Source organism: Calliopsis andreniformis, chromosome 1 (genome assembly GCF_051401765.1).
Source record: "Calliopsis andreniformis isolate RMS-2024a chromosome 1, iyCalAndr_principal, whole genome shotgun sequence".
Lineage (NCBI taxonomy): Eukaryota > Metazoa > Arthropoda > Insecta > Hymenoptera > Andrenidae > Calliopsis > Calliopsis andreniformis.
Genome location: NC_135062.1, coordinates 2,196,449 through 2,340,627, shown reverse-complemented (window position 1 = coordinate 2,340,627; position 144,179 = coordinate 2,196,449). Strand labels below are relative to the sequence as shown.

Below are 144,179 nucleotides of genomic sequence, written 5' to 3'. Positions count from 1 at the left end.
CTTCAATTTTTTTGATATCGCACATGACCTGATCCGTTTAATTTAACGGAAATGAAACCGGCATACTGTGAATGCTGCTAATAGCATTATTATTGATTTCAGATATTGAGTTTCAACCATTACCAGGATTGACGTTTAGTTCACAAAACGCAAAATTTCATGAATATATCATCTATATTCCTTCAATATAGACTGTAATCAATAATATTGCTAATACTTTCTAGTACAGATGATATTATTGATCCTGTGCGGACTCCAACATAAAATAGAAGTTGTTCTCCTTCCTACTTGTATACGGACAACTCAAACGATTTTGGGCGCATTGAAACTCTTTATCTCTCTTTTTCTCTTATTCAATGGCTTCTGTGTAAGAAAGAGATAGAGACTGTTAGCGCCGTTAGAATCGTTTGAGTTCGGTATACAAGTTTTTAGAGAATAAGACATTACACGATCATAATGAATCTTGTGATAATATCGAACAAATTATGTATTAAATTCAATATTTCAGTGTATTAGTAATTATTGACAACTTCATACTATGGAACTCTTCAATTCCTTTTCTTTTGATAATTGACAACATTGGAGCTTTTTCTCATTCCAAAAAATATTACGGAACTTTATGGATCAAATTAAATAGTTCATTACATTACTAAATAAATAGATTTAATTTAAAAAGGTGTATAGCATTTTTCTTTTAGCATAAAATCAACTTGATTAACAATAGTTAAACCTTTATCCAATGTCAGAAAAAAGCATAAATTCACTCGAAAAACATTAGAAAGGTAAATAAAGCACGGCAAGTGTATGCGTCTTTACAAAAAATCAAACCTATAGAAACCAATCCCCTATAAAAAACAATCATTTGCAAAGACTAATTTAAGATGTTAAGACCCAGAATCATTAGGAACTGCCAAATGCATTTTAATCTTTTGCCGAAACATTACCAATATTATATTTCCAACACATATCGCTTTTAATTTTACTTTTACCGCTTCAGCGTGTCTTCCCATTAAAAGTATTTTTAATGCTATTTGCACATTCTACACGAAAATCATGTTTCACCCTACGGTATACGTCTTTATTTTTATGATAAGAAATCTATTTACAAAACTCATTTGTCATAAATAACCGGAATTGTATTGCGTTTGATATCATTTTCATCGGGAGAGCACAAGAAATTGATTGATGTTACTTGCGTCAAAATCCGTTTGCAAATAAGAAACTACAATTTTTCCTACTCTTAATCCCTAATGCTATCCTTGACTTTTATGATATCATTGATTTCGGATGTCGAACTCGAGCATCAACGGTCGATCGAGACCCTTTTTTTTGCTTCTGCTGTCGTGTACCAATTATCTCCGCGTCTGAAAGTAAAGGAAGCCGAATCGACTACCAGTCACGATAGAGGCTTGCGCCCATCCTGGCGCGGCTCTCAATCGCGAAACTACTGTAATTCAACAAGTGGAAATGTTTTAGACTGATACATACCTGGTAAATTTCATGAGTCACTGCATGTATGTCGTCTCCTTCTTCAGCTATTGCCATTAAAATCTTGAGCAAAACTATTATCACAATAAGATTGTGTCGTTCGCGTACTCTATTAATATTATTTTAAGTTTCTTTTTGTTATTTTGTTTTTTATTGTTCTTTATTAAATTTTATCATTTTCAAATATTAGTGCCATTAAATTCATAATACACCTACATTTGTTCTAAAGCGATGATCAGAGTAAAACAAGATACCCTGATTTGTATTTGGGAATAAGTGTTCAGTCTGCAATACTCTGAAGAATGAGCAGAAAGTGGCATTCAGGAAATACACAATTGTAAAAGTCGTTTTTCGATATCCAGACTTATCTTATCTTGTCCTCGGATATTTACAGAAAATTAATACATACTTGTAATTGATTTTTTATTTACTCATACTTACACCTGTCATCTGCAAAATTAAACAAAATGGAAAAAAATTCCAGTCAATTTTGTATAGGATTCTTTTTAAAAATTGTTGGTATCTGGCTTCTTTTATCAAAAGAGTAAGTAGAAATACAAAAAAGAAATGAAATCCATATCACACTTTCAAATGACGAACTGCACAGTATTTATTAAAATACACGAGATATCTAATTCTAGTCGCGCCAAATATAGTTCCCATCGATGATAATCACAATGGGAATCGCGGCTCTCCTTCCTCCTCAACCAATTTGGAGACTAAGGTGTAAGTAGCCTACATGTTAAAATTATGTAGCGACTAACTTTGATAGTTTTCTAATTGTCTTTTGACAGAATACTATAACTAACAAAATTGAAAACATATTTTTTATATTTCTTGATGAAAAGTGTCTATTAACTCTTTGATCTACGCATTTATTATGTTCACTAAATACCTACATTATACAATTTGAAATACTTCTGACGTAACATAAGTAGTTAAAAACAAAATAAAATTGTGCTTTTTGTTCAAACTTGTAGATAATGCTTTATTTACAATATTTTACACATACTCATTAACATGAATTTTTCAAGACTTTATTAATATAAAATAACTAACTAATTACAATTATTTCATATTATCAAACTACATACATACATACAATTATTATTTAGAATTTGCTAAAATACCTTTGCCTTTTTCTAGTACATACATGATTGTTCTTTGGTTTAACATAACATAGTGGCATTGTGTTGATGAACGGCTGGAGGGAATATCGCTTTAAGATTCACATGACTACTTTAACTATCTATCCTAATTCTTGTCTTGACTAGCTACAGTAAGAATAAAATTATCTACAACAGTTTATTTAAACACTTAAAAGAACTTATCAAGAAAGAACATTACAAAAACTTCATGTTGTTACAGATACATAGAAATAATCCTCACATAATTATATTTTGAAAATTAACACATATCTCTCAGTAATTGTAAAAATAAAAATGTCCTCTAACTCAAATAACAATGGCACCAAGCATTCCATATATTTACACGTCATTTTACACGTCTTATCTGCAGAAGAGAAAAAAATAATGGAAAGTACATTAAATAATCTTACTGTAACGATTACAGTACTACGATACTTAATAAGTAATTTAATCTAAAAATTTGCAATTAAAACTTAGAGTTATGTTATTCCCTATACTACATAATCTTTGGATGATTAGCCGCCTTTCTTTTAATTAGGAATTTTAAATACTTAATGTAATGTACAACTTACACAGATCAGTTTTTGTTATTAATACAATACGTTATTAATTACAAACAAGTATTACTTTTAAGTAATAGATATAACTGTCAAATACTAATATACATTAATATACGTAGTTTTAAATTTCGATACATTCAAAATAGTGATTTATACTCTCAAATTCAGTATTTCACATTTGAGTACAATTAATTATCTATGTATTACATGTTTCAATAAATACGCCGTTAGCTATTGCAATAAATTTGATTTTGTAGCAAGATACATTAAACTAACGATTAGCTATTTTTGTGCATTACAATTTATAAAAAATATTGTTAATTGTTATAGTATTTTATTTAATTTTATTTTGATAAACTGTCGTCCAGAATTTGACCATATTCATTTCACCTATTGTTACAAAAGTAAAAGTAAAAGTTTCCTTCGCGAAATTTTTTCCATTATTGTAAATTTTTCATATGCTCCTTCAATGTGTATATCAATATCAAAGACAGGCAATGTAGTACGTATACTTAAATGCATTTCTTTAATTTTTTTTTTTACTCTAATCGCTGCATTTTCGACGTAAGATTGTTTATTACTTTACGATGACTAATTTCATATTACCAGATTAGGTATTGTTTACTTCTATAGTGGTCATAATATAAACTAAATTAAGTTATTATTCATATAACTTAATCTAATAGTAATCAATGTAAAATGAATTGTGAAATTCTTCTTAAATAATGCTCTGTATCTAAAACCTTCTCAAATTGAATCAGAGTTCATTGTTAAAAAAATAGTAATCATATAGATTACAAAACTATGTTAATTCAAACTACGGTTTGCAGCTTCGTGTAGAAACAAATTAATTTTAAATGTGTATCTACAATCGCAATCGTATATGATATTTTCCGTGTAAGGAAAACAACGTGTGTATAATCCCATCTCTTTTGAAATTTGCTATAACAATCAAACTGTACATTATTAAGATGAAGATTAATTCTTTCTCTTCTTTCATTATAGTCATAGCAATGTAAACGTAATTCATATGTTACGTTAAACTTTTTATTTATAGTTTTTAATTGAAATTTATAAACTTTTCTTGAGTTTTACATCATTATTTGAGAAACGTTTGTAATAGTGGAAACAGATATTTATTTTTCCTTTTCACTTATTATTATACGAATAATCGTTTTATTTAAAGAAGAGTTTTTTAAACAAATTTAAATAATTTTCTGCATTTATATCACTCCATCCTCAATATTTTAATTCTTTTTCGTAATGTAAAACAGTGATAACTCTAATATGGACTATATTTTTAAATGTTATCGTCTTTCTTTATCTACATCTTGTTTTGCTCGAGGAATTAGTATGTTTACTATTCTAATTTTAATCTGTTTAATTATTGCCATTTTCCATCGTGTCTCTGAAGAAGATCACACAACGCGGTAATATACGTTTGTGCCATTTGTAATGTCTCGAATTTACTAAGTTTGTGATCAGCGCCAAGACTGGGAACAACTTCCCGTAATTTATCAAAAGCATCATTTAAACCATTCATGCGACGCCTTTCGCGTGCATTAGCAGCAAGACGCCGACGTTTTAAAACACTTGGTGACGGAGGTATATCTTTGGATCGTCGTCTTCCTCTTCTAGGGCTATTAGTAGGTGACTGTTTCTAGAAGATAATAGGAAAAGACATTTTTAGTAATTGAAAAAGTATTATCTACTGAACTTGGAAACACAAAAGTTAGAGGATACATCTAGATCTGAGGACGAATGAGACCAAGATAAGGCCTAGGCATGCGTTTTCGCATTTGGCATCTGCCTCGGATTGCTTCATTCGCGTTTGTACTCTATATAAGTTGTGTGTGAACACGAACGTTGATCTGAAGCGCGGCAAACTGACACAGATTGTCAGATTCTTCGTCGCACGATCTCGCGTGGCTTCGGGCTTCAGGTTAATCAAAAGAAATTCATTTTTTTGCTCTGAACGGTCGCTAACGACTGCAGCAATGCCAAACAGGTGCCTCGATTTGCTTTATACATACAGACTAAAGTACGAACACGAATGAGGCGATCTGAACCAGAAACCAATGCCAAAACACATGCATCGATCTTGCCTCATTCACATTCGTTTTCAAATTTGGACGTACCATTACGATTAATGATATTCATGCTACATCAACACCACAACATTTATTTTTTGTAATCAATTATAATGTTCAAGAGCAGTACTGTATTCTCTCGATAAATGTGAAAAAGTCCTATGCGTTAAATGTGAAAATTGTATCCCCACCACTAAGATAATTAACTTTGGAACCAGTGAAGCAATTAATGCAGTGGCAGGGGCAATAGCAAGGTTCGACCGTCAAACAGTGTAAATAGGATCCGAAAGTGAATATCCGTGTGAAATAATGCTAATGCAACGGCAAAAATTTTTTATTTTTGGTTCATTATTGCACGCAAGTTTTGTTAGCATATTCCTGTCATTTGTCCGATTAAAATGATACTAAACACGATATAATTTAGGTGGTATTTATTTATGTTATACATATAATTCTAGGAAACTATATATTTCACGTATGCCTTCTCCATTCTATAACCAGGTGTAAGATAATGTACGTAGGGAATAATGCGTTTGTATAAATGTGTATATATATAATATACACCATGGGAGCGTTACTCAGTCGGACTAACCACCTTACATTCGTTATTTTAATATATGTACATACTCCCCACCACTTTTTTCTCTCAATCGAGATTTTTAAAGGCCACCATGATGTACAAAGTCTAACCAAGCAACCTACCCATGATGCACATCAGGTAACGCTAATGCCAGCGGTACGTCAACTTTAAAAGTTAATAACTTAACAATATTTTACGCAAAATAATGTTCAGGTAGTGTTTTGAAAACATTTCAATGTCAGCTACAAGGATATGTAGTGAAAACTATAGGGTTTTATTAACAAAGTCAAATGTAACCTTTACAAGGCTCTCCAAGGCCATCTCAAGGTCAAATCATTATCATCGCCATATTTGTCCCTTAATGCTATACAACTTTTGTCTGAAACATTTTTATGTATCTTTAATACTTAGAGAATTAATCGGGTGTAGCCATTTAAACCGGGCATACTGTATGTAGGTATAATTAGAAATGTATTTTAAAAGATATTATTTTTAAGCTCATTGTTACTGAACAAATCTCGGCAATTCATTACTAATATTTTCTTAAATATGTAATAAAAAGCATACAAATTTATTAATAAATTAACTACTCAGGGGTCAGCATTAACGCACTTGACTATAATACGCCAATTGCATACTGTGCTATCTTGATTACTCTCATACACACCTTCACTTTTCTAGTCGAGCGGGAAGATAACTATCTTCTCTATACGAAAATGAACTTTTACATATTATTTATGTCGACTTTAGCTTGACCATTTATTGGAATACAATTCTCCCTCTCACAATTAAATCCTTGTAATTAGTGTAATTTTCACATTAATTTCTTCATTTACATTCATTGTGTGTCAAAACAGGTATTATGCATGTAAAAGATTGACGATATCCAGCAATCGTGTACAGAAAATTACATTTTGTAATGAAAGGATTGATTTTGAAACTCATGTCAATTATAAATACAAATATATACGTTTTACTTCTCTTGATAGGAAATTCATTATCAATAATGTTGAAATCGCCAAATATAGAGTTGTAAAAAAATATTGGAGTTATTAAAACGTGTTACTCAAAAAGTATTGAACATATCGATGTCATTCAAGTCTTAAAATGCTAATAAGTGGTGTCAGAAGTTTTCAATTTTAATTTTTAATTGTAAAATTTAAATTATTTCGGAATATTTATTTTTTAAGTTTGATATTCGGTATAATTCTGAAATTTTTCCCAATGACACAACATAGGAAAGTTTCAGAAAATTTCAAAATGATAATAGTGTTTCTATAATCTCTATCTATTAGGAGCTTCTAATATATTTGAAAGATAAATTTTGTGTAGTGTAATTTTGCTACAAAGAAAGACAGTGAAAATCCAAGTAATTGCATTAGTTTTTAATACCCACCGTATACATATACAGGGTATTCCGTTAACTTTTAACTACTTTTTTGAGGCCCTTCTTTAGTACATATCTGGTTGAGTACACGTTGAAGTATAGAATTTCAAAAGAACTTTTTTAATATAACATCGAGGTCTCCTTGATTTTTTAAATGGCAGTACCTATTTTTTATTTCATATTATTGTAGCTCGTGTCAAGACGAATCCAATGACCTGCTTTACTATGACCTTTGGATGAACTGAAAACTTTAATCAACAAGAAGAGTCATATATAGAAAATTGCGTTATTATAAAACAAGAACGATTAAATTCATTGGAAACATAAACATCGTATCTTTGTAATTCTTGAACATTATTTATTAGTGTTTTGTAAATAATATGTAGTCATTAGAATGTCAATAACTGACACTTACTCTAACATTTCATAACGCAAACGTAAACGTAAACACACGTCAGACACCAATTCTCTGCAGACTCATGGTGAAAACAAACATTGCAGATAATACAAGCATTTAATTCCATAAATCAAAATGTGATAATTAATAAGTAAAATTTCATAATTCATCATTATAGCTGATGCAATGTTTTTGTTTCCAATGAATTTAATTATTCTTATTTTATAATAAAGCAATTTTCCATATATGATTCTTTTTGTTGATCGGACTTACATTTCTCAGTTCAAGGTCATCAGACGGTCATAGTACAGCAGGTCGTTGGATTTGTCTCGACACGAGCTACAATAATATGAAATAAAAAATAGGTAGGGCTATTTCAAAAAATCAAAGTGACTTCGAAATAATATTAAAAAAATTTTTCTGAAATTCTATACTTTAACGTGTACTCGACCAAATACATATTGGGAAACTTTTGTTCGAAATATTGTGTCGTTGGATTAATAGAAGTGCCCGAAGAAAAGTGATAAAAAGTTAACGGAACGCCTTATATAGAAATCACGGAAATATGCAGAATTAGTGCGACAAAATGAGAAATTAGATATAAATTGGTCTTGATCCATAAGTACCTTCTTAAAAGAATAAAATGCATTACAAGTGAGTAAACTGTACGTTTTTATAAAGGAAAATACATTTCAATGACCTTGATGGGCGTTGGGAGATGAATTCCCGATTTATAATGTATAATCTTGAAATGATTGTGAATTAAAAATTTTTGTGTTATGTAAATAGATTTTTATTATAATCATTTCAATTTCCTTGCCTAAGAATATATTATCATTTCTTCGTGTTGCGTTTGCATTAGTAAACACTATATTTCCACTATAATGTCTGCGATTGTAAGGCAAAATGACCTAAGTCATATGTTTTTGTTTGTGAGACATTGCCGTTTAAAGTTTTCAACTTTCATACTGTCTTATGGACTTCCATCTTCTTGATCCTTTATTTCTAAATGAGCAAATTCTTTTAAAACTTTTTTTACAAAAATAAATTCTATATTCTATTTAAATTCCAATTAAGACATTAACTCGAATATTTTGAAAATATGACATAGATCGTTTCTTATATCATTAAAAATAACAAAATATTTGAGGTAATTACTCATAGTTTGCAAACACATATTTTGAATGATAATTTTTTTCTAGAAAATAATTCGAACCATAAACATGAGATGTCAGTCAAACGCAAACGCTCATTGAAATCAACATGCATAACATAGTCTATAAATAAAATTCTGGTTATTTTAAGATATATTGTAGATGATCTTTTATATAGATTAAGTCAGTCACAGAAAGATATTGTTAGTAAGTAAGTGTATTAGTTTCGAAATATTACAAAGAGCTTTATGAAATCAACGCATATCTAGAGTACTTTAAAGAAATAAGATCTAAAACTAAAAATGCTTTATACCACATACATTAATAAGGATATTAAGACACTTATTAGTTCCTAATATTTAGTGGCCACCATTTGTTAAAATTGGTATCTATTTATATACTATAACTTTGTAAGATTTTGTATTACGAAAAATTTAAGGCAACTGTAACACTGACCTGAGTAGATGTGGTAGATCCCCAAGAATTTCTTCGTGGTTCAGCAATCGTCTGTATCGATTCGTTTTTCAGGGTTTGAAATTTTGATTCTTGTGGAGGAGTGTCATAACAATAAGCAGGCAGATGATAGTCTGCTAGATTGTTTTCGTGCATCATCGACCTTGATAAAGTGGTGTCACTTATCGGGGGCTGTAGTTCATACCTGCGCAAGTTGAATGAAATTTCGTCTTTATAGAATAACCAATATTAGACAAAACTTTTGTAATAGCTCAATGTAATAAAACGTATAATATAGATACCACGAAATAAACAAATGCATTGTGCAATTAAAATATAAAGCAGTGAAATGCAGTAGATAAATAGAGTGATAAACGATTAAATAATCCAAGACAAATAAACAGCTTACCTTCGTGGCGTTACAGGTGTCAAAACACCGAAAGAATTCCTTTCGTACGAATCTGGTGGTGTTCTTGAATATTTTATGATTACACCTTCATCGTAGTTAACTGTCTCAATTTCTTTTCGCGATGTAAGCTCACCTTTTGTCCCGTAATTCTCAACGTACGAGACCTTGATGGAATCGTAATTCGGTGAATTATATGGGGAAGAATATAAAGGATCGTACATTCTTGACGTGTTCGGATAAATAGTTGTTATCACTTCAGTAGAAATTGGATATTCACAATGATTTTTCAAAAGTGCCATCGTTCAAACACTTCAATTTCACCCCGAAAGTGGAACTTTTTCAACACTTGAATTTTTTGCTTTACTTTAAGTTTTGTAACTTAGATTTTCTTGCTTTCCAAATTTATTTTGATATTAATTTGCCATAAGTTAGAGCTATGTTTGGTTGTTAATTTCAGTAATTTTTTTAGTTCATTGTAAAGCTTGGAAATGATAACACTTGCGATACAAGCAAAAAGTAATATCAATTTGAAGAATTACTAAGTCAAACGAATTACGGATGTATAAACATATTTTTTTATTACTTTTAAACCCAAGTCTATACCTGAGGAAATTTTTTATAAAAATTGATGCAAAAAGTATACCATAAGCAAACAATTCTAAAGTAGTTTTAATTTGTTGAAATATTTCTATACAATATGTAACAAAGTTTACTCAATCTTATTAAATTTAAAATAATAATACAATATAGAAATTTAGCAACACGATTCTATTTCACTTAAGTTTTAATCTCTGCAGAGAATATAAAACAAGAAGGTCCATTAAATTCCTCCACTTTTGAATGTGAACAGTCAAAATGCATAGTACTTCAAATGTAGTGTTGGTACTTATAGCAATACCAGCACTTCTCAACTAATCATCATTTATGATGGATTTTCATTCACTTTTTCATACAGTTGTACCAAAATCTATGTAAGAAAAGTCCAATTATAAACACCTTGGATCACTTTGTCACGAATGCACCGTACGCGAAGATTGTGTCATTATGTTACAACAGCAATAATAGCGAAGAGTCCGCGATCCTCGCGATGTAGAGACTCGAGTTTGAGTGTGGCGCGTGCCACAGCGTCCTTCAGCCCATCAACATATGGTTCCCACCTCGTTTCACGTCCATTCTTTAGATGCACCTGGTGGCCTATTCGGGTTCCTCTACCTACCCTCTCCTCTTCTTCGGCAATTCCACTTTACCCTGCAGAAACGCCCGCCGCTGTCACCACCACTACTGTCGCAATCACCTTTTCCTTCTTACCTTCCGGTCAAGTCTTATCTTTGTTCGCATATACAGAAGCTGAGCGTTTCTAAAAGGGCAGCAATACCTGTTGACTTAGATAACGGAAAAAGGAATACCTGTTGGTTTAAAGTCCTTTCATTATGAAGAACTTATGTTACGTTAATCAGAGATCTCTAGCGAAACTTAAAAAGCGAAGGTTATTATATTCGTCTTTAGTAATTTGTATTGAAACATACATGAAGATTATTTAAGAAGATAAGAATGATCTCGAAAATAAATCTTTGATTCATCACTTTCTGAGAAGAACAACTTTGTACATAATGCCATGAGTGTATGTAAATACCTAATAATATTGAAACATAAATAAGAATGTAATAAACAAAATACTTTAAATGTATGCATTATAAATAATTTATAACATTAGTGCAAATTCATACTGACTTAAATAATGTTACATAGAGTGGGGCATTTAAATAAGACAGCTGAATATCGCCCTTATTTATAGTTTCATGAAAAAACTCTTAACAAAATTTTCGTGGATTTGATTTGAACCTAAGAGTATATAGGGTGGAGCATTCAAACGGGAAAATATTTTCATCATTTATAATTCTATGAAAAAGTTCTTCAAAATAAAGTTGCACTGTCTGAAGGGGAACGTGTAATGGTAGTACTATTTTCCAAGATCATTTTTTTTTTATGAGAATTTAAGATCATTAAATAGCACTGTATAATTTTTTACAAATCGAATAACTTCATAACCCATATTGTTCTAATCATTCAATTTTGGGAAATTTATATTTTAAAATATTGCCTATTTTAATAAAGCTACAACACCAGAGAATAAGAGGCAAACGATGATTGCAAGATGTGCTTCAATAATATCACAGGAGTTAGAAAATATACAGAAATCGATAATAAGGAGATTTAATTATTGTGTTAACGCGAATAGTCACCACTTCGAACAGATGTATTATAACTTCGGCTCATGTAAGTAAAATGGAGATTTCTTGAGATTGAATCATTAGAACTGTATAGTTTATGAGGTTGTTCGATTTGTCTTTCCACGCTCTACAAGAATATTGCAAAACAAATTATAGGATGCCATTCAAAAAAATATCGATGACCTTATATTCTCGTGAAGAAATGACTTTGAAAAAATAATAGTGCTATTATTTTTAAGCATACAATCAATTCCCGAAGTGGGTCCCACATCTCATGAAAGATCCTGTATAGATGCTACGATACCGACCGTGTACTATGAGGAATTTTAATTATTTATTTAAAATTTTTAATTTTATTTTTAATTTTTAATTTTATTAATTAAAAATTAATTAATTTTATTAATTAAAAATTAGGTTAATTTAAAAGGTTAATTTTTTATTTTATTAGTCGCATTTTGAAATTTTTGATTCTAACTATTTCTTTTTTCAGGTTTCTAAATATCTTTTTTTAGGTTTATGAACAACGAAACACTAAAACAGAATCATATTAATCGCCAAAGATAACATAATAAAGTAGTTCTCTGTTACGAAAATCCACGTAGACAGTAATAAATGAATTAGAATACTTACTGTTACAATGAGTAGTAAGGAATCCTCAGTTATACTTGAAACTAGGTAGTCTGAGATGGAGAGTGCGGCGACGCGATGTTAGAGGTCCCTTGATAAATAAGTTTCTTTCACACATACATGTATGTATAAGACTATATGGGGTATTGGGTATATTTTAAATGAGAAGCCAGTGAAGTCAATATTAAAATACAGATATACAGGGTCTCTCAGAACTGATGATACAGGCGGACAAGGGGTGATTCTCCATGGAAAACTAAAACGAAAATGTAGATTTTTGAGATTATGCTTCATCTTCGAGGAAATTGACTTTGAATTTTGTCCGAGTACAAGAAGTTTTAGACGTTTGAGGGGCAAGCTGGAAAAGGGAAGAATGCTTCTACCGTAACGTAAAGACAGCCACTTAAATTAGTAAGTATTTCTTGTGTAACCTTCAAATACCCAAAACTGTACTCCCAACGCTTGCACTCGACCACAATTCAAACTCAATTTTCTCGAAAAGGAAGCACGATATCGAAAAAGTTTATTCCATATTTTCGACTTATTGTCTCAGGTAGAAACTGGCTTTCCATTTGTACCACTAGTTATGGGACATTCTGTATATCTCTATCTCTTTTTGTCATCTTGCTGACGCATGCGCATTACGTTCCAAAAAACATAAAAGAGATGGAGCTATATATTTCCCATATATATCTGTCCCTCCACAACGCATAAACATTATGCTCAAACGGACATAAAAGAGATGAAGTTATATACTTTCCATATATCTCCATCCTTCCATCTTAGCTTTAGTACGCAGTTCCGATGATCCCTACAGTTTTATACATATATGGTGTCACACTACTGTTCTATATAAAAATTTCTTATAATATAATCGCATGTACATATAGTAACCGAGAAATAAGTATTAGTATCGTTTAAACTTGTTTCTTGTGACAATATTCTCTCTAATTTAAAATTAATATATACTTGTAGCAGTTAATAAATATAATGGTGACTCACGAACCCATTCTAGTCATAAAAGAACAATATAACAAGAGTGGTGTTAAACTGTGTCCAAAACAGATTCGGTCAGTATTGCACTAATTTTCCAAATGAGAATAACAGTAAATGAAAAGTAATTTTCATTACTCATTCAATATCTAAGAGTTAAAATCATATGTTCACTAAATTCTAAACATATACGTACATGTATACATGTTTATATGCAATATATGTACGTATAAACCGGGAGATTAGTAATGTTCCTTCTAACGTATATTTGACAGTACCTTATTAAGTTTCTTATAATTATAAATATTTATTGTATCCATAACGAAATATGTTACTTTAACTAAAGTATAATTAAATATTTGTTCATACAATAGTAAGTTTCAGTATTTTAACACAATCAAAATACACACAAAATTATTTTTATTATAAATAAAATTATTTAAATTTACTAAATATATTAAAGTTAATTCCTCAATTAAAATTGCTTTCTTTTATAATCGCTTCCTCTAATCTTCGTGATGTTATATGGCCTATTTTGAGCAATGTGCTCATCATAATTTCTTTCAACATATTGTGAATAATCTTCCAATAAATCAAATTACATATATTTTGCTTTAAATATCCCTATTTCTGTCTTGTTGTTTTATTTTACGTGTATTTTGACTGACATGTATGAAATTTGATTCTTTGCATCCTTTGCTTATAGGTATACCCTCTCTATTACGATCTTCGTACTTCTATTTCAAGTTTATTGAAACCATTTTATTGAAATTTTACTTATTTTTTAATAAAATACCAATAATATAAAATACCAATTTATATTTTTTGTTAGTAATCTGCATTATCTTAATTACTGTTTCGAATAGTTCTTAACTATCGTTCCTAAATCAATTCTTAAATATAAGAAAATAGAATATTTATAAAATGATTAAATATTCACATCTAATAGCATGTATTATTTTTACACATGACTTTCAAGTATATTTATTTTCTACATTATAAGAATTCTCAGTCAATATTAGTTACTTTCACTATATTATCATTACGTGATTTTTAAATTTTCTAACAAGAAAAAATGAAAAAATCAAGATTCTATTGCAAAAGCGTTAATTACATACATATAATTTCTTTTCCGATACGTTAACTGCGAAAGGTTACGAATAAGATACACGAATTTTAATGTAAACAGATTAAAAATGAATACAGAGAAATGGTATATGTATAGTATACGATTTTAACATAAATACAAATCTGAAATACAAGAAAATTTTTCTGCGTGTGAAAATGTTAAAAATAGAAAACACGTACCAATTACTAGATAATATTATATTTCATGGTAAAAATTTGTTTCCAATTTATGATTTTTTGACCTTTGTCTGATTCTGGTGGAATAACACGACTAACTTCCAGTTCTGCTGTTTCACTTCCATACGCGACAGATGCTTTTATAATGGACGTTACGGAATATAATATACATGTTTGACATATTAACTGAAAAAGAATAAGATAAAAAATAAGAAAATATCTAATATGTGTATGTATTTATGTAGGTCGATAAATCAGAAGCAAATATGTACATACAATATTCTCTATCACTATCAGTCTATATAATAATTAATCAATAAATTCGATCAATTTCACAGTTAAGAATAATTTTTCTTTAAATATTACTACTTAAAAGGTACGAATCAAAAATTAAATAACAAGTTTTGCTCAATCATACTATATTGCTCAATCGCCCATAAGTAAATAACATATTACATTAATATCTCAATTTTACTTTACCCCGTTATACAGGGTGCTTTGTTTACTTTACATTTTTTAATATCATTGCTACTTTTGCGGACACGAAAAGTTGTATGAAGATGAAGTTGTTTATTGCAGCACAATAACCTTTTAATTTAAAATTTTTCCACCTACGTTGAATGGTCTGATAGATTTATACGGTTATTTATAAGATCAGAAAATTAAAATTTAGTAGAAAAGATATATACAATTATTTAACAGGGAAATTATACCTAATGTATGATATAAATGTAGAGTAAAAAAATATAAAATGGAGGAAAATTAGTGGAATGTAACGGTTATGCCTTAGAGCGAATCGTTCTAAGACAATTAAAGATCACCATCTTGCAGTGGGATCTACCCCTGTTAAGAAAGAACCTTTGGCACGTGCCTTGTGCCAACGAGCGACTGGGTGCATGACGAAAGGAGCCGCAAGGTGTTGCCCCGCCGTAGTACAGAAGATTTTAGGATAACGAATACCAACGAGGCAATAAAGAACTATCTCTGGAGTACTGGAATATTAAAAAAGGAAACCTATTTTTCAATAATTAAGATTCATTAATCGAAAACAAATGTATTTTCCTTATGCTTGCCAATATGTATTACATCAGTCGATAAGTCTATGTCATGTTACTTGATATTGTTGAAGACATTACTATTCGAAATTAATATCGATCTTTGTCTATAAGAGTGACATAAATTAAATATCACGATTTTGCGAAAAAAAAGGTAATATTGTCATTTAGAGCAAGTATAATGGACACAAGAGATATAGATGAACTACAGTTTTGTTAAAGATTTACAACGTTTGTTGCAACTGCTCCAAGACTTTTCTAAACTCAATCTGTCCTGATAGGATGTAGACTGGGCCTTTTACTTTTAAAAGGGGAATGGATGTAGATTGGGCCTTTTACTTTTAGTGGGGAATAGAAAAAGGGATAAAGGATTTAGGACATGGTGATGAGGATGACATCGAAGGCATGGGGTATGAATGACAAACTGTTCATAGGGTAAGGATGACTCAGGATTAGGATTCAGTGGCCCGATGAAAGTTCGGAAAAACATTGTAGATGTTATCGCTAGGATAGCTATATTCCACAAGATCCATTCTTTAACTATATTAATGGCTTAAACATTATTGCAACAAATGAGTAATATATAGGATGTAAACAATATACGTAAGTAATAATATTTTAAAGAATTATAGTATAGCTCAAATGAAACAGTAAATGTTGTGTAACATAATGTCTGGTCTGCTTCCATTTTATAGGAATAGTGCCTTAAAGTTATTATGTCTGTATGCTAAATTAATAGTCACAGAATTCTGTCATTTTACAGACATATTGAAAAGCAGCAATAGAATAAGAAAGTTCTAATACATTTTGTTGTGTCTTACGATTTAACTTTTATAAAGCTTTTAAAATCCATTTTATCTCATATTATCAACTTATTTGTCCGAGAGAAAAACTGACATAAAAGGCAGAACTGAAAAAAACAGTTTTCAAACTCTATTGCATAGAGTTTTATCTTACTACAGAACAATACTAAAACAGGTTCTGAGAAGAAAAAATCGTATACATGCGTTGTACTGTTAAAATGGAATCGACAGTATTTGCTTATTTCTATCAATCTTTAAGCGAATTGATTTTGTTTCTTATATTTTCTGATGTAACGTTAATACTCACTGCTCTTAACAAAGATTGAAATTGATTTTTGATGAGCAACATCAGATGCCCTAACGAGTGTTAACAAGTTTTTATCGATTTCTAAATGACTTCTTCAATAGGTACGTGAATGAGAATCAATTAAGCTTAGGTAAAAGGTAGAGCACGTGCTGACTATGTGTGATAAATCGCTATTGCTGTTTTCTACTGGGACAATCTATTTCTCTTGAAAAAGGATCCGGCCGAAAACCATATGGTGTGGCAGGCGTGCGATACGATACGTAGAACACACACGTTTCTGTTTTCATATAGACTGAAAAAGCAATAGATTGTATTTTCATTGACGAGATTCGAGAAACAACTTCAGAAATGTAAAAATTGAAGTTTGAGAAAATATTCTGAATAAACATTAGTTTAATTAGTATATTAGTCAAATAATCTAAGCAATGCTATATTTTGGGAAAAATTTAATTAACATGAATAAGATACAGTACAGGATAACGAGGCTTCTTTAAGGATTACCAATACGAAAAGTGAAGCATGTAATCAATAACGCATGAAGAATGTAATCAATCATGAGAAGTTTAATTTTAAGCACTAGACCTAGAATGGAAAATATATAATTATGTTTAAAACACAACGATTTATTCTACATTTAATAATGCGGCTACAGTAACAACAACGTAATACATTAAACTATGCGGAACTATAGTTTTTGTGTAATTAAACAATTATTTATTAGTAATACTCTATTACAATAACAGTATATTGCATTGGCACTTACATTTTGACTAAACAGTTGATATAGTATTGTTGAACCCCGATAACTTAAGTTTCAAGGAAAAAACTGAAAACTGGAATCTGGAACGAATCATCTCGTAGTGGAGTATTTGCCTGGAAAAGTTGGACATGACTATCGTGAAATTTACTTTATCCTAAAACTGCTATGAATTGGTTAAAAATCATCCGATTTTGATGAACGAAAAACCAGTTTAAAGCTTGAACTATGTACTTTGAAATGAATTAAACAACTACTATTGAAATCTGCGTTTAGAACTAGAAATCTGTTGTTAAAGATGAGTGTATTAAACTGGAAATCTTTTGACAATTTGAATTCCTACGGATCACAGACAATATTTATTACGAAAATACACACACAAATATATGTATGAATATATATGCAAATACATTTATATACATATAAATGTACTTACACGTATAAAAGTTAACAAATGCAGATACGGTTTATTGTCGATTAATAGCCATATAATAATTGCCTGTAATAAAGGTGCCACTGTCGAAAAATAGGCGGACGGTTTTAATTTCCGAGATATATGCAAAGAACTATTGTTACTACCGCGGTGACTTCAGCCTGTACGTGCACATCCACGGCAGCATATGTGTGAGGCCGATGGCACCACTTATCTACTGTTTCTATGAACACGTCGCTGCAGCCAGCAGGCAGCTTGTTGAATTTCAACGAAATGTTCATTCCATATCTTCGATAATGTTTTCGTACATTTTAATATTCTAACAGTAAAAGAAAGACGGATCAGAATTAGCATGGATTAGGCTCTTTTGCAGGGTGAGGGTTCAGAGCCCCTTCTCGGCCCACACTTCAAAACGTTAAACTTCCCCAAAGATAATGTGTTTGGTGAGTGCACGTATAAACAGAATACAATGTAGTAGTAACGATAGTTTTTTGCAAATATCTCGGAAATTAATGCCGTCCGCACATTTTTTCCAAAAGAAAAAGTTGTTCAATATAACGGTCTTTTTTTTTATTATTATTAAGTATATAACGCTCTTTATAACATATTTGAAAATCATCAAAATTGGAGGTGAAGCCCTTATAACAGTAATTATCTTTTACTAAATCTGAATTTATGTCTAATGTACTTTCATTTTTTGTGAATGTGAATTTCAATCACCACTTTACTGCATTATATTAAATGTTTTCGAATCATCGCTTTCATACACAGATCCGCAGCACCTTGCATTCAAGAACTCGCTGACATGTCGATATCTATACAGTATAAATATATTCTCATTAAATAATTAACATCAGAATAATAATAACGAAACATCTAAGTCATGTAACAAATATTGTACTTACCACATGTTGATAAAAGATGTTGTATGCCAACATCTATCCTTTGTAGATATGGTTTTCTAAAATTTTATATGTATAACATATAAAAGCGTAAAAAAGGTACAAGTAAAAGTATTGCTCATGTATTAGTATTACAATTATTCTTCATGAATTCTTGAAATTATTATTCTTGAGTGTCTGCAAATTAAGAAATTGGAATTAAAAAGAGAAAGACCAAAGAATACGGACATACTTTTTTCAAATTTTCCAATACTTGAATCGAAGTTTATATTTGCAAAACAAAAATATTTTTTTTTTTAATTGAATAAATCTGTTCTGAAATATAAAAAGAATTTATTCAGACATATTCATCCTTCAACATTAATAGAAAAAAAGCTAAATTTAGTACCTTTAATACTATGGAAAACATAAGTTCAAACATGAAGGTAATTCCAAAAAACAGGCAAAAACTGTAAACTTTGTGGGCTTGTATTTCTTAAATAAATTCAAAACTATCAAAATGATGACTTAACCCCTCCTCCTAATTGTGCATGTACTACAATATATTTTAATATCATTAAAATTCCCGATATCGAGATACAAAAGTGATCGAGTTGACGTGGAATGGCCAATACCCAAAACATTAAACGCATTTATCTCGAAACTACATTTTCGAAATAGACGTACAGAATAATTTTAAAACTAGTCAATCGATTTATTTGTTGTTTTGCATGCGTCTACATAAATATTTTCCTCATAAATTGAATGATCATTTACAATTAAATTCTTGTTACAACACAAACATTTTTCGTCAAAATTGTTACTTTTTCTTCAAAGTATCGCCGTTTCTTCAATTTTGCATTTTCTTTAAAACTAGCTTCCACCAATAGGTACCTATTCGTATAAAGGAGATAAGTTTTTAAAAATTTTTTATGATTCAGACAAATACAAACGGCGTGCGCTTTATTGCACGCTGACATAGGATCTTAACTCTCATAGACCAGACAAATATTGATATCATTCTCAAAAGAAGGATTTAATTTTACCAGAATAAAAATTTTTTATTAGCTTATAAGCATTTTAAAAAAATGATTATAATAATTAATAAAAGTTAAAATAGGACGTTTTACGCAAAAGACGCAAAAGTTCGAAACAGGACAGATTTCCTAATAAATAATTAATATTTTACCAGTTATTCTTATTGCTATTACAGAAGGTTCCTTCTACACATTCACTTACGAAACAGGTAATAATGTCAAATTATGTATCCCTTGAAACCATTCAACTTGTATTTTAAATATTTTTTAATATTATCAAAAACAAGCGTGATATTTGGTCTGTCGTGTATACGCGCCGTGCAGTAATATATTTCATTTTATAACTTAAGGGCTTAGGGTAGTCACGTGACTTTTCGAGATTTCTTGGTCGGTATCTGCCGTTACAGTTTTCTTTACAGAAATAATATTATCCACAGACATGTGGCTGGCTAATGAATGCGAGATGGAGCCACACTGTGATTCCCCCTCCATTATACACACTACTGCACGAGCCGTATGTACGTGCATTCGACCCTTCGAATCACTTCGGATAGCTTCGGAAAGACGAGAGAGAAGGCAAATGTCAAATCTTACTCTCGCGTTTCTAAAACGCTATTATGGTTTGGCCCAAGTCGCCCGCAAGCGACATTGAGCGGCACGAGTCATTCGTAAAATATTTCGAGTGGAAACTCTGCTTTATCTGCAAAACTAAATCAGTTTAATAAAAATTACTTTTCGAGTTTATGTAACTTGAATGTAAAAGATGATATACTTACAAGTTTTACACTTTCTACGTTCTTGATACCAGCCTTTAAAAAACAATTAAAGCAAGTTCATGATGATTTCATATTAATTTACTTACAAACAATAACAGTAAACGAATTTTAGTTATCTCGTTGTATACGTGGCGAATTATTTCCTATTCGTTTTTCCTTCCGGTTTGGTCTGGGTTAGGTCAGGGTTAGCTCTGGGTATATACAAAATAAGAGGAGACGTTGCTAAAAATACATTAATTTAATATATTTATAATAATCATCAGAATCTCGGTTGCCGCTGCGACCCCGACCGCGGCTTCTCCCATACTTCCATTTACGGACTTTCTTTTTAAAATCCCAGAACTGTAATATGAAAAATAGACACATGTTATTCACGAAATTTACTTCGTTCTTGAACAAAAAATGAATAGATAAATTACTTAGCGCTTTAGCATAGATCGCCTATGATCTACGTACGTTTTGTCGTCATGCCTCCTCTAAAGCTAGCGCCGACGCCGACGCCGACGCCGACGTCCACACCAACGCCGACTCCGACGCCGACGCCGGAGTCGGTGGAAGCTTTAGAGGAGACATGACGACAAAAGATACGCAGATCATAGGCGATCTTATGCTAAAGCGCTCAGTAATTTATCTATTCATTTTTTGTTTAAGAACGAAGTAAATTTCGTGAATAACATGTGTCTATTTTTCATACTATAATTTTGGGACTTTAAAAAGAAAATCCGCAAGTGGAGGTATGGGAGAAGCCGCAGTCGGGGTCGCGGAAGCAACTGCGATCCTGGCCTGGGGGGAAGAAGCGGGAACGGGGGGGAAAATTTAATTATAAATTATTATAATTAAAAAGTAAACATATTAAATTAATGTATTTTTAGCAATGTCTCCTTTTATTTTGTATATATCCAGACCTAACCCAGACCTAACCCAGACCTAAGAACATATAAATATTATAAACAATTTATATTCTTTATTTTTAGTTTATTATTGCATGTAGAATCGCTCTTTCTCGATTGTATCAGCTTGTACATAAACTTGTTTTAATTTAATTTTTCATACAAAATACACAGAGAATGTCATCGTTTGATCTTTAAACTCATCCCTCAAAATTTCATAAAAATTTTTGAAGATCTCACCGAATAATCTCCTTCCGAGTCGAAACGTGAAAATATCTATAATATCAAAAAGGCTGCTTGTGCCTTGTTACGCTTGCCGGTGACTTGGACCTAAGCGTTTCAAGCTTCTTTCCGAATCTTTCCAAAGCAGTGCCGAACCGCCGAGCTCACTTTCTGTTCGAACCTTACAATGTCACTCGGAATGACTTTTCATGGGACTTCTTGTGGGACATGAACGAAACATGCAGCTCGTATAGTTGCATGTGTAGTAGTGCGTCAAATTCTCGAAACTCGCGTGCCAACTCAGGGCAGCACGGGCCTCCTGATTAGGCGCTGCCTGGTGTGTTCAAGCGGAACTAAACTTGTCAGTTTTTTACTCTGTTTTATCTCTAACCTGGCAAAAAGCACTGCCAAATCGCGCTGACGCTTTACGTCCTTATATTGGAAGGTTTTGAGCTGGAAAAGGGCTCATTCGATAGAGGAAGGTTCAATCTAGCCCGCGCTGGTCATGATTTCGCTCAGAACAATCTCTAAATTAGCTAAAAATGCTTAGATTTCATGGCTGTGAATTTGTCGATTTTTGCTTTACTTTGAACACATATTACTGAACATCAGCAGAATCTGATTAAATAATGACCATATATAATAATTTTTCTTTATTACATGTTTCCATATGCGTACTCATTGCGAGAACTTATTATATATTTATGTATCTGTTGGCATTTGTCACGATATTTCAGATGCACAGATTTTCGGAAGAAGTATATCTTGCAAAAGGAAATGACGAACTGGACCCCCATTTTTCGGAGTCATATACAAATTGAAAAATTAGATCTAAATTACAAGAAAATGTTTGAGGTACAAGTGGTATGGCATTAAGAATTAAACAAGATGATGACAATGACTTGGCCTTGAAACGACTTTGTAGAGTTCTGAAAAAGTTATATTTGAATTTTTAAAGAGAACCCTATATTTTTCATACAATATTCTTGTACCTAACATCGAAATGTTTTCAAAACACCACCTGCACATGTATTTTGCGTAAATCATTGTTAAGTTATTAACTGTTCAAGTTAACATGCCGCCGGCATTAGCGTTACCCGATGTACACCACGAGGAGGTTGCTCGGTCGGACTTTGTACATCAGGGTGGCTTTAAGAAGTGCCGATTAGGTGAGAGGGGAAGGGGGGGGATCTCTTTATATGTTCCCTATTATTGATAATATATTTCTGAAACTTAACTGCGAATTCTTTTTCTACATTTATTAGCATTTCATGTGTCATTTTTGCACACTCGTTAATTTTTTTTGCGCGATTCTGTTATACTTTCAACTGGAGTTTGAAACACAATTTATTTTAGATACCCCCATAGAAAAAAATTACATGGCGAACAATCTGGTGATCATGGTAACCATGGTATTGATCTATCGTACCCTATCCACTTATTCTTGAAATTTTCATTCAACCAGTTTGTGACTCCTGACATATAATGTTGAGATGCACTATTGTACTGGAACCAGACATTTCTTTCTTCGATTAGTATCTTGTTATCTAGAATGTTATTTACGTGAGTTTGCAAAAACTGTAAATATATTTTTGTCCATTGAGTATTCCATGAATAAAATATGGACCATTTATTTTCGATTAAATATTCCACACCGCACCATTACTGAGTTTTAATATTGATTACTCCTTTCAAAGGTCCAATGAAGATTCGTCTGAGACCACATTCTAAAGACCACTACAGACTATGCGTGGTTCATGATTCGTGCTACATCAATTCGTACATATTTGTCGATGCGACGAATTGACATTATACTCTATGCGTAATTCGCAGTCCGTGATTCATGATATGTTAACTCGTGCTGGCCAGCAGAGCATTCGTTCATTCTACGTAGATGTTTTGACACGAATGGATTTTGTTCACCGATAATAGTGGCAAAGAAAAAATGAATTTTCTAGAAAAAAAAGATTATTTGACTTCGTGATAGCAAATATTTTATGCATTCTGATTACTGATGTCTCTTCTGCAATATTTTTCCATGCGTCTACTACTTTATTTCTATTCTTTTTATCCTTATGAGATGCATCCCTTAAAGATCAATAATTTTTCTTTTTTTCTATGAAATATATACTCTCTTCATCGACCCATTCTATTATAAAGTTGATGTTTCTACTACGGACGAATATACAAAACTAATGACGCTCTACGACTCGACACCGAAGCATATACAGGACGACGAACAATAACGAATAGCGAACTGGTGCTTTCATACTATGCGTCACTGTTTGCGCAACAATGAAATTTCTTTGAGTTTGTCAAGTTTTCCGCCTCAGAGACGAAACACCACGCACTAATGCGAACGCATCGGTGTATACAGACTACTTGCCCACAACGCATACGACGCAATTCACGAACCATGCATAGTCTGTAGCAGCCTTAATAAATTGTGTAGATGTAATGCCTTTGGTGTAAAACATGCATTCGCCTATTACCAGGAGATAACAGATAAACATCGGATCATTACCAATTTTTTCCGGTATCCATAATGCAAACTCGATGCGAGAATCATAATCGCGTGATAAAATTTTATGTACCATAGTAGACCTAAATGGTTTAGATTTGTGCTTCTTTAATATAATATCGCTGGTTTATTTAGACAATCCAGCATTAAAAGCAATTGTACGAGCAGATGTTTTGGGATTAATTTCAATGACTGCTAAAACATTAGCTTCCTCGTCCTCAGATCAAGCATGTCGGTCACTTTTTTGCTTATTCACATTCCCAATGTTTATAATGCGCTGAACAATTTTTTTTGCCTACAAATATAAAAACTATTTAGTACCAGTAGCAATAAAGCACAACAAATTATATTTTACCGTCATCACATCCGATTTTGATCGAGCAGGATGACGCTCATGAAATTTTTAACAGACGTCGCGGCAGAATAAATAAATCCATTTAAAAATTCAAATGTAATCTTTACAGGTCTCTCCAAGGTCATCTAAAGGTAAAATTATTGTTATCACTTTATTTGCCCCTTAGTGCCATACCACTTTTATATGAAACATTTTTTTGTATTCTTAATACCTAGAGAATTAACTGTGTGTAGACATTTAAACTGGACATACTATACATAAATTTGTTGCGATGATTTATTTATATAGATATTTAATGCAATCATACTTTGACTTAATAATTTCTAATATGTTACCTCGTAATAAATTTCATAGTGCCATATTTATTACATACGCTATTACAACATGCAACTCTTTCACTTCGAACAACCTTCCAAAAAATATATATAAATGTTCTTTACACCTCTGAGCCACTTTTCTTCAGTTACAATGGCATTGTCAACATATAACAAGGTAGAAATCCTGACTCATAACATATATATATAATAGCTCTCGTGTACATTCTTTCCGTGATGAAACACTGCATTTACAACTCCAACATCTTATGTTATCTTCTTCCCTTGCTCTTGGTTACATAATCTATTTAAAATACTCAAACAATGAAAGTGAATTTATTTGAAAAACAAACACATTGGCTTTGATATTGTGATTGCAATGTGAGAATTTAATTGTATCATTTTATAAAGTCTGTTTTTGCACATACCTGTTTACAAACACCAAATTCAAAATTCATTTTTTATTGCACAAGATTATCTTTTTTTCATAATTCCAAAAGTTGTAAATTTTCTACATAATACCTTTCCTTACAAAAATAGTCAATTCTGAAGTCAACAATGATAAATCGTACTTATTATCTAACATAGCTCCAACATCTTCTATTATTTTCTTCCCTTGTTCTTGGTTATGTAGTCTATCTAAAATGCTCAATCAATGAAAGTACACTTATTTGAAAAACAAACACAGTAGCTTTGATATTGTGATTGCGACATGAGAATTTAATTATGTTATTTTATAAAGTCTATTATCGCACTTACTTGTTTTCAAATAGCAAATTCAAAATTTACATCCAATTTTATTGCACGAAATTGCTTCTTTTCTTGAAATTCCGGATATATTACCAAAGCTTCTAATTTGTTTACTAATTGATGCTTGCTGCATAAAAGTATCTACTTTGATAACCTATAAATAAAAGAAAATAATGAGCACATAAATAATGCCTAGTTAAATCAAGCTATAAAATAAACTTAAGGAATTAGAGTAAAAACATATGAAATATTTTATTATTTTCATCCAAAATACACAATTAGAAATAAAAAACACAGATACATAACTTCTACCTCTGTAACCTAACAAATGACATACGCAGCAAATGAAAGTCACACCACGTTTTGATTGATCACAGCAATTTCAGAAGAAGCCAATAATCTATACGCGAATATTAGAAATAACATTAGTAGTTTATAAACATTTTTATTTACACGTGTCCAATAAAAATGCATTTATTAACAAAAAGATTCATGGTATAATTCATACTTGGCGCGAATGCTGCCGAGATTGGCCGAAACTTCTGATGTATTGCCAATCACTTTAATTGGATAATGCCGCCACACTCTTAAATTAATTTGGAACTACAAAAATCGCATTTGGTATCTATCTTGTTCGCACAAATTTACATAAATCTATCTTTCTCTCTCTAACTAAAGTAGTAAAGTTCTGACAGACATCTTACTAGATTTCATCAGACGTTTATCGATACACGAACCGCTTAATATGTTATTTTTTCGATAATGCATATACTAATTTCACTAATATTAGTATCAATACGTAGATGAAGGTTTATAGAGTTATAATTAATCAATTTCCATGAAAAAAACATCTTCTAAGATACTTTTAAAAAACTCAAAGTTCAACATTCTCCTCTCTGTCGATTCGTGTATAGATAATTTCAGTGCGAGCTTCACGCCACTTCACCCCTACTACTCGTGGTGCGAATGTGCCAATAAGAGAAAAAGAAAAAACATAAAAGTGAGTTTGAAAAAAGAAATAAAAAAACTTCTCTAGACGGATACAAAACGAACGCCTTACGCTCTCGGTCATACCACTTTGTCTTTGACTTTTCGTTCCCTTGATACTTCAATAATGAGTAAATATTACAACTATTTTTTATATAAATAGCTGGCAAGAAACCCCTAGCATTTTGTATATGTTTAATACTCATCTGTGCTTATAATCTAGCTGTGGCTGAGCCCAAAAAATGGGGGGGTCCAGTTTGTAATTTTCCCTTGTTAGTACTGTTATATTGAGTTCCTTATTCCATTGAATTTAACCATAGAAAAATTAGGCATTTTATTTAGAATAAATATATTGTTCGCTTACTACTTGAAATTATAGAGATGAATAAGAAAGATAGTTCAGTAGGACACCTCGTACAGTAGGTGGTATGGTAGGTATATTTTCTCGTTTACTGGCGTTACCTCTGTTTGTCATGAAAATACAATGTGTTTTTCCTTGAAAAATCGCAGAGGGCACTCGAAAACCAGTGTTTTTTCGGGAAGTCGGTTTTTCAGAACATGAGACACGAAAGCCCATATCGATGTGAAGTTAGCTCACAATAGCAACCAATTTAAATAAAACATAGGTAAAAAAATTGCTCTTTAATTGCCTATAATTGCTCATGAATTACTTTTTATTGCTCACTTTTAGTTTTCGAGATATTTACAAAAAACTGTAGCATGTTAGCAGCGAAAGGGACTGGAGTTTGGAGTTCGAACTAGAGTTCCTAAATACGTATGAGGTGTCTCTGACGGAGATCGAAGAAATAAGCAATCATTAGGTTTTGGTAGAAAACTTCAGTTTTGTCCAGTTTCACGCTACGGCTTAATCTCAACCTTGCGTTTCGTAAAGTATACAATTTAGACAGTGTTGTAGGGAGCGTGAGGTAACTCCCTAGTTACGCCCACAGAGGGCGTAGTGGCGCCACTGCCAACTGGGAGAAAAGCCGGGATACTCTAGGGAGTTTTGGCCCGAGGGATTCTCGGCATCCCCACGCGAGGAGAAACAGAGTCTAGCTCAAGCGAGCGCAACGAGCAGAGGGAATAAAGAGAATTCCACTGAAGACCACGTGTACAGTAATTTTCCGTGCCCCTAAGATCGCGTCACGTAGGCCAGAGCCTACAATTGGTGACCCCGACGTGATCTCGACGCAGTATGGAAGAAGTGGCTCAAAACAGCGCGGTGGCGATCCACGCCGCTAAGTTTTGGCCTGAAAAACTGGCGCTTTGGTTCGCACAGTTAGACGCGCAGTTCAATTTGCGCAACATAACGCAGGAAGATACAAAGTTTTGGCACGTGGTCGCGCAGCTGAATGCCAAGTCGGCGCAGGAGGTGGAGGATATCCTCCTGAACCCACCAGAACAGAATAAATACACGAGGCTGAAGACGGAACTCATCACGCGTCTGTCGACATCCAAGCAGCGAAAAATCAAACAACTCCTCGAACACGAAGAAAAAGGGGACCGCACGCCGTCGCAATTTCTGAGGCACATGAAGAGCCTCACAGGAGATGACGTGCCTGAGGATTTTATTAAAACATTGTGGGCAAGTCGGTTACCGATAGCCATGCAATCGGTGCTGGCGACGCAAGATGGCGTCGAGTTAGAGAAAATGGCCGTCCTAGCGGACAGAGTTGGCGAGGTGACGCCCATGCAAGCGCAGCCGACTTCATTCTCAAGCAACGTCGCAGCACTCGGCGATACCAACGCCCTCGTGGAGCAGATCGCGGCGCTAGTGACAGCGAAGCTGGAGGACAGAGGGCGCGAGAGGAGGCGCAGTGTTTCCCGCGGTCGGTACCGCAAGCGCTCGAAAACACGATTCGAAGAGCGCCCGAAGGGTGTCTGCTGGTACCACTGGCGCTTTAAAGAGAAGTCAACCAAGTGCACTCAGCCGTGCTCATACGCGGCGGGAAACTAGAAGCAGAGTCGCTGATGGCGACAAGCGGCCCTGAGCGAACAATACGTCGCCTGTTTGTTACCGACGGAACAACGAGGACCCAGTACCTGATCGACACCGGGGCTGAGGTGAGCGTTTTCCCGCGGAAGAAAGTGAATGGTGCGCGAGCGAAGTCAAACTTTTTACTCACGGCAGCGAACGGGTCGCTGATAAACACTTACGGACAGATAGTGATAAGTGTAGACTTAAGGTTACGCCGCGCATTCCCGTGGACGTTTATCATCGCAGACATTGAGCGACCTATTATTGGCGCGGACTTTCTAGCGCGATACGGCCTCCTGCCGGATGTTCAGGACCGCCGGTTAATTGATAAGATCACCGGACTTTCGGTACCGGGAACAGTGCCAATCGGAGGGGTCGAGTCGGCTCAGTGCGTGGCGCCGGTGGCGGACAGTGAAGTGTATGCGCTGCTAAAGAAATACGAGTGCATCACGCGGCCGGCGGTATGCGCCAGTGCAGCCAAGCACGAGGTAAAGCACCACATCGTCACTACACCGGGACCTCCGGTGTCGCACAAACCGCGGCGTCTAACGACGGACCGGCTAAAGGCGGCGAAGCAGGAGTTCGAGTACATGCTGCAACAAGGCATCGCACGGCCATCGAAGAGCGCGTGGGCATCGCCGTTGCATTTGGTGCCCAAAAAGAACAGTGAGTGGCGGCCGTGCGGGGACTATCGCGCGTTGAACGCCAGAACGGTACCCGACGCGTACCCAGTGCCGCACATTCAGGATTTCGCGCAGAGCCTACACGGGAAAGCCGTTTACACGAAAATCGATCTGGTGCGCGCATATCACCAAATCCCGGTCGCGGAGGACGACGTACACAAAACCGCGATTACGACGCCGTTCGGACTATACGAGTTTCCGGTGATGACCTTCGGGCTGCGAAACGCCGCGCAAACGTTTCAACGTTTCATGGACGAGGTCGTGCGCGGGTTGGACAGTGTGTACGTGTACATAGACGATGTGCTAGTAGCCTCGGACTCTAGAGAGCAACATATGAGGCACCTTGAACAACTATTTCAGAGGTTCGCGAAGTTCGGAGTAGTGATTAACTCTGCGAAGTGCGAGTTTGCGGTACCGAAGTTGTCCTTCCTCGGTTTCACGGTCGGCAAGGAAGGGATCCGGCCTTTGGCCGATAAAGTAGAGGCCATCGCGAGTTACCACAAGCCGGTAAACCAGGCGGAGCTCAGCAGGTTCCTCGGTATGGTAAATTTCTACCGACGTTGCATACCGAGAGCAGCGGAAATCCAAGCCCCGCTGGTGAGCTGCCTGACGACCGGGAAGAAGAGGGATCTGGTCGATTGGTCGCCCGAAGCCGAGGCCGCCTTCAAAAGGTCGAAAGCAGCGTTAGCTGATGCAGCCACGCTGGCGCATCCGTCATCCAGGGCCAAGCTGGCCATGATGGTGGATGCCTCGGAGGTTGCAGTGGGAGTGGTGCTGCAGCAATACCAGAACGACGCATGGGAGCCGTTAGCCTTTTTCTCAAGGAAACTCAATCCGGCTCAACAAAAATATAGTGCCTATGACCGGGAGTTGTTGGCGATATACTCGGCAATGAAGTATTTCCGGCACGCCGTAGAGGGGAGAGCTTTTACGATCTACACAGATCACAAGCCACTCATTTTTGCCCTTAATCAGAGACCAGAGAAGTGCACACCTATTCAATTCCGGTATCTCAATTATATCGCTCAATTTTCGACAGATATACAGCACGTCAAAGGCACGGACAACACCACCGCTGATGCACTGTCGCGCATTGAAGAGGTGATCGCGCCGGTGAACTACCAGGCGCTCGCCGAAGCGCAGAAGTCGGACAGCGAACTCTGGCAGATGATTGCAAATCCCAGAGGTCTGATCATCAAGAAGGTTCGCTTTATGCAGCCCAACGTAGACGTGTTCTGCGACATTTCCACAGGCCACGCTCGTCCTCTGGTGACATTAGCTTTCCGCAGGAGCATTTTCGACAGCCTGCACAATCTGGCTCACGCTGGACCCAAAGAAACGGTGAAAATGGTCACGCAGCGTTTCGTCTGGCCGTCGGTGAAGAAGGACTGCCGAACCTGGGCAAGAAGTTGTTTGCAGTGCCAACGGGCGAAGATTACACGGCATGTGTCGACGCCGGTAGGGGAGTTCATAACCCCCACCGCGCGGTTCGACCATATACACGTGGACATCGTTGGACCGCTGCCGTATTCAAAAGGGTACACCCACTGTGTAACGGTAATCGATCGGTTCTCCAGGTGGCCAGAGGCCTTTCCGGTGGCAGACATCAGCGCGGAGACAGTTGCACGAACGCTGTTCGCGGGCTGGATCGCGCGGTACGGCGTACCCCTCAGGGTAACCACCGATCAGGGTCGGCAGTTTGAGTCCGTTTTGTTCAAATCCTGGGCGAAAGCGTTGGGAACGGAGCACCATAGGACATCCGCCTATCATCCGCAGGCCAACGGGGCTGTCGAGCGCCTTCATCGGCAGTTAAAGGCGGCGATTATGTGCCATCAGGAAGATAGCTGGTCAGAGACACTTCCGGCAGTGCTGCTGGGCGTCCGGGCAGCAGTCAAAGAAGACAGCGGGACGACACCGGCAGAGATGGTCTTTGGGGAAACCCTACGCCTGCCCGGCGATCTGATCGCGGGCAACGACCAAGTGGAGGTGTCCGTTTTCGTGGAGCAGCTGCGGGAACGTATGAAATTGTTAGAGCCAGTCCCGAGGGCGCATCACGGACATAAGCGCGTGTTTATTTTTAAAGATCTGGACACGGCGTCGCATGTGTTGATGCGCCGCGACGCGGTTAAAAAGCCGCTGCAATCGCCGTACGAGGGACCGTATTTAGTTTTAAAACGTAGCGATAAGAACTTTGTAATTAGAATAGGACAGCGCGAAGTAAATGTAAGCAAAGACAGGCTCAAGCCAGCCTTTATTGTAAGCGAAAGCTAGGGCAATAGAAGTAGTAAGATGCCTAGCGTTTCATACCAAAGTGAGACCAAGGTTCCTATTTACAGTTTCTAGGTTAAGTATGACGTGCAATGTAAGTCGTATGTTGCTTGGAGGTATATTTTTCATATAGCGTTTTTATCTTGTCATTGTGTTCAAAAAGAAAAAATGTAATATATGTGATCTTCGTGACTCACTCGCCGTCACTGGCGGGGGGGGGGGGGGGGGGGGGGGGGGGTAGGGAGCGTGAGGTAACTCCCTAGTTACGCCCACAGAGGGCGTAGCGGCGCCACTGCCAACTGGGAGAAAAGCCGGGATACTCTAGGGAGTTTTGGCCCGAGGGATTCTCGGCATCCCCACGCGAGGAGAAACAAAGTCTAGCTCAAGCGAGCGCAACGAGCAGAGGGAATAAAGAGAATTCCACTGAAGACCACGTGTACAGTAATTTTCCGTGCCCCTAAGATCCCGTCACGTAGGCCAGAGCCTACAGTGTGATACGAATGATTGAAAGTGTTCCAAATTATGTCCTGATTACTATCATTTTTATCTGATGAATATAAGAGATTCATTCGTTAATATTTAGTATTAATAACACAGAAAATGGGTTACTTCTCAAAGTTTTATGAAATTCGAATATCTTGTAAAACTCGCTCAATATTCTGAATAATTTTTCTATACATTGTGACGTTGCGCATAGCGCCGTTTCCGGTTGTGTTAAAGTCAGTGAAAAATAGTGAACAGAAGGACCGTACGGCTCCCTTGCGGAACACATGCCGAAAGACGTCTCCTGGGGGAAAATATCGCGTGTTGAGAATCGTCGCTAATTTCGGGTGCCTCTGTGCCGAGCGCGCACGACGTTTCAGGGCCGTAGAAGAGACCTGAGGGACCCTGAAGCCGTCCCCGTCCCCTGGCCGTGCAGTTTCCGGATTCAGGCGCCGTATCTACACCGGATGGTACAAGGGCCCTCCACCCTTGGAGTTGAGGGACTTGCCGCCTCCGCGGTGGACCAGAGAGCCCGAGGAAAATCTACCCACCAGCAGAAAGATGGTCCCGCGGTGTTGCCCTTTTATAAAGGCTCAAGCGGAAGGCGAGGGTGGAGGCGAGCCCGGAGATCGTTGTCCAGGCGACCGGAGCCATAGGAAGTCCTGGGGAAGTCTCCATAATGCCGAACAAATGTGGATCGTCGCCGGAGAGGAGCGAGGCCTCGCTCCTCGCATACGCGCTTGAGCCAGAGCCAAAGCGAGTACGCGGAGGGGCTGTAGCGCTTGCGCGAAGGAGGGACGTGCGCGCGTGCCGAGTGTCCTCACTCGTTGCCGAAACGACCGAGATTACGGAGTGCGAAATTAGGGTAAGCCGCTTGAATTATCTTGGTCCCTAATTATCGGGTACGCAGTGCCGTTAGTGCGAGGCGCGACTCGGGTTTCCTCCAGGGCGTCTTTGATATCGCGGTATTGTGTAAATCATCGAATTGTATCGCTATTCCGGTCATTACGATCGACACAACTTTGTAACGGGCGAGTCCGCGTGTGCCGTAGTGTTAGGACACGTGTTTGTTTCCGTACCGACCACCTGTGGTTTTCTGTAACCGTGTCGTTTGCACGGTGCCGATTCTCTAATAAACATCTGTGGAAGACAAAATGCGTTTCGTCTCTGCCTTGCCGTGAAGGCTCGATTCCTCTGCGTGTCCAGACCACGACTCTTCCTCTTCCGCCGAGCTAGCCGAGGATTGCCGCCGTACCTGCTCTGTAAGTGTCGCATATTGTCATTCGCTTTCGTTATAATTGGCACGAAAGTGCCTGGCGTCCATCTGGCCGTGTGAGCTCACGGCAGTTCGACGCAGGAGAATCTCTCGGACAACATCCTGCCGAATAAACAACCTGATAATATGTACTTGCCGCTTGGCCTTAGTTCTGAAGTATTAGCAATAAACCTTTGTAAGAGTGCGAGCACGGAATCATACGACGGCACTACCATTGTCGCACCATCTAGCATTACACAAATTATGTTTTCGTTAATAGCCCGAGTGCGATCGGGAGAGAGTGACAACGAGGCCCTTTTATTTTCGGGTCCTGGCTGGCGCGTGCTGGAACGGAAGTCATCAGTCGTCGTTCGATCTCAGCCGCCATGAGGTGCTAAATAAATTTCTCATTATCTTCATTTAACGGTTTTATGTTTTGGGAGCCCCACCGCCGATCTCCCTATACCTTACTTATATTTATAAATTATAAGATTTTTTACACATATTTCGGAAAATAAAGCTGAGCAGCGGCAACATGCATAGGAAAACGTTACTCAAAATTGTGTTCTCGACAACATATTTCAAAGTTATTGAAATCAGTGGGGTGGTCCCTTTGCTGCATGATTACCGCACATTTAACAAAAATTAACGATTTTCAGTAAGTAGTAGTGGAATGTTTACGTTAATGACTCTAGGCCCAAGGATGCTTCCGGATTCCTCGCCCGTCGATGTCACGTAGCAGGACCGGCAGGTGAGTTTAAGGCCTCGCAGCCAAAGATTTATGACTGCCACAAAATATCAACTTTGTTATTATGCGTTGCATCTTACCGAGAGTAACAGAGATGAACTTCCTTTGCTCTCCCGCTTAAAATAACACCAAATACTATGTAAACTGCATAATACTTAACGAAGTTAGCTTAAAATTTTGCAAACCTTTTTTCCATGTAACTTCTTTATTAAGCATTCAAATTATATTGCATTTCGTATCATTTTCATTGGAAAGACATAAGGAATTGATTGGTGCTACTTGCGCTAATGTCGAATGAGGAATATAGAATTTCATACTTTCGATTATTAAAGGGGTAGACTAGTCACATGAGTTTTAAAGATTACCAAGTAGGTAACTGCTGTTACAGTTTCCGTTACAGGAATAACGTTACCTACAGGAATGGAACTTATTGAACGTGAGATGGAGCTATTCTGCTTTCAAATTTGAAATGCTTTCATCGATAGCCTAGAAAAGTCGAGAGAGAAGGCCGATGTGACCCTTGCTTTCTCGCTCTTGAAACGCTGAGATTCAACTATTCAAGTTGCTGGCAAGCGACATGATCCACGCATGATTTTTTCAATTGCCCCAATATATTCATTTTTCAATTTGTTAAAAGGGGGCAGTAGCGGATCTACTCTTCAAAAGGCCTGAGACCTCACAAATTTTTGGAGCCTTACTGTAATAAATAAATTATTGGCAATATGTATTGTTTTATTTTTATACAATATTAAATACACGTAAAATTAAGAATATTTGGATCAAGTATTTGAAAAGACATTTGTTTCACTTTTATCACGATAGTAATGTATCTACAGGGTGTAACAAAAAAAAACAACTTTTATCTTAGCGAAAATGTTATATGAAGCTTAACTTTAGATGAAGTTAATAAGTTATTAACAAAAAACATTGAAAACTATATAAAAATACTTATTTCATAAGGAATGAACGAAAATTGGACGTATTAGTTGTTGTAATCGGTAAAAAGTACGGAAGCATCGGCTTTTATTTTTTGAATTACGACGGACCAAAGTAAAAAATGTTTAAATAAATTGAGGTTTATAATATGACTTCTAAATTCGATTGTACCCTTTATTGGATGGTGAGTAAGTAGACATGTAATTACTATCTGTAAAACTCACCCATTTGGAGAGGAATTCACCTGCTGCTTGAACACTTGTTCCACTGGGTCACTGTGTCGATCCCGGTCGTTGGGGGATGATGCATAGATAGCGTACATCATAGGTCCTGCTGATCGCAGGTAAACAACACCACAGGAAGCCACCTTGCATTTATAACACTCCGCGGTCACTAACACCATCGCTTCACCAAACGAGCACTTGACCTTTTAATAATCGATAACCGCAGAACGCACAGAATTGAATACCCCACTGTCGGAGATTATTTTGAAACGTTCTGGGGCGCGGTGTTCGCAATGCCGTGGCATTCCATAAATAAAAAGATGTTACACAATTCGGCGGCGAAATTATGATCGATACTGATGATTTTTTCCGAAGTCTCTTTCCTCGCATCCCTCCAGCGCGACTTCTCGGAGTGTAGCTTCGTCAAAATACTCGAATTTGATTTATTAGTTGACACCAACGAGATTGAGTCTTCCTCGATTACTTTTTTTAATGGAGGTGGCAGTCTCTTTTTCAGGTCGAAAAAGTCACAAACAAATTCATGGGAGAAAGCAAAGTTGAAGTCCTTTCAATGCATTCGGACGGATGTAATATGGAATTGCCCGTTGTTAAAAAGCGAGTTGGGGAAACTCTTGTGACCTTAAATATTTTATCAACACTGAAGTTGAAATATCTCCTTAATTAATGGGTTTTCAATATTAATAGGTTAATACTTTTTTGTAGAGAATATAAAGTTTCATCGATTGAAGTAGAAAAAAACATACGCTCCTATTTAAAGAAATATTGATAACTTTCATATCTCTTCTACGCGTCCACCCACAAGAAAACCCACAACACTAAAATATGTCTCTCTCGAAAACATTCAACTTCATATATATAAACATTTTTTGCTACGTATAATAATAATGACGAAAATTGAGGTGGTAAATTTATTTCCTTTTCTTCATTACAGATATTACACATGACAAACTAGGAAAAAACCTTTAGAGTCAACTTTTTAGTTAGTTCATTTGAGAACTTTACAGGTATGAAGAGTAGCTAACGTGTTGGGGTTTTTCTGTTCTGTTACCAGTGAAATCTCAGCTAAGACTGACTTTGTCAAACATATGGGGGTTATTTCTTGCGCAATTTAGGAGAGAGGGAAAGTCCAAATGCAACACCGAATGCAAGGCGCCCATCCAAGTTCGGGCATCTCCTATTGTTAAGAGTATCGAGACATCGACCAGCCGAAACACTTCAACCTTCTAAAACATCCGGGCACCATCCGCCCCAAAGATTTTGAGAAACCTTGAGTGCTCACTCTGGTCAATGTCAGGATTATTACACTGAACCCTGGCGACCCCGTTTGCATCTTTCGGCGGTCCTGCAACGCACATGTGCAGGCTTTTCTCTAGCACTTTCCCTCCCATCTATCTATGAACAAGAGTCTCGTTACGGACGTTTACGGACGTAACAATGTCAACTCATTAAGCAGGAGACAAAGTAAGGGTAGTAGAATAAAGTAAGGAATAATGTCAAGCGATGGATGGTTGTCAGAGAGGTGGGGAACATGAGGCTCGGAACCCTTGTCGGGATTTGAAGGTATAGTGGTCAAACATTACAGAGTCGTGTTAGTGCTTAGAATGGAGCAACTTTGTCTCAAATAACACAACTCGGTGAAATTGCTGGATGGCAATAGCTCATGTCTCGGGATCCTCTTCTGAGGTGCGTTTAATAATAGGTAATTGAATCTAATAAGTGAATAAGTTGAATCTAATAATCTAATAGGTAATTGAATCTTGTAACTATATTCTGTATCTCAAAAGAGATGTACTTGTAATCGCGAACCAATATCTCCAAAACGAGATAATAAATTAAACTACTTGTACATTATTATACATATATTTATTATACATATATTTTTGAGTTCGACCAGTCCAACTCCTTCCCGAATCTTCCGACGAATTCCGAGGAAGGCATAAAGTACCTAAACCTTCAATTTATGCTGTAAATATCCCCGGCAGCGAGGCTGGAACGTAACAATATATTAAATTTCTTACAGCGAGTGTAACTGCCACAGTTGGGAAGTTGTAAAGTAATGGTTTTAAATTCCGAAGATTTGGAGTATACAAATATCGATGTTCGATAGATTTTTTCTTTTCTCTGTTTATTTTTTTCTTCCTTCTTTCTGTGTCCAAATTAATATCTAACAATAAGTCCTTTTTGATACTATTGTTACGAGACGGGAGGCGAGCAGCGCGAGAGACCGTCGATGATAGGAATACTTCCAAAGAATAATATAGTGATCGATGTGTTAGTTGGTATAACGAACGAAACTGATGCAAAATCAGTTAGCTGTTGGAATTATTGCAGTTGAGGACGAACCTGATGTAAAATCAAGGAGCCTCTGAGGATAGGTGTGCTTGCGGACGAAACTGGTCTGTGATCGGTGAGCCGCAGGAGTGTGTTTTGCGAACGTACCTGATGCGAAATCAGGGAGTCACTAGGATTAGTTTTACAGACGAATTTAAATTAAAATTGAGGTGCTGTTAAGGAGGTTGGCAAATTCAAACAGACGAGCCTGATGCGAAATCAGGGTGCTGTAAGAAAGTTGGATAATGTACAGACGAAGCTGGTGTTATAGGTGGCTGTAGGAAGTAGACGAAACTGATGTAAAATCACTTAGCTACAGGATAGGTTAGCTTTCGTGGATGAACTCGAATAAATCGAGGAGCCACTAGGTCGAATGTAAAATCGGATGTGAAATCAGAGAACCGCCGGAAATGTTACTAATTGATACAACTTGAGCGGCTAAGCTGTATCGTGGTGGATCTGTCAACTTTGAATGGGATCGCTTAAGGTAGTTATAGGTTTGTAAGCAATCTACGCAAAATTACAATGAATACTTAAATATATTCTAAAATCAGTCTTTACGTACAAGTGTACAGTATAGTGTTGTCGCGTATGGTATATGAATTTGTCGCTGCCTCAGTTATGAAAATAACCCTGGATGGACTCCCGATTCTTTCAAAATAAGAAAGATAATCAACTTCATGCGTTAAGCATTTCTAAGCGACTTTTAGTCTGTATGGTGTTCAGTTGCTATAACTAGGACATTGTCACGAACAGAGCAGTTTGTCACTCTCACCAACATCAAGTTGTTTGTTTGCATTTGTTAGGACATGTATACTCGGTTAAGCATCTTCAAGTCGTATTTTGGCTTGCTGGAGCCTCCTGTCGCTATAGCTGCAGAGATCTTGTCTCGAACGGAGCGGTTTGTGATCCTTTTGCAATGCAGAATGTGTTCGTGGGGTTTATTACACCGAGGTTTATATATTTGGACGCCCTCGTTATCAATCCCAAAAGGAGTAAAAAACATCTTCAATCCTCTAGACATTGAGTTGCTATAGGACCATGTCACGAGCGCAGTGGTCTCTAATAACCTTTGGGAGCTGCCGCCGAGATAGTCAATTCGTTATTCTTGCCGTCCAAATCTGTTCTCTCTCTACCAAAGAGGATTAGATAGAACGGAAGGTTCCATAAGAGCCCTATGTTAAAAAGTGTGGCTCGTTTCGCAGTGCTCCTAGCATTTCGGAAACCGAACTATTCATCCATCCTCTTGTCCCGCACCTCGAAAACAGTCCTATCCTCAGTACCTCATCTGACGGTTCGCTTCACAATAAAGTTTAAGGCCAAATTTTATTATGTAAAGTTCTAGATACATACATACATATATTTGGCATTTTTGATTACTTTTAAAGATAAAACACCAAAAATATGGCGATGATCAACCGCTCACAGTAGTTTGATCACAAATGGCTACACGAGTGGCGAGGGGACGCGTGGGTTTCCGTCGGCATGCGTAAGAAAAATGCAAGAAGGGAAATCAACTCATAAACCTCGAATACTTACTTCGGTTTCTCAAATAGTAGATGGCGCTGCAAACGTGAACCACAGCAAGTGATTTTGCCTCTATCTAATCCTCTTTGCTCTCTACGAGATGCGGCTGCAGAAATGTCAGTGGGCGCTGGGCGCTTGACGGTTCTCTCACTCTGACCTACCGACGTCCCCCACTTTGCTTCCATCGATGCGCACACAAGCTACGCGTCCCCTGTACGTGTGCGGTCCGCGTTAAGCTAGATTCACACTATACCGTACGGTACCGTAACGTAACGTAGCTCACCGTAGCTCGCCGTAGCTCACCGTAGCTCACCGTTGCAGTGCGCCTACGAGGATCTGTTACCAGCACTTTCGCCAGCAGGATTCTTCATTCAATATCAGTGCGCCTTGTAAAGTGGTGTTGGAAAATGACCCTTTTCCTTAGCTATAAGCATGGGTCACCGTGGCTGTGACTCACGGAAGAGTCACCATGATGAACCGATGTTTTGAGAGTTGAAAACAAATGAGTAAGCTAAGATACCTATGTCCAAAGATTATTTTACTGGCACCCTAACAAACTACAAAGGGTTAGACTCATCATTCCCCCACCAAAATCCCAGATTACGTTGTCTATATATATTACGGAGCAACACCAAAATGCAATACAGTACTCTCGATTCTTTCACGTGGTAACATCTAAACGAAAGGACATGTCAGACTTCTCCGAAGAAGAAATGGCTATCATTGCCGTAGTTTTAGAAGAGGAGGAAAGAAGAAAAGAAGACGACAAGGAGAAGAAAACGTGGGTGCACGATATGTGGAGAGCAAGAGCCACAGAAGGAGAGTTCTCGACATTGTATAAAATGTTGAAAGACAATGAATTAAAATTCTACGAATATTTTCGAATGACACAAAATACTTTTGAGATATTAATATCAAAGGTTGGAGAGTCATTAAAAAAGCAAGACACTCCATGGAGGTTATCCATTACACCTAGAGAACATTTGGCCGTTTGTTTAAGGTAAGTGAGATGATAGTAAATATTAACTATATAACAAAATTAAGAATTATTTAATACCTATAAATATACTAAAATATACTAAAATATACTAAAATATACTAAAATTAAAATATATTAAATATACTAAAAAGAATATTCTAAATACTAATTACTATAACTTACATTCTAAACAATAAAATCAACAAATATTTACAAAATTTTCTGCCTATTGGCTGTTAGTATTTTGCGAAAATGTTTCCAATTCATATCCTTGCACTAAATTAAAAATTTGCGTTTTTATCAGATTTTGGGTGCGACCATCGAGACTTCTTATTGTATCCTTAATGCCTTCAAAAAAATTGTCTAAATGGTCTTTTTTACTATTTTTATTAATTATGTAATCGACTAATCTGGATGATGCACTGTTGTGAATGTCGCTTTCGCTTCTTTTTCTTCTATTATGGTGGGCCGCCGATTCTGCAGGTGTATGTGTGACATGCTCTTCCTCCATTTCTGGTGTTGTTGTTGTTGTATTTGTCGTTGGTGGTGCTTCTGGTTCTGATATGCCGACAACGCACGCTGGTTCCTCACTATTGTCTGTTATAGCAGGCGCATTTGAAATTGTTTCCCTTTGTGCCATTGACTTATGCAAGAAGCATAATTGATTATAAAACCTATATGGTTTTATTTTTCTTGCGGCCTGTCCACTTTTTCCTTCTGCTTTTTTCAGATGTCTGCGATAATTATCTCGTATATTACTCCAACGCAATTTGCACGTTGATCCTAGAAAAAACAAATGTTAATATGAGTTTATATTGTATGACATTATATTAATATGAAATCGTATATTGTAATATGTTCTTAATTTTTTTATTACAGATTCCTAGCTACTGGGGATTCATTTAAAAGCATTTCGTTTAGCTACCGCCTAGGGCATAGTACAGTACAAACGATTGTAAATGAAACATGCAGGGTCATTGTTAGTAAATTAATGGCAGAAACAATGCCCATGCCAACAGAAGAGCGGTGGAAAGAGATCGCGGAGGAATTTAAAAATTTGTGGAATTTTCCAAACTGTATAGGCGCCATAGACGGGAAACACGTAACAATACAAGCTCCTGCAAACACCGGGACACAATATTTTAATTACAAAAAGACATTCTCCGTCGTATTATTGGCAATAGTGGATGCACGATATAATTTTGTAGCGGTAGATGTCGGTGCATTTGGAAAAAATAGCGACGGGGGAATACTTGCAAAATCAAATATTGGGAAAGCCATGGAACGTAAGGCTTTAAATATTCCAAACGAAGCACTATTGCCAAATTCCATCAAAAAGGCACCTTTTGTTTTTGTGGGGGACGAGGCGTTCCCATTAAAGTCTTACATGATGAGACCATATCCAGGAAACCAACTAAACGACAAAAAAAAGCGCATTTACAATTATCGGCTATGCCGCGCTAGGAGAGTGGTGGAAAACACATTTGGCATTTTAAGCCAGAAATTTAGGATTTTTCACCGACAACTGCAGTCGAAGCCAGAAAATGCAGATTATATCATTTTAGCAACATGCATTTTACATAATTTTATTAATAAACAAGAAAATCATTCTGTCAGTTCTGTTAATAACGATACTGCAGGATCTGCAGTAAATTCTACACAACTGCACGACCTACCGGCACAAGGTGGAAATTGTTCCAATGACGCTTTTTTAACAAGAGAAACGTTAAAAGAATATTTCAATGACGAGGGTGCGGTATCCTGGCAGGAAGAAAAAATTTAGTTTATATTTTACTTCCATGTTAGTTTTATACTTCGAAACTGTATTAGTGTGGACGTGCGCATGCGTGTAGCGTTTAGTTAGTATATATTGTGTGTTATTGTAATATGTGATAATTGTAATTAATAACAACTTCGTTTTTAATAGAATTCAATTTTTTATGTTCGTGTGTGCAAACGTATGATCCTGTGACTTACCACTTGCATTCAGTTCCGTTCCAATCTCATCCCAAATCCTTAATTTATAATGTGCATCCAAGTATTTGGAGTGCGTGAGGTCATATAGAACAGGTTTCTGGCGAACTAGCTCAATCAATTTTTCGTCATTCATGGTTTTTACTAAAAAAAAAACGAGAGTATTATTATAAATAACAATATTTCACACAAACGAATGTTACACCATACGCGATATTAAACACTTGAACTTACACTTTTCCAACACAGGAACTTTTTTCAAATGAAAACTGTCACTTCCGTCTATCACTTCTGACGTTCGTTGACGAAGTGACTTTCTTCCTTTTCCTAACTTTGCACGAAACTTCGGTTGCCGATGGCAATAAAACGTATTTTCGTACCATCGAAAATTCCACATCTGGCAAAATAAAGTAATTTCGTGCTGTCTTCGAGCGGTGTCTTCCCTAGCAATTAACCATTGAGGGTCGTATTGCCTCGCAGTCGGTACCGTTACGCCAGCTCAATCGACATTCGGATTTAACGGAGGGTTGACGCCAACTCGCGGAACAATACGGTTATAAAAAGATTTGGAAAACACGCGCGTGGGCCCGTTCGAACCACACTATTCCGAGGTTCGATCTTCCTCCCTTATTTCCGCGGCTCACGGAAGGTCGCGGAGTGACCGGGTCCTTCTACCACCAACGGTGGCGAGTAACTACAAGGAGGGATAGTTCACCCTTAGAAAGTTGTTTTTTCAACTGAACATATTGTATTAGCTGCTTGTTTATCTTCACTACGAGCACTCAACAGTACATTTTTATCAGTTTATTAGTTAAACAGTGATAATTGATAAAAAAGAAAAAATACTATGTTTACAACACCTATACACTATTCTGCTTTTTACTTGCAAGAAATCATTTAACATATACTTATGCATCCTCCAAAAATACAACATATCCTACTTTTAGCAAAATTAGATATTGTACTCCATTACATCCATTATAATGCATATCGTTCAAAAGTTAAGTATTATTTTTATTAAAACACTTAAAAATAATCACATTTATATCACGCTTGGTATCATTTTAATCAGAAAAACATCAGCATTTCACCGGTTACATTTCTGTGAAGATCACATATGAATTTATAAAAATGACTTCTCATTACTAGGTACCATACTTCTGTTTACTTTTTTCCCGAACCCCTGGGATGCGGGTTCCGAGAGCTTCGCACCAAAGCACTCCAGGGTCATAAAAAAGGTCCCATTGAAGTGGTCACCGTAGAAAATATCGTTGGCAACGAATTTCTTACGTTACGTTACGGCCGACGTCGGTACAGTGTGAACTGCTTCATTTAAAAACAAGGCAACAATATCTCTTGCCGTCGGCCCGCTACGTTACGTTACGTTACGCTGCGTGTAGTGAGAACGAACGAGCGGTGCCGGTCACCGTCGGTGTAGTGTGAATGGTTTCATTTAAAATTCAGGGACTGATATTCTGGCTTTTGACCCACTACGTTACGTTACGTTACGTTACGGTGTAGTGTGAATCTACCCTTATTCGTTGCTTTTAGGCAATGTTACATGTTTCACGTTGCCAGAGGCGACAGCTCGAACAGAGGCACAGAGGAAGGCAAAATGAATCGCCGATCGCCGTCGCTGTCGTCGGTCGTTAACGTGAACGGCGACTCGCGACTACGCGACACCCTTCAAATCCAAATACTGTAGATTTTAATTAATCCATAATTTTACGTTATGACTTAACGATAAAGTAAAATACTACACATTATACATAGTCTGACATTTTCATTGCTAAGGGGTTACTACGATCTTGACGTCAAAAAATTGACGAATTTTGGGAATTCTTTGAGGAGGGAGTGAAATAAATCGAAAATGTTATTATTATGTCTTATTTTCGGAACCTTTATTTAAATAACAAAAATTTTTTCACAAACATTTTCTTTGTTTTACATCTATTTTCTGTGGCTGCAGTAACCTCTGTACCAAAAATGACACCTCCTAATCAGTACGATATTTGCCTACTAAATAAGCACATAGTAATAAAATACGATGATGTTACAAAATGGTATTTTAACAATAGTTCATTGAGCCAAGATTTGAAATCTTGCAGAAATTATGAAGATTATGCCATTTTGGAGGAAAAAATCAATTTTTTGTTTGAAATTTCAACTTTGAAATAAGACAAAAAATATCGATAATGACAAATTGTAAAAATGCTTTTAAAGTGCGCGGTGTCGACAGCGTTGCGTTTCCACGTAACCGCCTAAAACAAAAGAACGTTGATTTCAGCAGGAATAGAGTCTCGGTAGAGACTCCCGCCAAGTACATTCACGCCACGAGTGATGGGGATGAACTGGCGAGAGGCTCTCGCCGAGAGTATCTACACACGAGTGAAAAATAAGATGTTGAAACTCTGAGCTTCTTTAAAAGTATCTTAGAAGATGTTTATTTCATGGAAATTGATTAATTATAACTCTGTTAACCTTTATCTACGTACTGATGCAAATATTAGTAAAATTAATGTATGGATTATCGAAAAAATAGCATATTAAGCGGCTCGTGTGCCGAAAAACGTTTAGTGAATTCTAGTAAGATGTCTGTGAGAACTAATGCCGTAACATTGCCATGCGTATGCCATTCTGTAGCATTGGCAGCAGGTACTGCTTATGCTACAGTTCCCAACGAATGTGACAAATTGCTTCGAGGCGTCGCGTCGCTTCTTACATAAACAGCAGCCCTAAACGAGCTCCTATTTTCTGTTAATTCCAGGAGAGCTTCGAGAATTCTCTTGTAAGTGTTCTCAAATTCTCTGATACACGTTGGTGTCACGCCCAAAGGGTAAAATAAACGTTACTCCGTACAATTTTAATGTTCTCGCAAGGAAATCTTTTACTAATCTGCTAGTTTACAGTGAGGTTTGGGGCCTTATATTAGGTTTGCTGCGCTGTAGAAAGTTTTCCCTCCTTTTGCACAGGGTCCAAGGGCTACTTTTACTCAGAGGGATGATTCAGGGCTTATCGAATCTTCGGATAAGCCCTGTGTTGTCGGTGAGGTGAATCATAGAGAGTCATCGAGTCGTCACATTCCCCTCTCCTTAGACTTTCGTTGCTCCGAAACGAATTCGCCCAAGTCTGCGTCGTATAGGTAGAGGTTGGTGTTCATCTTCGTCTTCCTCTATGCATTCCTGTTGTTGAAGACTCGTATAGGTTGTCGGCTGTATTGCCACTGGGGTTGGTGACGTTCGTTGTGTTTCTAATATGGCGTTGGAATTGTTATTAAAGCAGTTTTTGCAAAACAGCATGATGTTTCCAGGATTAGTGCATTTACAAAGTTTGAGTAGTGTGTATAATGTTATTACTCCTAGGGAAACATATCCTAATATCTGGAGTGTTGACATCGCAGTGTCTTTCCAATGAAGTATCCGTCTTTGGGTTACAATTTGATTTAGCTAGTTGTACATTTGGTCTAAGTCCGCTTTGTAATTGTTGAAAGTATTTACCGTTAATGGAACTTGGTGCATCTTTTCTTCTAGGATGGTCAATTGTTCAAGAGAAAGGTTTATCCCTACCGGTTTGAGTTTTGCTTTAAAAGTAAGGTTTTTAATGGATCCACCAATTTTCATTATAGTATTGTACGTGGTGACAATGCAATCTTTGTCCGAAGTTAATAATGCAGGTTGTTCAAGATGTATAGTTTGTTTAACATCGCAAAGTGTCTCTAAATCTATAGGTTTTTCTGGAATCAATAGGTATCTTCCTGAGCTTTCTAAGGGTATGTAAACTAAGTCGTTAATCTTGAATATTGCTGTAGAACATTGATTTTGTTTATGGAATGTTTTGAGTATTTCGCTTTCACAGGTGTTGCTATGTAAGAGTGCTATGTTTGGCCGTGTCCACTTACAAATAGGTATAAGTGTGTTTAATTTACATTTAGTGTGTATATATTCTAGATCCACGGGTATGTATTCGTGCAATGTTTGTAAAATACTGCTGTAATCTAATATTATTGTTGTAAATACATTGCCTATTTTCCTCGGTATTGGGTAGTATTTCTTTATTTTCCATTCTATTTCTTCTATTAATGGTATTTTGATGTGATAAAATATTTTCGTTTTGTAAGTGAATATTGTAATCTCACTAACGCTAATCAGAGTTTGAATATTTTCTTCTTTTGGTTCTATTGCCGAGTATAAGTGGTTTTCCTTTACCAAATTAGCGTAGCCTTGCAAAAATATTTCATTTGTCAGTATGTCTGGATGAACTATTCCCTGTTTTCCTACTAATAACGCGGTAATGAGTGTATCTATTTGTTCTGTGCAACTGAGGAAAAATGTGTCTAGTGTTATAATTTGTGTGAGGATTTGATTAGAATAAGTTAATTTAGTGAATATCTCCTGTTTAGTATTTTCTAGATTGTAACTTAATATAGTTTTTATGATTTGGGTCTGATTTTGTACAATGTGTGTGATTCGGTTCTGTTGATTGAAAAGTTTATCGATATTTTCGTTGACTAATAACAAATCACTTTCGTCTAATGTTCCAAACAATGTTTTAGAGATGCTTCCTACGAAATTTAGTAAACCTCGTTTCGTTTTCATGTGCAATAGTGTTTTCAGATGAATTATCTTGTTTTCCAGCTGTTGCAGTCTACTCGAAAGGCTTTTTGTTTCTAATCTCTGATCGCAATCAATTGCTGCGCAAAATTTTATAAGTTTATTAAAGGGGTACGGTAGTCACGTGACATTTCGAAATTGCCAGGTCGGTATCTGCTATTACAGTTTTCGTTACAGAAATAGTATTATCCACAGACACGTGGCTGCTTGATGAACGCAAGATGGAGCCTTTCTATGATTTCGAATTCGGGAGGCAGCTTAGAAAATTTCCCCCTCTACTGCACACACTACTATACGAGCTATGTGTACGTGAACTCGACGCTTCGCGACCGACTTCGGACATTTGCGGAAAGTAGAGAGAGTGCGAATTTGAGTCTTACTCTCTCACTCTTGAAACGTCATATTCAACTGTTCAAATCCCTACAAGCGGCACGAGCCACGCGCGATGTTTCCGATTGCTAAGATATTTTCTGTGATTCAATATAGCACTGAATCGTGTGAATGTAGTGGTATTTATCAAACGACACATGTTATTTGTATGTGTATAACTTTTACAAGGGTCACATTCTAAATACCACTACATTCATATTATTCATTGTTTGCCCACGTCGATGCCTTTCTCGAGATAGACACTTTTTCCAAATATCGTTTTTATATTAATATGAAGATCACGCATATGTGTGCGTGTACATAAGTATACGTATGCATATACAGTAATGTTACGGACGAGAACCGCGCTTGGGTCTGGTCGCGGCTCTCGTCCGTGATGGGTACAGTAATGTTGCGGACGAGAGCCGTTTCCTCTACACGGACGAGAGCCGCGGTTTATCCCCACTACCTCGTTTGATACGTGCCGCCGAGAAACCAATTCTTGGAACCATCGCATTCGAGCTCGACGCCCGAGAACAAGGACGTCATAAAAAACAACGATAGCATTAGGGATTTAAATAGGAAAAATTGAAGTTTCTTATTCGCAAACGGATTTTCACGCAAGTAACGCCAATCGATTCCTTGTGCTCTCCCGATTAAAATGATGTCAAACACGACATGATTCCGATTATTTTTAACAAAGATACATAAAACTTGGTTTGTAGAACGAAAGGTCATGCTCATCACATTATGTAAACAGACCCGGGCGCGGCTCTCGTCCGTGAGTGGTAGTCGATTTTAAGCACGACCAGTCCCGAGTTTCCTTTCCTATTCCTACATATGGCTGTACGTCTACACCTACCACTAGTTTTACTTCGGTATAATACATATATACACTTTGCAACTCTTCTAAAAATATGTTAGTGTTATTTAAGGGGGTTATGCTTATGCCTATAGTCTTACAAACTAAACTCAATGATGTTAGTGCCTGGAGCATTCTGAAACAAATTATTTTGATCTATATAATTTTAGTCTATTCCCATGGACTTTATATTCTTTATTTTGGTTGGGAAATTTACAAATGTAATATGGATTTATAACCTTAGTTATAATAGCTGGGCCTATCCATTCTGAATCTAATTTATTTCTTTTATGACCGTTATGAATTAGGACTCTATCACTTTCGTTAAAAAGACATTGGAGACGTATCTTCCTGTCTTGATCTTTTTTATATCTTGCTTTATTTTTATTTATTATCTTCTTAGCTGTCTCTAAATAATTCTCATGTCTTTTTTTCCATAACTGAAATAATTCTTCTCTGCTGAGCGTACTCGTGGCGGAGATGGCACTAGGCATATTTGCTTTATGTCCAAAAGTTAACTCGAAAGGAGTATGACTTGTTCCTTCATGAATAGAAGTATTATACCCCAAGCAAAGCAGATTCATTATTTCATCCCATTCGCTTTGTTTATCGGCGGTACATGTTCTAGTTAAATCTTTAACAGTGGCATGAGTACGTTCAAGTGCACCATTACTTTGCGGATGAAAGCTAGTAGTCTTAATATGCTTTATCTTAAATGCTTCTTCAAATTTCTGCATAAGTTCAGAGACGAAATTCGTACCTTGGTCTGTTAAAATTTGTTTCGGTGAAGAGAATATATAAATATAATGTTCCAGTAACCCGTTAATAATTGAACCTGCTCGTTGGTCTTTAAGTGGAATCAAAACTAAATATTTTGTCAAAACATCTTGAATTGAAAGAATGAATTGGTTACCTTTGGTTGTCATCGGCAGAGGACCAAAGATATCCATTGATATTTTATCGTTAGGTTCGGTAGGAGTATTTGGTATTACTGCCGATTCTCTATGTCTTACTCTGGTTAATTTTTCTCTTTGACATGTTTCACAATTCAAAATAAACTCATGAACGTCCTTTCTTATATTGGGCCAATAATATCTTTCCTTTATCCTTTCAATAGTTCTATTCTCTCCAAAGTGTTGAGATGAGTTTGCATTATGATTTTCCTTAAGGATTTGATCTTTTATTTCAGGAGTGATTTCAATTATTGGGGTTTTGGAGAAGGTATAGGTTTCATCGGGATTTCTGTTGGCTATAAATTGTATAATGGATTCTATCTTTAAAATTTCGTTTTCTGAGAATGCCTGAGTGTTGATGCCTAAGTGTGGATTTTCTGTGGCTAGCGTCTCTATTTGCTCTAATAGTTTCTGTTCGTTACTAAAGTTTAATCTCGTTTTATCTAATTGTTTATTTGTCTCGCGGTTTGGTTTCTCTTTGTAGTTTGGAGAGATTTTAAGATCGCATAAGAATAATAAATAATCGTCATAGTGCAGTATAGAGGAGGGTGGAGATTCTGGTTCGGGATCTGGGGGGTCTAGTTGGGCCGTTTCAGGTGGGTTAGATTGAAGCGTCCCTATTATGTCTTGCGCTAGATTGTATAGTTCGTCCGGTGTCATATCTTTTAGTGGTTTGTCGATCACGGTTTTGTGTATTCTGGAGAGTGCGTCAGCTTCTAGATTGTCTTTGCCTTTGTGATATTATATTTCATAATCATACTCTTCCAATCTGAGTCTCCATCTAATCAATCGCGAGGATGGATCTTTAACGTTTTGAAGCCATTTTAAAGCCTGGTGATCTGTTCTAATTCTAAATCTTCTGCCTAATAAATATTGCCTAAGTCTTTGAATTGCCCAAACTATTGCTAAGAGTTCTTTTTCTGTCGTTGTATAATGCGTCTCTGTTGAGTTTAACGTCCTAGAAATGTAGCAACATGGGTGTCCGTCTTGCGATAGTATCGCACCTAGTCCTTCGTTAGAGGCATCTGTGGTTAATGTAAATTCTTTAGTAAAATCTGGGTATTTCAACAAAGGTTCTTCACATAATTTTGTTTTTAGTTCGTCGAAAGCTATCTGTTGTCTGTCTGTCCAGTGAAATGGTGTGTCCTTCTTTGTGAGTTCAGTTAATGGTTTAGCTATTTTTGCAAAATTTTTTATGAATTTCCTGTAATAACCTGCTAGTCCCAGGAATGATTTTATTTCTGTAGGGCTCCTGGGTAGTCTAAATTCTTTTACTGGTTTAATCTTTTCCGGATTCGGTTTTATACCGTCTTTTGATATCACATGTCCTAGATATTCTAATTCGGGTTTTAAAAATTCACACTTATCCGGCTGAAGCTTAAGTTCCAATTCTGAAAGTCTTTGTAATACTATGGCTAGATTCCTGTTATGTTCTTGAATTGTTTGTCCAAAAATAATAATATCGTCTAAGTAAACAAAGCAGTATTTCCCTACTAACCCTTTTAAAGCTTTATCCATCATACGTTGGAAGGTTGCAGGAGCATTTTTTAGTCCAAATGGCATTCGGTTATAGTGGAAGTGTCCCTCGGGAGTAGAAAATGCGGTGTATTTCTTAGAGTTAGGGTGCATCGGAATTTGGTGGAAGCCTGAGGACAGGTCTAATGCGGAGTAGAATTTTGCGTTTCCTAATTGTGAAAGGATTGTTTCTATGTCAGGCAAAAGGTATGCGTCTTGGTCAGTAATTTCGTTAAGTTTTCTAAAATCTATAACTATCCTCCATTTCTTTTTACCTGATGCGTCAATCTTCTTAGGGACTACCCAAACAGGTGCGTTATAGGGTGAGTCTGAGGGTTCAATAATTTCTTTGTCTAACATTTCGTCTATCTGTCTTTCTATTTCTCGTCTGTGACATTCAGGAGGTTTGTAGGATTTGATATTAATAAGTTTTTGGGATTTTAATTCGATTTCGTGAGAGGTTAGATCGGTACGAGGAAGAGGGTCTGTTTCTAATGCAAATGCATCTATACAGGGTGTAACAAAAATGTTGCAGTTCCTTAAAAGGGGTGATTCAGGGGGTGATTTGAAACAACTTTTTCCTTAGCGAAAATGTAAGATGAGGCTTCGTTAACGAGTTATTAACGAAAAACACCGGCCAATGAGAGCGCGAGTTTGCCGCCCGAGCGACCGCGGTAGTGTTGGGTAGGTGCGTTAGATGCTAAGGTTGTACTCCGAACAAGGAAATCGTCATACATCGAAGAAAATAGCATTAGTATGAAAACTGAAAGCGACATAATAAATAATACCGAGTCCTTTTTTTGTTTATCACTTGAAGTGAATAATTACTTAAAATCGAGGAAAACTACGTGCAACGTAAAAACACGAATATGTAAATTTCTTATTCGCATAACGTATAAACGAAAAAGCAATACAACAAAAAATAAAGGAAGAGGAGAACAAACTTCACCTGTAGTTTGTAAACCTGTGTCACTGGGTCACTGTACCGATCTTGGTCATCGACCGTCGAAATGGTTTATGCTAGGGCACGGGTTTAGGTAATTTATGGCTTTATTGCTTTGGTTTCGAAGGAGACATGATCTCGGAGTGTCCGAACAAGGAAGGTCTGAGGTGCTTAAACTACGTGGGGGATACAAGGAGCTTCCTTGGAAAAATTCTACCCTACCATAAACCATTTCGACGGTCGATGACCAGTATCGGTACAGTGACCCAGTGACACAGATTTACAAACTGCAGATGAATTGCATTTAATTCATTAATGAGTATTATTTTTTAAATCTAACGCAGACTACTTTCAACGTTTCTATCTTCAACGTTAATTCTCCAATTTTCCGTTCATTTCTTTTGTTGCATTGCTTTTTCGTTTATACGTTATGCAAATATTTTCATACTAATGCTATTTCCTTCGACGCATGCCGACTTTCTTGTTCGGAGTACAACAGTAGCGCCCAGCGCGTATCCAACGCTACCGCAGTCGCTCGGACGGCAAACTCGCGCTCTCATTGGCCGGTGTTTTTCATTAATAACTCGTTAACGAAGCCTCATCTTACATTTTCCCTAAAGAAAAAGTTGTTTCAAATCACCCCCTGAATCACCCCTTTTAAGGAACTGCGACATTTTTGTTACACCCTGTATAGTTAATAATATTTTCTCTATCACTGATTTGTAGTTTGGCTCAATGTGGGATGTACGTAGTTTTGACAAAACTGTATTGATCCTACTTAGTTTTTTCTCCTCGGTATCAATTTCAATCTGATTAGTACGAATCTTGTCTCTACCTGTATTGATGAAGCAAACCCGGGTTAGATTTTGGCCCACGTATGCTTCCTTGATCGTACTCTCGCCTGGTTCGAGGTCTAGTTCGGTGTATAGGTTGACTTTGTTTTTACCTAAAAATAAATGACTGTTGTTAATCATATAATCGTATTTTTGAAGGAACGGCAGGCCTAATATGCCATCTTCGGGTAAAGGAAAGGAATTCGATACAATATGGAATACGTGATTCTCGTTTAAGATATTGAAGGCAACTGTTTCGTTGGATACATGCTTGTCACTCCCCGTTAATGTCGTTCGAGTGTTATGGTCCCGTGGGAGATTTGAGTCTACCTTTTTTTCTTTAATTAAATTTACACTCGCGCCAGTATCTAAGAGAAGTCGAGCGGGTCCATCTCTGATCCCTCTGAATGTGGCTCGTACGTATTGGAGTCTTCCTGGTATGTTGTGGATTCTTGCTGTTCCTCGATCTCGTCCTCTTCTCCCGGAATCGTATAGTTTACTCTCGGTGGTATTTTCCCTTGATGGGTTGCCCGAAAATTTGTGCAATTAGGTGCTATGTGTCCGGCCTGTCCGCACTTGAAACACTTAGATGGTGACACTGGTGGAAGTGAACTCTGTCTCGTTGCTAGTGGTCTTGAAAACTGATTGCTGGGCCGGGCTGATAATGGGGTAGGTCTTTGTTCCATGTTGTTCCGTCGAACTGGTAGAGGATTGTTTGCTTGTGGCGGTAGGTGAGTCATTGTTTGTACGGGTCGCCTCGAATCACGTAGCCAGTTTTCCATTTCTATCGCTAGGTTTTGTGCCTGTTCTAGAGTTTTTGGTTGTGCTGGCACTATCATTACTCCTATCTCCTTTCGTAGATTCATGGTATACGTAGATATCGCTGCATCTTCCTCTTCTTCGATCGCAATTTCCCTACTACTTGGTCGTGGGTATTTATATTGGATGGCGTATTTTAATTCGTTCAGGGCCTGTCTGAACCGAACATTGAAATTTACGACTGATTCTGTCTGTCCCTGCCTTGTACCTTGCAAACGCATTCTACTACTATCCACGGTGCTTGGTGAAGTTACATATGTTCGCAATGTTTCAAACAGATCTTCGTAGCTATCTATTTTTAAGTATCTTATTGCACGTTCAGCTTGGTCCGTTATTCGTTCAGCGATAATTAACCTTAACAACATATATTTGTCGGAACAAAGGGACCTTGCGTATCGCACGTCGGAGATGAAGTCTTCTACCCCTAAATCGTCGCGTCCGCGTAGCGTTCTAATAATTCTAATTACTTGGGTGGGTTTTTGTCCTAACTCGTTATTTGACCCTCTACTTTGGTTGCTTCCGTTGCCGTGTCGTTCCTCTTCTTCGCTAGAGGTACCTTCTAGATCGTCCTGATGGGTCGCGGCCCGTTTCTTATTTCTTGTTTCTTTTAGCCTAAATGATTCGCTTTCTTCTGTTACTACAGTTGTGTTTAAAGCCTTAGCTAAATCTATAATTTCTTGTCGTCTATTCCTATTTTCTTCTTCAAATAATTTCATGTGGTCAGCTAATGCCTTAGCCATTGTGCTGACAGCATGTCTAATTTCGTCAATAGACCGTTCCATTGTTAATTTTTGTATAATTTTCTTCTGCTCTGTGATCGCCTTTTTGTATACGGGAATAGGGCCCTCGTCAGAACTGGTGGTGGGTTTGGGGTTTCTGTACGTAGTGAAAGCCGTACTTGCCTTATTCGTTGATTCCGCTTTACGTCTTAGAAGTGGCACTCGTAGTCCTTCCTTGGATTGATCTTCCGTAGACGATGTCCAATGGAATTTCTTCTGACACTGACTGATGGTATCCCGGCAGGATCGCCAAAAATGTCACGCCCAAAGGGTAAAATAAACGTTACTCCGTACAATTTTAATGTTCTCGCAAGGAAATCTTTTACTAATCTGCTAGTTTACAGTGAGGTTTGGGGCCTTATATTAGATTTGCTGCGTTGTAGAAAGTTTCCCCTCCTTTTGCACAGGGTCCAAGGGCTACTTTTACTCAGAGGGATGATTCAGGGCTTATCGAATCTTCGGATAAGCCCTGTGTTGTCGGTGAGGTGAATCATAGAGAGTCATCGAGTCGTCACATTGGCTTGCAAGGCACCAATGTGTTCAGACATTTTTATTTATCTGGGACGATTTAGTCCGATTTTTCTCGGAGTAAAAATTTTCTGAAAAGTCGAAAGCTGCTACAGAATTTCTGTCTTCTCTTAGCAGATATGACACTAAAGGGTATTTCTATTTTATGGAATTTATCCTGAATATTCTAAATTCTTTCAATGCCTCTTTCTAAAGTAGCAAAACGATGAATCAGGAGTTACAGCCCTCTTCAGTCAGACTACTCCTATTTTGTTTAAAATAAATTTTTAAAGCCGGCTCTTCTAAGGCACATTGATTTAATTAGGCAGGTCGATTTTTCTTTACCGTGCCATCAAGTTTCACTTAATGAGGTGAATATTGGTCCCGAGTGCACAGATTTTTTGGAAGAGGCAACACGAAATGGAATGTCGGAAGTTGAGGTACGCTCCTTCCGCGAAAATTACTTACGGTTTTACGTTACCATAAGTAAACGTATAACGTTACTATAATAACGTTTGTATATGACATAGATGCAATGAATCCAGTCAATAATTATACTTAAAATATTATTTTTAAATTTCTACTAACAAGAGAGTATTCTTAATCTGATCAACAATAAAATGTATATACTATTAATAAATTATTCATGTTTGTAATGCAAACGTAATGTTATTAGATGCATTCTGTTACTTATTTGTGTTGCCGTTCGAGAACCAAAGTTTTAAACTTCGATTTATAAATAACGTTATGTATAAGCAATAGAAACCTATGTTTTTCTAACGATAAGATAAGATCGGTAGATATCGTGTAGACATGGGTCCTAATTGTATTTTTCGGTCCAGAACAGATCACAGTCGCGAGTCGCAAAGTCGCAGTCGCTGTTTATGAAAGTTGAATGTCATAAGCGAAGACAAATAAAGCATATGTGATGGAAAATGAAAATATTAAATACCTTTGTAAATAATGAGTATTGACGAAATTAAACAAACACGCATGAACTTTTTTTGCTTAAGATTCATCAGAAAAAGTTTCAATAAAATCGGTGATCCTACCAGTGTATTTTTTAGTATTTTCAGTATTTTTAGTACTTTTTATTAGTTATTTTAGTATTTTTTAGTCAACGAAGCTACTAACTGTGGTATAAGCAATGATTTTTGTAAGTTGATTCTGTAAGTGAAACACGATTTTCGTGAAGCATGTACAAGTAGTGTCAAAGATATTTTTTCGTGACAAACAGACAGTAACGGTAGAAATAAGATTAAAAGTGATATTTGTTGGGAGTGCAATATTGGTAATGTTTCGGTAGAAGATTAAATTCTTGCGCTTGGCGTTTTCCAATAATTTCAATGGATTTGTTTGTTTCATAATATCTTAAATTGGTTTCCTTGATGTTGCCCTTTTTAAGGTATTTTGGGGGGTTGAATATTTTAACAATACGTTATGTAACAAAAAAAGGAACATCGTTTAATAACACATAACAGTCATGAAATCGTAATATAATTTAACGCACTAATCTTTGATAAAATTAAACTTATCGTGTCATTTGAATTATATGCGTTTGGTATGATTTTTTTAGTACTTTCCATGGAGGAGGCTTCTTGACTTTTGTTCTTAATGCATTGTTAATTTTGTTACAAACTACAGAAATGTTTATCTCTAATGTCCCTTACTGTTTCTTTAAAACATTTGATATTTTATCCAAATCCATAGATTGTGCTATTCCTGCTACAAATGCAGGTCTGAGTTTATTGCAGATGATGTTTCATTGATATTATTACTTCCACTTTTTCATTTACTTGTAACTGTTCAGTGTTTAGTTCGATCATTACATTCTCATTTTGATACACGTTTAGCCGGTTGATTGCCAAATTATCTCCCCGCGGGTTTTTAAATTAGGAAGCAGCCTAAGTATCTGCCGCTCCAGGATCAATCAGCCCGGAAGCTCAAAAATAAGGAAGAGACTGTCGTTGTTCGTCGAGCAGACTAGACGGAGGATGGCAACGGGGATGCTGCACCACGATGCAGTTGCGTCGAGTCATGGTGTTTAGCTCTTCCTCGCGTGAAGAGCCTCCCACTTTCCGGCAATTACCAACGAAGAAGAGGGGTAAGAACGCAGCCACAGATACCGCATAGTTGACAGATGGCGGCGAAAGAATCCCGAAATCTTTGGAGGCTTTATGTCTCGGGATCGCAGCCGTGACCCGTGCCCCAGAGGGAGACTGGAGGGTGGTTCGAAATCTTGTTTTTCAGTACATCAGGTATTGGTTTAACGTGATATTGTACAAATGCGTGATTCGAATCACAAATCACGAGTAATTTGACCGGCTATCGGTTTCTATGCTATTTTGGTGGATTCTGGTTTGCTCATCTTAACTTATTATGTATTGTATTTCGTCACACTAAAAATTGTACCTATTTCGTTATACAGGATATGTTAGAACTAATGATACAAGTAAAAAGCTAGTAACTTTAGATGGAAAATATATCGAAAATATTGAATAAACTGTTTTGATATCTTGCCTTGTTTTCGAAAAAAATGAGTTTAACTTATGATCGAGTACAAAACTCATTTGGTTTTTCGTTCGTGACCCCAAAGTCCTAACACTGAACTAGAAAGACTAGGTGTTGGACTGGTAACTCGCGAGCCTCATACAGCTCTTTCTCCTATCTCTCTGTTCAGTGAAACCTGAGGGAAACGACCTCCATTATACCTACTTGAGTCTTCTGCACCGCGCCACTTTAGAATCGCTCGAAAAGTCACTACATATACAGGGTGTCCCAGCGAACACTGTACAGTGCGTTATTTCCTAAAGTATTAGAGATAAAAAAAATTTGTTTATACCGAATTGCATGGTTCGAAGGGGCCAATTTATTAGCGAAGGCGAATTTTTTGTAACATTATTATTACATGAGATATGATGGTGAAGTTTGGTTTTTTAAATGGAACTATATATTTTTTACAGGTCAGTTGATAGTGTGTTTCAAGACGAATCCAGCGTCGTCTAGTTTATGTACTTTTTTGAATTAATTCTCGAGATATTGTGCTTACAAGTTTAGTGATTTTCGTCGAAAGAGAACCTTAGTATCGGTTTCAAGGGATAATGCCTAACACGCGCCATCGGGAGGGAACAATAAACCACCCGCAGCACCTGCTGGTCAGAAAAGTTCTCTTCCGACGAAAATCACTAAACTTGTTAGCACAATATCTCGAAAATTAATTAGAAAAAGTACATAAATTAGACGTCGCTGGATTCGTCTTAAAACACACTATCAACTGATCTGTAAAAAAATATATAGTTCCATTTAAAAAACCAAACTCGACCGTCATATCTCATGTAATAATAATGTTATAAAGAACTCGCCTTCGCTAATAAATTGGCCCCTTCGAATCATGCAATCCTGTATGAACAATTTTTTTTTTAGTGTTTCATACTTTAGGAATTAACGCATTGTACAGTGTTTGTTCGAATACCCTGTATAACCATCTTACACCTTAAACCAACAACAAACCACCAGAAAGGGCATTCAAGCCGCTCAGAATATATTATCATATAGTTATCGTACGAATTTTTACGAAAGTTACGAACACTTCGGCAGCTTTAAATAACACAGTTAAATCAGAACTGTCCTGCAAAAATTAATCTTTTTTTACTTGTATAGTAACTTTTGCCTCTACAAAAATAGTTGTGCATTTTTGATGCGTAGTTTATGGTTCAAAAATGCTTAGTTTAACTCCTGCTTGTATTATCCTCTGAAATTATTATCTATATTCGAATCGCAACGCAAATATAGCGCTTCATATTTTAGCATTGGTGGACGAATTTTTGTTTCTATTTTCTAATCGCTAATTAACTAAATCAAACATTGATATTAAACAATTAAATTACAAAAGGCGTTACAAACTGCGTTAGGTTTATTCGGAATAAAGAGAAATTTATTTCACGTATTACATTACGTTGGACTACGCTATCTTGCGCCTTACCATTTTCTTGTTTTTCTAAAAATGTTGATATCCATTTGCTTCTTAAATCTTATTGAACGGAGCGCAGCATCATACAATAGGAAAATGATGTTCGTACGACCTTAAAATGTTTATAAAACATTGTAATTAGTAACTTTTTTCAAAATTTAATTCATTGGAGTTACATGCTAAGTATTATAATGAGTGTGATATTTTAGGTACTAATTGTCACTTATATAAAAACGTGCTCAGAAAAAATTAAGTACAGCACTCCCGGGATATAGGGTTGCTGCTCAGGACCGGTCGTGAGCGATTATCGCAAGAGCGTTGCTAAGTTTGCATCTCATTTGACTTCAAATGAATTGACGGCACTCGATGATCGAAGACAAAGATAGTTTTAAGAATTGAGACTGAGTGAGATAGAATCAATTGCAGTCGAAGGAAAGGGTACTGTAGGGGAAAAGTGAGAGCGAGTAAGAAAGAATGAACCGATACTAAATGCAGCCTATGCCATGAGAAAGAGCGAGAGAAATTGGGGCTGTGTACATTTAACATACCTTCATTCGTATCTGCTCACTCACTCTGATTTTTTCTCACTCTTTCCTATCGTATAAGCTCGAGCTCAAGCCTCGGTCCGCATGCGTTTAGAATTGGTTTATTCTTTCATTTAGTCATTCGTGCATTTAGCATCAGCTTATTTCTTCTTTCTTATTCGCTTTTATTCTTATTCTTTTCCCTTGCCACGGGCACGTTCATCGAGCCTCGGTCTGCTTGCATTTACCATCGACTCATTGATATATTAGGTACTTGTATAATAAGAAAACTAACCCAGACCTATATCCCAGAAGTATCGTAACATTAACTAAGTATAATAAAAGTTGGATAACTGCTTGAATTTCGGGATCAGTAGCAGGCAATTATCGAGCAGAGGTAAACATTCTTTCCTCTGATTAGACTCGAGCCGCGGGCCCGAGTTTCCTTTTGAAGTGTTTTGAACATAAAAAAAGACAGTAAGTGAAAGAGAAAAAACGTAGATAATGAAGATGACGTAAAGAAAACATTATTAACATAATACTAATGCAATGATAAAACTTCTTTAATTTTGATAACTTTTTAATAAAATATTCAAATCATATTTTCAAATATTTAATGAGTGATAATAGCTTTCCTTTTCACCTACTAAATAAATAAATATTTTTGAAATAATATGTCGAGCAATAAGTTATCAAGGACAAAAATTAATCTCTTTGGGAGAAGTAGTTCTTAGAACTCCGATTACTGGACCAAGGATTGTTTGTTTATATAAAAGGTGATAAGGGTCCGTGGATCCTGTGATTAAATTCGTCGGTCGCTTTTTAGTATTTCGTAATCACTCAGCAGAGTCAGTAAAAGATATACCTTCCTATGTGAAATAAAAGTTTAAGTCTAAGAAGGAATAAAACTGTTCAAATTATTTTTCCATAACCAAAGAATCCTAATAAATATAATACGAAGTATATTGTGTTTGGTCTTATTTTAGTTAGAAAACCCTCACAAATACCCTTGTGAAAGTTTTATTGTAAAATAACCAAAATTACGGAAGTTTCATCTTTGTATTAATATCGTCACTTTGATACACAAGGTCAGACTGAGTTACAATCCCTTACTCGACCATCGAGCATCGATATAAAAAAATATGTCCTTCGTTTCGCACATCTGGTCTTTTCGACCATCGCATTTTGTAACTGCCTGCTTCGTTAGGTTTCGTTATAAAAAAAATATAAAAATTTTGTCCTTGCATTAGTATTGTCTCACCGACACATGAGCTCGGATATGGTTACCTTTCGGGGTATCTTGAGAGCCACTCACCCCCACCCGAGTTACACTGTAGATAGACTCAGGCAGATATCCAACTTTTACTGTAGAAGGTATACATGTAATATGTGCCATTTGAAATACTAAAATAATAAAACAAGTAGTTTAATTCATGAACGCTTATTCTAAAGACGGTCCTACTGCTGGAACCGCGCCGCGCAGACAAATATTTGTGGTATGTGGCCAGTTTTGTTCGTAAACCTGTTACCACTAGTGCGACACGCAATCGTGTACAGTTCTTAGGACCACTCGAAAAAGTCGAAACGGTGATCGAATGGAATCCAATTTTACCACCACCCGCGCATGGGAAGGCTAGTGTGCGCATTATATCGAGGATAACCCGTCACCCCGCACACACGTGCTTGTTGACGCACATTGTCTATTTATAATTTCTACTTCTGTAACGTCCCTAAACCTATGCTACGTTGTCCATGGAAGAGCGGCTTTCCAATGGACAAAAAGGTGGGGGTCCGTGTGGCGTGCGGTTAAGGAGTTAAAATCCAAGGCTTATATCTTTCTTAACAATAATTTATTCAATAATACTTATTCTAATCCTAACTTTAATACAGCAATGATAACTATTCTAATCTGGTTAAACAAAATCATAAGATGATATGAGGTTATATTATATGTGATTATCTATTTGTGAGATTATATTGAACGTGATTATAACTATCTGTTAATTATCTCGATAACGCAAGAGTTATGCAAATACGATATATATATGTCGTTGAACGAGAGTTAGGTTATGTAATTATTTATACTATTCGCGGTAGAGGATTCTCTATACAAAGTGAAGTGCATTGTGTGTGTGTATCTGCAATAGATCTTGTCTCTCACGCCCTGGTCGCTGCCAAAGCTATAGGTGGCTATAACCTTAGAGCGATCTTAAGGTTTCATAAAACATATAATCTTTGCCTTAATTGCCTAAGCATCCGTAAGCCCTTCGTTGCCTTTCCTAGATCAGTCGCTACCTTGGAGAAAAGACTCTTCAGGAGCGGTCTTAGAAATGTGCCCGACTACGAATGGCTTCTAGCGCTTGTTGGCAGGCGATTCGTCTGCTTCTGGCGAGTACGAACTCTATATTAAAGGAGCATCAACTACTATTTGTTAGAACGGTCGCTACCCCTAAAAGAGCGGTCTCGATCTATTAGTATATCAGCTTCCTCCAAGATGTCGCCCGTACTGCTCTTCACAGGAATCGTCGTAGTGCACCTGTCATAAGGTTACTCCAGACCTGTGCTGCCAGACTGAGGACGCAAATCTTGAGAATTACCACCTCCACTACGCATACTAACGCACGGGCCGCGTATCCGTGAGCTCGGCACTTCGGACAGCTTCGAACAGCTTCGGACAACTTCGGGCAGCTTCGGGAGGTCGAGAGAGAAGGTGGATCGTGATGCGCACTGTCTCATTCTATGAAATATTTAAATCCCAATCGCTAGCAAGCGGCAAGGGGCACGCACCTTGCGCGAGCTTTCCGATTGCCCGGATATTTTCAGTTTCCAACTTAGAAAAGTATTGTAATGAAAAAAAATTTCGAAAATTGTTTTCTGCGGAAAAACTCATTTCAGGACCCCCTGATTACGTTTTAACTAATAAAAAAAGAGCTTTTTTAAAAAACCGCATACGTTTATTAACCGAATTGCATTCAAACGACTGAATGAATTTCAATGAAACTTTATATCTCAATTTTATATTCATATCTCAAGATCTTATTAGATTTAGAGCAAAATCGATGCATGGATTATCGAATTAACCCTCTTATAAATACTCTGATACTGAAAATTCGTCAAATGTATTAGAATAAGAGTCCATTCTTGACCAGTAACGTGCACTTTGTCACAATCTTCAATATAATATATTTATATTGGTAATTATTTAGAATAAGGACCTTCTCACCGATTTCTTTGAAACTTTTTTATATCATGTATCTTGATACGTGGATTAATTGTTCTAAATGAAATAATTGTCGCTCTCTTCTTATTTTCGAAATAAAAATTTTTATATGCTTGAAAATTATAATGGCAGGCCGAGGGTAGGTAGCAAAAAGGGGATTTGAGTTAGATTATAGCTAGGGCCAGTAAAAGAGATGTTCCGAGTTGGTTAGAGCTAGGGCCAGGAAAAGAGATGTTTCGAGTTGGTTAGAGCTAGGGCCAGGAAAAGAGATGTTTCGAGTTGGTTAGAGCTCTAACCCAACTCAAACCCCCTTTTCACTACCTACCCTCGGCCTGCTACCATAATTTTCAAAATTTTTCAAAATGTTTATCTCGAAAACGAAAAGAGAACGATAATTATTTCATTTAGAAAAATTAATCCACGTATCAAGATACATGATATAAAAAAATTTGAAAAAACTCGGTAAGGAGGTCCTTATTCTAAATAATTACCTTTATATTAACCAAAGGAACATTAAGTCACACGAAAAAAAGCTTGATATATAAAAACGTTTACATGAGTATAATGATACTATAAAGAAATGACAAAGAAAAGCAGTAAATATATGCATTTCGAATGTCATGACCCACAGGTCGTTACACTGATCTATTCGAAAAGTACGATGCTGCGCGCATCGCGATCGCGTTTCTTTTGTTTCACGTGGTAAAGCATCCAGTGGGGTAATCGCGCTACGTGACAGTTAAGGGTTAGATCAAATCGATGGCTAATCGTTGCGTGTTTTGTGATTCGTGACATTTGATGTGTGTTGTATCAGGTAAGTAAAACTTTTTACACAGCTAATTTTGTAGTTTCCCTTTAATTCCCCCTTTCCGCGAATTAGAGCTTATTTTTCTTGCTTATGTATATAGCTTGTATATTTTTACTATTTCATTCTTTTTGCGGTGAGATGGATACGTTCGAGAAACCTAGTGGAAGCAATTCACGTGTTTTCCGTGGTTTGTCGACCGTTAAAAGACATACGGAATCTGCGAGACGTAAATACTTTTTGTCGAAAAAAAGTTCGCGAGTATGTATGGATGTTAAGGACTCGAGAAAAAAGACTTTTATGCCTCAATGGCTTGATATCGAAGATTTCAAGCCTTGGTTGCATAAAGTCCTTGAGGATCCTTTTTCGTGTTTTTGTTCGGTTTACAATAAATCATTTGCTTGCGGTATATCGCAAATTAGACGTCGTGCCGATTCTAAATGCCACATTAAAAATTGTAGAAAGAATGGAATAGATGTGAGGTCAAGTAACGAGATCAGTACGCAATCTGAAGAATAATCGCCTTTGTCATTTCTTGATCGAAAGGAATCTGCGGAGATTCGTTTCACGGCCCTGATCGCCGACAGAAATATTTCGCATCAATCGGCAGAAGCGATTCTTCAGTTTTTCCAAGACGTCGGAAAAGATCCCAATGTTTTGGAAAAAATGACGTTCGGTCGAACAAAGTGTAGTAGCATTATATCGAACGTTCTGTGTCCTCGAGAAACAGAACGTCTTAGTAGTATTTTACAGAACAATAAATTCTCAGTATTTATAGATGAAACTTCAGACATTACGAATGAAAAGTGGATGACGTTTCTTGTTCGGTATGTCGATCCCCAGACTATGGATATTCGAACGGAATTAGTCGAATTGATGAATCTCGACGCGAAGGATTGTAGCGCGGAAAAATTATTTAGCACATTCAAGCATGCTATGTGGAAAAGACAAATTCCGTTCGAAAACATTGTCGCCCTATCTTGTGACAACGCATCTGTCATGATAGGACGACACTCGTCATTTAAGACTAAGCTTGCAGAAATTCGCGGTAATTCGTTTTTTACCATGCCGTGTGTGTGTCATTCCTCGGCATTGGTAGTGCGTGCAGCATGTGCTACTATTCCCGAGGTCTGCGAAGAACTTCTTCGCAAAGTCACGACGTTTATTTATAGTAGTCCCAAACGTTCGGCCATTTTTCGCGATTTTCAACAATGTTTTCAAAATTCCGACCGCAAAATTTTAAAGTTGTGTACTACGCGATGGCTGTCACATCATTCATCCGTAGTTACACTTCTAGAAAATTGGGACAGTGTGTTACATTTTCTGCAAGAGTTAGTCTTAAATGAAAAATCAAAGTCTGGAGAATATCTGTTGATCTCAATGCGAAATCCAGAAGCGAAAGCATATCTGCATTTTTTAAAATATGTTCTCGAGTTTTTTAACAATTTTAATTTATTCTTTCAAGCTCGAGAAACAAGAATCCATTTGCTTCAAAAGACTGCGGAAACTCTTTTGTATAATATAGCAAGTAATTTTTTAAAACCCGCACTTTTGAAGCACATGGGTTTAGCAAAATTAATAAATTTTTCGCGAGGCGATAATCAGATCGCACTTCATCACGTTAATGTAGGTCCGGATTGTGATAACTTCCTCCGCGGGTTGGTCGAGGAAGGCAAACCCGACATCGTCAAAACCGTTCGTACTGAGGTGAATGACGCGGAGATTAATAATTAAACACTATGTACCTATCACTAATATTTATTTATACTATTTACAAGATGATTCAAATAGAATCTATGAAAAGTAATGTTACTTTTCATGAACCGACCCTTGCGTTAAGGGCAGCGCAGTCGAATCGTTTGGTGTTTGACTCTCGAAAGGCAACGACGGAATGCCCACTCTGGTCCGCAATCCTTGTCTCCGTAAGGAAAAACCATGTCGTAAACCAGAGTGAGACTTTCCAGACCCGAGAAACAATTTTTACCCAAACATCTTGACTGATCCTTGCACATGGCTCCAACCACTTCAAGGCCCAAGGCCTTTCCTTTAGCAATTCGTAGGCCCTAAATGGCTAACAGCCGTGCGCGTTCGCTCGACCCAACTACCTGGTCGAGTACGCCACAGTACAGTTTGTTTAAAATTTTACGTGGTGGCTGCTAATGAAATTCGTGATCGATTACCAATCGATGATGAATTTCTTAGCAAACTTTATGTTTTTAGTCCTCATTCAGCTTTAGATTTTACTAGCAGAGACACTTCCTTCAGAAGTGTTCTCTTTATTGCACAAAAGTTCGGCGGCTTCGACGAAGACGGTTTGCAAAAAGAATGGTAAGAATTGCATCTGGACTTCGCAAATGAGGATCAAGAAAAATATGTAAATACGGATTTCGACAATTTTTGGAAAACGATTTTGTTAACCTCAAATGATCAGGGCTTTAGTAAATATCCATGTTTATGTAGATTAGTAAATTCAATTAGATCGCTCCCCAATTCGAATGCCGATGCCGAAAGATCGTTTTCCATGTTGCCGGGCATAAAGACTAAGAAACGTAATAAACTTAGCTCGACTTCCGTCAATGCCCTTTGCGTAGTGAAATCGGCATTAAGGGCAAAGGGGGACAAACCTCAGTCCATGGAGATAGATAACAAACATCTATCTCTCATGTCCTCTGAGACTTTGTATTCTTGTTTTGTTAAGAAACAGAACTGTCAATTACGATTATATGCCGCACATGACGACGGCCTCGCGGATACTCCCTCTTCGTCCTTTGACGCGACTTAGCGATGTCCAGAATAGTATCACTTTTAGTTTTATATTTAGTTTCATTTTGATTACTCTAATTTAATTTATTTTTTGGACATCGCTAACATGTAAATAGCTTTCTGACTTGCTTCACATAATTTCTATTCTTTCCCTGCTTTAGGTATGCTTGCCTGCTGTAAATATAATACGCTTGCTCGCTGTAAATATGCTTGCTTGTTGTAAATAGTATTTATAGACAGAACTTCCAGATAATTGTACATGTAAATTTATATATATTAGTTATATAATAAATTTACATGTAACAATCATCTCGAAATTCCGTCATATGTAACTCTTCTGCTTGTGCTTTCTATTCTTTGGAAATGTAAAGAATTGTTTAACTTTTCCGTTTCATTTTATCTTTTATTTTGATGTACATTATATTACATGTTTTCGATCACATAAACAATTTTTTACATTTCCCTCCCGATGAAAGAAACCACCACCTTCACCCGGTTTTCATCGAGCGGTAGTGTGTACGTTATTTTATAATAGCTGCGAGATCAACTCAGACATAAAATTGAAAAAATGTATTAAAAAACCTCATTGAAAAATATTTTATATTAAAAGCTGTGATAGCGTTACTGGCTAAGAGGGGACTCCTATTCTAATACATACATTTGACGAATTTTCAGTATCAGAGTATTTAGTTTGTGATAATCTTGAATTCTGAAGTGCTATTAATTCTGAATCAGAAAGGGTTAATTCGATAAGAGGGTTAATTCGATAATCCATGCATCGATTTTGCTCTAAATCTAATAAGATCTTGAGATGTGAATATAAAATTTAGATATAAAGTTTCATTGAAATTCATTCAGTCGTTTGAATGCAATTCGGTTAATAAACATATGCGGTTTTTAAAAAAAAGCTCTCTTTTTATTAGTTAAAACGTAATCAGGGGGTCTTAAAATGAGTTTTTCTGCAGAAAAAATTTTTGAAATTTTTTTTCATTAGAATACTTTTCTAAGTTGGACACTGAAAATATCCAGGCAATCGGAAAGCTCGCGCAAGGTGCGTGCCGCTTGCCGCTTGCTAGCGATTGGGATGTAAACATTTCAAAGAATGAGAGAGTGCGTATCACGATCCACCTTCTCTCTCGACCTCCCGAAGCTGCCCGAAACTGTCCGAAGCGCCGAGCTCACGGATACGCAGCCCGTGCGTTAGTATATGTAGTGGAGGGGGTAATTCTCAAGATTTGCGTCCAGCTCCAGACCTGTGCTGCCAGACTGAGGACGCAAATCTTGAGAATTACCCCCTCCACTACGCATACTAACGCACGGGCCGCGTATCCGTGAGCTCGGCGCTTCGGACAGTTTCGGGCAGCTTCGGGAGGTCGAGAGAGAAGGTGGATCGTGATACGCACTCTCTCATTCTTTGAAATGTTTACATCCCAATCGCTAGCAAGCGGCAAGCGGCACGCACCTTGCGCGAGCTTTCCGATTGCCTGGATATTTTCAGTGTCCAACTTAGAAAAGTATTCTAATGAAAAAAAATTTCAAAAATTTTTTCTGCAGAAAAACTCATTTTAAGACCCCCTGATTACGTTTTAACTAATAAAAAGAGAGCTTTTTTTTAAAAACCGCATATGTTTATTAACCGAATTGCATTCAAACGACTGAATGAATTTCAATGAAACTTTATATCTAAATTTTATATTCACATCTCAAGATCTTATTAGATTTAGAGCAAAATCGATGCATGGATTATTGTTGGAATGGGTAAAGGGATTGTTTTCTTAAAGCAGTAAAAGGGGCGGAGATCCTGGCAGGGACCGAAAGCGACAACCGTAGTCAGTCCGAGAGAATTAGACAACCAGTGCGGATCGCAAAGCTTCCAGCATTCTCCTTCTCATACAATATTCTTTTTAAACATAATGATTACTAATTATACTGATCCACGGATACACTGCGTGTATAGATTAAGAAGGAATAATCACATAATAAACAGTGTGTTATACGTGTGTGTTTTATTTTCTTAACCTTTAAGAAAGAAATTTCTAACAATTATGATACTTACCTCTTATAATTATATTTATATTACACATATATTTTTTACTATTAGGTGAGAAGATAAAGATTTTCATTTGTAAAGTTAACGTAACGCGATTTAGTCTGGAAAACACTGCTCTTATCGTATTAACCCTTTCTAGTTCAGAATTAATTGCACTTCAAAATTCAAGATTATCACAAAATAAATACTCTGATACTGAAAATTCGTCAAATGTAATAGACTAAGAGTCCACTCTTGACCAGTAACGTGCACGTTGTCACAACCTTCAATATAAAATATTTATATTGGTAATTATTTAAAATAAGAGCCTCCTCACCGATTTCTTTGAATCTTTTTTATATCATGTATCTTCCGACGTGGAGTAATTTTTCTAAATGAAATTATTGTCGCTCTCTTCTCATTTTCGAGATAAAAATTTTTATATGCTTGAAAATTATGGTGGCAGGCCGAGGGTAGGTAGCAAAAAGGGAGTTTGAGTTGGGTTAGAGCTAGGGCCAGTGAAAGATATGTTTCGAGTTGGTTAGAACTAGGGCCAGGAAAAAAGATGTTTCGGGTTGGTTAGAGCTAGGGCCAGGAAAAGAGATATTTCGAGCTGGTTAGAGCTAGGACCGGGAAAAGAGATATTTGGAGTTGGTTAGAGCTAGGATCGGGAAAAGAGATACTTTGAGTTGTGTTACGTCCCCGTAACTTTTGACAGTAGTTACTAGAGCCTATATATATATACAATTTTATTTCCGGTTCGGTTCCAAAAGGTCTTAACGGAAACATTCTCGCGCGACCGAATTCGAATTCTTTCGTGGCCCTAGCTCTAACCCAACTCAAAGTATTTCTTTGCCCGGTCCTAGCTGTAACCAACCTAGCTCTAAACAAGCAGTGTGTTCCAGACTAAATCGCGTTACGTTAACTTTACAAATGAAAATCTTTATCTTCCCACCTAATAGTAAAAAATATATGTGTAATATAAATATAATTATAAGAGGTAAGTATCATAATCCATGCATCGATTTTGCTCTAAATCTAATAAGATCTTGAGATGTGAATACAAAATTTAGATATAAAGTTTTATTGAAATTCATTCAGTCGTTTGAATGCAATTGGGTTAAGAAACATATGCGGTTTTTAAAAAAAAGCTCTTTTTTTATTAGTTAAAACGTAATCAGGGGGTCTTAAAATGAGTTTTTCTGCAGAAAAAATTTTTGAAATTTTTTTTCATTAGAATACTTTTCTAAGTTGGACACTGAAAATATCCAGGCAATCGGAAAGCTCACGCAAGGTGCGTGCCGCTTGCCGCTTGCTAGCGATTGGGATGTAAACATTTCAAAGAATGAGAGAGTGCGTATCACGATCCACCTTCTCTCTCGACCTCTCGAAACTGCCCGAAGTTGTCCGAAGCTATTCAAAGCTGCCCGAAGTGCCGAGCTCACGGATACGCGGCCCGTGCGTTAGTATGCGTAGTGGAGGGGGTAATTCTCAAGATTTGCGTCCTCAGTCTGGCAGCACAGCTCCAGACTGAACCTGTGAAGGAGCATCAAATACTCTTAATCGCTGGAAAACGGTCGCTACCTCTAGAGGAGCGGTCTCGATCTCACTGGACGAGTATATCAGCTGCTTTCAAGATCGTCGTCTGTTCGGAACCCGATGCCAGAGAGAAGTGTGTCTCCTGCTGCTTTCGCAGCTCCTTATATACCCGCTAGTCGGAGTTCGCGCATGCGTAATGTCTGACTTTCTACTGGCGGTCTTATTCTAATTGTGTATGAAATCGGACGATGTACGTTGTTTTTATGTTAATATATAATTGAAACTTATAATATATGTTTTTAAAATAAGGTACAAAAATATTAGTTAGTGTTAGGATAATAGAATATGCAGTAATATAGTAATAAAGTATTACAAATATAAAGAGAGATGGTGATAGATAGAGAGAGATAGCAATAGATAGAGTGAGAGGGTAATAGATAGAGTGAGAGGGAAGACCGTGGGTCGTTACACTTCGAAGTTCAGCACACTGTGGCTCACGTAAATATTCGAACGTTCTCTATTGAAACCTTAAACAATAAAAATATAGTAGACTTAAGTTCTGAAAGTAATGTTGTAACTACCGTAAAATAACAAGTATCATGATTGTTTATATAAAATTTGAAGTAAATCGGGTAATGTTTGCAGAAGTTATGAAACACTCATTGTAAATATTTAAGCATTCTAAAGAACAATTTAAAAGAAAGTATTACAAAATTGGGATTACTGGGAAATTTTTATTTCCAACATGATAATGCTCCCAAGCATACGGCCGGAATTGTAAAAGAATGGTTATTGTATAGTACACCGTATATGTTACATACACCTCCACAAAGACTGGACATTAACGCCATTAAATATTTGTGGGTGGAAATGGGCAGGAGATTAAGAAATTACGACATAAAATCGGAAGACGTCCTAAAACAAAAGATTTTAGAAGTATGGAATTCTATTAAATCTAAAGTAACAAAAAAACTAGTACACAGCATGCAGCAATACCTTAAAGCAGTAACTAAAACCAAAAGAGGCCAAACTAAGTATTAAGATAAAATAAGGTATGTATAACAAATGCCGTTCGATTACTCTTGCAACCCTGTTTCAGTACATCCTCATAATAAATGCTTTCTAACTTTTGCCAACATTAACCGATTTGATCAGAGGGCCTAGCTGAATAAGAAGGTCAAACGTGCCCCCAAACCAAATTCGACTTGCGATGAGTCATTCGGTTGCTTATCACAAAAAACTAGTTTGTACCAAGTTTCAACCCTCTATCTCAACCTAGAGGGTAATAATGGGCATAAATAGAAAATCACGTTTTTTGGAAATTACGTTAAATTAAAAAATCAGAGATATTTCAGACACCATAATACAGGTTGCAGAAATTTTTGAAATTTTTAAATCAATAATTGAAGCCGTGGAAAATAGAAAACGCAAAAAAATGCCAAAAAATGCGGATTTCGCATAGAAGCAATCACAGAAATACAATCATATTTTTGCAGTAAAAATATATTGTTATCACTAGTGTAACAACCAGTCGCGACCTCATTTGTGAGGAAGTCCGGTGTCGCAAGACATTTCCCCTTAATAATTAATAAATAATAAGCGATAATCAGAATTCGAACAGTGGCAGTGGATGAAAAACCCTAACCTCGAATTCTCAATCGAATCCTCAATCGAATCCTCGCGCCAGTGACACGCGGCGCGCGTGCGCACGGGATCGGTACGTCATCAGGGCGACATCCTATGGCATGCGATGGAACACACGCTGACGACAGGATGACGACCGAATGATGACAGTACAAGCCAATCACAAACAACGCTCTCTGTACGCCGGCGCAAACCCCACCAGACGCATGCGCTGAAAACCCGGAACCAATAGAGGACGCATATCCTGCGATGACTCCTACACGCGCAAGCGCAACACGACGCTACCCCTACACCGAGGTCAGTCATTGGGCCTAAATGAGGGAGGCAATTTCCCTGTATAAGTAGGGCAGCGCCAGCCCCAGTGGGAAGTCTTCTTCGAAATTACTAAGTGTTAAAATTTAATCAGTGTTAAAATAATAAGTGTTAAAAATCCTAGTCCTCCCCAGAACTCCGAACCTCACTAAAGCAGCTTTAACTAGCTCCTTGATCCTCTGAATTGAAGCAGTTTCGATTAGCTTCTCCATTACCGACTGAGACAGCTTCAACTAGCTCCTTAGTCTTTCCTTGACGCATTCTATCACCGCCATCTGCTCAAATTAAGATTAATTAGTATTTTATTTCTATTAAAATCTAGTGATAAGCATTCATTGCATAGTGATAAGAATCTACCATGCAGAGGACTAAAGAGAAATCATAGTCTATGGAACTCATTTCTTAACCGCACGCCACACGAATCCTACCCCCTTGTTCAGGGGTAAGCCGCTCTATCCGTGAACGTTTTATGTACGACACACGAAACGTTACACTAGTGTAACAACCTGTGATGATTTCAACAATCTAATTAATTAAACAATTTCCATTACAACCTTAAGAATAAAATAAGTATTAGAATAGATATGCATATGTAGGTGACAGTAACCCTAACCTAGAATCATATTCTAACCGCAATTTCCTAATTGAAACTATTGCGTCAGCGACGTGCAACACACATGCGCACAAGCAGTAAGATCCTTCATCCACGTATGTACATAACATCAGGACATCAACCGCGCAACATCCTATGACATGCGAACACTATCACGCGCATGCGGCAAGCATCGAAGCCTATTGTGAGCGAGTATCTTGCGACGGTTTCCACCCACGCATGTGCGACACAACACTTCTCCGCTTAGAGGAATCACTGGCTCCAAAAGAAGGAGGTAACTTCTGAGTATAAATACGGCGGTGTCAGCCACAGCAAGGCGTTCTGGAGTTTAAGGTTCTGAAGATCACACAGTCTCACTGACCCTAAACCACTCCGAGACAGCTGTAACCAGCTCCTCGGTATATTCTCGATTCTTATCAATCATAATCTAACACTGCCATTTGCCGAATCAGACCTCATAATTCGTCTTAAACCGAAAGATATTCGGTCAGTAAATACCCAGAGCTAATTACCAAATTAATTAGTAAGAATACTCAACAGACTATTGTTCCTTTTTTTTGTTCTAAAGACTAAATTAGAAATAATACTAGAGTTAGTTATCTTGAGTTTAACCGTTAACTGTATAGATTCAGCTAATAAATTTTGTTATACATTAATCTAAGAGAAATCCTAATCTATGAAATTTATTTTTTAACGGCACGCCACACGAATCCCACTCCCTATTTACGGGTAAGCCGTTCTATCCGTGAACCTCTTATGTACGACAAAGTCAGATCGTTACACTAGTGTCGTCGTTGACTTTTTTCAAATTTTTCAGTTTGGTGCGCCATAATAAAAAAAATAAAAAACCGACGTTTTCGTGGTTTTTTTTCGCCTCAGAGTAACATATACATTGAATTTTCGTACATTCTTTAAAAGACAAGTGTCTTGTGCAATGTTCAACGTTTTTGCACTCAGGAAAGTAACAAGAATTACAGAAAGTAAATAAACGCGTCCGATGAAAACTATGCAGAGCGAGTTATGTTTCGAAGTGTCGAAGTTCTATTCTCAACAGCGTTAATGGCGCAGCGACAGAACATTCGTCTGCTAAACTCACTGCATATTTTCTGGCCACAGGTTCGAGCTCCTCTTTGGGCTCATCATTTTTTTATGCTCACTATATCTTCTTTGTAAAAGCATTAAACAATGTATAAGACACTTGTCTTTTAAAGAATATACGAAAATTCGATGAATATCTTACTCTGACGCGAAAGAAACTACGAAAACGTCGGTTTTTGATTTTTTTTACTATGGCGCACCAAATGGAAAAGTCTGAGAAAAATCAACGATACTAGTAATAACAATATGTATTTACTGTAAGAATATGATTGTAGTTTCGTGATTGCTTCTATGTAATTGGCATTCTTTTTGCGTTTTCTATTTTTCACGACTTCAATTGTCGATTTAAAAATTTTTTAACGAGATAGTATTGGAGTGTAGATAGTGATAAGTAAACTAGCGTAAAGCCGCGCGGCGATGCGACACGACGATGTGACAATCCAGGTAAAGGGGATCTGCTTGCGTACAAAGGTAGCGCGCTGCACCCTCATTGGTTGACGCTAGGTACGAAAATAGGTATAAAAGGCGGCAATTAACACAAAAACGAGAGTTAACGGAGTAAACGTGGAGCACGGCACTCCGGTCAACTAAACATAGGTCAAAACCAATCCTCCCTAGAGGAAGACGTCACTACGCACCGCACCTCTAGGTTTCTGCAACCCAAAACCGTACAAGCAGACGTAGATACGGCTCTTGCGCGATTTCCCTTCCATAAGCAACCTATCCTCAACCAAAATCGGGATCATACTTGTCGCGCCGTGGACGTTCTTTTACCTGGAAAAAGCGAAAGACTAAAAAATATTCTTTTCTGAATCGAACTCATTAAAGTTAAGTGATTTGTGTATAAACCAAGTGTAAAATGTTTGTTTAGGTGTTTCTGTTTTTTTTTAATAAACTGGGTTAAAAAGTGTTTATAATTTCAAAAATTTCTGTAATATGTATCATGATGTCTGAAATATCTCTGATTTTTTAATTTAATGTAACTTCCAAATAACGTGATTTTCAATTTATCCCCATTCCTACCCCGCAGGTTGAGATAGAGGGTTGAAAATTAGCACAAATTAGTTTTCTGAGACAAGCTACCGAATAACTCATCACAAGTTGAATTTATTTATTATAAGTTATAATTTATAACATTACTTTAATTTATTTAGTTATAACATTACTTTCAGTACTTTAGTCTAACGTGTATATTTTTATTGTTTAATGTTTCAATAGCGAGCGTTCAAATACTTTCGTGAGCCACTGTACATGAGCTTATTATTTATTACTGTCAACAAAATACACATTAATACAAGTGTAACGTCCCACGGTCATCCCTCTCACTCTATCCTACCCAATCTCTATCTATCGTCGTCTCTCTTTATCTATTACCATCTCTCTCTATCTCACTGTATTTATTTCCTTCTCTTTCTACTAAACCTTATTATTATATATTATCGCGTATTCTGTTTATTTGAATATTAATTAATATTTTTATACTATGCCATATTTTATATACTATAGGTTTTAATTATATTTCCATATAAGTATAACGTATTTCGTATAATTTTTATATAAAACATTCATGATTAGAATAAGTACGCCATTAGAAATAAGTAATTGCGCGTGCGCAAACTCCAACTGACAGGTATATAAGGAGCTACGGAAGCAGCAGGGGATACACTTCTCTCTGTCATTGAGTTGCGAGAATACGAGAATCTGAGAGATTGAGACCGCTCCTTTAGATGTAGCGACCATTCGCCAGAGATCGAGAGTAATCGATGCTCCTTTATGGACCTGGGTTTGTGTAGCTCTATGACAGGTGCACTACGACGATTCTAAGCGAGTGCAGTACGAGCGGCATCTTAGAGGCAGCTGATGTACTAAGCCCTGTTGGATCGAGACCGCTCTCTTAGGCGTAGCGACCGTTCTAGCAATATAGTAATTGATGTTCCTTTAAGGGTTATAGTTCACGCTGACGTAAGCAGACAAATCGCCGGTCAAACAAGCGCTAGAAGCCGTTCCCAGCCCGACACATGTTAAGATCGCTCCTGAAGAGTATTTTGTCAAGGACAGCGACTAATAGAGCAAAGATAACGAAAGGCTTACTGATGCTTGACAAATCAAGTAAGGATGAATTGTTTCAAGAAGACTTGAGACCGCTCCGAGGTTATGGCCACCCATAGCTTTGGCAGTGATTGAGGCATACGAAGCAAGATCCATTTGCGGGACACACACACAACAATCACACTGCGCCTCGTATAGAGGATCCTCTACCGCGAATAATACGAATACACAATCACATAACCTAATTCTCGTTCAACGATATATAAGCGTAGCTATGTAACCCTTGCGTTACTGAGATAATTGATTGATAATTATATGTTAGATTATAATCACGGTCAATATAACTTCACATTTATATAATCACATATAATATAACCTCATATTCTTTTATGATTTTATTAATATTTAACCAAATTAGAATAGATATCAACATTGCGTTAACGTTAGGATTAGAATAAGTTTTTATTATTGAATAAATTATTGTTAAGAAAGATATAAGCCTTGGATTTCAACTTCTTAACCGCACGTCACACGAACCCCCACCTTTTCGTCCATTGGAAAGCCGCTCTTCCATGGATAATGTAAGATAATATCTGATGGAAAACATCTTATCAAAAAATTAAATCAATTTAATCAAAATATACGAGAGAACTACTATATAATGGAAATAAAATTTCTAGCATACAGATGTAAAACCATGGACAAAGAAATATTATTCGTTTGGTGCCTAGGCCATAAAGGAGTAGAAATTAGTGATAAGATAGACCAGCTAGCAAAAACGGGAAGAGAAACAGCAAAAAATACATTAACGAAACTTACAATTAATGAAGCTAAAAAAATTCTAAAAATATCAACAATAGCAAACTGGAAAAAAGATTTAGAAACAAAATCAAAATTAAATAACAATAGTTATTTCAAATTAATAAATAATAGTATAAAGTTAAGTAAACCATGGTTTATTAAATACAGCCAAAAACCGAATAGGAAAATAATATCAATAATTAACAGAATCAGAAGTAATCATCATAGAACTAAAAGACATTTATATAAAATTTTCATAATATCAGACCCCAAATGTAATTGTGGATTTGAAGAGGAAGAACTAAACCATCTAATAATTGCTTGTCCCCTAAATAAAGACATTACAATAAATTTCAATAACTACCTACAGATGAAAGGATTACAACCTCCATATGAAATCAGGGCCCTAGCATTTAGTAATGACATAGACACAATAAATAATATAGCACAGGCTTTTGCCAACATGAATACACAAATATAAAAATAAATTCATATAAATATAAATAGATAAACAAGAAATAAACAAACAAACAAACAAAATGTTACAGATAACAAAAAAGGAAAAAGGAAATAAGGAATAAATAATAAATATAAAAAAAATGTGGAAGAAAAAAATTAGAAAGAAGAAATAGTAAAAAACTGTGGTATCAGCGAAAGCTAAGTTCATACAAGCAATAATAACTAACTAACTACATTCGAACACTCGGAACAGAGGGATGGTCGATACGGCTCACGTAATCTCCATAGTTTCAATCTATTGGCAGTTACAAATAATGTCACTTATTTTTTCTACCGGAAAAACTAATCACTATACAGCGGAGGGGTAGATATGTGCTTGTGGATAAACATAGAATCAAGAAAAGTATTACAATGCCTCTCTCTAATCTAAAGGTGGGACTATTGATACAAATATCGATAAATATCGATAATATCAGAATATTATTGATAATTCGACACATTGATAGTAACGATTAAATATCATTAAGGAGAATAGTCATAGAAGGAACTGAAATTATTGTTAAGACAAGAACACAATAAAACAAACAAAATATAACAACAAAATGCCACGATAAAAATATAACAATTACCAATGTATTTTTTATAATCACTCTCCTTTTAATCGCTTTTTTTGTAAAACTCTGATATTCACTCATTCGCTGCTGTTTCAAGACTATTCGTCAGATTTGACTTCATTCTTAGAATTAGATAAATACTCAGTTTAGATTACTCAATTCTTCAATGTACAACTGATAATGAACAACAAGAATAATATTTTGCTAATGGATCTCCTCTGAAGTTTTGTTAACGAGTTATTAACGAAAAATATCGACCAATCAAAGAGCTCGCGGACAGCGAGCTCCCGGCCGACTAGTGACGGTGCACAAATACAAAAACGCGTAGCGATTGCTCTCGCCGTGTTCGCCAGCTCGGCCGCGCTGATCGAAAGCTGAACGATTGAATTCATTACAACCGCTCACTTCTTCCGAGCCGCTCTCTCTTTTTACTCGGCTCGGAAACTGAGCACTTGACTCAATTCGGATTTCGAGCTGCTCGAATATTTGAGTTTGCCGACACCCCTACTCGCGAGCAGGCATGCCGTCGAGGATCTCTTGATCTCCCTACTCCTCAGCTGTGCCTGGTGGAGCATCCCTTCGCTGTATCCCCATTTTTTCCACCGATACGAACCTGAAACTGAGGGGAGAAAATAACTTGTGTAAATAACTTTGTACATATTGTATCATATGTAATACTTCTGTAAATAATGTTGCGCTTTTGGGGAGCCGCCGGCGGCTCCCCGCGCGCACTGCAATCTCGAACGCGTCGCGGCATTGTAATTAATTCCACACTGTATCACAGTTTGTTTATTTACAATTACTATTACTAATCGTAGTATTACTAATCTTAGGTATAATTGATCTTATATAAACGACTCGTATTTTAAATCGTGGTGTTCGCTTCCTGACAGCTGTCAGAATTCTGTCTCTGATCGATCCTTCTGCCGTCTTCTTCTTATTCCTGTTGCGAGCGCAGTAGGCACTGCTCATATACCCGGTGCTTGCAACAATAATTTTGTACATATTGTATGATAATACTTCCGTAAACAGTTTTGTACAAGTTGTATTATAATACTCCTATAAATAAATTTATTCTTAAACGTATAGTATATTACTCTTGTAAATTGCATAATTATAACATTTCGTTTATGTCGCAAAAAATTATTAAGAGCACTATAATAACGTCGTTTTCTAACCCTCAGTTCGTGTTTCTTTTATATTGTTGCGAGCACCGGGTACATCTCCATGGCCTGCTACGCTCGCAACGAAGAATAGGAAGACGTTCGAGGAACAGCTGTCAGACAGAATTCTGACAGCTGTCAGAGAGAATATACCGCACTCTGAAATACGAATCTTTCACATAAGATTAGTTATACCTAATATTAGTAATGCCCACCCGACTGATTGTAAATAAACAAACTGTGTTAAAGTGTTGAACTAATTGCAATGCCGCGACGCGTTCGGGATTGTAGTGCGCGCGGGGAGCCGTCGGCGGCTCCTCAGAAACGTAATAATATTTATTTAACATTACAAGGATGAATTTATTTTATTAAAACAGATTGTCATTCAAATTTCTGTATTGAACAACACCTCATAGCCTACCTTTCCTAAACGAATCTAACTTACATAAAAATACACTTCTCTGGAATTAGGACGACACGCGTTAGCTTATCCTATTCGGTCTTGGGAAGTATCCGTGGTAAGAGTGGGGTAAGCGAAGGGGTGCCCTGCAAGCACGGCATGAGGAGTAGGGTAACCGTGGAAGCGCCCCGATGACAACCCTGTTCGCGAGCGACTTCGGGCATTTTCAGGTGTTCGCGGAGATATTTGAACATGGCTGCTCTATGTTGACAGATTGTCTCCCCCTTTGGTTCTTTGCGTCGCGATTCAAGTCGCGTGTTGCGATTGGTATGAGGAGTGAATCTGTGGACATGCCTGACATAACCAGTCACACTTATTCTTCTTCAACATATTAACTTACCAGCTCCCCATAGTACACAAACGTTGTTATAATTAAAAATTACATCGACTTAAACTTATAACAATTAACAATTTAATGACAAAACTAGAATGATATTATCACTCATCATCTGCATAAGATCCGGAAACATTCGCACAAGATAATTATTCATAATTATGTAATACGACTATTTTTTTGTTGTAATAATAGCAGTGCCAATAGTAATAAACAATAACTTACAATATTATAAAAAGCAAAACTAAATCTTACCGAACTGAAATTTTCTATATTTAAAGTGTAGAGTCCCAAAGCTGTTAATTCAAGAGGTGTCCGACTTTTTAATAACATAATGCCTAAAAGCTTTCTAGTCCTGATAGAAGTTTGATACCATTTGCCGCTTGTTCTGGAAATAAATATTTTCATTTTATTCTGTTTTTATTGACATATACACCTATTAATAATGTATATGTGTTGACGAATCGTACAATTAGCTTTACACAATGTGTTTCACTTCTTATTGCAAAATATGACTGTATGCAAATGGTAGAAGTTTCATGTATCTGCCATTCTGTATTATGGTTATCAACAATATGTTTTCTTATTTACTCAGGAATGAATAGCTGGGTTCATTGTTAGTCAAATTTCGGAGAAAATTTATATTTAAAATTATACAGGGTATAACAAGTATACGTTGAAATATTTTTGGAGTTGTTAGGTGGCTTCAAACGGCCTACAAAATTGTAATAATGCAATTAAAGTTAGCATTATGTTTGAAAACGGAGAATAGCTCACGTATATCAATGAGACAAATATTTAAGTAGACTGTTAATGTAGTAACGTGTTAAAAAGAAAAAAGCTTCTTTCAGAAGAATCTTACGCGGGAAGACTCCAATAAAACGTAAAAATTAAAGTGATTTTCGGCAATTTCTTTATAACATAAAACCCTGATGAAAGTTGTCGGTATTTTCATACATATTCTCTAACATTTCAAGATATAAATGCTTTTTCTTATTACAATTTTTTTTTTTTTTGTTTGTTAAGTAGTAAATGTTATTCCGTATGGACCTTTCCGTCGACGGCGTTGATCGGTGTACAGTTTAGCATTTTTTTAATGTGATCTAGAAGAGAAAATCAAACGAAGTTTTTATCGTCACAGAATTGCACATCGTATGAACCTAAATTTTGTTAAAAAAAGATACAACATTAATGATAATACACGACTCTGAAAGCAAAGAAATGATCTTTCCATAAAATTTTTATTTTATTTGTGCAATAAATATAGTATAGTTTGAATAATTAATATCATGAATCACGTAGGTTCATAAGATGAGGAACTTATAGTTATGTTTAAGTATGCTTTGGATTAGCTTAATCGATTAATTATGTTTTGAGTTATGCTGCACGCCAATTTTAAAAAGACGGTTTTGAAAAAATCGAGTTTAAGGTATTCGTTTTAGAAAAGACAATATTCCAAGCGAGAGTCGTCTTTCTGAAACGACTTAAAATTTCGGTCTGATATAGGTATTTATACCACATTCTTGAGATGCAAAAGCACTATTTTATGCATTAAAAAAGAAATCAATATCTTTGATCTGTTACTTGAGTCTGCTCCCTTAATACCTACACAGTGCACCTGTGACTAATAACAAACACGGTGAATTTGAAGTATGACTCGTTTTTAATTATTACAGTAGAACTCGAACAGGTGAACGATCTGTGTTAGCTGTTCGAATTTCAGGCCCGACGTCGAGTGGGGACGTCGGAGCCTGGGAGAGAGAGAGAGAGGAACTGTCGAACATAGGATAAAGATAAAATACGATAAGCGAGCGACGCATAGCGGCTGATCAGCGTATTCCGCGCATTCGCGGAGACACGCGCGAGTCTCGCTGTCAGTTTTGCGCCAGTCTTTCGACAGGTAGCAATAAATCAGCAGCATTATAGCCATTTCGAGCCTACTTCGATAAGAACTTGGTTTCTCCAAAACGCTCGAAGTACTCGAAGCGCTAAAATTCTACCTGTCTGATCAATTTCTCTTGCGGCCTGATCTATTCGTCTGTTCGGCTATCACGTATTATACGCATGACAGACGAATCACCTTGCAGAGAAGAGATTTCTTGGCGAGTTAATGTACTCTTGAAATCGGTGATTGTCACGATTTTCTGAGTTTCCTTACCGTCAGAAGAGCATCGAGACCACTGCTCAGGAGCACAGGTTGACGGGTACATCCAGACAGAGTAAATGTAAGTGCTTATCACCTCTACGTTACTCGCGCTCTACCACCCGTTTAGTAGCAACCCCCCTGTGACGAATAGAAGCACACGGTGAGGTGAACGGAGTCGTGGAGCCTCTGGCCGTCCTCAGCTTCCAGGACTAGCAGTCGCTAGTTATAGCGTGTCCCTCCGCTCGCGAATCCCCAAGTTATCGGGATTCGTACGAAACGAGCCTTTCTATAAGGTGCAAGGCGAAGAGAAGAGGTCCCTCCTCCTCTCAAGCCACTCGCTTATCGACTTCTTCTTCACACCAGAAGAAGAGTCGATAATACAGTCCACTGCATTACCTTCGTGTTACAGGCAAGGTATTGCTATCCCCTCCACATAGGCTTGTGAGCGAAGCCTGGAGTCGGGAATCTTCGATACAGCTTGATTTACACTCTCGCTTACCGCTGTGGTTCCGCCGCGTTTCTTTTTTTTCAGACGCCAACGTCGCTGAAGGAAGTACCGGCGTTCCCAAGACCATCAGGCCCTCCGCTCCACCTCCACCAGGAGCTCGACGCCGAGGACCGAAGCAGCCCCACAACTCCCACAGACACACATCTCTAAAGTCAAAATAAAAGTCGCTCAAAAGCCCTTTTAAGGGCCGACAAAGATTAAAATTGTGTATCTGGTTCTTTCATATACCCTCACTCTCACCTTATCCGGACCTCCGTTGGATCTCTTATTCTAAGCGATTCCAACATACGACCCTCTCGGCTGGCTTTCTCCAGTCGTGATTCGTGCGAAAACCTTAATGCAGTCCCAATGGCTGGAAAAAATCCAGTGGGATGAGCACGTTTTCGCGGAATGTGGAACACATTTGTGCGGATTGGAGCCGATTAAACAAATGGAAAATTCCCCGATGGATCTGATATGGAGCTGACACGATTTCTGTGGAACGACACGGATTTTGTGACGCATCACTCGCAGCCTATTCGGCCGCCACTTATTTACGAGTGACGACGACAGACAATAAAACCACTCCAATAAAAGCACAGTCGATCCCAATTCTTGAATTGAACGGGGCCGTACTGGTCGCCGAGCTAATCTTGCACGTGAAAGACTCACTTGCAATGAAGATAGATCGCGTAGTCTGTTAGACAGACTCAACGATCGCTCTCGCTTGGCTGAAAAAACACCCATCGACCTAGAAGGTTATAGTAGCTAACGGAGTGTGAAAAATCCAAACGGCCGTCCTGAACGCGGAATGGCGTTATGTGCCGACCCGTTCGAACCCCGCGGATTTGAATTCGCGTAGGATTGACGCGGCAGAATTTCTGTAGTCGAACCTATGGACATTTGGACCGGCTTGGCTGAACGAAGCGGAAGCGCAATGGCCCGCCATACCCGCTTCCGTTGAGCCCGATGAAGGCAAGCGCTTAGCGCATGCACACGTAGCAACTCCGAAGCCGGAATGGGATTTTCTGTTCCGATTTCAATCATCGAGAAAACTGTTACGCGTAACGGCGTACTGCCTTCGTTGGCGAAGACCGTCGCGCGTCAATCAAAGGTCACACGCCGGTCAAGTAATCGAGGCGTCAGAAATGCGTAACGCAGCTGAGCGCCTCGCATGCCATATACAGGACTCATATTTCGCAGAGGAATACCGATGCTTAAAAAATCATCGCAGTATTCCTGTGAAGTCTCCCTTGAAAAGTCTCAACCCGTTCCTCGACGATAAGGACGTCCTGCGAGTCGGTGGAAGACTGGAGAATGCGACGCTTGCATGGGAAACCAAGCACCCGATAATACTGCCTAAACATTATGTTTCTACATTAATAATTAGGCAGTGCCACGTAGATACGTTACATGGGGGCTTGCAGTTGACCTTGCACACTGTAAGGCAAAATTATTGGATTCTCGGCTGTCGAAATGCGGCGAAAACCGTGGTCAACAAATGCATGCGATGCGTAAGGTGGCGAGGCAACACGTCCACGCAAATAATGCAGCATCTGACCCCGGAGTGCAGCCGCCCGTCAAGAGCATTCGACAATTGTGGAGTGGATTACGCGGGACCTTACCGTGTCCGCGACTCCGCAGGCCGAGGAAAAACAGCTCACAAAGCGTACATCGCGGTGTTCGTTTGTTACGTTACAAGGGCTGTCCATATCGAGCTTGTCCATGACTACACGACGAGCACGTTCTTAGCCGCACTCGATCGGTTTGTTGCACGACGAGGAATCCCGTCCTGCATTTTCAGTGACAATGGAACCAATTTCGTCGGTGCCGATCGAGAATTACAAAAGCACTGTCGTGCGATATTTTCTGCAGCAGATACGCATAATAAATGCGGTGCTATGGACATTCAGTGGCGGTTCAATCCACCCAGCGCCCCACACTTGGAATGCAGGAGGCCAGCGTGAAATCTGTGAAACACCATTTGAAACGCACGTTGGGCGAGTTCACACCAACGGGAGAGGAAATGCCGACGTTGCTGTGCAAGATCGAAGCGAGCCTTAACTCGCGACCGATCGCTCCCCTGAGTGACGACCCAGACGACTATGCGCCTCTTACGTCTGGTCATTTCCTGACAGGTGAACCACTAAATGCGATTCCGCTGCAGTCCGTGGAAAATGAAAAACTCTCGCGATTATCGCGTTGGAGAGCGATTCAGAAATTCCACGAGCAACTGTGGAGGCATTGGACGCGCGATTGTCTCACGCACCTCCAAAATCGCTACAAGTGGCACGCCACCCAACTGCAACAGCAACCAGGGGATCTGGTGCTAGTGCAGAATCCTCTTCTTCCCCCCAATCAGTGGGAGATGGGAAGAATTGAGGAGGTATTCCCGGGGAAAGACGGAAATGTACGTGTGGTAAAAGTACGTACAGCGAAGTCAACTTACACACGCCCAATTACAAGGATGTGTAGGTTACCCGTGGATGAGCCCGCTACGACGACCGTCGCCGAGGTCGAGCAGGCAAAATAAACACCGCTAAAGAATTTCGGCAAAAAACGGGGAGAAACCAAGGTGAGACCGATTGTTCTAGAAGAAAATCGAACGATCGGAACCCCCCTCTTCCTTGACCCTTAAGCCGCTTGGGAGGGGAGACGAAGTATTTCCGTCTCTATCTCTCCAAGGGAAAAGGCGCCCCCGCGAAATCGCGGACGCCGCCGAAATCGGCTGGGAGCGTCGTGACGGCCGAATCAGTACAGATAAAGCCATGGAAAGTGACGTGACAGCGACTCAACGTTCCCACGCCGGCTTGAACTCAGAAATTTCGGCAACGTTCGACCGTTGCCTGAAGATCGGGGAACAGGCGCTGCAGGCCGACATCCCCTCAGCCACACCGGAGGAGCCGGCGAGTCCAAAGGAGCAGCAATGGATGCTGGTCATGGGGGCCCAGGAGTTGCGGGTGCCGGGGCACATCCCCCGCACGACCAGGCGGTGCCGGTGTGCCGTCCCCGGGGGCCGCTACGTCCTGCGCTGGGACAAGCAGCAGCGACTGACGTCGCTGCTCTGAAGGCCAGTGGTCGCGCCCCAGCCGACACCACAGGAGCCGACGATCCGAGCCGCCCCTGCTGGGGAAGGACCCAAGGGCAGGAGGCCATCCAGCCAGCCGGGACCCAAGTCGCGGGAAGAAAGACGGCGCCGTACTACCGCGTCGACAACGTCGCCAAGGGAAAAAGCAAGGCCCACGACTGGCAGCGGCCGCCCCCGGCAACCACCCCGACCCACGAGGCCAACCCTGGACGAATTGACGCGCGCAGCAGTTGACATCGCGGTGGAAACCTCGATGCGGCTGCTGCAGCAGCAGCAGCTACAACAGCAGCAGAGCGCGGCTCTACCTGCTCATAAGTAAGTTCAGTTAAATTTATACTTTGATTGAATTTACGACACCGCTGCGAGTGAGTTCACTTCGTTATTAAGAGCTCCCACCACCTTGACCTGATAAACTTCTATGCTCCCTTATTCCGAAGCTCACTAATTCATTTCGATCTGATACCTCGATTATGCATTACTGCAAATTCATATTTTATGGTTTTAGACCTCTTCTCGACTGATGTCACATCATTCAGAAATGAACTTAAAATCTTTAGAATTCGTAACATACGTAATTTTTGTATTTTTACTTTGAATACGTTGTTTTTTTCATCCTTATATTATATTTGTGCACTATTGTGACTTTGCCCGTAAATAAATAAATAATTATTTATTTATTGTTGGATAGCGCAGGTATAAATCACGAAACACCGGTTTAATAAGTTAGGATTTATTAAACGTTGCAAAACACGTGGCGTCTCAACTGGCATTGGTCCTCGAGAGGTTACGAAGAAAAAAAAACAAATGATCGCCAGCGACACGGTCGGTAAAGAAGGGGTTTCCTTCACATTTATTAATTTATGTGCACGAATTTGATCATTTATTGTCTTTGAATACAGAATCTGCCATCCAAAAGTGTTATATTTTCCGATACATACTGTACATACTTTGAGTATAACTATATGTTGATCATTAAAAAAAAAGAAACACAGAAAAAATACGGTTTGTTCATCAATTGTTCTTAAATTATACAAATTTGAAATTCTTACGTATATTCAGAGATGCGTTCAGCGTAATCCGATAATTGTTGTCCTGGCCAACTTAGAATAAAGAGAACGCTTAATAAACAAATTGTGAACGAAGCGAATCTGAGAGACGTACCAGGGTTCTGAAGATTTGCGACTGCCTATTGATAAAAGAAATAACTGATAAGTATGTAAATATCTTAAACAAAAATAAATTGCAAATATTTTCCCATCTAAGCTAAACTAACCTGGTATTCAGTAAAGCTTACACCCAACATATTGAATCCTAATTGGAAGAAGTAAGAAGTCGTATTTGCATCTTCGACTGTTCTAGCAAAACTTTGATATTGAAAAAAGAAATGAAAGGTATCGTTATATTTTTTATAACAAAAATTCCAGACAATCATACATAAGGAAAACATATACGTACACGATAGAAGACTTAAAAACAATACTAACTTAATTATATGTTTATGTAATATTATGCACTTCCTGACATTCTGGTATGCTTTGTCTTCATAATTATTAGGATGCAAGTCCAAGTCCATAGAATCACTTTCTACAATATTCTGTAGTCGTTGCCTAAACAGTTGTAAATGTAAAGTGTTTTAATTAAAAAATTATTTTAAAATTCGTTGTCATTTTTTAATACATTTATTTACATTTATTAATATCTATGAAAGAAATAATTAGAAAGAATTTCCTCCTATACAGGTATTTTTAACAGTGGCACTCGTAAACGCATTTACAAACATCAAATCCTTCTCGATGAAAGACTTCCTGATGAGAAGTTGACTCTATGAATATAGAAGCCGTGTATTTACAATACACACACAAACACTCCGACTCTCATGATTGCAACTGTCCTCCATTTTGCTATTGAAGCTCTATAGTAATTGAATTCCGCGAATGCTTATGTCTGGATTAAGGTACATCTGCATCAAGAGTCGAATCACGTAACTTATTATGAGAATATCTCAAAACTGTTTCCTGGGAGAAGTTTCGCAAAAAAAAGTAACACGATATTTTTACAACACTTTTGGAACATACCGCAACTTGCTTCCTAACATAGAGATGAAAAAAGTCCCGCGGTAAGAAGGCGGAATCAATTAGCCCTAGTACAGTAATGTTGCGGACGAGAGCCGTTTCGTCTACACGGACAAGAGCTGTGGTTTATCCCCACTACCTCGTTTGATACGTGCCGCCGAGAAACCAATTCTTGGAACCATCGCGTTCGAGCTCGACGCCCGAGAACAAGGACATCATAAAAAACAACGACAACATTAGGGATATAAATAGGAAAAATTGAAGTTTCTTATTCGCAAACGGATTTTCACGCAAGTAACACCAATCGATTCCTTGTGCTCTCCCGATTAAAATGATGTCAAACACGACATGATTCCAATTATTTTTAACAAAGATACATAAAACTTGGTTTGTAGAACGAAAGGTCATGCTCATCACGTTATGTAAACAGACCCGGGCGCGACTCTCGTCCGTGAGTGGTAGTCGATTTTAAGCACGACCAGTCCCGAGCGCTGTTTAATTATTTAATGACTGAAATTATTAAGAAAATGAAAGCGTAACACAAAAAGTATATAAGTTCCGTTTTAAATGTTTAGAAATTTTTATTTTTTTATTTTTAATATCTTCTTTCCGACATCGATTAAATATAATATACATAAATTCTGTTAGCCAAATCTTCATTTACTGTCATTTTTAGCTCGTAAAGAACTGATAGAAAAGTAACTTTGACGATTCTCCGTAACCGTCGCAGGGTTCCAACCTTTATTATTTAAATATCTTTATTATAAATAATAGGAATCATGTCGTATTTGATATCATTTTTATCGGGAGAGCACAAGGAATCGATTGGTGTTACTTGCGTGAAAATCTGTTTGCAAATAAGGAACTTCAATTTTTCCTATTAAATTGTCTTTTCTGACCTCATTGATTTCGGGCATCGAGCTCGAGCGAGACCCTTTTTTTTGCTTCTCCGGTCATGTACCAGTTATCTCGGCGACCGAGAGCAAAGGAAGCCGAATCGACTACCAGTCGCGGACGAGAGTCGCGACCAGACCCGAGAGCGGCTCTCGTCCGCAACATTACTGTAGTTACTATTGTTATTCGATTGCCGGTCTGGCAAGACAGTGGAATTTAGTTAGAACAGGTAGTAAGAGACTACGTTGTATTCATTAAGAGTGTTTGATAATAATACTGTTTTAGTACATGTTTAAGGATGTACATGTAGAATTAATTTAGTATAAACTATATTACTTGTGCGCAGCACGTGGGTACGCTTGCTCACGCCATAACGCACACACCGGAACAGGAAACATGGAACAAAAGAACCTAGAGAGACCTCACGCATATAACAAAATAAAACTGTCTTTTCCAACAGTTACATACAGGGTGTTTCCAATGTGACGTTGCACATAGCGCCGTGACATTTATTTTTCAACAAGCAAGGAGAAGATGGATGGCTCGCTAATCGCACGTGTGTGGCGAATTTTCATTAATGAAAAGGTATAAATTATTTAAAAAAAGTAATTCTTAAATAAATAAATATAGAAGATGAAGTGTGAAAATCCGAAAATCAGTAAAGGAAGGGTATAAGTGAGTGGATAACGTAGTGAAAAAGATAACCTTAAAGACCAAAGTAAAACCAAGGTTATAAACATAAACACGTGGAAAGGAAATATAAAAACTGGTTGATAAAGAAATCTATAAAAGCTATGGAAGAGAAGGCAAGGAAGAAAAGAAAGAAGATGAAAATGAAATAGGCTCCAGGATAGAATGGTACGATACCAAACCTAGTGGAGATACCAAACCTTCCATTGAGATGGAAGAAATAAAAGACAAAAGAAAAGAGAAAACCAAGAGTAACATAAGCAACAATATAAAGATAAAAAAAACAGAAGATGCAAATCAAGACATGGAAGAAGAGAAATCCCGAAAGGAGAAAACGAAAAAGATCAAAAGGAACGTAAACGAAGAAATCATACCAAAAGAACGAAATGACAATGATTGAACAAAATAAGGAGGAGATCAAAACACGAAAAAAGGTAATAGAGGTAGGTCCTTCACAAGACAACATATATACAGCGGAAACAGAATTTTACGACGAAACAAATGAAAGCGGAGAATATACAATCACAGTAGAACTGAAAGAAAATATAGTCTCAAAATATAAAAAGTCTAATCTGATAAAGATATGCAATTTCCTAATGAGAATAGGAGAGAGAATCGAAGCGATTAGAATGGTGGGCTTTACAAAAGCTGAAATCACATACAATAATAAAGAAAGTGCAAACAATGGCATACGGAAAGCAAAAGTAAATCAAGACAAATTTCAAGTATATATACTGAAAAGGAAAAAGATCAGGAGAGGTGTTATACATGAGTGGTATGTCACGTTAGAACAGTTAGAGTCACAACTGATGCCCAATCAGGGTAGTTTTACGTTAGAACGCCTAAAAAAAAGAAGGACAAAAGATGGAAAAACAGAATGGATTGATAGTAACACAATCCTAATAACAATGAGAGGTGATTCGCTACCTTCCAGGTTATTGCTGGGTTTCGGACATGTATGGATAAAGGTGGAATCCTACATTGAAGCAGTGACACAATATTTCAATTGCTTTAAATTCAGCCATATACAAAAGATATGCAAGAACAAAAACAAAAGATGTCTAAGATGCGGGGATGAATTCCATGGCAAATGCAATAACACTCCGAGGTGTGTTAACTGCGGAGGGGAACATGTAAGTGCACCAAAAGACTGCGAAAATTTCTAGAGAGACAACATCATTAAAAAGATAATGGCTTATAAGAACGTTTCTTATAAAACAGCCAAAGAAAACCTAAAAAGACTTAGCCCGTACGAACTAGAAAATGAATACATACAGGATAACAGACTAGGATTTAAAGACAATTTCCCCTCTCTGAAAAAAGTGGAAAAAAAACAGAATATTGGGAAAAACTGAACTGGCCGGTAGAGAGAGAAATTGAAAAGTGGAAAACACTAAATCAGAAAAACAGCAGACATAAAAGCACGGCAGATAATAGAACAGACATGCAAAAGGAAAAAACCAAACACGAACACTATAAAATACAAAAACAAGAAGATTTAGAAAGTAAGTATACAAATCACGTACAAAGCACAATTAAAGAAATCAGTGATAAAGCAAAGGAAGAAATAATAGAAGGCCTTCTTAAACTTATGAAAGATAATAACTTAGAACAAATGATGGAAGAAAGAATCAAACAAAACAACACATCCAAGATAAGAGAGACAAATAATGGACAAGAAAGGAACGGACAAAATTCACCAACTGAAAACAACATATTAAATGAAACAAACAATAAAGGAAAGAAGAAAGAGAGGGAAGAAGTGACTAAGGCAACGGATAAGGAAAAAGAAATGATGCAGACAAAACAAATAAAAATTACAGGAAAAGTGATACGGTATTGCTGGGCCCCGTGCCCGCAACATTCCGGCCCTGATGGCGAGGGCCAGTGCGATGGTGTTTTTTGGTTTATACATTGTATGGCAGAGCCGCGAGTGCATCACGTTGTGCAGATAAAGGAGATTGTATTTTATGTGGTGTCATGATATTGTAATTTCTTTCTATTATATTGTAAGGATAAAAGTGAGTTCGTAGTTATGACGATACACGTTTCCTATCAAAAAGCAAAAATAAAATCAATAGATAGCTACCCAATTTCCAACTTGAAGAATAACAACGAGTTTAACAAAACATTGGAAAGACAGGAAGAGACAATACCAACAATAACGACAAAAGTTTGTAGAGACAAAAAAAAGCTAAGACCAGATAGCACTAGTAAACAAAAAAACCAAAAAATGACAGAAAGCAGTATAATGGAAATTAGTAGAGAACAACGGAAAAATAAATCAAAGATGAAGAAAACGAACGAAATGGATATATCAACAACAGATTCAGACGAAAGAGAAGAAGAAGATTACCAATGTAAGATATTTTCAAAATTGCCGCCTAAACGACCTGAGTGGCACTCCCCGGAAGCAACCACCGAGGCGGAAATGCACCCCGCGAGGGCAAGCGGCAACCCCGGGGGAAAACCCAGGGAAAAACCCAGGGAGACAACGCACCTCGGCAACGTAGCCGAAACTGCGTGCGGAAAGGGACCCCTCGCGTAGGGCCCTTCCTTCTGGCTCGAGTTGCCAGAATTGAATTCTTGCGCCTGATTTAACGAATTCGGTGTTAGCTTATAATTACTGTAATAAGCGCCCAAGAGTTAGAATATAATTTTAGTAAATTTCTAACACCAAGTGGAATACTTAGAAGAAGAACTAATAAACTTACAACAAATCTAATAAAATATATAAACTTTACAAACAGTATAAAACCAATTAAGGAGGCAGACTCCTTGTGTTTTGAGGTGTGTGTGTGCGCTCACATAAGCAAAGAAAGTCATACACGTATACGTGATGAGCGAGAGAGACAAACGGTTTCACAAATTACACTTTACGTCTCGACACTTGCATAAATGAATTTTTCGCGGGTACAGAACCTACGAAGATGTAGATTTCACTACAGAGTGCTCTGATCCGTTTAAACTCCAATAAACACTATACGTTGAGAAAAATGTAAAATTACAAACTGTAAGCATGAAATAGACGCTGCTGTAAACTAGCAAGATGGCTGCCGAAGTGACATTTTTGCAAATATCTCATGATTTAATAGTTTTTTCACTCATAGCACACCAGACCACTCTTCCTCGAATTAGCACAATATCGTGAAAATGCGATTTTCCTCAATTTAACACTTCCTGAAGGCGTAAAGTGTAATATTCGTTGTGCACCCGTTTTGACAGAAAAATAGTTCAACGATTTGCCGTTAGAAGCGTTGATGGTATATTTCAATCAATTTGATCATATTACCATCAGCATCAATGAAAATACAGATCAATCGGTAAATGTAATCTAGAATTTGACAGCTGAATGGCATATTCATCGAATACACGAATACAGACGCAAGAAAGGCTTAGTTGCCAAAACGTATTGAAAGTATGGTCACGCTGTTGCCACATATATGTATGTACATATTACAATTCTGCCCATTAGAAAAACTCGAACGAATCCAGCTCCAGCCGAGATTTTGATTCTTACTAACAGGGGAACATCGCGAGATGAAAATCTCTGATTTTGATGAAACTTTGCAGGATTGTAGAATAGTCGAAAATATTCGATACGTATTTCTTTTATTGGTTCTAATTCATGTAAAGGGTGTGAAAACCACCCCCAAAGTTGGAGGTGGAAAACATATTTCGTTTAATATATCCAAAACTAGTGCGTGTAGCAAAATGGTATAAATGGGGCGATTGTGTATCTTTGAACGACGAATCCACCAATGTGAAAACAGTTTTTAACAATATCAATTTATTTAAAATATATATTAAAAAATAGTATATTGTCGTTGTCTCCACTGACTACACTGAACAAATTGAACAAATCATTATCTTTCAATGGTTACTATCTATTATATACGAACAATTGGAATTGTACCTAAATTGTAGTTTAATCCACTAATTTTACATGAAAGTACCTTAGTCAGCTGAATGAGAATTAGACATTTACTCATAATTTACAGGTGCTAGGTTCGAATCTCTTGGTAGCTTTTTATTTTCTTTTTTTTTTCTTCAACTTTTATTTCAAATAATTCTAATTTACGTATACCTTTTCACAGATTTCACGGATATAGTATATTATGAGTAAAAGCATTATTCAAATTTGGATCAGATCTGATCCAAAAAGTAGTAAATGGAGTCGACATTATACAAAATATTATAATGACGTATGTTTTTCGTAAAGCCACTCATTTCAGGAACCAATTTCGCACAAAATGTAGTCTAACTAGGAATGTTATTATTTTGTTTATAACATAAAAATTCAATATTCTATTTTAGCCGCATTTTGTGTTTTGGTTCATAGTATTTGCATACAAATTTGCAAAACGATCGATCAGTATGTAGTTAACCCTTAAATGCGCAACGTCTCCAGTTTAAACAAAAAATCATGTACATTATTTGGACACTAAAAATAATCGGCGTGCATAATTGGTTTAAAGGTTCTATTAGAAGTTTAAACTGATTAATTTTAATAAGGTATTTTTAGTACACAATTCATTTTGCATCAGTCTTTTGATTTTAGGAGACATTTTATGGGTGATTCATATGCGCAACAATTTACATTAAAGGGTTAAAAAGTATGAATGAATAAATAGTATGAATTTAATGAATTGTTTATTCTATATATAAAAGTTTTACAATTAATGCATTAGTATGTATGTGCCCATAATTATGAAAGTGCTGTAAGTCGTATATTTCTTATTTTGGGGTATTGAAAGGATTACATTTGAATACATTAGAAAATATTTTTATACTACATAACATTGTAATTTAGAATTTTATTAGTCTTGATTAATGAAAATTTATTATGAATGTGAAATTTTGTGTGAATCTCATACGAAAATGTTTTTAAAGTTTGAATTGACTTAGACCACTTTCATAATTATGGGCACATATGTATTGTTTCATTCGTAATACTCTCTCTTTCTCACTTGCACTGTCCTTTTCTATATTACGTATGAAGCAAAATATCGGCTCAAGTCGTATTCAGTAGGAATTTACTGATGGATAAAATTGTAATTGATGTGGCAACAGCGTGACAGAACTTTCCTACGATGCGATTAGGCAATTATACCTTCGCACTTCTCATTTGTAATTCAACAAGATAACGCTAGATGCCACATTATCACAATGTCTCATGTATAAATTATATGTTTTCATTAATGCCCGTTTCTTCGCAACAGCGCTTCGATCGATTCGGAGTAGGCCCCGAAGGAATCTGCCCCCTTTAATGCATGATGTTACGTTACAACGATTTGTCCGAAACTGATCATAATGAACTGTCTTTACTCGAGTTCTTTCGACATCGTAAAAAATATCAACAATATAGGTTTCAGTGATGAAGGTAAACAGAAGCTGTCGCTAATGAATCTAAACCAGACCTATTTCGATCACTCTTTTCAATATTGAAAACTTTCTTTGCGAATATCTCGAAAACTAAAAAAGACCACCGGATATATGTACAGGGAAAAGTTGTTCAGAATGATGACCTTGACAACATATTCTATGGTCATTGAAATCGGAGGTGGCTCCCCTAATCTGTATATTTACCATATTTTCTATTTTTAATAAATACTTATCCTTTTTGGAAGCCAAACCTGCAAATCATCCAACAGGTTATAGGCCCAGCACGCTTCCACTGCGCCAAAAGGATTTATTTTGCTTAAATAGAAAAGCTAGATATCGCGTATAAGGGTAATAAAGTGACGTTTCGTGTTCGTGAATTTCTACAGTGTAGTGTATAGCAATTCTTTATCATGGCTGATAAAGAGTTCAGTTTCGTTAAGTTTAACGGAAAGAATTACGCTATGTGGAAATTTGGTGCGAATATCGCCCTGGGATTCGCTGATCTCACAGGTTACGTGGACGGCGAAGAAACAGAACCGGACAGATCGACGAAGCCACTCGACTGGAAGAAATGGAGGACAAACTCGTTAAAAGCAATGAGTATCTTAATCGGCTCCGTACAGATGAAGCTACATTCCTACTTAATAAATTGTACAACTTCAAAAAAAGTGTGGAAAAAGCTCGAACAGCAATTCGGGACCACAAGCGAAGATGCAAAGCACAATGCGTGGGAACAGTTCTACACGTTTACAATAAATGAAGGAGAAGACGTTGCTCAGAGAATCGAAGATTTTAAGTGCATCTGCAAAAAGCTTTCAGATGCAGATAACAAGCCATTCGAACAAACTATAATGACGAAATTATTAAAAAGTTTAGCATCGAGATTTTCGCCCTTTCTCACGGCCTGGCAATGTACACCAAAGACAGAAAAAACAAAGGAGACGATGGTAAGCAGGATATTGTATGAAACTACACGTCTTGGTGAAGTAGAAGACAAGCTGTCTTCTCTAGCGCTTGAAGTCCAAGCACTGAAAGCCCAAGCACACTCGAAAAATAATGTCATGCAATCGGGTAAAGCGGCAAATTCTGATAAGAAGGAGAAAATTAACGAATTAAAGAAACGAACGAAGTGTGTGATTTGCAAAAAAAAGGGGACACTGGCCGCAAAAGTGCCCAAATAAAAGCAAAAATGTCAGTGGTGCGCAGCCAAAAACTTTAACAATGGAAGCTGGATACATCTGCGATGTTATCGCGTTTCATTCCAAAACAACCAGCAATGATGAAGATATTTGGCTAGCTGACTCAGGAGCAAATATATACATATCGTTCAGGAAAGATTCTTTTTCGTGAATTAACCCTTTGACGGAAGTCCGTCATGTAAAAATAGCCAAAGACAAAATTCTACCCGTAACAGGAATGGGTACGGCTATCATCAACGAGAAGATAAATGGAAACATCATCGAAAGGGAGCTGGAAAATGTGCTGCTGGTGCCACAGCTGAGATGAAACTTGTTCTCAATTGCTACGATCAATGACAAAAAGTTCTCGTTTCATGCATAAGAAAATTATTTTCCGGCGTGAGGTATGGCGGACTTTTCAAAATGATGTTTGAAGTGAAATTTGCCGCACAATGCAATGTCGTCGAATCCAAGCACAGCATGCTAAAGCTCTGGCATGAATGTATGGGTCATATAAATGTACAGGCTGTACTTAATACAAGCAAAGTATTGAGTGAAAAAGAGTTGGTGCTTGAAAAAATTGAAGACTTCCAGGGTGAAGCATGCATTATGGGTAAGCAAATCCGTAAGCCGCATAAAACGATGTATCGTGATAGTGATTTCAAGTCCGGCCAGAAGATTCATAGCGATGTTTGCGGTCCAATTAACATCGAATTTTCGCGAGGTTCAAAATATTTCCTTCTATTCAAAGACGAATGCACAAGCTTTAAAAAAGGTGTATTTTCTGAAATACAAAGCGGAAGTATTTAAAAAATTTCTAAATTTCGAAAATTGTGTACATACGCAGACAAGTAACAATGAAAGTCCTGCTTTCAGACAACGGCCGCGAGTACACTTCAGATGAATTCCGTAAACATACGGAAAAAAGAAACATATCTCCCTATATACATGAACAAAACGGTAGAGCAGAACGCGAGATACGGACCATCGTCGAAAGTGCAAGGACCATGCTTATCAGCAGCGGAGTAAACCTCGAACTATAGCCAGAAGCGATTAACAGTGCCTGTTACGTGCTAAACCGCAGTATCATGAAGCAGGGAGAAATTATGACTCCCTTTGAACAATGGTTCTCTCGAAAGCGAAAAATAAAACACCTACGAGTGTTTGGTACATATGCGCACCTCAATATACCGAAGGAGAAAAGAAAAAAAGTCAATTCGGAGAGTAACAAATGATTGATGTTGGCTGTAGTGGCGAATCAACAAATTATAGACTCTGGGACAAAGATTCGCACAAAATCTATGTCAGCAGCGACATAGATTTTAATAAGAAGGAAGGTAACTGTGCAGAGCGATAAGTAAACCACGTTTACCATTACCAAATTGACTTTGACCTACCAGAAGAGCGCGGCATTCAAATCGTCGATGACGGTGATCAAGAAGCAGTTGATGTCGCAACTTCTGATCAACAAGCTGTTGATCAAATACGAGAAGGAAGAGTTTTCGGCAAACAGAAATTTGTCAAGTTCCTGAAAAACTTTAGCTTCAGGAATATTTCAAATGACAAGTGTGTTTTTATCGGTGAAGTGAAGAAGTGCAAAGTTTATTTAGCGCTATATGTAGACAACAGTCTGGTTGTTGCTGAGAGACAGTGTGCGATAGATGAGGTACTGCGTTACTTGAAAATGTTCCGCATAACTGTAGATCAAGCGCATGAATTCGTAGGTATGGAAATCAAGCGTGATCGGACAAACCGTCTCATTAAAATTAGTCAATCCAATTATATTGGCAAAACAATTAGCAAATTTTGTATGAACGATGCGTATGCAATAGTGTTCCCGCGGAACCCGGAATGCGTTTAAGTAAGATAAAGAATGCACGTGAGACTGATGAGCGCATACCTTATCGTGAAGCAATTGGTTCTCTTCTATTTGCCACCAGAGTGTGCCGTCCAAATATCGAGTACGCGGTAAACTACGCGAGTCAGTTTCTGAATTCTTACACACAAGAGCATTGGCAAGCGGTTACTGATGGTGATTATGCTGGGTGTCTAGAGACACGCAGATCTCGAAGCGGATTTGTATTTTTTCTGAATGACATGCCAATCTGCTGGTCCAGCCAACGTCAAACAGTAGTACCGTTGTCAACAGCGGAAGCTAAGTGCATAGCATTAACTCACGGTACAAAGGAGGCTATCTTGTTCAAAGAACTACGCATAACCTGCAATGCGATTTCGATTTTTGTTGATAATCAATCAGGTATCAAGATAGCAAACAATTCTCAATTGCATAAACGATCGAAACATATAGACGTGCGTTTTGATTTTGTTCGAGATGTGTTAAATCGTAAGGAAATTGAAATTAATTATGTCCAGTTAAAGCTACAATTAGCCGACGTTCTTACCAAGTCACTAGCTAAAGAGCAATTTGGTTTTTTGCGCGAAAAATTAAATGTCAGAGATGTTTCAAAATAAGTGGGAGTGTTAGATTTTTCATAAATCGACACAGGGTATTTTGAATCCATAGTTTTAGCTGTAATTTTATTTTCCGACTACCTGAGAAAGTATAGTCTTGATGCACGCTCGGCGAAGCTCCGGCCTGACATAGCATCATAAAAAATGGTCAGTTTTTGCGTCCCAAGACACTGCCGTCCTTTACCGTTACCTTGCTGGGTTTTTCCCCAAAAAACGGTAAAAGCGAATTTCTTCCCTCCGTACAGGGTGTATTGTATTTGTGCTCTATGTGTTCAGTTCAATGCGAACACACTCGCAACGGAAAGGTTGCTGAATTGACAACATCCTTGTACAATATTTTCTATTTTTAATAAATACTTATCCTTTTTGGAAACCAAACCAGCTAATCATCCAACAATAGTCAAGATTAGGGAGTGGGCGGGGTGGGGGGGGGGGGGGGGGGGGGGGGGGGGGTACAAGATATATACGACGGTTTTGTCGCGAAAAATGGAAGAGGAGGTGGAAAGAAAAGTTCTGGATAGTGCCAGAAAACCAGATCGAGTTTAGGAAGGGGAGAGGGGTGATGGATAACATCTATGCACTAAATTATATGGTGGGGAGATGTACGGAGGGAAGGGGGAGAAAAATAGTGACTTTATTTATAGATTTTAAGCGGACTAATTGTAATCGTAAAGAAAAAATAGAAAGTTAGCCTTTAAGGAGTAGATGTAAGAGGAAAAAATGCGAGCGTGATCGAGTAAGAACGTAAAATGTAATCGGAAAAGAAAACAAATTGTATCCTGAAAAGAAAGCAATAAAACCACTATACATATTGGGTTGTTCGAAAAGTAATTCCGTTAAAATTATAACTAATGACGCTCTTGGGAAAAACGAAATTACTTTCCGAACAACCCAATATATAGTGACTTAAGTGAGACTACGGTCGTATAAAAAATGTGGTTCGACTCAACCAGTTCTCCCTAGAAACAGCCTCTTTATAAGTGTTCAACACATATTTTATCTAACAGATGGTGCACGTGTAAAGTACCTGCATGGATAGAGTCAACATTGATTGTACAAATGTAAACGCTGATCACGGTACCGTGATTTATACAAGTTCATGCAAATGCATATTTTAGGGAAATGGATTAAAAACACGGGACTTCGGCAGATATGTTTTTTAGCATTAGAGGATTTCAAAAATATATTTTTTTATTTTGCATATTTTGCTTATTGCATACATCTTGCATATTCTGTATATACGTTGCATATCCTGCATATATTTTGCATATTATTTCTATTTCTCACGTGCGTAGAATTTACAATTTATTCGAGTAATTCTTAGAAATTGCTCAATTTCCAGTTTGTCTCAATTATATAAGATCAGATACGTTGAGCTTGCCTTCAACAGGTCTATAAACTATACAGGTACAACTATAAACGAGCAATTTAGGAAAAATCTCAAAGTAAATAGGAAGGGAGAAAAGGTTTCTTTCTGCCTTGAATACCGTAATATACATCAGTTCCGAGTTATCAGTTCATTAACCAGTAATATTGCTTCCATCATTAATTTCCAAAACTTATAATTTTGTGATTGTGCGAACATCATGCCAAAGGCCAAGAAGTTGAAACATTCAATGCTAAAAAGTTGACTAAATATTATACAAGACAAGTCTTACTATTAGTGGTGACAAAATTTATAGCAATGCTTGTAAAAAAGAAATTTCTTCCGAAAGAAAGTCACAAATAACACAACATATTAAGACTGGTATGCATAAAAGTAGCCTTCGTAGAAAAAACGTACAGAATGTAGAAATTGCAACTAACTCGAAAAAAAATCAATTTTACAAAGACTTGTTCTTTGCAATGGTTTGCATAAATATGCCTTGGCGCAGTTTAGATAATGAACATTGGAAAGACTTCTTACCTCAACTGAGTCAACTCTACGGAAATATTATCTAAACGACTGTTATGCTTCAATGATACATAAAATTCAAAAAGATATAGCAGATAATTTTGTGTGGATATCAATCGATGAAACCACAGACGCTGCGGAACGGAATATTGCTAATCTAATCGTAGGGATGATGTGTGGAGATAAACCATCTAAACCATATTTGTTGGCATGCAAGCAATTACAAAAAACTAATAATGTTACAGTAGCATGCTTCGTTAATACAGCCTTACGAATTTTATGGCCAACTGAAAATGAAGAAAAAGTTCTGTTGTTTGTAACAGACGCCGCAGCGTATATGTTAAAAGCTGCTGAAAATTTGAAGGTATTTTATCCAAATATGGTATATTTCACATGTTTGGCCTATGGACTATACCGTGTCGCGGAGGAGGTACGATTGCATTTTCCCATCGTAAATAAATTAATTTCGTTAGTAAAAAAAGTTTTTTTAAAAGCACCCCTCCGAGTAGAACAATACAAAGAAAAGATGGGAAACATTGCACTACCACCTGAAACAATATTAACTAGATGGGGTACTTGGTTAAGTGCAGCGGTGTTTTATGCAACGCATTTTGAATTAATCAAAGAAATTATTGTATCGTTTAATTCCTAAGATGCTATTTCGATTTTATCGGCACAAAATGTTTTCAGAGATGTAACCCTTTCAACAGATTTGACGTACATAAAAAGTTACTTTAAAACATTACCATTTACAATCGAAAAATTGGAAAAAACTGGTACGCCATTAATAGAAGCAATGAATCTGGTAACTGAACGATGACAAATTCAAATTCTGTCCCCGGTGACTGTGGACAAAAAATAAGGCTAAAGCTTGAGAATTTTCTAAAGAGGAACAAAAGTTTCGAAATATTTTCAAAAACTCTAGAAGGCGTACCGACAGAAAATCCAGACGACGTTGCAATGTGCTATTGGAGCAAATTTAAATACGCTTCGGTAACATCATGCGATATGGAAGCATCATTTTCCGCATATAAACATATCTTCTCGAACAAACGGCAACACCTTTCAATTGATAATTTAAAAAAAACTATTGTTATTTACTGTAATTTGAATTATGCGTAAAGCTTAATATAAAATATTGTTGTACCGCCGGTGCTCGCTACAATATATGTAGTTCAGTGTTTATAGCATAATATGTAGTTCAGTGTTTATAGCTTAATAATTTAGCTATTAATATTACACTGTGTTTTGTATATTAAATGCATTAATTAACCATAATGGTACGAATTTTCTATGTACTCTTCAAATTTACCCTGCATACATTTTACGCATATCTTGCATATATTTTGCATATACAGGGTGTAACAAAAATGTCGCAGTTCCTTAAGAGGGGTGCTTCAGGGGGTGATTTGAAACAACTTTTTCCTTAGCGAAAATGTAAGATGAGGCTTCGTTAACGAGTTATTAATGAAAAACACCAGCCAATGAGAGCACGAGTTTGCCGTCCGAGCAACTGCGGTAGCGTTGGGTACGCGCTGGGTGCTACGGTTGTACTCCGAACAAGAAAGTTGGCATGCGTCGAAGGAAATAGCATTAGTATGAAAATATTTGCATAACGTATAAACCAAAAAGCAATGCAACAAAAGAAATGAACGGAGAATTGGAGAATTAACGTTGAAGATAGAAACGTTGAAAATAGTCTGCGTTAGATTTAAAAAATAATAATCATTAATGAATTAACTGCAATTCATCTGTAGTTTGTAAATCTGTGTCACTGGGTCACTGTACCGATACTGGTCATCGACCGTCGAAATGGTTTATGGTAGGGTAGAATTTTTCCAAAGAAGCTCCTTGTACCCCCTACGTAGTTTAAGCACCTCAGACCTTCCTTGTTCGGACACTCCGAGATCATATCTCCTTCGAAACCAAAGCAATAAAGCCATAAATTACCTAAACGCGTGCCCTAGCATAAACCATTTCGACAGTCGATGACCAGGATCGGTACAGTGACCCAGTGACGCAGGTTTACAAACTACAGGTGAAGTTTGTTCTCCTCTTCCTTTATTTTTTGTTGTACTGCTTTTTCGTTTATACGTTATGCGAATAAGAAATTTACATATTCGTGTTTTTACGTTGCACGTAGTTTTCCTCTATTTTATGTAATTATTCACTTCAAGTGATAAACAAAAAAAGGACTCGGTATTATTTATTATGTCGCTTTCAGTTTTCATACTAATGCTATTTTCTTCGATGTCTGACGACTTTCTTGTTCGGAGTACAACCGTAGCATCTAGCGCGCGTACCCAACGCTACCGCGGTCGCTTGGGCGGCAAACTCGCGCTCTCATTGGCTGGTGTTTTTCGTAAATAACTCGTTAACGAAGCCTCATCTTACATTTTCGCTAAGGAAAAAGTTGTTTCAAATCACCCCCTGAATCACCCCTTTTAAGGAACTGCGACATTTTTGTTACACCCTGTATACCCGTTAGTCGGAGTTCGCGCCTGCGTAATGCCTTACTTTCTAATGGCGGTCTTATTCTAATCGTAAATGAAATCAGACGATATACGTTGTGTTTATGTTAAAATATAATTGGAACTTCTAATATATGATATAAAAATAAGGTACAAAAATATTAATTAGTATTAGGATAATAGAATATGCAGTAATATAATAATAAGTTGTTAGAAGGATACAAATATAGTGTGAGAGGGAAATGGATAGAGTGAGAGGGAAGACCGTGGGTCGTTACAGCGTAACAACGATCGTTACATTACGATGTTTGGAATTGCGGGTACTCATGCGCTTGAACAAGTGTGCTCTGAGTGTGTAATCAACACCTTCTATTGCGAATCCAACATCTTGATGTCCATGATGCCTATTAGAACTAATTGCAAACTGCTCATAGGGCTCCAATGCACACGTCTCTTGCATGAGCTGGGACGGTTGCGAGTGATTGCGGAAAACTTTGTAATGTAACGGCGTTTCGAAAATTTGGAATGAGAACCTTTCGCGTTTGGTTGTGGAATTCGCACAAAAACTCTATACAGCGCACGACACGACGCGACGCGCGAGCAACGATACCACGTGACGAAAACGCCTAGCGTTTCCCGCAAAAGCATGAAAAACCTGTATAAATTATTACAACAAGTTTAATAATTATTGACCGTCGTTAACTGTAAGGAGCAATAAAGAATGTTGTACGTGTGTGGCATTGCGCAAAATATTGAGCAACCGGTAAATTGTGAAGGAAACCGGAAGGAGAGCACATGCGATATGTGGAAGTGCAAGTTGACAAATCATACGACGGCTCCCGCACGCTGCCTCGCCCGATTCGTCAGGACCTCTCACGGATACAGTAGAAGATCACTGTATTGGTGATCCTCGAAGGATCCTGCCTATCCTGATTTCTGTGATCGATCACTCTTCGTCGACAAGTCGCAAGGTGCGTGACGGGAGACCGTGGGTTAATTTATATTCTATTTCTTTCTTTCTCTCTTTCTTTCTTTTGTTCTTTTCTCAGTTATTAATTGTTTCGAGCATAGATTCACGGGACTGAATGGACTCAATCGCCCACGTAAAATTCTGTAATTCGTTTGGAAAAACCATAGTTCAATTTAAAATTTTACTCTTTAAACATTCCACGTGTGCTTTCTTTTTTTCTTTTACAGTATTATCAGCATTTACAGTTTACACTATAACCTTTAGCAATTCGTATAACGACAAGGCATACTACAAGGATTTGATTCGGTTTATCATTGGATTTGATTTCTGGAAAAGATTGATTGCGTTGATTTCTCCAGCTGCGTGAGTCTTTTGAGTATTATCTGGTTTGATTTATATACATACGATTGTCTGGAATTGTTTCCATATTCTTTTGTAGTGATTATATATTAATTTTTCTTCTAATTATTGTACATGAGCTATCGCCTTTTGTTCCGCCACGTGGTTTGAAGGATATCAATATTGCCAGTCGATATCGTGGATTTGGGAGATCCACGTGCACAGTACGATCTAATATTTTGTTTATGATTATATATGTATATATTCTATTTCTTTCTTTTGTATCATACGCGCATTGATTAACATCATATAATTGTTATTGCGTGTATCGATATAATATTTCGCGTATGTGTCTAAATGATTATTTTACGGTTGCGTGCTCATTCGGCATAGTGCGTTTCAATTCTTTTCTTTTCATTTTTTTTATTACATACGATTATTCATTGTCAACGTTGTTAATTTTGTTTATGAAGTATCAGAAATTTGTAATATATATTTATTTTACCTTTTGTCTTTCATATATATATTGAGTTGATTATTTTACTTTTTTCAAATACAGTTATAGGCTTTGTGGTTGTCGGCAGGCCTATATAAACTGCCGTGTTCTGGGCGGGTGGTTAAATAACACTCTCTGTTACTTTAATAATGCAGCAGGTATATTTCACTGTATAACTAGAGCGCGTGTATCACGCGCGTGCAAGATGGAAGCCGGCAAGATAGTCACAGACGTTGCCCGTACACTCTCTCGGTCTAGTAGGGTGCGCATGCGCACACGGTCTTCGGAGGCAGGGACGTGCCTACACGGTATTAGCATAAGCCTTCACCTCTCGGGAAAATCAATCACGCATAGCGGGGCCCATATGGGACTAGATAATTTCCTAATCCATTTACCTTTATTCTTCTTAGATATTTGATTAATAGAAATTTAGATATACTCGCGTATCGTCGCCGAGCTTCTTTTCAAAGCCGCTCTGTTATCGCGACCACACTACCATTTCGCACTGTCTCAGCATATTCAATTCATAGACAGAGCAGTGGCTCGGACTAGACGGTAGAACGCATAGAAGTATATTTATTTATAAAAATACATCTCATGACTAACCTGTGGGGTGGTTGTGTATGTAACGGACAGAGTTACGAAATCCGTTCGTAACAAACTAGTGGCATACGAATGAACCGAGTTACGGACTCCGCCCGTAACAATTGTATATCGTTACTGCATAAACATCCGCAGTTTAGTCATTACTAGTGATGACTAAACTGCGGATGTTTATGCAAAATATATATGTCGAAATATGCAAAATATATGGAAAATTAATGCAAAATATATTCAGGAATATGAAAAATATATAAAAATAAATAAAAACTTGATTATCTTGTATAGAATTAATGATACAATTAATCTTAATTATCTAAACCAATATAAAAGATAATTATTTCTTTAAAAGCATGCACATGTCTTGCACAAACAATTGGCTTCTCTAACCATGTTCCCCCAATATGTTAGTATCGGTTCTGGTGGTAAAGAAATATTTAGCAGTTTTGTTGTATAAATTTCGACGCGATGTGGAGATTTTGCAAATATTTGTTTTGTAGAAGCTATGAATTTATTGACCACAGGAAAGTGCAGTCGCACTTCCTCCACTATTCTATGTAAACCATGTGCAACACATGTGACGTGCAACATGTTAGGAGAAAATAGTTTTAAATTTTTTCCAGCTTTTAACACATACTTCACCGCATATTACAAGAAGAAGGGCTTTATCCATATCATTTGTACCGCGTTCAAGCTTTACAGCCGTGCGATAAACCTGTTAGGCTAGAGTTTTGCACGTGGCTGTTAAACACATACGAACATGATCCGCACATTTTAAATAAAATTTTGTGGACGGATGAAAGTACATTTACGAAAAGTGGTGCGTTCAACCTCCGAAATTCGCACGTGTGGAGTTATGTAAATCCGTGCGAAACTCACACAAGCAATTTTCAACATCGATGGACCGTCAATGTGTGGGCAGGGATAATTGGCGACAAAATTGTGGGACCGTTTTTCCTCCCTCACAGATTGTCCGCAGAATCATATTTGGATTTCCTCATGAACCAATTACCAGAATTATTAGAAGATGTTTCGTTAAATGTTAGACCATACATAATTTATCAGCAAGACGGTGCTCCTGCCCATTTTGGTCAACATGTAAGAAAATTTTTGACGCAAACATATGAAAATCAGTGGATAGGACGAGGAGGTTCAATACCTTGGCCACTGCGATCTCCGGATCTTACGCCCTTAGATTTTTTTTTTATGGGGCTATGTTAAGCAAAAGGTATACGCTATCCAAATTGACAATGAACAAATGCTACGGCAGCGTATATTGGATGCGTTCAATCAAATAAAGACTCAGGATGTGTGCGGTCGAGTCCGTGACTCCTTGTTGAGAAGACTACAAAGATGTGTACAAGTGCAAGGAAATGTGTTTGAACACTTTTTGTAAAAAATTAGTGTTTATGTAGTGAATTTGAAAACTATGAAGGTGCGTCAACAGATGTATTTGAACATTTATTTTCTTTTGTTTTTTTTTGAACAATTAGACAATTAAATGTATTAAAAACTATATTTTAAGTGTAAGTGGACTAAAATCTATGAATGTGTACAGTCAACTGTAAACTTTGTGTGAGCGTACATCTACGCGGGTCTCTTGTGTGACATTAAGAACTACGAACGCATGTCGCTGCGCCAACACCATTTGCCGTTTAAACAGCGCGCCCCGGAAGTCAAACTTCCAATCTTCAACTGTTAATATCTTGGAAACGAAGCCTCAAATTGCAAAATGGTAAGGGACTTTTCGATTTTTTTTTTTTGCATGAACAATAAGCATGTTTGGGATTGTCCCTTTATTTTGGGACACCCTGTATTTATTTAAAAGCGTCTACGCATTTCAGGACATTCAAATGAATAATTCTTATGAAGCATTCATATCGTATTACGCGAGAATAGGAAAATAACATAAGACACAGAAGTACATATTTGTTGTCAATAACAAGGGCGACTGTAATTGATATGATACAATTATGAATATGATATTTCTAATGTTTGATTTTGATCAAGGGAATCTGGTCAATCAAATATATATGAAATATGTAGAAATGAAACAAATATATGTAAAAAATATGCAATATATAAAACATATACAATATGCAAAACATAAAAAAAATAAATTATATTTTTTAAATCCTCTAATGATAAAACTACTTTCTGTCTAAGTCCCATAACATTATCTTTTTCCTATAAATATATTCATTTGCACAAACATCCACAGTCTAGTGATGACACTGCAACAACAAACACATATATTCCCGTGTTTCTCTAAAATTAATACTCATAAATATTTTATGATTTCTTGCTGTATCCAATATTATTTAGACGAGAGGAAGCGACAATTTGCAAGACTATAAAACAAAAGGTCGGGACAAATGAGTAAAACGCTTAAAAAACGAGATAGAGTACTCAATAAGTAAGTTTTAAAGTTTGCATATAATTATAATGAATGTATCTATAATTGTAATACAACATTTGCTTTTCTTATTATTTACGAAATGTCTATATTCATATATTATGAGACGTACACTTTTAAATATTAAACATATAATAAGTATATAAAACATCTAAAAAATATATAAAATACACAATAAACACATACAGGGTGTCCCACGTAACATTTTTCACGATTTTTGAAGTACTCTCGATAATCTGACAAAAAATATTTTAAACAGAAGTTGATCAGTTTTCGATTGGCTATACATTGCAATAAAAAAGTTCGAAATTTTTTTTTTATTATTATTGTCAAGGCCACCTTTATTTTTTTAAATGGCACTTTGTATTTTTGACTTAACAATATTGTAGCCCATATCAAGACGAATTTAACAACCTAGTATACCGTGATCTTCGGATGATTTTGAAGGCAAAAAAATGAAAATTTTAACAAATAATGACAATCTGCTTGAATGTGTAATAATAACTCGTATTTATTATTAAGACTCGAAATTACATTCAATTCAGGTACTTTGACTAAATGAACGCAAATGTGATTTCTTGTACATTCACTAAATAATAGCAACATTGTTGTAATAGAAACATTGTTGTGAATTGTCGACAGTTCCTAATAGCAACCAATGCAAATTTACTACGTAGAGCAGAATTATGCCTATAAGAACATGGACTTCAATTCGAACATTTGATGTGACTTTTTGACGAAATCGTTTGCGTTTATTTAGTCAAGGTTCCTGAATTTAACGTAATTTTAAATCTTAATAATAAATCCAAGTTATTATTACCCATTCAAGCAGATTGTCATTTTTGATTGAAATTTTCATTTCGTTGCCTTCAAAGTCATCCGAAGGTCATGGTATACTACGTCGTTAAATTTGTCTTGATACGGGTTATAAGACTGTTAAGTTAAAAATACAAAGTGCCATTTAAAAAAATGAAGGTAGTCTTGATAATAATAATAAAAAAAAATTTCGAACTTTTTTTATTGCAATGTATAGTCAACCGAAAACTGATCAATTGTTTAAAATATTTTTTTGTCAGATTATCGAAAATACTTGAAAAATCGGGAAAAGTGTTGCATGGGACACCCTGTATATAAAGTTTATAGATATAACCTTTAGAATAATCTAAAATTATTATCAATAATACTGAGGGTACATACAAGCCGCCAAATGTATGCTCTGCTATTTGATTCAGGACTGTACTTTATTTCAGTAGATTAAACGTTTACTTACCCGTTTGGTATCTATAGGATTTTAAAAAATTAATATTTGCAAAATACATTAAACCGTTCTTGAGGGCTTAATATGCGACCGAAACACTTAGAAATATAAAATACCTACTCACTGTTGTTTTTGCGCAGTCACTATACATTAAGAACGTACTTGTACATACATCCTAATTAACCACATATTATAAAGTTAATAATAGTACACAATAAGCTCACACAATGGACATGCTGTACATTCAAACAAATATGTACACATGAAAAATAAAATGCAAGCTTTCAGCTGAATCTATTGGACCTGTATAAAAAAATATTTCAAACGGCAGTAATTAACATTTACCCCAAAATTTCACAAAGTCCGCATTCGTGTTGAATATAAAACATTATGATCGTGTCGACAGCTACGACCATCATGATAAACATCACAGTACCAAAGTATGAGTGTATCAACAGTAAATTGTAATGCTTTTCTGCATCCACAAGATGTTCAATGCGAAACATTAGTGGTCGTCCGTTAGAAAGATTGTAGTATCCCAAACGATCGGCTATGTTCAGTAACGATGGCATCGCCATAAAAGGCGTCATCGATCCATATAAAGCAACTGTTATTAATAAAGGAAAAAAACAAGTGATAATTTTTATAGAGTTTGAGAATTTCTTTCAATGTTTATATCAACAATTTTAAAGTGAAATAACTAACAAGGAAACATCCCCAACCCGGAAATTCAAAAAATTATGCAACTTCGGGTGTATGTAGAGCACGTGTAGGTATGTATTACGCAATTTTTTTTTGCTGCCCAAATTCACTCTAAGGGGTTGAAACTACCCTTCGAAAATTTGGCTATTTTTCGATTTTATTTTATAACTCGTGAACTGTGCGAGATAGAAAAAAGCTTTTCAGACAAAAGTTATTTCTTTCGATTATATCTACTAAATGGTAAAAGGCGGATCAATTGTTTAAACAATTAGAAAAAAGTTATAAACAAAAATATTAATAACTTTTAATAAAATTAATTCTTCACGTAAGAACTTAATCGGTGGTACAAATAATTATGAAGAAGCATAATCCATGTTTTTCTCATACGTATATAACCTGTGCAGTATTGATAAACTCTGCTTCTCGACTATCGCAGAAAATCTAACAACGTCATGTATCAGATGTAAGCTGCGGAGTCAGCCACGTTCCTCTAACATGTATTAAAAAATAGTACATAACACATAGACAGAAATGAGATTTAAGACATCCACCTCGTTGTTCCATATGCGGTAATCGTACCATCATACGATGTGCGTGGTGTAACCAATTTCTATGCTTTAAACACTTCTTCGAAGAATTTCATCATCATGAAGAATAATTCATTCACACCGAATCTGATTAATGTAAAAGTTCAATATTGAAATAATTGCCATATTACTGCAATTCGTATGTGTACTTTAATATTGTAATTTTTTACGTGCATCTATTCGAATTATAGAATCTGTCCGAACTGCTACAATCAATTATATTTCCAAGAATCGAATGCGAGAGTGAAACCTACCCACGCGTACGGCACTTAAGAGTTCATATTGTATTTATAAGTGTTTTTAAAGCAATTAAACTATACTTACCTCAAAACGTTTGTTCAGTGCCTACACCATTTCATCTGTTTAGTGCGAAAATAAGAGTAACGTTTAATTATATTAAATATAAAATGTTTTAATAACAATAAGCTAAATATAACAGAATCTTTCTTTATCTTTATTCCTACCTAGTTTGTTTTTCTACTGCGTAATGTAGCATTTTCTAATATATTTTAGAAGCATACTGTTCTTCACGCATCTATAATACAATAATCCAGTTTAATAAGATACAATGGTATCCAGAATTTGTGCGGCTTTTGTACAATTATACAAGGGTGTCCAGAATTTGTCGAGGAAGAATTCATCAATGCTACACAGGATATATACGTATGAGAAAAACATGGATTATGCTTCTTCATAATTATTTGTACCACCGATTAAGTTCTTACGTGAAGAATTAATTTTATTAAAAGTTATTAATATTTTTGTTTATAACTTTTTTCTAATTGTTTAAACAATTGATTCGCATTCTACCATTTAGTAGATATAATCGAAAGAAATAACTTTTGTCTGAAAAGCTTTTTTCTATCTCGCGTAGTTCAGGAGTTATAAAATAAAATCGAAAAATAGCCAAATTTTCGAAGGGTAGTTTCAACCCCTTAGAGTGAATTTGGGCAGCAAAAAAAAATTGCGTAATACATACCTACACGTGCTCTACATACACCCGAAGTTGCATAATTTTTTGAGTTTTCGGGTTCGGGATGTTTCCTTGTAAGTACATGTAATCGTTAATATTAAAATGTAAATACAATAGATGAAATCTGCACAACTAATGCCCGGCACTGGATACAGGCACCTATCAACGTTCCTGAGTATAATCACAAGCACATCTCTGGTTACTCTTCATTATAAACGATGAATGAACGTACGAAAGAGAAATTTAGCTACATCGGTAGAAGTATGTATAACATCCGCATACTATACTCTGCGAATGAAACCATTTAACACCCTGATTTTGAGCGGCTATTTAATTGCCAACACTTGTCCGTATACAGTTAATATGTATTAAGTTATGGGAACGTGTTTTAAACAATCCAATTCTTATTATAAATTATTAGTTACTTATGTAAATACAAACTTATATAAATACGTTTTTAAAAAAAGGGGTTCAAAGCTTTAAAGGCTTACATACTGAGCAAAAACATTAAGAGATCACCTTTACGAAGCAAAAAACTAGGACCAAGTTCAAATAGTCTTAACTTTGGCAAAAACGGTCATATTGATAATATTGAAAAGTCGTTTGAAAGCGTGAAATCTCTACTTTCGCATACTGTTTTCAGATTTTAATTTTGTTATTTGTGGCAATGTTGTAGCGATATAGATGACGGTTTAAACTGTTTTTTAAATTTCGACCAAGATTCTAATACTTCATGGGTATTATACCTTTCTTATACTAGCCGAAAGTGACTTTCTTCCTGTGTAAAGTAAGTGTTTGCTGAATATTATACGATTTTTTTGATAAAGTCATTCAACTTTGGTTGAATGTTGGATAAACAGCGTATTATTGTACGTTTGTATCTATGAAGTAATCTTTATTGACGCTATGGTAGAACTAATTTCAACAGGCGGCTCAGGGTCACTGAGCCCCTACGCGCCTTTCTGGTGGGTTCCCCCACCACGGCAGTTCCCCGTGCGCGCGGACGCACTTGCCGCGCGTGTGAATATCCGTGAGCTCACTCCTCTGTCCCACCAGAAAGGCGCGTGAGGGGCTGAGTGACCCTGAGCCGCCTGTTGAAATTAATTCTACCATAAGGTAATGCCCCAATGTGTTAGGCGAACGGAAGGAACAACTTTCGGGCGGAAAGCGGCTTCCTCACGAATTTAGGATAACGACGGTTCATGTGGCGTCCGGTAAAAAAGTAAAATCTAAGACTTGGATTTGTTTAACATTTATAATTTATTCAAACCTCAAAAATTAACTAATTGTACATTAATGGAAAGGGAACTCATCTAATTGATAACTAAGAGAACTAAACGTAGCACAGCAGTGCTTAAGGGGAACGATCAAATATGTCAGGGCAGCGACATTACCGACAAAATTAGGCAAAAACATGGGTTTACGCCTTGCGACTTTTCGTTTTTATATGAGAAAACTTTGAGCTGGAAATGGGTTCATTCAAAATAAAAAAAGCGCAGTCAACCAGTGATTTAACGAAATTATGCTGATATTTAGCAATTTTGAGGGATGAATTTAGAAATTAAACGATGATGTTTTGTTGAATACCTCGTGCCACTGCGTATTTCTTATTAACCATTAAAATCAATCTTTATACAGGCTTTAGTAGGACGCGTAGTACAACCACGAAAGGCGTCTACATGTGAAAATAAACCGAAAATAATGGCCGCTATACATATATGAAGCCAGGAAATAGTGAGGTATACATATACTAAACGAATCGTTAAATTTAATTTTCCCGAAAGCTAAGTACCTTACAAAAGGAATTGTATTTTTTGTTTTCGGTTTATCTTTATATACATGTACTGTAACAACTGGCGACGACTTCGCCATTAAATACGAATTCATTGAATTAATTGAATTTTAAAAGATAATTCTCACTAGAAACATTAATAATAAGTAAGTTATAGTGAAATCTGTACAGTGACAGTGATCCCAACCTACAAATACGTCCTAACCTTAAGATCCTAATTCAAACGATCGTGCTAGTGACGCACAACGCGCAGACGCATAAACAGGGCTCCTCCGTACACGCATGCGCAGAAAAACCTGACATCATCCAAGCCACACCCTATGGAGTTTCTCTTCGCACACGCTGACGACAGGATGACGACCGGATGATGATACTGTCAACCTATCAGCGAGCGCAGCTCTCAGTACACCTTCGCGAGCACCTCCACACGCATGTTTCTGAACATCGCAACCAATTGAGAGCGAATATTTTGAGACAGTTTCCGAGCACGCACACGTAGTATAACACTTCCCCTACGCTGTGGGAAGTCACTGGGCGCAAAAGAAGGAGGCAACTCCCGAAGATAAATACGGCGTAGCCAGCAACAGCGAGCAGTCGGAGTTCCAGTTCAGTTCAAGTTCCAGTTCGATGTTGAACGCAGAACAATTTTCTCCAGACCAAACCCCACTGATTCCAAATGATACCGAGGCAACTTTAATCAACTCCTTGGTTCCTTTGATCGAGGCAGCTTTAGCCAGCTCCTGGATCATTTCTCGCCAAGGCAGCTTTGACCAGCTTCTTAAATCCTCCAAGTCGAGGCAACTGTAGCTAGCTCCTCGACCTATCCTTGCTCCACATGACCATAATTCATTCCTGCCATCTATTCCTGTAACGGACTGAATTTCGTCGTACATAAAACGTTCACAGATAGAGCTGCTTACCTATAAACTGGAGTAGGACTCCTGTGGCGTGCGATTAAGAAATGAATTTCATAGACTATGATTTTTCTTGAATTAAAATACAACAAGATTTATTAATCTAAAGAATATACAAAGTTAAGAATACTTAATAGTACTCTTACAACTATGTCAGTCTTATGATCTGGTACAATATAAAATTGTTTCATACTTTATTAATGAATGAGTTAGTGCTTAAAAAAGTGATGATATAACGAGCCTTTATCTCGTTCGCGAAAACCGTTAACTGTTGATATACGTGACTAACCGAAGGTCGCCTTCGGTAGGAGATTCCGTTGCGCTAATAACAAACACGGTAAATTTGGAGTATAACTCGTTTTTAGCTATTACAGGTGAACTCGAACAGGTGAACGACCTATGTCAACTGTTCAAATTTCAGGCCCGACGTCGAGTGGGAACGTCGGAGCCTGGGAGAGAGGGAGAGAGAAACTGTCGAATATTGGAAAAGGATAAAGTATGATAAGCGAGCGCCGCACAGCGGCTAATTAGCGTGTTCCGCGTTTTCGCGGAGACACACGCGAGTCTCGCAGTCAGTTTTGCGCCAGTCCTTCGACAGGTAGCAGTAAATCAGCAGCTATATAACCATTTCGAGCCTACTTCGCTAAGAGCACCTTGGTTTCTCCAAAACGTTCGAAGTCCTCGAAGCGCTAGAAATCTAGTTGCCCGATCAGTCTCTTGCGACCTGATATCTTCGTCTGTTCGGCTATCACGTATTATACGTGCAACAGATGAATCAGATCGCAGTAAAGAGATATTTTGGCGAATTAATGCACTCTTGGAATCGGTGATTGTCACGATTCTCTGATTTTGCTAATCGTCGTAGGAGCGTCGAGATCACTACGTAGGTGCATTGGTTGACGGGTACATCCGGATAGGGTTAACATAAGTGCCTATCACCTCTGCGTTAAGGTCGAGTCACACACATCCGGGCGAGCCGAGCCGGGCCGGGCCGGGCGAGATGAATCCCTTGTTTTTAAATGGAGACGTTCACACATATCCGTCCGGGAAAAGCCCGGATTGTGCCCAGGCGGGCCGGGCCAAAAATATCGATTCCTTATTTTTTAATGGAGCCATTTGCACTTGGTCCGACCGGGAGTGTCCGGCTTTGTCCGGGAAAATAAAATTCGTTGGCAACGAATGTCCCTATCGGTTGCCGTCCGGGCACTTCAGGCGGACCCTTTTTTTATGACTTGATGGGCTCCTGGGTCAAACCCCTTGGAGCCTGTACAGCGGGGATTCAACAACGAAAGCAAACGTGGGTGTATTTTCTATTACCGAAACATTATTTCTATAATTGCACATTTGATGTTGGCAAAAGTGCAATTAATAAAATGCTAATATTTTTCTGATGAAAATGACACCAAACACGATATAATTATGATTATCTTAAAGGATTTTAATAGAGGGAGTATTTTATAATTCTGCGATGCATAGGGCCTAATACACGATAGAATACATGTATGACAGATATCATAAAAATGGAGCGAGGGTTCTTTTATAGGTATGTATGGAGATCAGGGTGAATGTGGATGTGGTGTGAATAAAAATAAAATAAATATTTGCATTACGAAGAAATGGTGATATTTGTAAAATTTAAGTATTGATTTTGTTAATATTTTTTTATTAACAGTCTATTTGATAAACAATCATGTATTTTTTGTTTTCTACAACTAAGAAACGTATTTGTGACTTTGTATGCAGAAAATAAACAGTAGCATTCATTTCTTACCTGCATTTATAAAAAGTTATTCGGAATGAGTAAAATGTTATACGGTAAAATGTTACAAATTTTTAGTTCTATAGTATTTATATTACACAATTGAATTTTATATTATACTATTATTGTACAGTTGCAACATTTTACCTTTTGTAGTAAGTTTTTGTAGATTGCTCAAATTTGAATATGTTGTCTATTCAATAGTTGTGTAATATGTTGAATATGTTGAAAATTGTCGATTTTACAGCTATTTGAAGTTAAGTGCTAACTTTTTTTTTTTAATTTATATTCTACAGGTTTAATCTATATTTCTAAGGTTTAATGTGATCAACAGATATTGGTAACTCACTCTTTGTCAATGGTACTTATTGTTAAAAACATTTCAGTTGCCATTACCTGTGTTACAGGGAAAATATTGCATTGTGTTCTACCAGTTCTTTTCAAATCGTCGTCCGAAAAATAATATAATTTCTTTTCCGGCATTGAAGTTAGTCTTGGGTATTGTTGGATATCGCGACTTTATGTTTATTCTTTTCAGGAGAATAGGCTTATTATTTTACAATGTGTCATAAACCGGGTAGGGGAGGTTTCGCTGCTGCTCAGACGAAGGTACTGACCGTCGACCGCTTACCTTTCCCGCGTTCCATCAGTATTATAGAATATAAATTAAAAAAAAAAAGTTAGCACTTAACTTCAAACAGCTGTAAAATCAAAAATTTTCAACATATTCAACATATTACACAACTATTGAATAGACAACATATTCACATTTGAGAAATCTACAAAAACTTACTCCAAAACGTGCCCGATTTTGCGTGGAATGACTCGAATGTTACAAAATTTGCAAATCCATTCTATGTTCCTTTGCCAATATTGCGGACTTGTTCGTACAAAACCTGATACTTTTTGGAGTAACATATTGGTGATAAAATTATCGCAGGGTAAGTTAATTAAATTTAACGCTGTATCGGAGTCCACCGACCCGACTACAGTGCGCCGCGCTATGAATTTGGAATTTTTTTAGTACAATAAATGTATTGTTATAGTGTAGGTTCTTCCAATTTATACATAGGGTATTCCAACTGAGATTGTCACCTCAACTTGTATTATTATAATTATTCGCAGCAAGGAATACTTAGATGGATAAATGTAATATGCAATAATTGTAGTTTGTAATACTGCGCGAGCAGAAATTAAGTTATTACTTTAACGTACTATATTTTTCGTCACGTACTGCGAGAAGAACATACGTAACTCTTGCGTCTTACAAGTAAGCATCGGTATTTTGTAGTGGAAAGAAAACGGGAGGTAGTTGGCTGGTGGCCCATAACAACCTAAAGATCGTGTACCGTCCCAAATTTCACCTATACCTACCGATAATTGCGAGTTTAACGAGTGCCTCATTATAAAACAGTAACATGGTAAACTCAAAAGCTCCACCTCGCGGGTTTTTCTACTATTTCCAATATTTAAAGGTGTCGTGGAAAAGATTCAGTTAATTCGTGACAGTTGAACGTGGTGCTGCGAAGAAAGTGTATAGCCTCTATCTTGACTTTCGTGTACTGCATAGACAAAACGTAAGATTTATTCTATGAAAATAGAATTGGTTCGGCAAGAATCCGTGCTGTACGACCAAACAAATAAGAGGTATATGAACACCGCCTACAAGATGCAAATTTGGAGCAGAATAGGAGCAGAGATGAATAACAGTGGTAGGTTACAGGGGTTGCAGGCTTAAATGTTTACGACAGTTTTCTAAAAAATGGTTCAGTTTTGAGTCCAAGTTATATAGAAGTTTTTTCTTTACATTCACGTGATCTATCACTCTTTCAAATTTTTGTAATACTATCTCAAACACCCTGTATTATACTAGATACAAAACAGTATATTGGATTTTGCTGAAATTTCATTATATTATAATATTTGTAAAATGGTGTACAAAATAAAGGATACCGACAATCCATAATTGTCATCAATACAATCAATCCTTCGTCAGAAAAAGAAGCCATAATTCTTTCTTCTCGTACACGACTCTTGAAAACCAACTGTATTTCTACTCGGTCAAGAGTACTCTGAGGTATAGTTACGCGATCCACGACGCGACGGCTAAACACTCGGAAACCCCCGGAGAGGCCCTGGGACGCCCGGCCCGGCCTGGCCCGGATCGCCTGGATATGTGTGACTCGACCTTTACCCGCGCTCGACCACCCCGTGTAGAACCACCTCTGTGTGATGAATAGAAGCACACGGTGAGGTGAATGGCGAGTTGTAGAGCCTTTGGCCGCCACGAGCCTCCGAACCTAGCACCAGCTAGGGACAGTGCATCCCAAGGCTCGCGAATCCCTGCTCTCGCACGAATCACGAATCTGTGCATTCGCCTATCGACGATTCCATTAATTGTAAAGGAAAGTCGAACATACAGTCCACTGGACTACCTTCGCGTTACAGGCAAGGTATTGCTATCCCCTCCTCATAAGCTTGTTGTCAAAACCTGGAGTCGGGAGTCTTCGGTACAGCGCGAATTCACACTCTCGCTTACTGGTGCGGTTCCACCGCTATCATCTGTTTTCAGACGCCAGCGTCGCTTACCGGCTCGATGGACGCCTGCAAAGGACCAGGAGCCCCCAGCCATTTTTTTTCCTTGAGAAAATAAACGTCGTATATAAGCCCTTTTAAGGACCGACTTAATTTTGACTAAATGTACAGTTTCTTTAAAAAACCCTCTCTCTCACACCTTTTCCGGAACCTCGTTAGATCCCTTATTATAAGCGATTCTAACAGTTAGTAATACGCTTCCTTACCTACTGAATATATATACAAGGTGAGGCAGTTAAAATCGGCCACCTGAATAACTTGGCTGCTATTGGTGGTAGGAAAAAATGCATCAGGCCAAAATTATTTGGCATCATGGGGCTGATCATCTGATGTTACTAGCTTTTTGATAGGTGGAGGCATCAAGGAGATATGAAGGTCATCTCCGTTTTTTTAAATGGAACAGTATGTTTTTTTTACTTACATTTTGATAGAGTATTTCAAGACGAATACAATGACCTATTGGAAATGTCATTCACGGTCTGGGTTAAGCCAATTCTGATGGAAAGTAATTTACTTGGAGGAAATGATCAAGCACCGTTGATAAGCATAATAATACATGACTATTATAAGTGTTCAAAACGGTGACCTTACACATTGATACATGCTCTGAGGCGTTGCTTGACGGATAATACGGCATGTAGAATTTCAATTGTGTTTATCGCGTCTACTACATCATATCCGAATTTCAAAAAATTCCGAGATGGTACATAGAGCAAGCTTTACCTCACATTCGCCTTCTCTTTTGACATTCCGAAGTTGTTTTGTTCATAACCCGGCCAAAGGCAATACTGACGCATGAATTTATGAAAGCCAACTTTCTCGTATATGAGAAGATTTTGAAACGGAAGAGGGTTCATTCGGCAGAAGAAATTTCAATAGGGTATACTCTGATCATGATTTCGTTCAGAACATTCTCAAAATTGCATGAAAATGCTTTGATTCCACTACTGTGAATGGTTGACTTTGCTGTACCTTATAACACTTGCATTACTAGCTATTTGCAGAATTTCGTTAAATCATGACCAAATTGCATCTCACTAAACTTTCGTCTTTCAAATGAAGTGTTTCCGATAAAAAAATTGTCTCATATAAGAACGAAACGTTGGTTCTTGCCTTGTCGGTAATGTCACCTCCCTGTCATACCTAAACCTATCTCTGTAATTTAAGCAATTATTATAGGCATTACACCAGGGTCGCAAGCGTTTCTAAACCTTCTGCACATGTTTGTACTCATATTTTTGGGTATATACAGAGCTGCACGTGCCACATCTTAGAGAAAGTAGATTTGAACATCCAGAAGAACGCTCTGACTATCAGAGGTCATTAAAGACCGCTTCATTCGTTACTAGGTCGCAGCCATTATACCCATTATACTAGACACAAATAAATTTGAATTACTTCAAAAATGTTTACTCATGCAGCCGACAGTCTTTATTATTCTTGTAAAGATTAGGGTTCCTGATTCAAGAAACTAATTCTACGTTATGGATCCTACAACTCAGGCAGGGATTCAAACGATAGATGCAGATCGATAGCCGCCTTAACCTCAATTACGTACCTACTTTACCGACGCATTGTACATAAACCATCGGAAATGATCTTTTAAGGGGGTACGGTAGTCACGTGACTTTTCGAGATTGCCAGGTCGGTATCTGCTATTACAGTTTTCGTTACAGAAATAGTATTACCCACAGACACGTGGCTGCCTGATGAACGCAAGATGGAGCCTTTCTATGATTTCGATTTCGGGAGGTAACTTAGAAAATTTCCCCCTCTACTGCACACACTACTATACGAGTTATGTGTACGTGAACTCGACGCTTCGCGACCGACTTCGGACATTTGCGGAAAGTAGAGAGAGTGCGAATATGAGTCTTACTCTCTCACTCTTGAAACGCCATATTCAACTGGTCACATCCCTACAAGCGGCACAAGCCACGCGCGATGTTTCCGATTGCTGAGATATTTTCACTGATTCAATACAGCACTGAATCGTGTGAATGTCGTGGTATTTAGCAAACGACACATGTTATTTGTATGTGTATAACTTTTACACGTGTCACATTCTAAATACCACTACATTCATATTATTCATTGTTCGCCCACATCGACACGATCCATCACAACGATAATTACACAATACATTTAGTTTGAAATAACTAAACAATACATGTCTTAAAATTGTCAATTTTATATTTAAAATTAAAAATGTCTTAAAAAGGACGAAAAGTGTCAGGCCGTAAACCCCTGTTTTTGCCTAATTTTGTCGGTAATGTCGCTGCTCTGACATATCTGATCGTACCCCCTTAATGGTGATCTCAACTCCAATTTTAAAATATGTTTTATGACATAGTACAATCTATAGTCATTTAATCTATTCTCATTCTGTAGTTACAGAAACCGGAACAGATAAATGGTAAGTATAAAACAAGTTTTATTTCACTTAAAATCTCTACCATTCTTTCCATGTTTCAGTCTATGTTAAATGTACTTTGCATAAAACTACAAAAGATTTTTAAAGTGTGGAAATAACGTATGTACGTACATTTATTATAGTTCTGAAATCTCAAGATAATGAATGAGTAACTATTTAAAATTAAAAATTAGAGATTCGTTGGAAATAAATGCCTATGTAACGCCAACAAAAATAGTACGAAGATGATGTCAGTATGATAAAATAAAAGAATAGCAAAGTAAGTGCCGTATAAAGTATTGTATCCATAAATAAGAATGAATAATAAATATAATACGTTTAATTCGATTCTTTAAAATATTTAAGAAAAAATAACCAATACAATCGCACCTGCATAGGTAGTAGTAGCTTTTTTTGCCAGTGTATAATGCCGGGAAAGAATATCATACTCGTTTGGAAATTCCCTGTGAATCTGCCAATCGTCTCTCATTACATTCAAGAGATTTTTCATCTGTATTCAGGATTTAATCTCACTTATATTGTTATCCAACATATCATTATTGATAGATATATGTAAAGCTTCATTACCTTCTTATGATTGTATAAAAAATTGACAAATTTACAGATGCACATCACACTGATGACGAAGGGTGCAACACTTTCCATGAATGCATCGATATCACCGACATTCAGAGCCGCCACAGCTCCTCCACCCTAAAAACACATAAGTTACACGTAAATGAAGATACTAAAAATAGAATAATTAAAAATCATTTAAAAGAAGAAATTTTAGATAATGTATCACAGACAGTATATAAGATACAGTTGCCTTCTATAGTACCAAGGTAAGACAATAATTATTTGCACTATAGGTATAACTTTCTATTTTAATACAAACAGGAAATCGGATTTGACACCATTTTCCACCAAGTAAGCAACTCAAAAATTCAAAAAATTATGAAATTTGGTATACAAGTATTGTATGTCCACTACAACACAAACCTATTTTTTTTCATGTTAAAAGTTATTTTAAGGGAGTAAAATCAACTTTCAAGTTTTTGGCGTCTTTTTAGATTTTTGAATATAACTTTGTGAAGTACGAGATGTAGTAAAATTTAAACTGTACGAATCGTTGAATTTTTGCGACTCTATTATACTATTGCAAAAAAATTGCACTCATTACGTAATATTTTTAAATAAACAACCGTTTTATTATTTTGCATTGTAACATGACAACAGTGCACGTCACAGAGCCGAATCTTTCCTGAGGTAGGAGCGTTTTTTAATGCGCACTATCAGAAGTATAATACGAAACTAATATCTATTTTTACTACCATTGCAACGCGTTCAGCGAGCCAGATGGAGAGGAGGCGGGCGTGGAGGTCGTAGGGCCTAGTGGAGTTTCTTCGCGAGGGGTCCGTACCTTCTATGGAATTGATATAGAAGCGGTACACCGGTACCGGCTCGCGGTCGTGGGGTAGGGTACCCGAAGGTGGGCAGGGGGGGGAGGGGCGTACACTGCGAGAGTTGGGGAGTAGAGGTAACAGGTCTCCGCCCTGGAGTAGGGGATTATGGGTAGGGGTAGTGGGAGAGGATGTCACCACGTGGACTCACATTCGGGAGAGGGACGTAGTGGTGGGTTTCTGCGGGCACGGAGGAGAGAGTCCATGTCGCCGTGGGGAGCTAGTTGAAGTGCGTTGTGCATTCCGACACTTTCCCCTGACGGAGCTCCTTCTGGAGGTGTTCCGGTAATTTAGTGGGTAGGACCCGTAGGTAACTACGAGGAGAGTCCCACACACCCCCCGCATTGCACAACACCGCGGGGCGGGGGCATGCGTAAAGGCATTCTCTCGGGGCATTGCAGGACCGTTCGAGGTTAGCTGCAGCGATACCGAACGAGTACTCGCAGATATAAATTCTTAAGAGTAAAAGATAATTTTTTTATTATCGTATTTGTCATTTTTTTGTAATAGTGCGATAGCCTACACTAAATTTTTTCTACAATGGTGTGACGGAGTACAAAAAGGTCCTTGAGAAAGTGCATTTAAAGTTTTGCTCTATCCCGAATTTCTACAGTTATATTTAAAAAACTAAAAAGCACCAAAACTTTGGGTGATGATTACATCCCTTTAAAATGACTTTCAGCACAAAAAAATACCTTTCTGTTGTAGTAGACATACACTAGTTGTGTATCAAATTTCATAATTTTTAAAATTTTTGAGCTGCCTATCTCCCCTTGTTGGTTTATCGTTTAAGAAGCTTTTATATGCCCCCAGAATATAACATATGTGGCTGAGTAGTGATAGATTTGTTACGAGACGGGAGGCGAGCAGCGCGAGTTACCGTCGAGGATAGGTATATTTCCAAAGAATAAAGTGGTTGATGTGTTGGTTGGTACACGGACGAAACTGATGCGAGATCAGTGAGCCGTTAGGATTATTGTAGACGAGGACGGACCTGATGTAAAATCAGGGAGCTTCTGAGGATAGGTGTGCTTGCGGACGAAACTGATCGGTGATCAGTGAGCCGCAGGAGAGTGAGTTTGTGAACGTACCTGATGCGAAATCAGGGAGTCACTAGGATCAGTTTTACAGACGAACTCAAATTAAATTGAGGTGCTGTTAAGGAGGTTGGCGAATTCGAACAGACGAGCCTGATGCGAAATCAGGATGCTGTAAGGAAGTTGGATAATGTATAGACGAACCTGGTATCAGGTAGCTGTAGGAAGTAGACGAAACCGATGTAAAAATCAGTTAGCTACAGGATAGGTCAGCTTTCGTGGACGAACTCGAATAAATCGAGGAGCCACTAGGTTGAATGCAGTTTCTTTGGAAGTAAGGGTAAGCGGACGAAACTGATGTAAGATCAGAGAGCCGCTGGAGATGTTAGTGAGCCTCGTAACTTTTAAATTATTAATTGATACAACTTGAGCGGTTAAGCTGTATCGTGGTGGATCTGTCAACTTCGAATGGGATCGCTTAAGGTAGTTATAGGTTTGTAAGCAATCTACGCAAAATTACAATGAATACTTAAATATTATTAAATTTATTAATATTATTTATTATTATTAAATAAATCAGTCTTTACGTACAAGTGTACAGTGTAGTGTTGTCGCGTAAAGTGTATGATATTAATGCACGGTGTTAACGCACTGACGATGCGGGGACTTACAGAGTGGTCGTAGGAATTGCCAGATAGAATTTATGCCGACTCGCGGATTCTATGAGGTTAACTGTAGACTCGAAAGGGAACTTTAGCCCGATCTAACTGGATAGCAACCAACTCTGACGAACTTGACTATCAACGTGACGGTACTGTTCTGAACCCGTTAGGGCTAAAATCTCTGAGTTTATATAGGCCGAAAAATGAGTGGGGGTTCGTTAGAAATTTCCATATAAGGAAATTTCTCACGGTTGGTACAGCGTCGTGGTTGCTACCCAGCTGCTCGGAGTCGCGCTTACATTAAGATAACGAAAAAAACGAGAGTGCTAGGGCGTTTTCTCTTAACAGGCAGAGACTTGAATATTTGGGAGAGTAGACGGAAAATATTCTCCGTACGTAACAGATTCAACAATGAATCATCATTGTTGACGAAAAGTAAACCTCTCATTGCGAGCTTGAAAATCAGTGGCAATGCACGTAATAAAAACGTCCCCAATCGCATAACAAGAAAATGTGCAAATGGCGACCAACCGCAGGAAAATTGATATTTATAGTTCTTTGGGACTCACATAGCTTAGTACTGCGCCTTCTGACTATCACATATTTAAGTTACTCAAAGAAGCAGTAAGACACTATCGGTTCACCTTGGACAAAAGTGAAGGAAGCGGTGCATGAGTGGCTCACTATTTAGTCAAAAATGTTATTTTCTGAGGACAAAAGAAAACTATTTAGTCAATGGATCAAGTGCATTTACAGCAAAGGGACTATGCTAAAAGATAATACTAATGCTAGCGGATAATTTTTACAAATAATTATTAATTCTCCTTCACATAAGATTAAGAATAAGTCTCAATAATGGATTCATCATTTAGTTAAACTACTCTCTATAGCTTATAATTTGTGAAGTAAAAATGAGCTTTCTTATACGCATCTGAACCTACGGCCAGCTGTTGCATCTAGCGCATACGTTGTAGAAACATTCAGAAAACAAATGCAGTAGATTACATACACATTGAAAAACGTTGTCTGCATTTCGATCCAGAAAAGGTTCATTCTAATAACTGAGGTCTGTAAGGTTTTACTCTCTATTTATTATTAGTTCTGCCAGATGTCGGGACAAAATGTCTTCTAGTGAAGTTACTTTTGAAAGTTACTTTTGAGAAAGCCAAGTAACTGTCTCTTTTATAAACATGTTGTCGTCAAGTTTCGTTTTAGGCCTCAATAGCTAATACAGGCATCATAAACCCCAGAATTTCTGAAAGGCTCAACGGTGCTGGGTCCGCGAGAGCGAGGCAGGCGGTGGACACTGAGGTCAACCGCGCCGTCGAGGGAGGGCCTAGAGGAAATTCCGATGAGTCATCGGGGTTTTCCATGGGGGTGCCTTCCCCCCAAGTTGTCACGCGCTTGTTCTTAGGTTAGCTTACGAATTAAGAAAATAGAGGGTGCGGAAGTAAGTCGACGAACCGGCTGATTGGTCAGCACTCGCGTGCGAAACAAAATAAGAGGGCGCAAGTTTTCCGCGCGCAGTTTTCGAACGAGCAAGAAGTGCGGCCAACGACAGTTGACTCAAGCACTTCCGACTGTAATTATCGAAAGAAATAAATAAACTGTTAGAACAGCACCTACAATTGGTAACTCCGACGTTTACACAAGTGCGGGAGTGTATTCCTTTCTAAGAAGTTAGTGAACTTTTTTTTTTGTTTCTCGATTTACCATGGCGTCATCGGGTAGTTCGTCGACAGAGAAATCTAGTGACAGTGTGCCACCGATTTCAGAAGTGAACCGGGTAGGAATTCGCGTTCCCCCGTTTTGGCCTGAACAGCCGACGGTTTGGTTTAACCAGATAGAAGCACAGTTTGTTTTGAACGGTGTGACAGCGGACACAACTAAATTTTATTATGTAATGTCACAATTAGAGCCGCGGTATGCCCTGGAAGTGCAGGACATTTTTTCCAGTCCTCCAGAGACCAATAAGTACGAGACGCTCAAACATGAGTTAATACATAGGCTTTCTGCGTCTCAGAGTCAACGGATCCGGCAATTACTAGAACAGGAAGAAATAGGGGATCGGACACCATCTCAGTTCCTGTGTCACATGAAGAGTTTGGCAGGAACTACGGTTTCAGAAGATTTTCTACGCACGCTATGGTCGTCGCGCCTGCCAAAGATGACCCGCGCAATCGTGACAGCACAACCGGATTTGCCGTTGAACAAATTAGCGGAGATCGCGGATCAGATCTTGCAGAGTTCGGCAAGAACCCAAGTCGCGACAGTATCAAATAACGATATGACGGAGGTTTTGCTGAAAAGGTTGGAGAGTCTCGAGCTAAGAATTGCGGAGATGACCAGGTCTCGCTCACGTGGACGGTATGGAAGTCGGCAGAAAAGTCGATCGCGTGGCCGGAGCAACGGACGTAATAAGTCACCAGCACGGAAGGACCATTGTTGGTATCATTAGGTTTTCGGCACGAAGTCAACGAAGTGCCCTTCTCCATGTAGCTGGGGACAAGAGACGGGAAACGAGAAGGATCGGCACTGAACGCGGCTGTCAGTGACGGTCACAAGTCCAGCCGCCTATTCGCCATGGATCAGGAAACAAAAGAGCAGTTCCTGATTGATACAGGGTCGGATCTGTGTGTCTATCCAAAGACACGAGTAAAAGGACGACTTGTAATAACGACGTACGAAATGTTTGCGGCTAACGGCTCGATAATCGCCACATACGGGATTCGTACGATGATGCTGAATTTGGGTCTTCGCCGTACTTTTACGTGGAAATTCGTTATCGCGGACGTTTCCAAGCCCATAATTGGAGCGGGCTTCCTGAGTTTCTTCGGACTGCTGGTGGATTTTCATCGTCATCGGCTTCTGGACCAGACTACTTCGCTGTTTGCAAGGGGAAGAAGAGCCTCAGATCAGATGGAATCGGTGAAAACAATCGTTGGAGATTCGCCGTTTCATCAGCTTCTAAAGGAATTCCCAGAAGTCACGAGACCAACAGCGGTTAAGCGAGCAGTAAGGCATGATGTTGTACATCACATCAACACGACTGCAGGTCCACCGGTGTTCTGTAAGCCACGTAGGTTATCGACCGAAATGTATAAAGTAGCAAGGGTAGAATTCGAGAGTTTGATGAATCAGGGGTACATTCAGCCATCACGGAGTCAGTGGGCTTCAGCCCTACATATAGTAGCGAAAAAGAATGGTGAATGGAGACCCTGCGGTGATTACCGCGCCTTGAACTCTCGAACGATACCCGATCGCTATCCAATTCCACACATAGAAGATTTTTCGCGTCTTTTAAACGGGAAAAGAATATTTTCAACGATAGACTTAGTACGAGCGTACTATCAGATACCGGTCCATGAAGATGATAAGAAGAAAACCGCGATTACGACACCGTTTGGATTATTTGAGTACACGGTGATGCCGTTCGGGCTCAGAAACGCTGCTCAAACTTTCAAACGGTTTATAGATACAGTACTTAGAGGTTTAGAATTCTGCTATGCGTACCTCGATGATATTTTAGTCGCGTCTAATGATGAGAATGAACATCGAGAGCATCTACGACAGCTCTTTTCGCGTCTGAACGAGTACGGTATCATAGTAAATTCAAACAAATGTGTATTTGGAGCGAATCAAATAGAATTTTTGGGGTATATTGTAAATGCTCAAGGTACAAAACCTTTACCGGGTAAGGTCAAATCAATAGTAGATTTTCCAAAACCAAAGACAATAAAACAGTTACGTAGATTTTTAGGAATGGTAAATTTCTATCGACTTTTTATTGCCAAGGCTGCAGTAGTACAAAGCCCTCTGAATAGTTTGCTTACGGGAAAGAGAGTTAAAGGCAATGCTCCGGTGGGTTGGACAGAAGAAGCTGAGACGGCTTTTCAAGAACTAAAAGGTGCGTTAGCAAATGCTACGTTATTGGCTCATCCAGCAAATAGTTCGCAGCTCGCGATTATGGTGGATGCGTCAGATTACGCATTGGGCGCAACGTTACAGCAGAAAGTCGGCAAGTCATGGCAACCCTTAGCTTTTCACACTAAAGCTCTGTCTTCTTCGCAGAGGAAATATAGTGCTTATGACCGGGAGCTATTGGCAATATATTCAGCCATAAAAAAATTCAGGTATGCAGTAGAAGGACGGGCATTTACAATATATACCGATCATAAACCATTAGTATTTGCGTTTAGACAGAAGTTGGATAAATATACACCGCGACAGTTTAGGTATTTAGATTATATTGGACAGTTTTCAACCGACATACGTCACGTTAACGATAGTGATAACGAAGTTGCGGACGCTCTTTCAAGAGTTGAATCTGTGATTGAGGGTCTAGATTATAAAGAGCTAGCTCAATCACAGAGCAAGGACGAAGAGTTGAAAGAAATAGTAGCAGCCTCAGATTCAAGTTTACAGTTGAAACGCGTGAAATGGATAGACAATTCGACTGAGTTATTTTGCGATGTCTCATCTGATAGGATTAGACCGTAACGAAATCTTTTCGTTACATACATCTTTTCGATTAACGCCACAATAAAATTAATTAAGCAACGTTTTGTTTGGCCTTCTATGGAAAAAGATTGTCGCGAATGGACACGTTCGTGTGTTGACTGCCAACGCGCGAAAATAGTTAGACATGTGGTTAGCCTCACCGGTGAATTTATATCACCATCGTCTAGGTTCGAGCACGTACATATCGACCTAGTAGGGCCGTTATCTATTTCGCGAGGGAATAAGTACTGTTTAACGTGTGTAGACCGTTTTACGCGCTGGTCAGAAGTTTTTCCGTTAGATAATATAGAGACAGAGACAATCTCTAGAGCGTTTATTTCTGGTTGGGTAGCAAGTTTCGGCGTACCTCTACGAGTTACTACAGACCAAGGGCGGCAGTTCGAATCGCAATTGTTTAAACGTATGAGTATGTTATTAGGCACTAAGCACCTACGGACAACATCCTATCATCCGGCAGCGAATGGGTTAGTTGAACCGTTTCACCGTCAATTGAAAGCGGCAATAAAGTGTCACTCAGATGAGAGTTGGTCCGACGTCCATCCAATAGTGTTATTAGGAATACGCGCGGCATATCGAGAAGATTTAAATGCATCTGTCGCTGAGTTAGTTCTGGGGAGACCATTCGTTTATCTGGCGAATTTTTTACCAATTCAGCAGGAAGTAGCACAGAGCCTGTAGAATTGGTTAAACGATTTCGTTATAAATTTCGACAAATACGACCGGTCGCGGGTTCAAGACACGGTAATCGGAAAATTTTTATTTATAAGGATTTAGCTACAGTGTCTCATGTAGTTTTGCGAGTGGATGCAGTAAAAGATCCATTAAAAAATTCATATAGAGGTCCTTTCCGTGTTATATCCAGATCGGATAAAACGTATGTAATTCGAATAAAAGATAAGGATGTTAGAGTGACAATTGATAGAATTAAGCCTGCGTATTTGTTTAAGAGTACAGATGACACGAATGAGCCCATATCTAGGGTGTCTTTGCGTTCTTCAGAACAAGCAGTAGAACAACATATTCAAAATAGCGAGCCAGTGCAGACTCGTTCGGGTAGACGTGTACATTTTCCAGTACGTTTGCAAGTAGGTAAATAAGGAATTAATGTATATAGATAGGTTATCCTTAAATTTGTATATATTAGTAGTACCGTAGTGTCAAGTTAGTTTTATTTAGTTTCTAAAATTTCGTTTGCACTGGCGAGGGGGTAATATAGCGCACATCTGCACCCACAAACGAAAACATTTGGCGTGCAAATGGTGACAGGGTTTAGGACGCCAGTAACAATGGAAAGCTATTTTTGAGAAAGCCAAGTAACTGTCTCTTTTATAAGCATGTTGTCGTCAAGTTTCGTTTTAGGCCTCAATAGCTAATACAGGCATCATAAACCCCAGACTTTCTGAAAGGCCCAACGGTGCTGGGTCCGCGAGAGCGAGGCCGGCGGTGGACGCCGAGGTCAACCACGCCGTCGAGCGAGGGCCTAGAGGAAATTCCGATGAGTCATCGGGGTTTTCCATGGGAGTGCCTTCCCCCAAGTTGTCACGCGCTTGTTCTTAGGTTAGCTTACGAATTAAGAAAATAGAGGGTGCGGAAATAAGTCAACGAGCCGGCTGATTGGTCAGCACTCGCGTGCGAAACAAAAAAAGAGGGCGCAAGTTTTCCGCGCGCAGTTTTCGAGCGAGCAAGAAGTGCGGCCAACGACAGTTGACTCAAGCACTTCCGACTGTAATTATCGAAAGTGTTTAAAAAAGCGTTAATATAATGAGAACTCTATCTCGTTCGCGAAAAACCGTTGTATGTTGATCTACGTGCTCAACCGAAGGTCGCCTTCGGTTGGAGATTCAGTGTCGCTAATAACAAACACGGTGAATTTGACGAAGGACTCGTTTTTAGATAATTACAGTTGAACTCGAACAGGTGAACGACCTGTGTCAGCTGTTCGAATTTCAGGCCCGACGTTAAGTGGGAGCCTGAAAGAAAGAGAGAGAAAATCGTCGAATATTAGAAAAGGACACAGTATGATTAGCGAGCGCCGCGTAGCGGCTAATTAGCGTATTCCGCGCATTCGCGGAGACACGCGCTAGTCTCGCAGTCAGTCTTGTTCCAGTCTTTGACAGGGAACAGTTCGATTAGCAGAAGTATAGCCATTTCGAGATTACTTCGAATAAAGCTTCTTGATTTCTCCAACAAGCTCGAAGCACTCGAAGAGCAAAGTCCTCGCTAATCGAACGATTTTCTCTTGCGGCTTAATCTATTCGTCTGTTCGGTTAACACGTATTATACGTGCGACAGACGAATCAGCCTGCAAAAAAGAGATTACTGTAACGATTGAATGCACTCTTGGAACCGGTGATTTTCACGATTCTCTGAGTTTGCTTATCGTCGGAAGAGCATCGAGCCCACTGCTCAGGAGCATTGTTTGACGGGTAAATCCAAATAGAGTAAACGTAAGTGCTTATCACCTCTGCGTTACTCGCGCTTTACTACCCTTTTAGAAGCAACCCCCGGGTGACGAATAGATGCACACGGTGCGGTGAACGGCGTCGTAGAGACTCTGGCCGTCACCTGCCTCTGAGCCTAGCACCAGCTAGGAACAGTGCATCTCACCGCTCGCGAATCTCTGCTCTCGCAGGGATTCACCCGACGTGCACCTCTTTATAAGGTGCATAAGACGTAGAGAAGAGGTTTCTTCTCTCTACGCACTCACCGGTCGACGATCCCTTTAATTGTAAAGGAAAGTCGATCATACAGTCCACTGCTTTACCTTCGCGTTACAGGCAAGGTATTGCTGTCCCCTCCATACAGGCTTGTTGTCACAGCCAGGAGTCGGGAATATTCGGTATAGCTTGACTTACACTCTCGCTTACCGTCGCGGTTCTGCCGCTATTTTCTTTTTCAGACGCCAGCGTCGCTGACCGGCGTCAAAGGACCAGGCCCTCCGATCCACCGCCAACCATTAAAGCCGCTGAAGACCAGAGGAGCACCCAGCCCCCACGACAAACTGATTAAAATTAATAAACGTCGTATATAAGCCCTTGTAAGGGCCGACTCAAATTTAATCGAGTGTATTTGTTTCTTTCTATACCCTCAGTCTCACCTTGTCCGGACCCCAGTTAGATCACTTCCTTTAAGCGATTCTAACAAAATACATGTCCCCAAAGTTTACAGTTTTTTATCATTTTTACGACAACTGCCTTAACATGTGAATCTATACTTCCGAAATTATTCAAGATAGAAAATTCAGCTTTTTTTCTATTATTTTAGAAAGATGTATATATATCTAAATAATTTTTTTTCGAATTTCAAAAAAGATTTTTCTGAGACAAAAAAAATACAAATATTTTTGTTTTGTAAATTTGAATCCCGCACAGCGGAACGAAACGCCTGTTTTCTTGGACATTAGCCAAAATGTTTTAATTCGAAATTTTATAGTATGGCTGCAGTAAATCTTTATTAAGTTATCGTAACGTAAGAAAACACAAGGAAAAGAATATTACATGTGCATAAAGTTTGATTAAATTGTATGTACATTTGACGATTACGAAGCATTGACGATTTTGTCTTTTTGTCGCTTCAGTATAAAAAGTATTATTGTCTAAGTTCTATAAGTTTATAACTTTTCTATGTATTATATATTATTTACTACATTATTATCAATGATTTTTTGCAAAAATGAGTTTGAGTACATTTGACTCTTATTATATCACAGGTGTATAAGGTAAACATCTATTACAAATACTACTGCAATAATTCAACTAATGATTTAAAATTTTGTCCAAAGTTGTCTAAGGTTTCAAATGTCTTTATTTAATCTTTTATGCATAAGGTTTTAAATAGTAAAATAATTAATTGCTACTACTTGAGCTTAATAAAGTAAATCTAACCTAAACATTTGAGTCTTTAGCCTCTTAACGTCTGAATCATATTTCCATATATAAAAACAAATAAATTAGGGTAAAATATAAGGATATCTAATTGTAGGTTATGCGTAGACATAGCATAAACACGGAAGTGTATGGACAGAAAGCTTTAGTGCAGTACCAAGTTAAATTATTTAGTAGATTATAATATCTCTTCACGTTTTATTATACTTTAACTTTAGAAAAATGGAAAACATTAATTCTACAGGAAAGGAATTGCCTCTCTTCTCTTTATTTGTCCACACACAGGACTTATTACTGATTGATTGAACCTTTCATACCGATCCGCACAGTTTATATCTCCTTAGCGCCATTGTTTCGCAGGTAACCATCCCGTTCGACCCCCGCTGGTCACCCGAGATTTCCCCGAGAGCCAGAGCGGTCGACCCGTCGTTACCCAAACTTGTCATTAAACATAAATATTTTCAATTAACCCCATTAACGATTCTCGTGACTCTTCCTGTAGCCTGGCGGCCCCGGATTGACCATTTTTGATCTCACCGTGCACGCTTTGTAGACCCGCGCGTTTGAAGCCAATGCATCCGCAGATGCATACATGTCGGGACATCAATTTTCACTCCGGACCCCCCCGCTATGGCTCTCTTTTTGGGACCTTCCTAGCCGCGTACACTCTCATCCTCATACAATTTCGCCCTTAATCTTACACATTCGTTGGATTCAATCATCTTACAATGTTTTGATCATGTCAACCCACTCATATTGGACGCGGAAGCATTCACTCATTCAGAGCTTCTTGGATAATTTGGAAACGGCGTTCCTTGGCGAGTTTTTTAGTTAACTTTGATCTAAACATCATCCGCACCACGATGCGACTGAGTCAATCACACTCCACACACTCTTACCTGTCCGCAACAAAAATAACGCACTTATACTTATCCACAACATTAATACTAATAAGGATGTTTATGATTACGTAATTCAATAAAGTGTGGCGTCAGTGATTATAGATCAATTACTAGAGGAATTCTTTCCTTTGTTTCCGATGATGTGTCAGATTGATTGCTAAATTTAATAAAAAGTAAAATGAGAATGTTTTCGATGCATTTGTACAAAAAATGGACTAAAGCTCATCGTAATAAACATAATTAAAAAAAAAAGGCAACAAGCAATGGTTATAAAGTAAATTTAACTTTCCAAATGAATTTTTACAACAAAATATAGAAATAGCATATATATACTAATAATGAAAAGCCATTCATAGAATGTACGTAAAGATATAAACTGCGGAGAACGAGTGATATTAGAACCAGATTTTCCCCTGAATACCTCATGTTTGCTACTAGGAGTAACACGAGGAAAGAAAAAAAACATGATTTTGTAAAAATATTAGAATATCTTCTAAGAAATCCAGTAAAATCACAAAACGTGAGATATTTTTGTGAAGGAAGGTGTCCGAAAATTGAACTTTATAGCGAGGAAAAAGCTTTGTCCATTATCACAGTTATGGATTTTTCCAAATCACAATACACAGCATTAAGAGATTTTTCGATTGAAGAAGGAACAAATCGATACCCGTCATATTACGCAATTCAAAAAGCTAAATTGGGCTGTTACACAGATCGTGAATCAATTTATATGGCCGAAAGAGAAGCGTCAATAAAATTACAAGTTTTGCTAGATCATACAGTGAAGAGAATATTAGCAACAATACCATCAAATAAAACAACCTTCGATAATAAATTACTGTTAATTTCAAAATGGGAATGCGATGGAGCTTCGAGCCAAGGTGTATGTAAACAAACATTTCAGCATGAAGATAATATCTCTGACAAATTCTGCAATATTTATGTCCACATTGGTCCCAATTAAACTGTTTGATCCATCTAACGGAAAAATGTTTTGGCAGAACTCAAAACCTTCCTCTACTTCCTTCTGTAGACCCATCAAGTTCCGTTTTTGCAAAGCAACACCTGAAGTCATTCGTACAGAAGTTAAACGTGTTAATCAGGAGATTTCATCATTAACTCCTACGGAAATTAATTCGATGAAAATTAATCACCAGTTAGTTATGATTATGGTTCACGGAAAAATTTGCAACGTGTTGACTAACACGCGTTCCTCTATAACATGTTATATCCGCGGTGCAAGACCGAAAGCTATGAATGATTTAAAACTGTTTAATAGAAATTTATGGAAAAAGGAACATTACACTTTTGGCTTATCACTATTACATGTCAAAATTCGTTTTTTCGAATGTCTTTTACATCTATTGTGTTGTTGCACATAGCGCCGTCCTCGGGTTTAATGAATTTCGTGAAATCAATGATAAGAAGGATTGTACGGCTCCCTTGCGGAACACGTGCCGAGAGACGCCTCCTGGAGGGAAATACCGTGAGTTCGAATTGCTGGTAATTTCGGGCGCCTCCGTGCCGAGAGCGCATGTCGTTTCAGGGCCTTAAAAAAAACCTGAGAACCTAAAATTATATGCCTACAAGAAACCTATTTCAAACACAAACACTGTACTAACATTAAAGGATATTCAAAAACCTTTAGAAATAGAAACAGAAACAATCATGCGAGTGGAGGCGTAGCAACTTATATCCAAGTGAATGCTAATTTTGAAGAAATTAACATCAAAACTGATGTTAGAGCCACGGCAGCTATCTGTTACTTACATGAAAAAATTTGCATATGCAACATATACCTTCCAAATAGTTTCAACTTCTCATCAGATAACATAAAACAATTAAGAAATCAAATATCTAAACCATTTATTCTTCTAGGAGATTTTAACAGCTATAGTACATTATGGGGCTCAAAAAATACTAATACAAGAGGAAAAATTATAGAAGAAATTATCGATCAATCCTATGTCATTGTCTTATTAAACACTAATGAAATGACTCGTTTCAACCAGTACAATGCAGAAGAAAGCGCTATAGATCTAACATTTAGCCTTATCTAACATCTCAAAAAATCTTGACTGAGAAACAGCCGATGAATTATTCGACAGCGACCATTACCCAATCAATCATTATAACAATGCACAATAATAATAGAGCTGTATCGTCAGCAAACGTTGCCGGTAATTATCTCTACTAAGGTAGGTAAATCGACTGTATAAAATGGGTATAAGAGGGGTCCAAGGATACTGTTTTATGGTATCCTGGAATTTATGGGGAACGTTGTGGTAGTAGCGTCTAAGGCTGCGGTCACAATAGTATCGACATCGGACGATGTCGGCCGATGTCCAACGTCGCATAGCAAAGTATTTGATCCAAAAACATGATCAAAACTATTCGATTTGTTTCAATGAAACTTAACTTTTTGTGCATTCTGTTCTTATAAAATTGTATCAAATAATTATAGTATGCCATTTCTGAATGTTTTTAATTCCATTAATCCGAATAGAATAATTTTTGTGAAATTTTCTGGTGCCGCACCATGTCTGACATCAGTTTAACGCACCCGATTTTCGCGAAAGCATTGAGAAACAAATGCTACCGATATTATCAGCCGAATTATTAGCCAACGGACGATGATCGGACGAATTCAAAGAAATTTGTTTCTCTCGGTCAAATCGATCGATGTCTGGCGAAAACAATCTGACGCTCGTTGCTCGACATCGCGTTGGCGAACGCGCTCGAATGTTTCAATTATTGAGAAGCACGGACTGTGAGCTTATTGCAACTGATTTCAACGATTGCGTCAGACGATAAATAAAATCCTATAACGGACTGTGAAAAATTAATAAGTTTAGTTGAAGAAAAAAGAAGTTTGTGGGATCCACGAGATGATAACTATTGTAATAGAGAGGTAACTAGGAAGCTGTGGACGGAAATTGCCACTTCATTGGAAATTACAAGTAAGTTACTACCAAATTATTAACATATATATAAAACCAGTTGACTCTTTATAATAATTATTTGATAATTATAATTATAATTATTATTAAATTATGCTGTAGTTAAAGTACATTTGTAGTAAAATGTTGTTTAAATGCATCGTGAATTTCGTAATCTTTACGTGATGACCGATTGAAATGTCTTGCAAAATTGGTTTGATCTTGATGGCTATCGTTATTGGTGCAGTCACTACTTTCATTATTTGAGGCGATATTCGATATTAGAGACTCATGAATCCCTTCTGTATCAATTATAATATTATACAACAAGCAAGTGCATTTCACAACGGTATCAACATGACTTGGATTTACTTGCAATTCCGTCTTGAGACATCTCCATTTGCTCACTAAGATTCCAAAGGCACACTCGGTTACACGTCTAGCTCTACTAAGACTATAATTCAAAATATCTTTTTCGGGATCATTGTTTCCAGTAGAATACGGTTTCATCAAATATTCCTTCAGTGGATATCCTTGATCACCGAGCAACACATGCGGTATACTAGTATTCGTTCCGGGTAATGGTTTATTTGGTGGTATATTGAAGGAATTACTTTTTAAGTGGTTATAGACTCCAGTCCTTATAGTTTCCATGAACACACCACTGTCGCTTCGTCGTCCATATGTTCCTATATCCACTGATATAAATTTATATTTCGGGTCTGTGATGCCTTGAAGGTGGACGGAGAAGAATTTTTTATAATTATAAAACATGGACTCAAATTTAGGGGGACATTTTATACGAACATGTTTCCCATCTATACTTTCCACGCAATTCGGAAAATTCCACAAATGTTCATAATCACTTGCAATTTTGTGAAAAATCGCATGTTTCATAAATAATGCCCGCGATCGTATTATGAGCAATTCTGAATGAGTATGCCAATGATCTAAAAGCTAATCCTGTTGATAGAAACCTGAAACAGAAGTTTATATCCGTTATAAAACTTCACTGTATGCAATCATTGTTATCCTACCTTTAATCCTTTAACTATTTATTTGTTTTCAGCTATCAGTGTCAAAAAGAAATGGCAATATTTAAGAGACACGCACCGTCGAGAGATTGGAAAGAACAATCTTCCAACAGGCTCTGAGTTATGCAGTAGCGGGTCGAAATGAAAGTATTTTGATCAAATTAATTTTTTGCTAAACATTTGCTTTTCAAGACGTCTTGTTGGGAATATTTCAAAGGGAAATAACATAAACCCCTCCACGATTAGCGACAATCAAAATGTTGAAATATCAGAAAATGAATGCGAGATACTTGAAGACGAATCGCATATTGAGCAGGAAGATAATGGAAGCGTTCCTTCTCAAACAGAAGGATATAGCAAATATTAAAATTATCGCACAAGAGGCATCGATCAAACAAAGCTATTATACAAGATTTGGTACAGTTGGAAAAAGAGAAAATGGCACATTTAAAAGAAATTAATTTAAATAATGAAAAAAATATTGAAAAAGACGAAGACTATTATTTTTTTATGAGTTTGTTGCCACATTTATGCAACATACCTCAGAACAAAAAGTTACAGACCCGTATAAAATTACAGAAAGTTGTAATTTAAGCAGAAGTTGAAACTGAATTTTTATAGTTATAAAGTATAATTTTGAAATGTTATTTTTTTGGAATTTCTAATAAATTTTAAGTTGTAAAAGCCACAAATATGTTACTCAAAAGTCTAATTCAAATATAACTTACCGTAAAGTTACTACGAGCCTCTCCTCTGGTGAAATGCATTTCCGAAAATTCGATTGCTTCTCAATAGCGTGATGAATGGATTCTAATATATTGTTGCGAGCACCCGATACACAGCTACGACCAACTGGTGCTCGCGAGAAGAAGAATCGAAAATCGAAAGAGATCGATTAGAGTGACAGCTGTCAAGCTGTCAGTTGAGACCGCGATCGCGAGCGAACTGGATGTACGCGAAATTATCGGCCAACTAACTGTATACTCAAGTGTAAATAAAGTGTATATAAAAATAAAATGCCCCGTGGAGTTCCTCGAGCGACGGTGGGCCGTCGCCGGCAGACCTACCGTTGCAACAATATAATAAAAAGTTTCCCTTTTCATTCTCATGTACTCGTAAAATATGTCCTCTTGTTCCAGCAATTGAGAACAGATTGTATGATATTCGCCGTTTTCTACTCGCGATGCATAAATTTTATTTATCTGAAATCTTCTTCTTCTTAATAATAAATATCTTAATGCAGAATTTGCCTCCAAATACAGAAAAGTTTCAACGTCCATTATGCTGACAAAGCATTAATTAAATTTGTCAAAGCGTCGACCGATGGTATTTGACGACAAAACTGTGAGTATCGATCCCGATGCACACGAGCGACAAAAAGTCGCTGCAATTTTGCATTCGATAAATATGTATCGGTAGCTGTTGTTTCTCTATGTTGTCGGCTGTCAAAAGTTTTGGACAGATATTTTCGGATCAAATACTTCGCTATGCGACGTCAAATATCGGTCGAATCGTTTGATGTCTGTTCTACTGTAACCGCAGCCTAACACGGGAACATCGCAAGGTGTAAATCTCCGATTTTTATGAAACTTGGTAGGAGTAGCCGAAAATGCTCGAGAAGTATTTCTTTTATCGACTCCAATTCATGTTAAGGTGGTCAAAACTTCCCCAAAGTTTGAGGTGGAAAACATATTTCAATATCACGAGAACTATTATGTGTAGCGAAATGATGTAAATGGGGCGATTGCGTATTTTTGAACGACGAATCCACCTATGTAACCACTTGTTGAAAATATCAATTTGTTTAAGAAATATATTAAAAATGGTATATTTTCATTGTTTTCATTGATTGAATGTTAATCGATTGTTTCAGAAATTAATATGCGAATACTGTGAATCAAAACACAAAAGACGGAAAAAATACAATTTTGAATTTTTACGTTATAAACTAACTAATGACATTCCTTGTGAGACTACATTTTGTATGAAATTGGATCCTGAAACTAATAGTCTTAAGAAAAATATATATCTTTATAATGTTTTATGATACATGTTGTTTATTGTTTAGGAAATATATAAATAATAATGTTGCAAATGAACACACACAACGTCTTGCACCCGTTGCAAACAGTACGAGAGGTTCAGTATCGGTGACCCTTGCATAGATGAAAATGTAGTACGTAAAGATAGTTTATAAATTATTTTCCAAGAATAATTATTATTTACTATATGCAAACAACTGGTGTTTTTCGGAAAATATAGTTTATTCGAACAAATGTACAAGAAAATGCGATAGCTGAATGGGATTAGGTGCTGACCATATAAACTGCAGGTCCTGGGTTTCGAATTTCTCTATAGGTTTTTATTTTTTTGTTTCAGTTTTTATTTTAAATAATTCTAATTTTCATATACCTTTTTACATATTAGAATTGTTTTGTAATAGGAACTCTTCTCATTTTTTAGAAAATGTTTCTATCTATCTTGTACTTTGGAGACAGAATCATCCTATCATCCGATGAGGAGATAGGATCATGAATGAGAAGATATTTTTCAATTTTTGATAACTGAACAATTAAGTTGCAAGTTTAACTATATGCTGCCTACGTTTAAGTAAATATGAAATAGCTCTAAAAAGCGTGCGGTTTTGTTATGAGATGTGTCATTGGTGGTGTCTTCATCTTCGTTATTGAAGCTAGAACGATTCAAGCACATTAATCTCATTCTACATAATTAATACAAAAATATAACCTCTGGAAAAAATGAGAAAAGTTTTTATTACAAAACAATTCTAATTTGTGAAAAGGTACATGAAAATTAGAATCATTTAAAGTAAAAGTTCAAAAAAAAAAATAAAAACATATCCAGTTCGGTTATCGGAATTTTTTGTACGATTTCTCGATTAAATTATATTTTCTGAAGAATTCAATTGTTTGCTTATAATAAATAATAATTATTAATGGAAAATAATAATTTATAAACTATCTTTATTTGCTACATTTTCATTTATAGTAAGGGTCACTAACACTGAATATCTCGCATTATTTGCAACGGGCGCAAGATGTTGCGCGTGTTCATTGTCACTGTTATTATTTATACATTTTGTAAACAATAAACAACATGTATCGTAATATAATGATGAAAACATTATAAGGATATACATTTTTCTTAAGGCCACCCATTTCAGAATCTAATTTCGTACAAAATGTAGTTTAACTAGCAATATTATTACTTCATTTGTAACGTACAAATCCAAAATTCTATTTTTTCCGTTTTTTGTGTTTTGGTTCACAGTATTCGCATATTAATTTGTGATACGATCGATCAACATTTAGTCAATGAAAACAATGAAAATATACTATTTTTAATATATTTTTTAAGCAAATTGATATTTTCAACAAGTGGTTACGTAGGTGGATTCGTCGTTTAAAAATACGTAATCGCTCCATTTACACCATTTCGCTACACGGAATAGTTTTCGAGATATTAAACGTAATATGTTTTCCACCCCCAACTTTGGAGGTGGTTTTGATCCGCTTAGTACGAATTAAAGCCAAAAAAAATACGTGTCGAATATTTTCGGCTACTCTACAATCCTGTCAAGTTTTATAAAAATCGGATATTTACACCTTGTGATATTCCCTTGTATGTAGTTTACCTTGAAAGATCTATTGATTATTTCTTTAAGTTTACACATTACACCAGTGGACCACATGTTGGCAAACGTCTACTGAATATGTAAAAATACTGTGGGGCAGTATACTTTTTACTTTCTAGCTTTCGACTGATTTTATGTACTATCCGATGGATTTATTCGATTGTAGAATACTGCTTACGAAAAACAAACTGATGGTCAGGTGTAGTTTTCAGCTCTTCGAAGGCTGGGTGGGGGCATTTGATAAATATTTTCTTAAATAGCTTAAATATGTTTGGCGATAAGCTGATTGGGTGATACAAATTTGCTTCATCGATCGGCTTCCCTGGTTTCTGACTTACAGTTAGTTTAATAGAGTTGGTGCTTACAATGAATAAAATACGATGCGAATACGAATACAAATACGAAGATTATAGAAAAAAAGATTTGATCTTGCGTATTTGACCAAAATTAATTTTATAGTAACTTTTTTATTTATGCTAATTATCATTAAATCAGAAATGTAAGATCATTTGCGATAGTTATGACATATGTTTTATACATCCTGTACACTACTAGTAGATTGCTTGTAATAAAATTTGGATAAAGTAACTTTCACAAACATTTTCAAATAACAAAAGATATAAATTTAAATATTACCCTTTAAATCGTTGAATTTTTTCAAACTTATATGTTAATATATTGAGAAAAAAACATAATAGAACAAGGAACATATAACTTAATACATATTCGATACATATTTTTCAAAGTTACAATACCTGAAAAATTGTTTGAGCAGAAATACAAGGTATCACAACTATTCCAAATAGAATTTTTTCTAATAAACTTTGATAAGGCCACAAACCAATACTACACAAGAAGTATTTGTTTCTCCGTAAATAATTGTATTGAACACTATCCATTCTAATAACGTCAATGTGTTTTCGACAACTTCCTTTCAATAACTGACTGAAGAACTGTTAGTGTAAAGTATCAGCTTACGTACTAGCTGTGATTAAAGCATCATTATATATTCCGTTTGAAAGCTGAAATAATCGTGAAATGACTACGCTAAATCGATTTAGTCAATCATTCACACAGGCTGTTACAGAGGTAGGACAATTATTACTGTGCCAAGAAGTAATAAAACATAATTTTTAAAATCGTTTCAAATCATTCTTTGATGTTTCTATGGCGATCTGTTCTTTGTGCATATAAAATTAGGCGTAATGAAAAATCTTAACACACTTTTGGATTAGAAAAGTATTCAAACGTCCCATGTGAGAAAGCAAAATGATACTGAAGACGAAGACGATTGTCGCACAAATTTCATTTTATCACTTTAAATTAATTGTTGCATTACTTAAAAAATTTTGAAAGACAGTTTTAATTGTAAGTCAGTAACCATTTCCTTCAAAAATAGAAATTTTCTAAATACATACTTTTAAAGAAATCTACATACTTTCTATGTACTTACCTCAGACATACCTCTTGATTTACTTGACTTGAGTGCATTATGTACAAAATATAACCATTTCTTTATTTGTACATATCCTGTTATGCAAACATCAAATTATAGGTACTTTAACTAAATTGTAAAACGAGATTTATGTAATTCTTAACTCCGCACTAGAATTCCATAAATGAAATGTATAAAAAATGTTTATTAATTTCTTAACATACAATGTTTACTTAAAAATATTGAGAGAAATAACTTATGTTAATTTCATTACATATACCGGTCACGTGTATGGAGTGAGCGTGGAAGTTTCGTGAATGATAGTAGGCGAAGTAAATGAATGTGAGCTTACAGGGTACATACATAAAATCGGCGACATACACAAATATTAGCACGTGATGGCACTCGCAATGCAGGGTAGGACTGACAATGAATACTTAATTTTTAACGCCAGTTTATAAAGCACAAACAACAAAAAATACAAATGTAAGTACTTCTTTCTATTTATCAAGCGACACGGTGGTACCTGTTGTTGAGAGCTCGTGATGCGATCCAGAAAAATGCCAGTTTCAACATTTTATTTTCAAGATTTTCTTCTCCTAGGACTGCATGTCCCTTCCCCTTCTGTGACAATAATCGCTTTTCCATTGTAAATCAGTTGTATACTTTGAAGGTTTTAACATGTTACACCCAGCATTTGGTTGATCCCATTTCTCGATGTCAATAAGCGGGAAATGGTGATGCATTTCGAAATGTGCAATTAAGTATGTTAACGATTGCTACAAACTCCGCCGAGCTGATTTTTCAAAGCAATACGTAAACGTCTTCGTTTTTGATATTATGGATTATGACCCAAAAAGGAATACTACAAGAGCAAGAACCAACAGCGTGCAAAAGAAGTTGAATTTTGAGTTATATCGAGTTAGTCAAGGATCAGAGCTAATCTTTGATCACCACCTACGCGAGAGCTGTAACATCGTAATACCCAAGACCTATTGTAACGTTTAGTAAAGAACTGCGTAAGAGTCGAAAGGTATCGGAAGTGTGCTCCGCGAAGTTCGAGATAGAAAAGTGCGTGCAATAAGGAAACAGTCACCAGCTAACCCACAAGGTGACAATAGTTGTGCAGAAAACAAGGAGGAGCTGGTATGTAATTTGTCTTGTTAAATATATGAAACTGTTAAACCAAAGCATAACCTATTAGTTCACTTTGCCTCTCTCCTTATTCATTCATTTCCAAGGTAAGTTTAATCAAGGTGTGCCTACACACATTAAAAGAGCAAGAACCCTTAAGGTCGATCTCTGCCGTTCGAGACGACCGCCCGTTTAATTAGGATGTAACAAGCATATGTATTACTTTAACACAAATCAATGCTTAATCCATTTACACATAAGGAAACAGAAAAATTTACTCATTTTGCAGCTATTTACGAAATTAATAAGTTATTGACACGAGCGTACTTTGCAACTTTTCAATCCCTGTTCCTTTAATGACTAGTAACATTGGATCCTTTCCTCATTCAAGAGTATATTACGGAATTTCATGAATCAAATTAAACTATTCAACATTTCTTCTTTAGGTTAAAATCAGTTAGACAAACCCTTATACAATGTAACAAAAAGCCGTGAAATCCCCCCAAAAAACCTTACAAAGATAAATAGAAGCACGCCAAGTACAATCCCTGACGAAAAGTTTCCGATCATATACACTAATACAAAATTAAAAACAATATGCGCGTTTTCGAGTTATAAAACATTCTCACATACAGAAAAAACGAGTGGGGAACGTAGATAGGATCTCAATAAAGTAAACATGTACAAAATAATGCAATATTTCATTTATCATTAAAAAGAAACAAGAGGGAAATCAAGATGTTATGTGGAAAAGTTTCCGATCATAGTGTTATTAATATTTTGTTACATTACCACGTGCTCGTATGACACTTTTAATATGTTGGGCCATTGACCTTATTAAGTTTTCACAATCTCTACATTTTCTGTTTCCTTATGTGTAAATAGATTAAGCATTGATTTGTGTTAAAGCAATACATATGCGAAAACATTAAAAGTATACGACTGGTTTACAATGGAAAAGTTATTATTATTGTCACGAAAGTAATACACAATTTGTTTAATATTCTTATTCTCTTTAAGGCAGATTCCTTGTGTTTTGAGGTAGGTGCGTGCACTCACACAAGCAAAGAAAGTCATACACGTATACACGATGAGCAAGAAAGCCAAACGATTTCGCAAATACGCTTTATGTCTTGACACTTGCATAAATGAATTTTTCGCGGCTACAGAACCTACGGGTAGACTTCACCACAGGGTGGCCTAGTCCGTTTAAACACCAATAAACACTATACGTTGAGAAAAATGTAAAATTACAAACTGTAAGCATGAAACAGACGCTGTTGTAACGACCCACGATCTCCCCTCTCACTCTATCCATTAATATCTCTCTCTATCTATTACCATCTCTCTCTATCTCATTGTATTTGTATCCTTCTAATACCTTATTATTATATATTATCGCGTATTCTATTATATTAATACTCATTAATATTTTTGTACTTTATTTTTATATCATATACAGTAATGTTGCGGACGAGAGCCGCTCTCGGGTCTGGTCGCGACTCTCGTCCGCGACTGGTAGTCGATTCGGCTTCCTTTGCTCTCGGTCGCCGAGATAATTGGTACACGACCGGAGAAGCAAAAAAAAGGGTCTCGCTCGAGCTCGATGCCCGAAATCTATGTCAGAAAAGACAATTTAATAGGAAAAATTGAAGTTCCTTATTTGCAAACAGATTTTCACGCAAGTGACACCAATCGATTCCTTGTGCTCTCCCGATAAAAATGATATCAAATACGACATGATTCCTATTATTTATAATAAAGATATTTAAATAATAAAGGTTGGAACCCTGCGACGGTTATGGAGAATCGTCAAAGTTACTTTTCTATCAGTTCTTTACGAGCTAAAAATGACAGCAAATGAAGATTTGGCTAACAGAATTTATGTATATTATGTTTAATCGATGTCGGAAAGAAGATATTAAAAATAAAAAAATAAAAATTTCTAAACATTTAAAACGGAACTTATATACTTTTTGTGTTACGCTTTCATTTTCTTAATAATTTCAGTCATTAAA

General features: G+C 37.2%; 2 protein-coding genes and 1 long non-coding RNA gene across 3 annotated transcripts; all 3 read right to left on the bottom strand.

Moving 5' to 3' along the window:
- Positions 1-4,580: 4,580 nt before the first annotated feature.
- Positions 4,581-9,965, bottom strand: LOC143178158 (uncharacterized). The gene is made up of 3 exons (XM_076376669.1): positions 9,667-9,965; positions 9,261-9,462; positions 4,581-4,856 (listed from the first exon to the last, which is right to left on the bottom strand). The coding sequence occupies exons 1-3, from the start codon at positions 9,963-9,965 to the stop codon at positions 4,581-4,583; spliced, it is 777 nt and encodes a 258-aa protein (XP_076232784.1).
- Positions 9,966-23,225: 13,260 nt separating this feature from the next.
- Positions 23,226-25,471, bottom strand: LOC143177147 (uncharacterized). The gene is made up of 3 exons (XR_013001541.1): positions 24,860-25,471; positions 24,508-24,799; positions 23,226-23,561 (listed from the first exon to the last, which is right to left on the bottom strand). It is a non-coding gene; the product is annotated as an uncharacterized LOC143177147 (long non-coding RNA).
- A 53,265-nt stretch (positions 25,472-78,736) lies between these two features.
- LOC143180584 (odorant receptor 13a) lies at positions 78,737-140,491 on the bottom strand. The gene is made up of 11 exons (XM_076380422.1): positions 140,348-140,491; positions 120,084-120,209; positions 119,886-120,006; positions 108,106-108,367; positions 86,110-86,232; positions 85,899-85,989; positions 85,675-85,811; positions 79,130-79,292; positions 79,013-79,076; positions 78,911-78,958; positions 78,737-78,864 (listed from the first exon to the last, which is right to left on the bottom strand). Exons 1-11 carry the CDS (start codon positions 140,489-140,491, stop codon positions 78,737-78,739), a joined length of 1,407 nt encoding a protein of 468 aa, XP_076236537.1.
- Between the last annotated feature and the right edge of the window lie 3,688 nt (positions 140,492-144,179).

Bases quoted from the DNA above. Each gene is read 5' to 3' on its own strand.
- LOC143178158 (XM_076376669.1), bottom strand. From the start codon at position 9,965: ATGGCACTTTTGAAAAATCATTGTGAATATCCAATTTCTACTGAAGTG. The intron at 9,463-9,666 runs GTAAGCTGTTTA...CAACTTGCGCAG, and splicing joins ACACCTGTAACGCCACGAAG to GTATGAACTACAGCCCCCGA. The intron at 4,857-9,260 runs GTCAGTGTTACA...ATTATCTTCTAG, and splicing joins GATCTACCACATCTACTCAG to AAACAGTCACCTACTAATAG.
- LOC143180584 (XM_076380422.1), bottom strand. From the start codon at position 140,491: ATGGATAGTGTTCAATACAATTATTTACGGAGAAACAAATACTTCTTG. The intron at 85,990-86,109 runs GTTAGTATTGTT...TCAATATCAAAG, and splicing joins TTACATAAACATATAATTAA to TTTTGCTAGAACAGTCGAAG. The intron at 79,077-79,129 runs GTAAGTTATTGT...ACAAAAAAATAG, and splicing joins GTTTTGCTTTTTATAATATT to TCGTATTACATAATTATGAA.